Here is a 143,171-nt window from a genome sequence, read left to right as displayed (position 1 = left end):
AGCAAGGCAGCTCACAGAAGAGTTTATTTGGGGCTTACGGTACCAAAGGGCTAGGTACCAAAGGGCTAGCATCCGTGAGGGTGAAGCGGAGGCATCAGGTGGCAGGCATGGGTTTGGAGCAGAAGCTGAGTGCTTGCATCTAGCACAAAGAGTGCCCTGGAAATGGCGCATGGCCTTTGAAACCTCAAAGCGGGCCCCCAGTGACACACTCCCTCAAGCAATCTCACATCTCCTAAGTCTCCCTAAACAGGGCTACTAACTGGGGACCAAGCATCAAGCTATCTGAGGCTGTGGGGGTCATTGCCGTCCAAGCCGCCACCCCAAGTTGCCTTTGGGTCAGAGAGCTTTATCACAGCAATATGAAGAACCTAGAGAGCCCACGCATTAGCCTTTCTGTGCCATTCATGTTGATACGTCGGGTGTCAGGTCCCCCCAGGACTGTGGGAAGCGAAGGTGCCCACCCGTGCAGCCAACAGTGCAATCATATCCAAGACACACGGTAATGCTTCCTGCAGCCTCCCGTGCTGCCCTAGCTCAGACTGCCCCATCTGCAGAGAAGTTTCCTACCGATCCCAACCAAGGTAATGTTTTGCTTTTATGTCTCTATGACTCTCCTGAAATCTAGAACATTCTCCCAAATTTCAGGCCAGTTTTCTTGTAGTCTGGACAGCATTCTGGGATTGCCCAGCTGTTCTACCTGTTTCCTTTATTATTCTCCTGGATGTCCTTGAACCAGAAATAATCTGGGGCAGTAATTTCCAGAATTGACTAGAATAAGCATGATTCAATTTTTTTTTAAATTGAAGGGCTTTAAAAATGTTGAATTTATTATTATGCTTGCGCACGATGTGGGGGGCAGGGTGCATACCACAGCGCACCACTTGGAGGCCAGAGGATGACTTTGTGGTGTCATCTCTCTCCTTCCACCTTTATGTGGGTTCCCAGGGTTAAAATCAGGTCACCAGGCTTATGTGGCAAGCACCTTTACCCACTGAGCCATCTCACTGTCCCCTTGAAGGTTTGTGAGAAAACCTAAGATTTTAAAATGGCGGCTATCAGGTAAACATGGCTAACAGTTAAGAATTAAGTTACCTGTTTCCAGAAGTCAGAACTCATAGTGTCATTTCCCCCTCCCTAGACCTCCTACTCCCCCTCCCCCGTGCTGGCTTGGGTGCTCTTCCCTTTTCTAAATAAGAATTATCTTCTTATTCCACCACGGTGGAGCTGCCAGCACTGCCCATCAGCCTGTGGGAACAGAACAGTAATCAATGCAGGCCGACTTTACCTTTGGGCAGAGCGGAATATTCCAGAACATTCCTTCCCTTTCTAAAGGAGGTCTTCCTTCTTTGGTTAGTTCTTCTTCCTCATTCCTTTTCATCTCTAAGCCTTTAAACACCTAAAAGAGGAATGTTTCACACTAACTGAAAGCCCTGGGGATTAAGTGACAGCCAGAGGCTTTCCCACAGGGTTCTTTCCCATCACCAGTAAAGTGACTTTCTCCAGCGACAGACTGGATTTGGATTTGGTCAAACCCCGCAGTGTCCCCTCCACTCACCCTGCTTATGAACTGTACACAGAGTGGCCATTCACGGTTTAACCGTGGTCTAAATGCTCCCATGACCTTTCTGGAAGTTTGGAATTTGCCTTTCATTACGTAAACATATTCTTCACTAAGAGGTAATCCTGTTTAAGCCTAGCCGACATAATCTTATTAAGGGTGCACAGTTCGGAAGGCAAGACAGCAGGAGTGGAGCCGGGGTCCGCCTTCAGTGATAGAAGCAGCCTTCTGAGTACATGCAGGCGGCAGGGGCCTCTGCTCCCCGCCCAATGGGTCACTTCAGCAGCTACCTCATGCCACTCAGCCCACGGGCTGGAAGGAGAAAGAAGCAGAACAGACACGAGCAAATGGGGCGAAGTTTCCCTTCCAGCCCTGGGCAAACCTTCACTCCCTTCCCAGACCACACCCCCTCAAGGCTCTGGAGGTGCCATGAAGAAAGCTTCAGCGTTTTCTTGCCTAGTAGGAGCTTGTGGCCCTGGCTCTACCTCCTGCCCTCACGTCCTCCTGGGTCATTCCTGTGTCTTACGGGTGGGAAGACTGGTAAATACACAAAACGGTCCAAGTTCCTGTCAGTGTAGTCTCTACCTGGAACCTGTGACTTCCGTGATGTGGAAATAGGGTCTCTGTAGAAGCCACAGGTTGGGAAGTATTCACAATGCAAAGGAGACCCTATTTGGAAATCAAGTCACCATCACAGAGAGAAGGCCACATGAAGAAGGCGCACAGTGATGTATCCACAAACAAGAGAGTCTAGGAAGAGAAAGGTGTGTGTATCCGTGCCCAGGGATAGAGGGTAAGTGGCTGGGGTACGGAACACCTCACAGCAGAAGAGGACCGCTCGAGGAAGTTGCTTCACACAGGCACCGACATTTTAATGCCACCGTTGTGTGCCATTATGTCAGAAGGGACCCTGTGGAAACGCGACATCACAACCTTTTATGTCCAAGTAGCTGACTTACCTCCTAATGGTGCATCTGTTATCCCTGACTCATCATTGTCTGCAGTTGAGGAGAAGCATGGCCACAGAGAAGACAAACTCAGTCTCGTAACAAAATGCAACTCTAAAAAGGAAACATTTTCTCCTTCACAGGAACCTCTTGTTTATAAGCTAAACCTGAGACTCTCGGGCCCAGCGTCCTCTCACTAATTACCGAGACCCATTCCAAGAGACTGTCAAATTGCTACTTGAGGATCAACTTGCAAACAGGCTAACCCTCCCTATGATGTTACTTTTATTAAGTCAGGAAAGAAAGGAAAAAAGTTGAAATGTCTCTCTGTTACTCTTTACTGTAGGGAGTAATGCCTTTCAAAAGTCCAGCCCACCAAACTTCTCCTGTGCAGCAGAGGTCAGTCTTCTGCCTGTGGTGCAACCACGTAATGCAAGCACTAGCTTGTGGTGACCCGGAATATCCATTTCCTAATGACCTCCCGGTTCAGGCTGGATTAAATATTGAAAGCAAACTCCAGAAAGATCTAAAGGGAAACTCGCTGGCGCTATGGCACCAGCTGTGCCAGGCTGTTTAATAATTGATCCACCCACGGCAGCGTTTGAATGCACTGTTTACTCCTCAATATCAAACAGCCGGGAGAGGGGCCCGGTCCCCACCAGCTGTGCCTGTGTCTCGTGGGGTACTGCCTGGGGGTTCGGAAGAACCTTTATGTGGCTGCAAACATGCACCTGACAGCAAGGGAGATAGTAATTGAGGCCAGAGCCCTGCATCAAGACTCTCTGCAGAGTAAACACTGGGCCAAAGCAGATTCGCCCACCATGGGTCTAATATTTCAGATTAGTTTAGAGGGGTGCACCACCAAACCTCCTGGGTGCCTGCAAGCATAGGGGTGGATTATTGGGTATGGCTGGTTATACGGGACCTTGCACCAACTCTGGTTTTAGACACAGTAGGAGGGAACTCTAAGGAGTGTGGCCACAGTAATGGTGAGTCTTTTTTTTTTTTTTTTTTGCTTGACAAGAAGATCCCATTGAGGGACTCAGAGTTAGACAGATCCTGGATAGGCAGAAGGGCCCACAAATCCACAGTCAAGACGGCTCATTTTCGGCTTCTTCCTCATACTTCTGACTAATGACAAAAGCCCAAAGGTGTTTTCTCCTGCCAGTAGGACTCCCATACCCTGGGACCAGTCTAGGCCAGATCAGGACATGTTTACCCCCAAAGTCATGTGCCCACAATTCTCCCTTTGTTCAAAATGGCCAAGCTGAATTAAGTAAGAAGACCCCTCCAAGACCCCCAGTACTCAAGGAGAGACCCAACTTCAGTTTTGAGTCTCCTTCTCTTCAGAGGGTCTTTCTCTCCGTGTGCCTTGCTGTGTGTGTGTTTCCTTGTAATAAGAGACTCTCTTTGCCATATAATTGTCCTCTCTGCTCAAGATTCTCCCAGAGGCCACCTGGGATTCTTCCTTTTAACTCCTTAACTGGCAGAACCAGATCAAGACTCCATAGACAATATTCTACTATACTACTAGCTCCAAACCTTGGAAGGCTAGGTGCATTTCCAGGTTTCTTTCCATTGCAGCAGCAACCTTGCCATATAGCCCATATTCCCACCCATGAGGTCATCACCTGGGCAGCCCTGGGTCCTCCAAATCAGACCACAGATTAGTGGTTCATTTCATAACCACCTCTGAGCTCAGGGAAGAGCCCCGGGACACCTGTGCGGCTGTTTTTCTCTACTCTCACTCAATTCTTCAAGCCGGATCACATTTCCAATCGCACGGCTGAGCTGGTGAGATGATCTCACTGAGCCTTTGCCAACAGGAAAGCCCTGGGTGTTCATCCATGCTTTTGTTTTATTTCCTCAACAAGCACAAAGACGCAGTAGCTTCTCTAGTCCTGCCCATGGAGAAACCAGCTCCTTCCCCAGTTCAAGCATACCAGGGTGTCAGGGCAGCTTTGCCTAGGGCTGAAATCGGACTCCTAACCCAGCTCTGTTTGAGGTAAACATCTCAGGATCTTAGCACACTCAACAAAAGGCACCGTGGCCTGTGTGCCTGAGATTACTCTCGGATGACTTAGGTGAACGGAAGAAGTGTGGGAACAAGAGTAGGGGTGTGAGCTGTTGGCATTGGGCCAGAAGAGCAAGGAAAGTAACATCTTGTTATCCATCTGTTTATCCACACATCCACCCATCTACACATCCATCGATCCATACCTTCACCCATCTGTCCATTCGCACACATATCCATCAATACATACATCCATATATGCATTTACACATACATCCACTCACCCATCCATCTATCTGTCCACATATCCATCCTGACATATGTACACACATCCATCCATCTACACATATACACACCCATCCATTCATTCACACATCCATAAGTATGTGCACATATTTATCCATCCATTTACCCATACTCACACACACACACCTATCAATCCATAAACACATCCATCCATCCACCCATCCATCATCTATCCACACATCCACCAATATATGCACATATCCATCCTTACACACACACACACACACACACACACACACACACACACACTGTCCCTCTGGTTCTCACCTGTGAAATGAGACATGATGATACTCATCAATGCTATCAATGCTTTCTATCTTCAGCCCAGGACTTCCAACAGATCTCGCTTTATCCTGGTCCTGTTCTACCTTAAGACAACAACCTCTCCTCTGTACTGTTCCCTCCCCAGGCATGGACCCAGCCGCACACTCACCAGAGAAGCATCTGCACAGGGAATTCAGTGTGTGTTTTGCTCTGCCCCAGCCAGCACCAGTGTCTCCATGGAGAGCCCCTGCCTTGTCCTCATTGCCATGGCAGATCTGTCTCTGCTCATTTCCTGTGCCCATTCAACAAAAGCTCCACCAATGTCTGTGACCACCCACTATGCCTCAGTGTGCCCTTTGGTGGCTTTAGCCTCGACTCCCCACCATTTCCACCCTAGGTGGAGTTTAACTCTTCAGCAACTGATGCTTCCCAAGACCCTGCCTTGTGGCTGTGACAACTGCTCACTCGCCCCAGCTACAGAAATACGCTTGTCACCTCCTGTCTGTATCTGAGAAGCAAGGAAAGGGACCGTCATGTACAGAGGTGGATGAAAACCACAGCCTCTCAGAGGGCCGTGGGATCACCTGAGCGCTTGCATTGGCACAGTGAGTCCCCAAGACTCTGTCCTCTGGCCAAAGGGCTTTGTTCTGTGCCACAGAAGGTCCACTGAGTAGGAGGCTGAGGACTGTCCTCATGCAGAGCTTTGATTTCCAGCTTTGTGACCACCCTCTCTACACGGAACCTGTAGCTTTGTCCATTTCCTCTGCTGCCTATGGGCCATGGAGGTGGGCCTCCTTCCCGATTGTCTCCAGCAGAAGCTGCGGAAGCTTGTGTTGGACTGGATGAAGGGCACGCGTGATGCCTAGCCAGTCCACACTTCTACGCAAAATTTTCCCAGGCATAGCCAGAACTTGTACCTGTCCAGAAAATCAAAAGGCTTTGGAATTCAATAACCAGTTGAAGACAGAATTCAAAATAACAGGAACAAGTCTCGAAGTGCCTTGGGCGTGCCTGGGATTTCCTTGCTTGAGGAAAGAATGTGAGACCTTGGGAGAGAAGCTACATGCTAATTTCCCGATGTACAGCTTGGAGAAGCCTAGATGTATAGACAACATCCCCCCATAAACCTGTAAAACTGTTTGAGAGATGGAGGCAGTTGGCTGGGGTGCAAGGCCTGACTGTTGCTGAGCCTTGTGTTTCCTCTGTGGGCAAGTGCTGAATGCTGACGGCTGTGAGATGCTTGAGAACCTTCATGGCCCCTCTCAGACAGGGTCTTGTATATAAACCATTGTACAGCACTTTAGGTAATTCTGATGTTTAACTCTTACCAAGCAGACAAGGCTTGGAGAAAATTTAGAATGATTAGCAGTTTGCCATTGAAAACCTTATATGAATTTCAACTGTAGGCACCAGTCTTGGGGAGGTGTGGTCCTGCAGCCTCTTCAACCACAAAGCTTTCCCATTTGCTGAAATCTGGACCCTCACAAGGTGCATAGGGAAAGCACAGCTATGGAGAGAGAGAGAGAGAGAGAGAGAGAGAGAGAGAGAGAGAGAGAAGAAATCGAACTTGGAAATGGCTGCTTCTCCTGGTAGTCATGTCTTATTCATGAGCACATCTCCTCAGCCTCAGACCGCAAGGAAATCTGTCTGAGAAGAAATTCTAGAGAAAGTGGTGAACTTAAAATTTCTTCCTTTAACCAGCTTATGAATAATGCATCTTGTCCTATCCAAAGGGCTTATCAAGTTTGAGAAAATGGGGAAAGTAAATTTACCAAAATAAAAGGTAAAAGAGATGTTCTAAATCATTCAAGTTCTTGAGATCCACAAAGTATTCTAAGAACTGAGGCAGAGTGGCCAGGAAGGATTCCATCCTTAATCCCTACCGTGTGTGTCGGGGTGGGGGTGGGGGAGCTGTTTTACTGTCCTACATAAAGAATGCCATCTAGCATGTGTTATATGCTGGGTCCTTCCAGATATGAAGACTGACATTTAGCATATGGGGAGGGCAGATATTGTCACCTAAAATATGTCATTTGATGATGTGGCAGTTTGAATGAAATTGGCCCCCATAATCTCATAGGTAGTGGCACTATAAAGAAATATGGCTTTGTTGGAGTGAGTGTGGCCTTGTTGAAGGAAGAGTGGCACTGTGGGGGTGGGTGGGCTGTGAAGTTTCCTGTGCACAGGATACGGCCTATTGTCTCAGTCAACTTCCTGTTACCTGCAAGATGTAGGACTCTCAGCTACTTCTCCAGCACCATGTCTGCTGCATGTTGTCATGCCCCCCACTATGATGATAATGGACTGAACCTCTAAAACTATAAGGGAGCCACCCCAATTAAATGTTCCCTTTATAAGAGTTGTTGTGGTCATGGTGTTCCTTCACAGCAATAAAAACCCTGACTAAGACAGATGACATTATCTTTCTATGTATAAAGCATTCCCTGTCCCCTGCCCAAAGACAAAACCACAGTCCTGGGATGGAGAGATGGCTCAGGTAGCAAAGTCCTCGCTGTGCAAGGAGACGTGATTTAGATCACTCACACCTGTGTAAAAAGTTGAGCCGAGCAGAATGTACTTATATGGGATATTAGTTCCTCTTGGAACCACTGTGGCATAATTACTACCTCTTTAATGAAATAGCTTTAAAAGGGATAAGTAATATCAAATTTATATTTATTTATGAAGGAAAAATATCCATGGGACTCTGTAAATACAGTACAGAAAGTGCAGCTCTCCCAAGTCACCTCGACTCCACTTTGCAGTTCCATGGAAGGGTGACCCAGAGCTGTTCGCTAGAACAGTGTCTGGTTTACCAGCGCTGGCAGAGCAGGTGACAGGCCTCCTGCTTGTGTCCACTTCATAAGAAAGGCACAGATGATCGGAAGGAGTGATCTGCGTCTCAGGATCACGCTGTGTATAAACAGAAAACTCTCCACAGTACTTGATCAGCACCTTTGAGACTTAAAACACACATGAAGGCTGGAGCTGACATTATTTGCACGCATTACTTGTTGAACAGAGCTATCTGAACATCACTGAGCCTCCTTGGGCTTTCTTAGTTAGGGTACAGAGCAAGAACAATCTGATTTAGACCAGACACCACATGCTTCAATCAACCTCACACTACTTCTCTCCAGGAGATATAGGTATGAAAACCTGCAATTCAAGTTGTCTGTTTTCACTTGGACTAAAGGCACGTCCCATTGATTGAGTCCTTGAGCATGGTTATCTGGGGAATGGGGACAGGAAAGACCCCACAGCAGCTGGTGGAGTTCTGTCAATGACTAAAGCGAGAGCCCCAAGGTGTAGAGCAGGCGGCTTCACAGAAGGAGGAAGCAGAGGTCTGGGCAAGCGTGCTTGGGCTTCCTCCTCTGTAGGTAGCACTGCCCAGGCTCCCTGCAAGGTGCTGTCCTCCCAGGTTACTATAGGCCTCACATCTGAGGGCTGCAGGACCAAGAATATGGTTCCTCTCCGCCTAGCATCCTGGACAGATGTTCTGTCCCTCTGCCAATCCACACAGGATACCCCTGGGAGTCAGAAACTGAGCTAGCCAACAACTATTCATGTAACTCTGACATGTAACTTGTACAGAGAACCAAATGGTCTTCCACAACACAGAAGTCAAGCTCAGCTACTAATTGGCAGTCTGTTAGGAAGAAGGAACTCAGCCAAGAATTCCCATTAAGGCACAGAGCAAGTTGTGGCAATAGAAATGGTTTGATACTGTGGAGGAATAGACACACACTTTGAGGGATAAGACTCCACAAACATCCCAAAGGCACATGTCAGTACATGACAGAACTGCCATTTAAAGCCATGAGGAATGATCTAAATTGTTCTCTCTCTGGTCTCAGGACCTTGAGGCCACTCTGGAGCCAAACACATGCAAGATGGAGCCAAATTTTAAAACAGAACCTAAAAATGTCACAACAGAAACATTCCATCACTCTGAACTGAGGAAGATGTTTTCAGAATGGTTTAATCCAGAAACCACAAAGGAAGAGGAGAGAGACGTTTGACTACAGAATCTTAGTAAAATACAAAACTCACCTGCGGCACATAACAAGAGGCCAATTAACAAATACAAAGAAGTAAAGACGAAAGCAAAACCCAACCCAGGAGCAACACTGGCCGGACAAGATGCCCAGAAGACATAAAATGGCCAGCTGATCAATTTCACCCTGAGTTGTACCTGTCAAATCAACCTTCCTCCTTAGGAGCCAGAGGGGACACTGACACACACACTGCTAGTGGTTCGTCATCTTGGAAAGAAGTTAACAAGATGAATCAAAGTTTAAAGGGCACATTCAGGGTTGGAGAGACGGCTCAGCAGTTAAGAGCACTGACTGCTCTTCCTGATGACCCAGGTTCTGTTCCCAGAGCCCACATGACAGCTCACAATCATGTGTAACTCCAGTTCCATGGGATCCAGCATCCTTTCCTGGACTCTTGGGTCAGCAGGACACACGTGGTGCACAGACATACACGCAAGCAAAACACCCATCAATTTTATTTTTAAAAAAGTAAAATTTAAATAGCACACTCTCAAAAATTCTACTTAGGTGGTGGCGCACGCCTTTAATCCCAGCACTCGGGAGGCAGAGGCAGGCGAATCTCTGTGAGTTCGAGGCTAGCCTGGTCTACAAGAGCTAGTTCCAGGACAGGAACCAAAAACTACAGAGAAACCCTGTCTCGAAAAATAAAAAAAAATAAAAAAAAATTCTACTTATAATTTACCGCAAACCTGAAGGTTTACAGAAATGGAATTCAACAAAATGTCTATTTCAAGGACACTGGAGAAATAAATAGGACTTAGCTATATAACAATCTTCAGTATCTCCCCTTTAGAAATAAAAGATGTTGGTCTAGATATGAAAACTGTCTAGGATGTTTTCTTAAGGGAAGAAGTGGTTGTAGGATATTGTGTCAACCAAAGGCACGTGAACAGATCGGAGGTGAGACTGGGGACTTGGGAGAAGCAAGGAACGGAGGGAGGAGCCTTCGGCCTTTGTGTTCATTGGCATTCCTTTCAGTTCTAACAGCGTGGACACATCTTTCAGTAAGAAGCTAGCAAGGGAGTGCTTCTCCCTAGCTCTTCCATGAAAGCCTACCTGAAGCCCTAAGGCCAGCCTATCTTAGTTATTTTTTTATCGTCGTGAAGAGACACCATGACCAAGGCAACTCAAAAAAAGAAAGCGTTTAGCTGGGGACTTGCTTACAGTTTCAGAAGCTGAGTCTATGACCATCGTGGCAGGAAGCATTGTGACAGGCAGGCAGGGCGCTGGAACAGTAGCTGAGAGCTTACTTTTAATCCAAAAGTTGGAGGAAGAGAAGCGGGGCTGGCATGGGCTTTTGGAACCTCAGTGATACAGCTCCTCCAACAAGGTCATACCTCCTAATCCTTCCCACAACGGTTCCACCAGCTAGGGACCAAGCACTTAAACATATGAGCCCATAGAGGCCATCCGATCAAACCATCACATTCTATCCCCCGCCCCCTATAGCTTACAGTAGTATCAAGATGCAAAATACACTGAATCCAGCTCCCAAAGTTCCCCATTGCCTGTCAGTCTCCAGACTGTTTAAAGTCCAAAATCTCTTCTGAGACCCACGGCAATCTCTTTACTATTACCCCCTGTAAAATCAAATCAAATTACACACTTCCAGCATACCATAGTACAGAATACACATAACCATCTCAAAAGGGAAGGAAGGGATGGTGAGGAAATACCCAATCAATACCAGCGGCTTTAAAAATGCAACTGAAGGTGATACAAAATGTCATCTCCACAGATCCAGCTGTCACTCGAACCTTGCTCCACCCCTGCCAGGCTGGCCCTGCACAGGACAAGGCCACAGGCAGAGCAAACACAGCTGGATTGGATCATCACACTTGAATACTCTAAGAAGCTGCCCCCGTCTCTGTAACCAGGCATCTGGCAGAACCCTCTTCAGACACAGCGGCACCGCATACACTCCCTTTTGTTCTTACTCAGGGACCTTTGGGATAAACACTCAGTTTCTGCACACCCACATTTAAAATGGCGCGGATTCCTAAAGGACTCGGCTGCAGCACGTGTCTGTATTTAAACAGGAACAAATTCTTTTTGGTCCATTGTTCCTTTTATCTGACAGAACAAAATGGTTTTCTTACTTTCTATTTCTTGCTCTTTAATGATTTTTACAGTCTTGGGTAAATGTAGATTATTTTTACTGTGAAGATGGATCAAAAAGGATCCCAGGAAGTCTGAAGATTAGTTGCCTGTGCTGTGGGATAAAGGCCAGGCTCCCCCCAGAGACACTATTGCATGCTCCATCCACAGATGAACTGTGTCCAAGGCTGCAGATAGCACTATCCTTTATTGACCATATACTATGAATGAGTCTTTCAAACTTTCTAGGGAAAAATGGAACATTTTCATTGATTTCATTGATTCAAGGGCCAGCAAAATGGCTCAGTGAAGAAGGGTGATTGCTGCAAAGTAGAAAGATCTGAGTTCAATACTCAGAGTCCAAGTAAAGAAGGAAAGAACCAACTCTACCAAGATGTCTTCTGGACTTGACATGTGTGCTGTGGCACATGCATGTCCCTCATCCCCTAATACACACACAACAATAATAATGAAAATAAATTAAAATGTAAAACAATGAAGAAGATTGGGTTATGAAGAGTCGGGTTTATGATAACCATGACTGAGTGTAACTACACACTTTTCTGTCTTGAATTATTTGCTTAGTCTTCTGCTATAACACTGAGTATCCATCCTGGGGCCTCACTCATCCTAGGTTAATGCTTTGCCATTGAAAACATAACCCAGGCTGGACATAAACTTGTGACCCTCCTGCCTCATCCTCATTAGCACACTGATTATGTATTATTCAACTTAACACCATGGCTAACTTGAATGTGTGTGCACGTGTGTGTGTGTTCATACACCTGTTCATGTTTGTGCATGCATGTAGAGACCAGGGTCAACCCTGGGTGTAGTTTTTTGGTAGATGTTCACCTAGTTTTTGAGGTAAGGTCTCCGGCTAGGACCTAGATCTTGCCAGCTTGGCTAGGATGTCTGGCTAGGGATCCTTTTATTTCTGCTTCCCCAAAACTGAGATCCTGAGTACGTACCACCCTTCTTCTTCTCCTTCTTCTCCTTCTCCTTCTTCTTCCTTCTCCTCCTCTTTTCTTCCTCCTCTTCCTCTTCCTCCTCCTCTTCCCCTTCTCCTTCTTCTTCTAGATCCTAGGGAACAAACTTAACTCCTCTGCTTGCATGGCAAGGACATTACCTGCTAAACTATATCCTCCTTGCCCGTGGAGTTTTTAATTTTTAGGTAATTTGTAAAAAACAGAATATGCAAAGCAGAACATGAAATGTCTGATCTTTTTTTCAGCCCCTTTTCATTTTCAAAGGAGAAGCATGTGGAAGTTAGAGGTTTGTGACCATTCCCTGTGCATAAAACAAAATTCTGTTTGCAATTCCGTTACTAAGTCCTTTCCATTTGCCAGACACACTTTCTAACCAGCTTCCCTAATGAAGGGAGGGTTTACTTTGGCTCATAGTTGGAGGGCAGAGTCCATCATGGTGGAGAAGTCACAGCATCAGGAATGTGAACCAACAGGTCACATTTCACCTGCAATAAAAAGTCCCCATGGTCTTTCAGTCTCGAGACTGTTTAAAGTTCAAAATCTCTTCCGAGACTGAAGGCAATCTCGTCACTATTACCCCCTGTAAAATCAAAAATCAAATTGCATACTTCCAACATACAATGGCACAGAATATAGATTACCCCTCCAATAGAGAGAGAGAGATGATAGAAGCTGGTTGTGCTGGCTAGTTTTATGTCAACTTGACGCAAACTAGAGTCACTTGAGAGGAGGGAACTCAATGAAGAGAATGCCTCTATAATATCTGGCTGTAGGCAAGCCTGTACGGTGTTTTCTTAATTAGCAATCGGTGGGAGAGGGCCCAGCCGTTCGTGGGTGGTGCCATTCCTAAGCTGGTGGTCCTGAGTCCTATAAGAAAGCAGGCTGAGTAAACCATGGGGAGCAAGCCAGTAAGCAGCACCCCTCCCTGGCCCCTGCATCAGCCCCTGCCTCCAGGCTCCTGTCCTGCTTGAGTTCCTGCCCTCACTACTTTTGATGGTGCACTGTTACATAAAAGTGTGATCAAAATAAACCCTTTCCTCCCCAAGTTGCTTAGGTCATTGTGTTTCATCACAATAATCATCACTGTCAATAGGACACTGGTGCTCAGCGTATTATCCCCAATTTATTGAGTCCAGGACCCCAGCAACGGTGCTGCCTGCATCCAGGAAAGGCCTTTTCTCTCAATTAACCTCTCTGGAAACAATTTCCTGGACACATCCAGAGGTGTTTCCATGGCAATTCTACATCCGAGCAAGTTGATGTTGAAGGTGAACCATCACACTGTTCCAACAGAGGGTAAGGAAGAGAGGAAGTGCAGGCTTGTTCATCCTCCTCCTCTCCCAACAGCGTCTCCTCTCACAGACAAAGAACCATGGAAGTATTCAATATGGCTTCACGAGTCTTTGAAGCTATGGCATGAAAGAACTTGGTGATAAAAACCTAGCCTGAAGGAACCAAGTAAGCACTGTGGGCAGGACAGTCTGTGTGCTGCTTTCAAGGCTCCATCTTGAAACTATGGGTAGAAATATTCCTTATGTGGTGCCAACCCCAGGAAAAACAAGTAGATTTAACAAAAGCAGCATGAAATTAAACAAAAGTTCTACACGACTTACCATAAGAAAAGCCTGACTTGTTCCTGTGTAGTGGCGTGTTTGAGGTGAAGGTGCTCCTGCCCACATGCCCTGAGAACAGGGCTGTTCTTATGTGCTGATACACATTATATACGTGTGATTCTTGGGTTGCTACCGACACCTGCTTTATCCCAGTTTCTAAGGCTAAGGAGTCTGTGGCTTGCTGCTGACCCAGGAAGGTTTATTGAATGAGAGTCCCCTACCCGATCATCATCTTGTTCTGAGAGGGGAACGCCGCTCCCCCCCACAAGGAAAAGTATTTGTTCTGGGCTTATTTTTGCCGTGCTCACCCTTCCTCACCTGCACTCGAATTCGGCACTGGATTTGGGATCCAGCTGCAGAGATGCCTTGCTCCTCCTGGACCATAGGAAGAGCAAATCCCCACTAACGTGCAGACTCGGAGCTGTTGGTCCTCAGTAGTAGGATGCAGGAAGTGAGCTCCCAGCCTTCTCCAACAGTCTTCTGTGTCGCAGGATCCTCAGACAGGGTCCCTGAAGGCTATATCTGAGGAGAGGGAGGACACTTTCCACCTGCTCAGCTGCTGTGAGGAGTTTCAAGGTGGCTTTTACCAGCGCCTGCCACTGGCTGGGGGTTCTGCAAGGGCTTTTCATGTATGCATTCCAGACGTCACCACAGCACCCCAAAGCCTCATCACACAAAGAATGGAGCAGGGCTGCTGTACACAGAGCTTTCTCTCTGGGAAGGAGAAGGTGGAAAAGCAGGGGTGGGGGGTGGCGGGGGACGACACGAGTCAAATAATCCCAAACTAACACCAAAAGATTCCAATATATTTCTTTATTATAACGGAAAAACTCAAGAATCAGGGCTGGGCAGCCCAGCGGGTTTTTCTTCGAGTACCCAAAAGGTCACGCCTCAACCTGGCCCAGCCTCTTATAGGTCATTGGCTGAGGAAGTTTCCCTGAGGGGCTCAGAGGCCTCTCTGGGCCCTGCCAGACCACACAGGTGTCAACTTGTATTCATGCCACTCTCTTCCTCACAAGCTCTCTCCCAGGACAGAGCCTCAGCTTCTCCCTAGCACCCAGGTGTCCTTACCAGGGGCAAGTGGTACAGAGGGGCAAAGGCCCCGGGGTCTATCTGCCTGGGACCGAGAGGCTGCTCATATCTGGGCCTCAGGACCTAACTTCCTCATTTGCTTCAAACATGGTGATGAGAGCCCGGAGTACTGAGACAAGAGTGTCGCTGTGTCCCCGAACTCCCAGCATGAGAGAGTGCTCCAAAGAGCAGCTTCCACAGAGTGATGGCGCCTCCTTCCCATGCTGTAGCTGACAGCTTCAGGTCATGCTGAACTCCTGCCTTTGGCTTACCTAGGTTAGGCTTCAGGTCCTGCCTTCATCTGCGGTATTTTTAGCAGTAATTGCTTCTTGGAAAAGTGTGCCAGTGGGTGGGACCCACACACCACACAACCTCACTCTTGCTTCACGGACGCTGAGTGGTAGGAGTACCCAGCTCTGTTCGAGGTTAACCTCACGTTAAACAGTTCACGGTGCCGGTGAGCAGATTAATCTCACATGTTAAACAGTTCACGGTGCCGGTGAGCAGATTATATCACATGTTAAATAGTCCACAGTTCCGGTGAGCAGATTAATCTCACATGTTAAGTAGTTCACGGTGCCGGTGAGCAGATTATATCACCTGTTAAATAGTTCACGGTGCCGGTGAGCATCTTAGGACAGTACATGTGCAAATAGCCGGGTTTGGTTTGGTTTTCAGACTTCAAGTTGAAAGAATAAAGTGTAAAAACATAACCCTCCAGGCTTCTCCCTTCCCTATTGAGTGGTTTTTCCTCAGATGGCTTTGTAGGAAGTTGTTTAAAGTCGGGAACAGGAAGTAAAGTGGAAAATCAATACTTGCAGCTGTATGGGGGAGGAGGCAGAAGTGGGGGAGAAGAAACATGAAATGAACGAGATGTTGCACCTCAGGTGAGACAGGACTCCCTAGTGTGAGACAATGCATTTTTATATATTGAACAGAATGGTGTGGGCGCTGTCCAGCTCCTATTTTGTCTGAATGTGACTGCAACACCTGTGTCAGAAAAAGGGGGACCTCACTGAGTTGTCACCTCAGTGGGTGGCTCTGTTTCTGCTGGTGGAAGGTGGGCAGATCCAGTCACCTCCACTTCTGCTCTTGGGGTTTCCACCCTACTCTGGCTGAAAGCCCCCGTGGTCTCCATGTCATCTTCCCTGACTCCCTGACTCTCTATTCCCATAGGAAGTCGGTCACAAGGGCTGCTGTGTAGATCTCAATAGCACACACACACACACACACACACAAACATCACACACACACATACACACACAGAAACACCTACACACACACAGACACCAAACATACATACAAACCATACACACACACACACACAAACACCAAGCACACATACAAACCACACACACACACAAAACACCAAACCAAGCACACACACCACACACACACATACACACACAAACACGAAGCACACACATACACAAACATCAAGCACACACACATATATACACACAAACACCAACCACACACACATAAATACCACATACACAAATACCAAATCACACACACAAACACCAAATACACACAAATCACACACACACAAACACCAAATACCCACCACACACACATACACACACACACACACACACCACATCACACACACACCCTGGCAGGAGCCAGATCCCAACTGTGCTAGCCTGAGGGTCCACACTGCCATCCCTCACCTGCCATCTCTTGATATTTTTTTCATATCTTTGCCCCAACAATTGACTGTTCCCTTGTTTATGAAAACCACAAAGTCTGGCTATGACATCAACTTTCTGTCCATGACCTTGACTCAGTCCTGACCAAAGAAAAGTAAATGTAATTACAGAAGACTGTGTGCCAGTATTTTCCAAGAGTGAATTTCAGATGCTCTCACTGCCCCACCCCCGCAATGCTAGCTATTGGAGGGGATGGGCATGGTAGATTGATTTCATTATTCCATAGCAGATTAAAACTCATATCACCACTTTGTTACCAAGAACCACAGACAATTATAATGACCAACATATAATAAACACACAGAGAAGGAAGGCTTCCATAGAGATGCTGAGGAAGACGTTTTATCAAATCAAAGAACGTGGTGGATAGAAGACCTCTTTCCTCGTCTCTCACCTGTGGTGCTCTTGGAGGTGGGCATACAGATGGCTTCAGCAGCTGTCTCCCAGTCTTTGGAGGAGGGCAGGTCCTAACGGGGAACCTTGAGAAGGGTGGGGTAGGGTAAAAAGTTTGCTGATTCAAAATCATCCGTAATCCCAGTTCCAGGGAATCCAACACCTCTTCTGAGCTCTGCAGGCACCAAGCATGCACACAGCATGCAGACATACATTCAGGCAAAACTCTCATAAGTGGAAAGTAAAATAAACCTTTTTTTGAAATAAATATCTTCTCTTAGTTTCCTAGAGGAGGGGAAGATGGTGGTGAATTGAGAAAAAAATCGTTGTCATTGGTGCTTCAAGAAAATTGACTGAGGTCAGGATGGTGGGATATCGAGATAGGAGGATCTCAGTAAGCTTGAGGTTAGCCTGGTCTACATGTGAATGCAGGCCAGCCAACTCTATATAGTGAGACTCTATCGGAAGGAAGGAAGGAAGGAAGGAAGGAAGGAAGGAAGAAAGAAAGAAAGGAAAAACGGTTCAAGAAGATAGTTGTAGTTGCTCACATCCCAAGTCTTGGGAGGATGAGACAGGAGTTTGAAGCCACCCTAATCTACATAGTGAGTTCTAGGACAGTCATAGTTATACAGTGAGACCCTGCTAAAAGAATAAGAGAGAGGAGGGGAGGGTGAGGGAAAGGGAGAGGGAGATGGAAAGGGCGAGGGAGGGAGAAAGAAAGAGGTTGATGGATATGGTTGCTCACATCTATAAACTCAACACTTAGGTACCAACCTGAGCTATGCTATGAGTTCCAGGCCATCTTGGGCCACAAAGGGAAACTTTGTCTCAAAAAAAGGAAAGTTTTTGAAAAGAAAGATGACCAAGAAAAACTGTTTATTTTCTTCCTACATTCCCACAAAGACCAAAGTTGCTTTGCACGTGATCTTAGTTAATATTAGTTATTACTGCAGTGGGCTCCTTCGAAACAGTAAGTAATTTCATTATATGTACCCCATCTGAGGCGGAGGCCATAAGACATGCAGAACTGGTTCTGATCAATACTGTTATAATGAAGATTAAAATGTGGTGCTTGGATCCTGAACAATCATTAGAACAATTTGTCGTAACCCCCAGTTACTCAGTGTAAACCAGACAGTCACTTTAGCCTGTGAGATGTAAGTGTGATCAACTCATACATATTAATCTGTCAGGGTTAAATATTTACCGTTTTGATTTAAAACTTTGATCTCTACTTTTTGTACCGTAAAACTAAACACATAAGTGATTAATGTTTTCTCAGATTACTCCAGAAGAACACCTGAGTGCTAGTTAGGGCTAGTTCGGTTCATAGATTTTATGTTAGTGTTTTCTTAATTGTGCTGCCTTTTAAAATTCAGAGGAACTTGACCGCAAGTCAAGGTGAAAAAGTGAAGCAATTTGCCTCAAAAATCTATATGGCAACAAGGCAAGAGCGTTCCTGCGGCTCAAGCTGTAAGCAGGTAGGAACACTGACTAACCAGTGGCTAGAAGTTCACCTGGAGCCTGCATCAATGTGATCAACAGAGGTTACTTAGGACGGGGACCCCAATGACATAAGAACAAGGGACTCCTGAAGTGTCCCTTGGGCGTAAACCAAGGACTCTAATGAGGTCTGAGGTAGCAGATCCCTGTGCCTGGGTGACTGTGGGTCAGAGCAGTCTAAGGAGCAGGGCTCAGAGAGGACATTCAGATCAGGACAGTCTCAGGTAGGGAGAGGTGAGACAAGGCTGAGCTGACAGCAGGCGGGATATCTTGAGTCCCCACCCTGTGAGAGCAGAAGCTATGTGAGGTGAAGAAAGAAGACAGCTTGGACGAAACGACCGAACCCTAGAAAAAGAGAAACCCCTAACAGGAACAGAAAAATAGATAGAAAATCCACACAAACTGTAAGTGATTTTATCACTACGGAACCTTCTCTGTAAAGAAACCCAGGTCCACCTGGCATCACTGGTGAATTAAAAAGAATTAATATCAAACCTTCACATACTCAGCCCAACTAGGAGGTCAGTTTCGTTGATGCTCAAAGTGAAGAAAACCACTGATTAATAGCTTTAATTAGTGTGAACACAAAATCCTCTCAGGGCCACCTTGTTTATACAAATTATCCCATTTTACTAGAACAAAACACTAGCAAACCCAACGTAGGAACACACAAAAGAACCACACAACCCTGTGCTGTGCAATTTATCTCAAAAATGCAAGGATAGTATTTTCTTTGAAAATAACACTTCCTTTGAAAATAACAAGTAAACCTGGGCCTGGGAGAACCGGTTTATAATCCCAGGTACTCAGGAGGCCAAGACAGGATAACCGAAAGTTCAAAGCCTTCCTGAGCTGCTAATTGAGTTCAAGTTGGACTTGGTCAACTTAGTGATAACCTGAGTCAAAAGAAAGAAAAATGGAAGGAAGGAGAGAAGGGAGGAAAGGAAGAAGGGATGGAGGGAGGGATGGAGAGAGGGGGAGAGGGAGGGAGAGAGGGTGGGAGGGATGAAGGGAGAGAAGGAGGGATGGAAGAAGGGAGGGAGGGAGCGAGGAACGAAGGAAGGAAGGGAGAAGGGCTTGGCTTATAGCTCGATATTAGGATGCTTGCCTAGCATGCACAGGGCCCCAAGGTTCCAGTACAATGCACAGGCCCCAAGTACCTGCACAAACACATACCACACCATACAATAAAACAACACCAGCAAAATTCTTGGCAGTTTTATTCATCATTGTAGTAAAGGTTCTAGCTATGGAGGTGGGGGAGTCCCCAACTCAGAAGTAAAAGTGTCTTTGTGTTTGAAATTTCCTGAGTGACCCTCTGGTAGAGTGGTGCAGGGTAGGTCATGGGTACAATTATTTAAAATTTTATTTATGGGCAGCAGAGTTGGCTCAGGGGTTAGAACATTTGTTGGTCCTGCAGACAACTCGGATTCTGTCCCAGCATCTTCAACTGTCTATAACTCCAGTCTAAGGGGATCTGACTTCAGTGAGCATCAGGGACATACATGTGTACATCTGTATGCCCAAGCAAAATGCATACATGCATAAAAAAGATAGATAAATCTAAAATGGTTCAATTTATTTACTTTTATTTTATGTGTATAGGTGTTTTGTCTGCATGCATGTATGTGCGCCGTGTGTGTGTGTGGTCCCTACAGAGGCGGGGGGGGGGGGTGCACCATAGCCCCTGGGACTAAAGTCATAGAAGGCTGTTAGCTGCCATGTGAGTGCTGGGAATCAAATCTAGATTCTCTACAAATGCAATCGGTGCTCTTAATTGCTCGTCTCTCCAGGACTAGTGGTACAATTAATTTTTGTTTTTTCCAAACAGAGTTTCTCTGTGTAGCTTTGGAGCCCATCCTAACTCATTGTATAGTCCAGGCTGGCCTTGAACTCACAGAGATCATCCTACCTCTGCCTCCCGAGTGCTGGGATTAGGGACATATACCACCACTGCCCAGCAAAGATACATTTTTTTGAGACAAGATCTCACAGTGCAGCCCTGGCTGGCTTAAAACTCACTATTGAGATCAGGCTAGCCTGGAACTTACAGAGATCTGCCTGCCTTAGCATCCCAAGTACTTAGATTTTATATTTGAAAATTCAAAGTTTCACTCTGTAGCCCCAGATGGCCTGGAACTTGCTATGTAGATGAGGTTGGTCATAAACTCACAGAGGTCTACCTGCCTCTGCCTCCTGAATGCTGGGATGAAAGGCGTGTACCACCACACCCAGCTAATATTGAAAGATTTAAAATTTTTTAGAAGATAAACATTCTCAGGAATTTTAGCCATTTATATCAAAAGGAAAGCTAGACATGTGTTATATCACCTTGTCCTTGCCATCTCTGAGACATCAGTCCTCAGTGAGCCCCAATACTGTTCTTTCATTGGTAGAGCTACTCATTAACTTTACACACGTCAGAATTCACCGACTTGATTTAAACGGGGTCTGTCAACAAAGAGCTGCTGGGATAATTACTGATTTGTTTAGCACTGAAGAAAACGCTCAGTAGTCCATACTTAAACATGTTTGTATTTGTGGGGACTGGAGAGCTGACTGAGTGGTTGGGAGCATTTGCTGCTCTGGTGGAGGATCCAGGTTCAGTTCCTAGAAGCCAGAAGGCAACACCTGTAACTCCAACTCCAGATGATCTGAAGCCTTCTTCTGACCTCTGAGGTCACTGCAACACACACAGTGTGCAGATACATATGCAGGTGAAACACTCATACACATAAAAATAAATAAATCTTAAAAGAAAAAAAACCTCCCTAAGCTCCTACTTGTATTTTTATTCATAGAGATCTAAGTCACTCCTACTCCGCTATACAATTAAATATGAGAAATGGCCAATTTATTCCCCATCCTTTCTTTCCTAAGAGGCCCATAATTAGCCTAATTAATTCTCCCAGTCTGCGAATCCCTATCCTTAGGGTCAGCACCTGGCCCTCTAATCTATCTGTTACCTGCCCACGAGTGGGTTCAGCTTCACTCCCCTGCACAGTCTCCCTGTCTCCGGGGATGGCTGTGGGTCTGTCCAAAGTGAAACACTTACTGTTAATCCCCTGAATGGCTCAACAGGTCCAAGCCAGTGTCCACTTTACCCCAGCCTGGTCCTGGCATAGTACAAACAGGCAGGTGCAAGCCACCCAGCTCTGGAGCAGGTAGAAGAATGGATTAGACACTGCTATTTGCTTGTGTCTGGCTTTTTGTTATTTTAGATTCTACAGTATTTTTTAAAAAATTAAAAAACCTTTCCACTTCTTTCTACCATCTTTGTGAATTATGTCAGCTTTGCAATTGAAGTGTGTTTCCCTGGTTTATAACCAGTCTGTAATCTGCAGTCTGTCTGTAGGGTTCATCTTTTTCATCATTTCGTGTTTTAATTAAAGTGGAACTCTGGTTGGGCAGTGGTGGCACACGCCTTTAATCCCAGCACTTGGGAGGCAGAGATAGGCAGATCTCTGTGGATTCAAGGCCAGCCTGATCTACAGAGTGAGTTCCAGGATAGCCAGGACTGTTTCACAGAGAAATACTGCCTTGAAAACCAAAAACAAAAACAAAAATTAGAACTCTGGGTAGACCTGCCTGTGATTCTTGTGTATATGACGGTATGATTTTGGAATTTGTGTATTATTTTATTATAATGACCCGCTGACCCACATGTCTGAGGAGCCTTGTGGAGGCATTGACTAGAAGCTTAAAAGTACCCTCACCTGGTGTATAATTGCCAAGCTAATCTGAACTTAAGGAACCCTTTCGGAAAGTTTACTTCAATGTACTCACAAATTTTTAAGGAAAAAAAAAAACAAAAAACAAAACAAAACAAAAAACTATCATCATCATGGGAGCAAGCAACAAAAGAAGAAAGACACTTATTATTAATGCATGCCCGTGAGCCCACAGGCCACCTGTGCAGGGCAAGGTCTCCCAGGGAGTGAATAATGCATTAGCCATTGTCAGTGGCTGAGACAGGTTGTACAGCAAGATCAGGACCTGAGCTGCAGTTCCTGAAGCCTGCAGTGCTGTTCCTGTAGGTAACAACAGAGTGCCGGCTCCATTATTGGGTGGCTTAGGCTCAAGTGAGAGTGGGGGATCCCAAGACAACAGTGACTGATCAGGTGAAAAGTTGAGTTTCCTTCCATTCCATTGCAAAGGCCACAGGTCTCCATCCCCAGCCTGGGAGCCAGCTTTCCTGTGTTGTTCAGAAAGAGGCAAAGCAGCTGCCTGCCTGGCTCCCGGACCCCCACCAGCGTTGCACATCCTCCAAGGCAGAATCTCACTCAGCACAGGACCTCTAGCCCCCAGACACTTTTGAGGAGAGTCCTTACCTTGACTGACAAGCTCTCAGTATGGAAGAAAGGGGCAAAGGAGTCAGGCACGGTGTGTAATCCCAGCACCCAAAGGGTGAGGCGTAAGGGCTAATGTGTTCTAGCTTCACGCTGTTTCTGGATTAACACGCTGGCCAAAAGAGAAGGAAATGGTTTGTTTGGTTTATGCTTCCAGGTCACAATCTATCATTGAGGTAAATTGGGGCAGAATCCATGTAGGAACACTGCTTGCTGGCTTACTCAGCTACCTTCCATATTCTGCCCAGGGAACGGTGCCCCCCACCATGGGCTGGGCTCTCCTACATCAAATGACAGTCAAGACAGTCCCTCACAGACAGGCCCACAGACCAATCTGATTAAGTCTGCCCCAGCCCAGATGGTTCTAGGCTGTGTCGAGTTGACAGTCAGGGTAACTAGGACACCAGGAGGTGTACATCCAACATTTCGCCTTTAGGGACAGTGTCAGCATTTATTGCTGTGATAAAATATCAAATAAATATCGCATAAAGCAGGAAGGATTTATTTTGCGGTACAGTTTTGGAGGTGCCAGTCTGTGGTCCCTGGACTTACTGCTTTGAGGAATGTGTGGTAGAGGAGGCCAGGAAGAAAGGAGAGAAACAAAATTTCCCCTCCAATGGCAGGTCATTAGGCCCTACCTCCTCCTATTAAGACCCATTTCCCAATATCTCTATCAACGCCCAAGATTCCGTTCAGTTATGTATCTATAAATGGATTGATTCATTGATAAGGTCAGATTCCTCATGATCCAATCACTCCCCAAAGCACCATTTGGATGCTGTTGCACTGGAAACAAATCCTTTAGCCCATGAGCTGGTGATGGATGTTTGGGATCCACACCATAGAAAAGCTGCCAACAAGGATTTTACCCATGTTGTTAAATAGTAATAAGTTGATAAATCAAACTTGGTCTGTAAAACAGGGAACATGCAATCGCTTAATGCGCAGGACAGTAGTCTCAGCAACATCAATTAAATAAAATAAGTTACGAGAATTTATTCAGTTAGCAGTAGCGCTTGGAGGAGAGCAATGCTGTTGTCCAGCATCTGACTGGCTGAGTCCGGAGGAGCCTGTTGACTAATGTTCATCTATGTTGCCAGTTACAGAGACCACAGTGCACATACTTCACAGTTTAACACCAGCAGCTTCCCACATGCTAACCTTCTGTGAGGCATCTTCTCTCCCTTCCTCCTCAGACCACTGCAAAGCTGAGTGGTCTTTCCTCAAATCATAGCACAAAACATAGGCTGTGGCATAACTTGGACATCGTCTCATCGTAAAGGGTCTAAAATCTCAAAATGGAGGCGTTCTCTCTGCCTGACTACCATAGATCAGCCCTCTGGTGGATCCCAGTTAGTCAGAGCTTGACCTGTTCCCTGCTCTGATTAGTCACTGTGACCCTTCCAGATCACTTTCATTTTTACCAGTAAATTCCATTTAATTCTTTTCTGTCTCATCTCAAAATACCCAACTCTATCTGACCCTACCCAGCCCAACCCCACTCAACCCTACTTTGCCCCACCCAACCCCACAAACAAGAGTTTCTCTATGTAGCCTTAGCTGTCCTGGAACTCACTCTGTAGACCAGGTTGGCCTTAAACTCAGAGATCCACCTGCCTCTGCCTCCTGAGTGCAGCGGTTAAAGGTGTGCACCACTGCTGCCCTGCATTAGTTCTTCATGATGGGTGAAATGGTAATCCAGCGTAGGTCAGTTCAACAACGGGATCCGGGTTTCCCTTGGCGAGAATACGGAGTGCATAGATCACTGGGAGGTAGATCTGGGGGAAAAACCTCAAGTTGCTGTGGTGTGAGAACTTTCAAAAATCTCAGAGAGGAAGTGGGGTTATTCGGGAATCCCATACGGTGATGGTGCAGCAGCCAAACATGGGGCTTTTGTACCACCAAGGACACCACACAGAAAGGAAAGGGACACCCCCTGAGCATCCATACCCTCCTGGGCACTCTGGACAGGGATGCCATCTAGTTGTGGCCTCTCTACTGAAGGCCAACTGTGCTCACTAACCATCTTCCTTTGGGTGGGGAAACTGCATCACCCCAGTGCACAGACCTGGGTCTCTGTGTGCCAATCTCACCCCAACCCATCCTGCCTGTTGATGTTGAAAGTGAACCTGCAAAGTGGGATGCTGGGCCACCCTCTCTCTCCTGCACGACCTTGGCACTGAGATTGTTACTAACTTGCCAGTTTACCCAGAGTCTTCCCCAGACCCTGAAGGGTGAGAGGAGGCCAGATCGCTTTCTACCTCCTCAAGACCATGTTTTCCTGCCCTGATGCTCCATCTCTGCCTTGGCCCAGTTTCTTTTGGAGTCTCAATCTGAGAACTGGAAGGAAGAGGAGAGATGGGATCTGGGGCCCTAGCTGTCCCCTAAGCCTCACCTTATGCTTCTACTACAGTGGTCAGCATAAAGGAAGGGATATGAAGACATGCATCAGCACTCGGTGGGCATCAAGGACTCACGGTCAGTTGGGGAAGTGGAACCGGGTGGTGGCATTGCCAAGCTGCTTCTCAGCACTGAGTCCTGCCCACATGTGTGGGTCAACAGCAGGAACCCACCACTGGTGAGAGAACAGGGGGTGTTAGGCCTGGAAGACTAGGCAGACGAGGGCCACACCTGCCCTCAACAAGGACAGGAGAAGGGTAGTACTAATCAAGAATGACGAGCTTCCTTGGGTAGGTGCCTGCTTGGGCCAGGCCTTGAGCAAAGGCCTGGTGTGGGATTCATTCATCCATGCCCTTTCCAGAGTGATACAAGAAGTAAGCCCTGTCCCTGAGACATAATGGGGCTTGGGGTCCTGAGGGACTTGGAGGACATCTGGTCCTTCTGCCTGGCACCAGGGCCACATCTGTGATTCTCTTCTGTCTACCTTTCAGCAGGATGAGCCTGGAAGAAAGGCTGAGCAAGGAAAGACTGGGAAGATGACTCCTGTCCAGCTTTCTCACATCCCAGGGCTGCCTCGGTGACAGCGATTAGCTTAATGTCAGTGGGTCATGGGTGATGAGAAGGGGTGGTGCTTGGAACGGCCATAATTGAGAGACATGATGTAACTAGAGGCCTGGCTTTAGGAGGCACAGGGCTGTGGGTGAGCCCTGACTTGGCTGTCTTCCAGTGTAAAACTGGGGAATTAGGTTTCCTCATCTGGAAAACAGACCCCCACACACACCCAAAAACTGAGTTTGAGATTACAGGCTAGCACGTAAAAATACCCCTGGCAGTGACTTCCCTAGTCCCTTAAGCGATCCAGGTTGAATCCCACTCAACACAAGCAAGCAACTTAGATAATCCAGGGCCAGTGCAACCACACTAGGGTACCAGGTTCTCTTCCCTGTATTCACATGGCAGAATGCTCTCTTCTGATGGTTTGGCTTTAAGAAGTAGCAAAATCCGCAATGGCCAAGGGGTAGGACAGCCCAGAGCTCATCCACAGAGGAAAGAATAAGGAAAACGCAATGATGTCAGTCATCAGACACAGGGAATGAGACCCTGCCACGTGGAGGGAGATGGAGGGAGCCAGAGCGCAGAAAGACAAGGGCCATGGTTTTTTCTAGGTGGAAACCAAAAGACTTTGAAATGATCCACAAGAATGGTGGGTACTAGGTATTGGGGGCGCAGGGTGAGCTGGGGAAGAGTAAAATCGGATCTGGGCAGGCTTTAAGCCTGTGGAGAATGTCCACATCGAACATTTGTGTGTTCTATGTTTTACCAAAACAGAAAGGATTTTCTAGCCCATGAACTTTGCCTTCTGGACTTGAAGTCAGAATAATAGAAAATTAACTCGTAAAATTAGCTCTCATCCTAGGACACTAATTGATTTTAATGTAATAAAAATGATGTGACGTTGAATGTATCCTTCAAACATTTTGATTTCAGGGCCATCTGCACAGGCACACAACATCACAGCAGCCATCATATCTCTCTCTGGGACATTATTCTGCCTTCCCAACCGAAGCTGCCTCATTAAACACCAATTGCTCATCCTCCCCAGCTCCTGGCACCCACAAGTCCGCTTTGTTGCTCTGACTTTGGTTGCTCTAGGAACCTCATATAAATGAAATTCTATAGTTCTTATTTCACTTAGCATAATGTCTTTAACAAAGCAGGTGGTGTGTGTGTGTGTGTGTGTGTGTGTGTGTATAGCAAATTCACAAATACATGCACAAAAGCTGGAAGTTGATGTTAGGTCTCTTCCTTGCCATCCTACACCTTATTTCTTGAGCCAGGTCTCTTACTGAACCTAGAGATCAATGCTTTAACCAGACTCCCTGGCCAGCAAGCCCCCAGAATCTGCCTGTCTCTGCCTCCCAAGGGCTAGAATTACAGACACACATTTACTGGCTTTTTACTCGGGTACTGGAGATCTGACTCAGGACCCCATATGTTACCGACTGAGGCGTCTTCCTTCCTCTCCCTGTTCTTGTATTTTCAGGGTGAGTTCTCCTATGGCTTTGGACTTGATATGCAGCTGAAGACTGACCTGACACTCCTTATTTTCCTGCCTCTGTCTTCCAAGGGTGGGGATTACACAGGACACTGCAACATCAAGGTTCTGATTTCTCAAAACACATATTTTTGGCTTTGATATAGGTTCTCACTCTGTGTGTGAGACTAGCCTTAAGCTCCTGATCCTCTGCCTCAGCCTCCCGCGTTCTGTGATTCCAGGCACGCACCACCATACCCAGCTTCCGTGTTCTGAGCACACTTAGGTAATTTCCAGTTAAAGCTGATAAAATATTCTTACAAATTACAATAAATGGAATATATTTTAAGGAAAAACATTTTATCTTCCTATTTATAAGAGCAACGGGGCAAGAGAGACCATTTTCCTTATTTTCTGGAAAGCACCCATAAATAGACCATTCTTTAAAGCCATGTTATATAATATCCAAGAGGCTCGCTCAAGCAAAAACGCAAATTGCCTTGAATAATGATGAATCGCTAATGACTGTCCAACTCGTGTTTCAGATAGCCTACCATTTATTTAGTTTGCCAGAGAGGTCCTAACAGCTTATATTAAAATTACTGTTCAAATAAATGGGTACAACAAATTGCTTTCATTTACTTTGTTGGTAATTTTACACACCACAGAACTTGTTTTGTTTTCCTTTTAAGAAAACTGGGATGAAAATCATTGATCCTTCAGAGAACTAAAATAAGAGAGTGTGAGGGATAATAGAACTCCTAGCATATTTTCCTTTTACACAGTCTCCTTTTACATGAAAAATAAGAGAAAATATGATGTTGAGAAACAAACTAACCCCCAAAAGTCTCGCTTCGTGGGGGACAGGCAACCTCTTAGGAAAACAGAGCCTCAGGAGGCACCAGGACCCCACTGATGCTGGAATCCTCTCCCGACTAAAGAACTTGAAGAAAGAAAGACCCAGCATGCTGGGGAGGCAAAAACCTCAGAGACCCGTCCAGGAGAATTCCTGGATAGGAGCTGTGTCTACAGGGCTTAGCTGAGGAGCTGTATGGGTTAGCTGAGGAGCTGCGTCTACATGGGTTCGCTGATCAGAACCACAGCAATGTGGTGAGGTTGGAATGCCGCAGCTCCAGTCCAGAGGCAGTCCCTGCACTACCTCTAGTCCCCGGGATAGCCTCTCCTTGGCTGCCTCTGTGACAGAGGTAACATCCCATAACTAATAGAGGAAAACCCTGTGGAATCTATTGGCTTAGCAGGACACCAGCTTCCACCACCCACAAAGCTAAAGGACACTATCAGGTGGCGTCCGAGGCCCACAGAAAAGCTCTCCCGTCTTGCTGTACCCACCCATGTGTTTTAAACTTGCCTGGGTTGATGACTTCCTTTGTTTTGTGAAACTGTAAAACTTCATGCCCAGTGATGGTGCACACTTTTAATCCCAGCACTTGTGAGGCAGGGACAGGTGGAGCATGAATTTAGGGATAGCATGGATAGGCTGGGGAGATGGCTCAGCGGTTAGAGCACTGTCTGTTTTTTTTTTTTTTCCAACGGCCCTGAGTTCAATTCCCAGCAATCACGTGGTGGCTCACAACCATCTGCAATGAGATCTGGCGCCCTCTTGAGGAAGAGATCTGGTCAATCATCCTCATCAACTTAGACCATGAAATCCAATATAGACAGTTTAACAGAACCACCCTATACGGGCTGCCCATGCATGCCCCAGCATTGCCAGGGCATATTTCAATTCAATTCTGGATGTGCTAGCTGTTTTTTATGTCAATTTGACACAAACCAAAAGTACCTGGGAAGACAGAATCTCAATTGAGAAACTGGCCTGTAGGCAAATCTGTGGAGTATTATATTTGTTTGTTTTTTGGTGAGGTTTTTTTTTTTGATTGATGATTGCTGTGGGAGGGCCAAGCCCCAGCCCATCAGAATAGTCCATACTGTGTGGTACAAGAAACACAGGTTGAGCAAGGCATGAAGGGCAAGTCAGTAAGCAGTGTTCCCCCATGCCTTCTGCTTCAATTCCTGCCTGTAGTTCCTGCCCTGACTTCCCTTTGCAGTGAGTGTGACCTCAGAGTTCTGAGAGAAACGAACCCTTCCCTCCTCAAGCTGCTCTTGGTCAGATTGTTTAATCATAGCTTAGAAACTGTAACCAAGACACTGGGCTACATTGTCTCAGGCTAAATGAATAAGCTCTGGCTTTGCCCCACAAACACCTCCTAGACACATTGCAGGGATATGCTGCAGAACCTGGCTGCTAGCACCAACCCAAGGACATTCTGAGTCTGGGGCTTCCCTCCACAGCGTTGTTACACAGCCACAGAGCCCATCCTGGATGAACTGCTGTAGACTGTATGCCTTTCTTTTCTTTGGCAATGCTTCACGACCTCCCTCCGTACTTCCTGCTGACGCTCAGTGACTGAAATGGCAGCCTATGTGCAATTTAATCCTTTCACAATTTGTCAAGCACCTGTACAGACAAGGTCCCTAGCTGTGCCAAAGAGACGAAGATCGATGACGGTAGCCATCCCCAGCAAAGTCTCTCTCACCTGCTCAGGGCTCAGCATGCTGTAACTGCTAACTTTAAAAAGCACTGGTGCTAAATGCCTGGGACAGAGTAGTCTTGGACAAGCACTATAAAAAGAAAGAAAGAAAGAAAGAAAGAAAGAAAGAAAGAGAAAAGAAAAAAAGAACTTCCCCAAGTGATCATGCTCTATGAGGGTTAGAGGAGCTACTTGGAGCAAATAAGTACACGATACTCAATGATGCCATTAAAGTGCTAACGGAAGAAGTCATTACCCGGAACTAAGGAAAACTAAGAAGGTGGAGAGAAGGGGAGGGGAGGGGGAATTTACCACAGAAGGATGATCAAATAAGATCTTATTCTGCAGAAGAAGATTCCAGACAAAATGGTCAGGGAGCTGGAATGATGGAGGAAGGTCATTGGCTAATAAAGGCACTGCCCTGGCCCATTTTATTGGTTAGAGGATAGGTGGGAGGAGTAAACAGATCAAAATGCTGGGAGGAAGAGGAAGTGAGGTCAGAGACTCCATAGCTCTCCTCTCAGCAGCAGACGCCTGAGAGAGACGCCATGCCCCGCTCCCGGGATCAAGCTCGGACCCAGGATGGACTAGGCTAGAATCTCCCCGGTAAGCGCACCTTGGGGTGCTACACACAGATGATTAGGAATGGGCTAAATTAATATGTGAGAATTAGCCTAGAAGAGAATGGGCCAAGCAGTGATTAAAAGAATACAGTTTGTGTGTTGTTATTTCGGAGCATAAGCTAGCCATGTGGGCGGCCGGGTGTGGGGGACGCAGCCCTGCCGCCCCATACTACTACAGGTTGGCGCCCACGTGGACAACTGCTTCCACATAAAGCCTGAGTCAGTTTGGGAAGTAATTCTAGAACAAAATGAAAGCATTGTGCCTGGTTTTTTGGTAGCAGCAATTTCTCAGTTCTACTCTGCTTGCTAGAGGCAAGCAAGTGCCTCATCTAAGAGAGGCTTCCTGACTCAGCTTTAGCTGCAAAGCCTGCAGCTCATTAAGAGGTCCTGCCCGAAACACTTAAACGGTGTTGACGAAAAGCTGAACACATGCTTTTCGGTTTTCAGCCGTAGCAGGAAAAAAGCTGCGCCGTTTAAAAATGCCGGCTTTCTGGGCCATCCTGCCAGGGCAAACTCTGACTGTTTGAGGCAGGAGGGCCGGCTACCAAGAGAGGACTTGAGTGTTGTCTGTTTTAGCTCGCTGGCTGGCAGGGACCTTGAAACGCCATAGAAGCTATAAACATGGCTACAGCCTGTATATCTGCCATGAGGCTGGAAAGCTAAGGAATGGGCTGGATCTAGCTGGCAAAGCCACGCCTTTAGTCCTACTGAGATTACTTGGTAAATTAAAGATTCATGTGGTCAGAAAAAGAGAGATATACAGTAAAGAGAGATTCAAAGACAAAGAAAATTTCTAAATGGTTTGAAGTGTGTTAAAAATATATGCAGACTAAAAGTTGAAGTTCTTAAAGTAAAAAAAAAAAAGGAAGAGAGTTGTTGTGTGTGGTAGCATACACCTTTAATCCCGAATGCCTGGGAGGCAGAGACAGGCGGATCTCTGAGAGTTCAAAGACAGCCTGCTCTACAGAGTTACTTCAGGTCAAAGATACAGAGAACCTGTCTCAAAAAGCAAAAAGTTAAAAGTAAAAATAAACGAAATAGAGGTTAAAACAAAGCTGCACAAAGATGGAAAATACACAGATAATTTTGATACTGTATGCTATTATGCTCTCTTTAAATTATTTAAATGCTGAGGAAGGAGCAACAGCTGCTAAAAGATATTTATTTATAAATGCTGCTGAACTAATCCAACATAGATATTTTGAAAATGCCTTGAATTTGAAATTTGGATCTAAGGACATGATACTTTGGAAAGGAGTTTCTTATTTTGTTTTCACAGAGGATGAGACGCTGTTCATTTCTTCTATTCTGATTTGGTATGATGGACCACGCCCTCCTGAAGGGTTGGTGTGAACGCCTTCAAAAAATTGCTTCACTCAACTGCCAACTGAGATGAAACTAGCACACAGTTTATACCCATAAAAGACCTAATTAACGACGCCCCCATTCAGCAGGAAGCAGTTTGGAGAGAAAAAACTGCGCCCATGTTCCCAAATATGGTTTATAAACGTTCTTTTACATTTTAAGGGGGATATGATATAGGTATCAATAATTTGCATTAGTATAGATTTTGCTTTATTGATAGAGATTTAAGGTCAATTTTGTTATATGTATATGTATTTCTGATATTGATTAAGGTGTTGTGATTGTGTAGTTCATTTAAAAATGTAATAATATAGGTTGTTAATGGATAATCATCGATAATAGTAAAGCTTGTAGTCATGTTAGTCAGATTTTCTAGATATATAGAGATATATTTTAGATAGACATTCTTCATGTCTTTCAAAGATTACAGAATAGGACATTTAATGTTTTAATAACTTAGGAATTTTCATGACAATGAGACACTCTGCTCCTGGCAGCACCAATGTACTTCAAGAGGAAGATGGGCATCGAAGAGGCACCTTATGGAGTTTGATAGCCATTTGGGCAAGAAACTGCTCTTGCCTGGACTATTGCATAAACTGGACACAGAGAACCCGCAGAGAGAGGACTACTGAACTTGCCTAAGGTGAGATGATCTTTCGGGGTTCCTGATTCATGAAAGAGTCTGCGAGACATTCTGCAGGACACAACAGATAGTGACTGAATTGACTTTGAATTTTCCTGCTTTATGGAAATGTCTGCTGGATACCACGGGCCTAAAGGCTGAAGATGGATGCCCCAACGGTACAGAGGAACTTTGGGTGACTGTCCAGGCAGCGAGATGTCTCTGTCATTTCTAGAGTTTTAAAAGTTGCTTTTTTCTTGTTTGCTTAGGTAATATTGTATCTTTCTGGAATCTTTCATGGAGTTAAGAATAGATAGTTATAGTTTTCCTTAGTTATGATAAAGATTATTGTAACTTTTACTTGATAACTGTTTTGTTATATATAATTTTGCTATGTTAAAGTTAAAGCCTTTTTTTTTTTTTTAAACCGAAAAAGGGGAAATGATGGAGGAAGGTCATTGGCTAATAAAGGCACTGCCCTGGCCCATTTTATTGGTTAGAGGATAGGTGGGAGGAGTAAACAGATCAAAATGCTGGGAGGAAGAGGAAGTGAGGTCAGAGACTCCATAGCTCTCCTCTCAGCAGCAGACGCCTGAGAGAGACGCCATGCTCCTGGCTCCTGGGCAGACGCACGCTATGAAGCTCCGACCCAGGATGGACTAGGCTAGAATCTTCCCGGTAAGACCGGTTCTCACAGATTATTAGAGATGGGTTGATCAGGATAACAGAATTAGCCAGTAAGGGCTAGGGCTAAAGGGCCAAGCAGTGATTAAAAGAATACAGTGTCTGTGTAATTATTTTGGGGCATAAGCTAGCTGGGCAGGCGGCCGGGGTGTTGGGGACGCAGCCCCACTGCCCTTATTACTTCACTGGAAGGGATTGTGAGGGGCCCAGGAAGTAAGATGTCCTCCTGTTGGATGTCACCTGCTGTCTTGGGGCAGCACCTGTGGTGACCTGGAGGCTTTCATGGAAATATGGCTTATTGGTGCTCCTTGTGGAGGGAGGCAGAAGGCATGGAACCTCACTTTCTCCAGGAGAGTGTGACAGAGGAAATGCTCTGGAGACTCCAAACTCAGCCTTTAGTGGCTCTGTAGTCTTCATTGGCTCTTGAGAGAGCCAACCACCATGGGAAGAAGCGGAGGCTAGAAGCCATTTGAAAAGAGGAACAACCCACCCCCAAGCCCAGTTCTCCATCGAGAGACGCTGTGCACAGGACTCCAGCAGTGGGGACATCCTACCTTGGCAGAGCCTCCAGAAGAATGTGGCATCTTGGAGATTCCCAGCCAACACCAGGGAGGGCAGGACAACCTGCTAAGCCTGGGAGCCCCGACCCATGCTGGCCTTCTGCTGCTTAAATACCTCCTGCATGCAAAGCGGCTTGTTACACAGCCTTGACTAACAGGTTCACAGAAGGAGTTGAAGTTCCTGTTATTTTAACAGCGTCCTAACTGTTTGTTTGTATGGGTTAAATGTGTTGACATCTGTTGATAATGAAAAATCCAACTCACTTGGTTTAAACTTACTGCATTGGCTCTTAGGTCTGAAAGTTTCTGGTTAGGACAGGTTAATGGATCTGTGGTATCCCCTGCTCAACTTACTTTTTCTTGCTTCTATCCCCAGCAAGAGTACATTCCTCTCACTCATAGGTGGTTTTTAAACATAAAGCAAAGAAAACCAGCCTACAAATCACAATCCCAGAGAACTTAGACAACAACAAGGACACTAAGAGAACTTACATAGATCGAATCTACATGGGAAGTAGAAAAAGACAAGATCTCCTGCGTAAATTGGGAGCATGGGGACCTTTGGGGGGGGAGGGCTGAAGGGGGAGGGGAGAGGCAGGGAGAGTAGCAGAGAAAAATGTAGAGCTCAATAAAAATCAACGAAAAAATTTTAAAAAAGAGTACATTCCTCAGGCTACCATCAAATCCTCTGATGTCTGCAAGGAGGCTACAAAACATTAGGCACCACCCCCAGACAACAGCCTCCCTTCTCGAAAGGGGACCATGCTTTCTTAAGACTGAGGCAATCTTCACGAAACATCCTCCCAGCAAGTTCCTCTCCATGTTCATTAGCGTTCTCATTTTGAACAAGCCAGCCACTTGATAGGATGGTGTTAGCTGAAGGAGGAGTGGGGGAGAGAGCACCCTGAGCCCCACAAAGGGTGAAGGCTTGAAGGACAAGGATAAAGCCAACTCCTGTTGCATCACTCGGGACTTGCTTTCCTCAGTATGGAGAATAAGCTGGGCATGAGGGCTCATTCCTGCACTCCCAACACTTTAGAGGCTGAGGCAGGAAGAGTGCACAGAGTTCAAGGCCAGCCTTGGATAAAGATTCTGTCTCAAATATCCGAATGAGAAAAAGATAAAAAAAAAAAGGGGGGGGGGGAGGAGCACACGCCTCTGAGCAGAGCAGATATTCTCTAAAGATAGGAAGCCTTCATCCTGAGACAGGTCTGTGTCAGGCTAATCCATTCCAATTGTAACCTGCCACCAGAAACTACAGTTTGTACGAGCAGTACGGAGGTCATGGCAGAAATGAGATGGCATCACCAGGGACATATGACCATGCAGTCGTGCCCACAGGACCACCAGGTGCAGGGACCACCCACTAGTCCCCAGTCACAGGGCCTGCTGTTTTCAAGAGTCCACATCAAGCTAGGAGTACCAGTGACAGCTCCCTTCCAACACAGCAGGCTCATGGCAAATCCAGAAAGGCGGGAGAGAAACACTTCTCCGAGACTGGTTCAGTGTCTGCAGCTGGTGCTATGTGGTGAGACACGCGTGTGGAACCTAGGTGAAGGGCGAGGCAGAGGGCCATGGTGGGATGGGGTGGGGGAAATGGGAAACTGAGCTAGTGGCTTAGGGGGCCTTCCTGTTTAGTCACCTGTCACTTGTCTGTCCGTTGTCATCTGTGTCTAATCCAAACTAGTAGTACCAGATCTCCCCCCTACGCTGTCAGATGGGTCTTTATTATTATTATTATTATTATTATTATTATTATTATTATTTATTAAAGATTTCTGTCTCCTCCCCGTCACCGCCTCCCATTTCCCTCCCCCTCCCCCAATCAACTCCCCCTCTCTCATCAGCCCGAAGAGCATTCGGGGTTCCCTGTCCTGTGGGGAGTCCAAGGACCTCCCACCTCCTTCCAGGTCTAGTAAGGTGAACATCCCAACAGCCTAGGCTCCCACACAGCTAGTTCGTGCAGTATGATCAAAACCCAGTGCCATTGTTCTTGACTTCTCAGCAGTCCTCATTGTCTGCGCGTTTCTAATCTCCAGTTTTGGTGCTCCTAATTGGCCACGGAAGAGCCTCAGTCCCCATCGGGTTCTACGGTTATCTGAAGCAAAAGCAAAGGATTTGGAACCAGCAAACATCAGCTAGGTTAGGGGGACCTGGAGGTAAGGAAAATTGTGCAGGCTGTGTGTGTGCTGCTTCACACTTGGGACTGGGAGTTCTAGCGGTGGTGATTTAGCTGAAAGCTAGTAGCAAGAAGACGCCTGACAGGGTGCTGGACCACCAGGCAAAACCCAGAGGCCTGGGTCTGGATGGAGGACCTGAGACGGGGCCTCAACAACAAATAAAAAGTAATCCTAAGAGCTGGATCAGGACGTGTTCGGTTGGGGCTCCAAGGGAGCAAGTCCTAAAAGGGGTGGTGGTGGCTGCACCGTGCAGCCACCTGAGGATTCCATGCCTTCTGTCCACAGCAAGGCGGGAGGCGTGACCCACAGGCTCAGGGACCCAGGCCCCACCGCACCCGCCATAGGCCTTGGGCTCACAGCCAGGCGTCCTTTCTAGAACTGGAGTGAGCAAGGGAGGTGGGGAACCGGCACCCGACGAGCCACCCGGGGGCGGTGATAGCGCCCTCCCGCCCGGCAGGGAGGCGGAAGCAACAGGGCGCGGCGCGCGCTGGGGAGTCGCGGCGCGCGCGCGGGGCCGGGGCGGGGGCTGCGGCGCGCGCATGCTCACACAAGGCGCCCGTGACGCGCGGGGCGCAGCGGGGCAGAGCCGGCTCCAGAGGCGCGGCGGCCGCGGGAGGAGCAGGCGCGGAGCAGCAAGCGCAGGCCGCGGCGGCCCGACGGGAGCAGCGCCGGTGGCTGGCCGCCTCCTCCGAGCCGCCTGCGTGCGAGCCGTGTCCCTTGGCCGCCGCCGGCGGGGCATGAGCGCGGAGGGGCCGCGGCCGCCCCCCGCGCCGCCCAGGCCGTGACCGGGCGGGGGGCGGCTGCACTAGCGCCCGCAGCCGGGGGCTCGCGGAGCCCGGAGCGGCAACCATGGACTGCAGCCTACTGAGGACGCTCGTGCGCAGATACGTGAGTGGCACTCTGGGCCGGGGCCGGGGCCGGGGCTGGGATCGGGATCCGGATCGGGGGTCCAGGCCGGGAACGTCCCGCCGACCGGTCAGTGCTGTGCTCCACCTGCGCTCGGCCAGGCCCACCCGGGTAGGCAGTTGCAGCCCTGTGGATCCCGGGGTTAAGGGACATCCATCCCGGGGGTTCGCGCTCAGTTGTAGCGGGGCGGGCCCGCGCGGGGGACAGGGACCGACTGGAGGATGCCTGCAGGGCTCCGGGGAAGCGGGGGAGCCTCTGCCGGGGAGTCAGAAGTGAAGTTTGCCATCTCCGAGAAAGTAGCCGGCCAGGTCCGAGTGCGCAGTTCCCGGACCTTCTGGATGCCGCTGCGCGGGTAGTGACGGAGCGTGCCTCACCGGGGGAGATCAGGGAGGTGACAGCCAGCCACGGGTCTGGACGGAGCGAAGGGGTGTGTACAGAAAAGAGAGAATGTGCCCCGGGACGGAGCATCTTCCCCTGCTCTCGGCACAAGGACCTATTGTCCGGCAGCTGGCGCCGGGTGGTCACAGGTTTGAGGAGCGCGTGCCGGGCGCGGGCTGGGTACGTAGGATCGACCGGAGCCGTCTCTTTCTGGCTTCTCTGAACACTTGGCCTTAGATGTGGGTTTTTCCTGAGCGGGGAATGTACCCACTGTGTTTTCTCTAGTTAATTCCCTTCCAACTTTGACCTTCCAATAAGAAAAGAATGAGACTAAGAACTGAAGTTCTCCCGCGTGGGTAGTGAAAGGCGGAGGGGTGGTCGTCTTGTTCCCTGTACAGACTTCCCCGTGGCGTGTGCCAGCTTCCCGGTGACAGAGGACACGTGTTCGTCCCGAGTGGGTGCTGTCTTTTACTTCCGAACTGCCCCCACGCAGGCCTTCGGCTGTCTTAGGTTTTCTCAATGTGGGTAAAATGTCAGGTTAGCTTCTTTTTGTTGTGCTATCTCACCTTTGAAATGGCTTTTCCTCTCAAATCTAGGAGGTGGATATTCCCTAACGAGCTTTTCACTCCTAATTTTTTGATAATGCATCTGGAATGCAAGTTATGGGATGTTATTCATTTTTTATCTCATTTTTTTTAACCTCCTGCTTGCAGGTGTTTTCTTGACTCCTGTCATATGCCTGGTCACACAGCTAGTCATATCTATGACTTTAAACTCGAGTCTAAGCCATGAAATTAGTTTGACTTTTCCCAGAAACAGTTACGATTTTTCTTGTAATATGGTTATCTTCCAAGATGTGAGATTATATTTTCTTTAGTAAGAGTAGAAAAAAGGAGATTGGATATTCTTATCTCATGGAACTTGCAAGTTATTCTGCAGAAATGAGCCTCTCCTGTTCCTCCTTCCTCTCCTCACACCGTCCAAATTTCTGAGATGATAAAGGCACAGCTTCCTCTGAGGCCCGAGGTTGCTGAAGATGGAGTCATCAGTCCCCGGAAAACATTGTCGTGGGTATTTTGTCCTGGGTGAGTGCAGGCAGGTAAATGAGAGAAGTCTTGTCTAGGTGAAGCCAGTAAACACCGCAGTATACCGTGCTGTTTGTTTGAACAGCCACACAGTCGTGAAGGGGTGCACAGCTCCTCCACCAGGAGGTAGCCAATGTGGCAGGACCTAGTCTAAGTCATATTGTGTACCCTAAACATTTTTTAAAAAATATTTATTCATTTTTATGTATACAGTACAGGCCAGAAGAGGGTACCAAGTCTCATTACAGATGGCTGTAAGCCACCATGTGGTTGCTGGGAATTGAACTAAGGACCTTTGGAAGATCAGGCAAAGCTCTCAACCACTGAGCCATCTCTCCAGCCCTACCCTAAACATTTTAAAGAGCGCATGTGGCATTAGGTATGTGAGGTGGGGAGTGTGGACCTTTGAGAGGAAGCAGTAGAGCGAGTACCTGGGACAGGTGGCCTCTGCCGTCCTGCTTTGGGGCCTTTGTCAGAGGACAATAGCAGTTTGGTCTTGTAGTTCTTGTGCAAATTCAGTGTTGGAGTCCAGAAAAGAACTAAGAATGGGGCCTGGGTCCCAGGAGAGGCTCAGCAAGTTTACCCCTAAAGCTGACCTGGGAGGCCTTTAGCCCCGGGCTGCCAGTGAGAAGTTAGCAAGTGCTTGGATGTTGAGCAGGGTGGAGGCTTAGTGCTTTTCCAAACATTACTTTTTTTGAGAGAACGTGCCTCTGGTTGGCCTGGATCTCACTATGTAGACCAGGCTAGTCCTGAATTCACAGACATCTGCTTGCCTCTGACTCCCTAGTACCGGAAGTAAAGGCATTGGTCACCTGGCCTAAGCCCTTTAAACTTTAAAAAGAAGGGGGTGTTGGTTGGTTCCTCCAACCCCACCAGGGCTTTGCTGGGACAATAGGGGGGAAGAAATAGTGGTGGGTATGATTTTTGCAATGATAAACAAAATAATTTAAAGCAACGTGTGGAGTACCTGCTGCTGGGCAGCCAGGAACAGTTTCCTAGGCTGCTCCTCACAAAGGCCTCTGGTTCATGCAGAGGGGATTTGATTTCCCCTCATATTCCTGTAGGTCAAGAGCTTTATTATGTCATGTCTGGGTGATTGGTTTATTAGGTTTTAGGACTTGCCAGAGCTTTTGTGAGCCTCTCTGCCTTCCAGAATTTGCTTTGCATGTAACACCCTTTGTCCAAGACGGAAAACCTGGGAAAACCTGAGGGCTCTCCTTCCTTGGTGATGTCTGATGATTGAATACAGGATTTCCTGAGAGTTAGGCTAGTGCTCTACCCCCTAGTCATAGCCCCAGGTCTTTTTTACTGAGACTCCCAAGGTTGCTCAGACTGATCTGAAACGTTGTATCCAGGCTGCTCTCAAGCCTACCGCAGTCCTGCCTCAGCCTCAAGAGTAGCTGGGGTTGTAGGCCTGCACCACTACAGCTAGCCGATTTAAAATTTTCCTTTGATGTGAATGGCCTCCTTGCCTGCATGTATGTAAACACACCACGGTCATGCTTGATGCCTGCAGAGGTCAGAGGAGTTGGAGCTGACCATTAGGAGTGGGTGCTGTGAATTCAAACCTCTGGGAGAGCAGACGGTTCTCTTAGCTGCTGAGCCTCCTCTGAAGTCTCCCACTTTTTATGTATTAGAAAAAGACGGTGTTGGCTCCTGAGATCTTCAAACACTTACTCTATATTTCCCCAAAAGTTTAGAAATTTGTAAGCTTGCATCATCATCTACAGTTTCTTCCTCTTCCTCCTCCTCTTCTTTTTTGAGAGAGGGTTTTACTATGTAGCTCTGGCTGTCCTGGAATCAGTACATAGACCAGGCTGGCCTCAGACCAGAGATCTGCCTGTGTCTGCCTCCTGAGTGCTGGAATTAAAGGCATATGCCACTCTGCTCAGTTTCATCATTTTTATCACCAAGTGCTTTGTAGCATGGACATTAGGATACATGATGAGCTTGCTCTTTGTCTAAGAGACTTAACTCACTGGCTCACTGTTCCTAATTCAGCTCTGAGAATCCAGGCCTTCCTCTTCAGCCCCCAGAGCCCGTATTCCTGGACATAAAGTGAAACCACTTAACCACCAAGGCCCTTCTGGTATTTGAAATAAGTGGTTCCTTAGGCATAAACCCCAGGCTAATGGATGGTCTATCTCCAGCACGGAGGCAGCAAGCTATAGGACTAGTAAAGTTTGTAATTAACACACACTTAACAAGGCAGCAGCTAGGCAAACTTGTCCAGCACCTGCCGTCTTCAGGCTTTGGTGTGTTCTGATTGGCCATTTTTGAGCAATCACCCCAGCTGTATTTTTAACTTTTATGTTTCATTCCTTGCCTTGAATCTTCCCCATTGCTCTATGGAGCCCTACTGAACGTCTTCTCATCAGGACAAACAAGCCTCAGATGCCTTAATTTCATGCCAGCGGCTGGATTTAATAACCACGGGGAAAGAGGCTTCTTGTGTCATCACAGCCCGTTACATTTCTAGAAATAAGAGCACTGTCCTCAGTTTACAATCAGCTGAGATGGCGTGCCTATTAACAGGCACCATACCTTACTACCCAGGAACTCGGTCTGCAGATGGGTTCCAAACTGAACATACAGATTGTTACTGGGTGCCTGCACCCTGTACCCGACACAAACAGGGTGGATGGAAGATTCCAATGTTTCAGACTTACCAAATGTTCTTTTAACCAAGTTAAACACAGGTAAGAGTGCTATTTATTTGCAATACAAATCGATAGAAAGCCACTTTTTACAGTACTGGAAATACAAGATTGAATAGGTACTATTTTTGCTCGACTGGGATGCTGATGGCTGAGAAACTCAGGGTCGATGTAGAGCTTTGGAGGTTAGGCATCTGTCTCCTGGAGCCTCACTCGCATCTCTCTCTGCCTCCGCCTGTATCTGGGGCTGCTGGTGAGATTCTTCAGACTGTTTCCTCAGTAGTGCCCACCCCCCCGGTGCCTGCACTGTCTAGGACACAGCCCTTGCACACGGTTCATGCTCCATAAGTGGTGCCGGTGTGGAGCCGACAGCACGAGTCTGTGCTGCCCTGTTTCTCAGCGGACTGCTCCCCCTCTCCATGGGGGCAGCAGACAACCTGCCTAGATGTTTGAGAAGAAAACAGACGGCACATCTCCCTGTAGAGCCCACAGCCTTGCTGTTTCTGTCCTGGCCTGCCTCCCTGGTTTGGGACAGTAGATTCCATTTTGATAGAGCCCAGTTCTGACGCTTGCATTCCCCATCCTCTTCCTGTTTAGATGACATCACCGCCCTGTGGCACGCAGTCTTGTCTTCCTCTGTCTACCCTTTATCTTAATGGCTGACCAGCTGTAGCTGACCAGACCGTCTTCCCTCCCACATTGTCTTTGTCTTGCTCCTGGGGTGCTTTCCCCAGGGTCTTCATGACCTCACTGTGGCTCACATGCTCACACTTCAGTTGGATGGAGCTTCCCATCCTTGGGTAGCCACCTCACAATGGAGATGCAAACTGAGCATAATAAGCAAGTGTTAGTGGTCGGATGTGTTCTTTTTTTGGCATCAGAGATAACAGTTAAAAGGAAAAAATAGATTTTTGGCTCCTAGTTTCAGACCAGAACAGAAAGGTAGGATTCTATGGAGGATCAAAGGGGTTTGTTTACTTCTTGGTAGGTAGCCAGGCCCCTTCCAGTGACCCCCCCTCCTTTTATGAATTCATCACTATATCAATCCGTTGATTGGGTCAGAGCCCTCACAATCCAGTTACCTATCCATGATTGACTCTAGCAGCTGGGGACTAGCCCATGAGCCTTTTGCAAGGGAATGATTTGTATCTTCACTACCTTGTTGCTTGCCTGTGCACACTTAGGATTCTTGTGGACTTTTCTTCCCCTGCTGGGATCCTGGTCTCAGCACACCCCCTCTGTTACTCCCTTGTCTTGGGAGGGGAACCTTCCTGAGCATGCCAGAGATCTGTGCTTAGCCCTTTGCACAGCTGCTGCTCTGTGACCTCCAATGGGTGACTCTCACCATCCTCTTAGCCGTGGCTGGAGGAAGTGCTGCAGAACCGTTCTGAAGGGAGCACCATGGTGTGACCAGGCACTGGGCCCTTAGCAAGTCTTTCAACAAGGCTTGGTCAGCACTTGACAGACTTGAAGGGAGCACCAAGGTGTGACCAAGCACTAGACGCTTAGCAAGTCCTTAAGTCTTGGTTGGCACTTTGGCAAACTCTAGATTCTGTTTCCTTAGCTCTTAACAATGTCAGCTGGACCTGACTCTGACGACTTCTGGCCCTTCAAGCCAAGTTCCTCAGCTCTCAGCCTTCCTGCCTCTGATGATGTCCCTGTGCCTCTCATAGGTGTCTCCCCAGGGCCCCTGCTAGCCAAAACTATCAGAACTGAGCTCTTGAGGCTTCATTCCAGTTTCCTTCTGTCAGTTCATTGGACCTTGGGCCTGGGGGAGTAGCACCAGTGCCCTCCACAGAGCCCAGTTCAAGAGCAGAGCTCTGAAAGTCCCCAGAAGTTTAGGCTGTTGATGCACAAGAGTTCCCTCTGTGACCCCTTGGAATGTGTTTCCAAGTTCTGTGTCTTTTGCAGGAACCAGTCCTAGAACAGGTACGGATCAGGTAATTGGCCCTGGGCTGGTTGGGTCGGCTACTCAGTGGCTGGAACAGTAGTTGAATTTCCTGCTGATATTTAACTATAGCTGAGTGTCTGCTAACATTCACACTTCTTGACTTTTCCAGAATACTGGTGGGTCCTTTTCCTTATGGCCCTTGCAGCTGTGGGGAACAGCTGTTTAGGGACTGCCTGTGCTGGCTTGGGCTGTTCTGAGCTGCCTGACCTGTCTCTTGCATGTGACCTGTCTCTCACCCACTGATAAGGATTCAGGCCTTTCTGGTTTGGGCCCCCAGGTAATGAGGGTAAAGCAGTTTGTATGCTGCTTTTCAGGTTCCTGTTGTGCTTTGTCTGTGTGTGTGTGTGTGTGTGTGTGTGTGTGTGTGTATGTGTGTGTGGTGTGTGTGCACGTGTGCATGCACGAGCATGCTTGCTCTCTCTCAGGCTTCAGTGCTGTGACTCACTGCTGAAGAGGAGAGTGGTGTGGACGTCAGTGCACAGCACTTAACCTCAGTGACCTGGGCTCCTGGTGGCCCAGGCGTGTGACCACTCTGCCCATTAATCACTATCTCCACTGTCAGTCCCTTAGCTGTTCCTCAGCACTTTAACAGCAGAGCGAGGAGCTGTTGATGTCATGAGTAGCACATGAATGTTTCTTCCTCTGAGCCCACATGCTGGAATTGTTAGTGGCAGAGCCCCCACAGAAATACCCTGAGCCCTTCATCCTCCAGGACAGAGGTAATTCAGAAAGAATTGTATTTTCGAATTCCTGTTCTGAAAACTGCGGTAACCACCTTCTAACCTTCCTGATGCTTTGTTGTAAACGGTTCCTCTGCTTCTGTATTTTAAGTTTTGTGGGTGTCAGAACCGGGTACTTCTTGGGATTATGTTGAGAGGTTCATGCACATTGGACACTGAGGTGAACCATACTTTGTGGGTGACTTAAGCTACTGGGGAGTGAGCTATCTTCCTGGAACTGAGCCATGTTGCTTTTGGGGATGAGCTCTGCTTCCAGGATGCAAGCCAGGTTGGGGGAGGGAGGTACACTTCTGGAGTGACCCATGCTGCCAGAAGATGGTGTGGTGCCTGTCTTGTTTGGTATTAGTTGTGGCTCAGAGTATCCAAAGGAACATCAGCCCTTGGGGCCGGTGTCCATTGAGACCCAATCCAGGTGTTTCTTGTTGTTGAGACAGGATCTCACTAGTAGCCCTTGGTGGCCTGGAACTTACTGTGTAGACCAGGCTGGCCTCAAACTCACAAAGATCCGTCACCCTCTGCCTCCCTAGTGCTGGGGTTAAAGGCATGTGCCACCACATATAGCGCTATCCAATTAAAAAGTTTTTTTTTTTTTTTTTTTTTTAAGACAGAGTTGGCCCATGTAGCCCAGGCTGGCTTTGAAATTCTTCATCAGCCTCCTAAGAGTGCTGGAGCCACTGTGCCGGACCTGGTTTGTGTCCTGCATGCAGAAATTTTCAGGAAGAAAGGTGTTACTGGCAAGAAGCATTATGGCCTTTCAAGTCTTGACCTTGCTCACCTGGCGAGTGACTTCAAAATCCTAGCCCTCTAGCCCTCTCTGTGAGTCAGACCCTCTGTGGTTCTCAGGTGATCCAGGTGGCCATTGAAGTCACCTTATCTCCCTGGGGAGAGGGAGGGAAGGGGCGGAGGCTGGTGGGGTGGAGGTGTGAAGAAGAGGCAATGACAGAGGCAGCTGCTTCCCTGAGGGTCCAGGTCTGAGATCAGATAGCCCTGTGAAGGGCTTCTGGAGTTGCTCACCAAAGTCTGTGTGATCATAAGGAATTGTTTTTCAGCTTGAAAAGGGAGTGAAAGTAACTTTTATTTTCTAGTTGGAGGATAAAGAAGAGATTTTTTTTTTTTTTAAAGAGAAGATTTTTTCTGTGAAAACTGTACTTGATCAAAAAGCCAGTGGGTTAGGCATTCCACAACACTGTGAGAGCGTCCAGTCTGGGGGTGGTGGCACTGCCCTTGGCCTCCCAGCTCGCCAATCCCAGAGAAAGGGGAAAGGGCCCAGGTGAGAGAGTCGCGGTTAGATGGGTCTGGGTCCGCAGGTGTCTCTCCTAGTGGAGCAGATTCTTCTCTGCTGTCTTATGGGCATGCCCTCCCCTGAGGTTGGTCTCCAGACCCCAGGAGGAACACAGTTCTGGGTTTATGTCATGGGGTACAGATGCACGGGCCTTCTAGGAGGTCGTACACCTGCTTTGCCCAGCATAGTTAATAATCTTCCACAACATCCCTGCCATAGAAGTGCCTCAGTTTGGCAAGTAAATTAGGTGACCCTCTATTAGATGGACAGTGGACCCAGATTATTGTGCTCCCCTGTCCCCAACCTTGCCGAGAGGTGCATGTGATCTCAGGGCCATGCTGGCCATGCTGCAGATTCATGGTAGATCCTGTTACCTTTTTGGAGAGGACACAAGCCTACTGCAGTCTCTTGAGTAGGCAAGTGGGGTTCAGGGTGGCTTGACCCTCACTGTTCCGCTCCTGCCTCCTTGTATCCGTTCCCTTGACGGGACCTATCTCACTGGGAACCCTATGGTGCTGGTCACACATTGCACCTCCGAAATCACATGTGTGTAGCTTGGTGGTATATGCAAGTGTCCGAGGAACATTCTGGTTGGTATTTAGTTTATGCAACACCCCATAGAGACAGAAAGTCCTAAGACAGGCACACCCCCTCCTCTTGCTACTTGAGAGAAAAGTTCAAGGAAAACTCCAGACCAAGCCACCTAGAGCTGCAGCGGGGGTGAAGGAAGCAGCAGCTGGCTTGGGCTGAGGACAGAATGGAGCTGTTCCCTCATGGCTGAGGTGCAGGCTAGCCTTCCCATGGCTCAGCAGCCTTCCGTGTATCCTTTCCTCCACGTGTCCTGTACCCTGTTGTGTTTAGAGCCTGGCCAACTGCTGACGTGGCCTGACATCCATGCGCTGATCTGTGGCGATACTCTGTCCCAGCGATGGCAAGCCTCTGAAGCGGCCTCTCTCTGAAGTGCATCGGACATTATGTAAAGATGACATGTGAGCCCTGAAGAGCCCTCACTGCCCTGGCTGCTCCGTCCCTGTGCTGACTGCAATAGCATCGTCTCTGTGAAGTGTCTCCTCCTCACTCAGGGAGGAATCCATGTCGGGGACTCCTGCCCCGTCCCATTCCAAACAAGGCACAAAGCCCTTCGGCCTCAGATGTCTTCTGGCTGCCTGCATCTGTCCCCTCTCTGGCCAGCTAACTAAATTTGTCCTCTCTAGGTGAAGTCAGAGCAGGCAGGCTGGAGGTTTGCACGGAGACCTCAGAGGTGTTTATATAGTGGGTGACAATCTCTCTCTCGGGCTCCTGCTAGTGTCTCATCAGGTGACATCTGCAGCTGGGGTTTCTGAAATGGGGATTGATGGACATTAAGTCAGATGGCTACATCTCCCAGTGCCAAGGATGGGTGAGAAGGGAAAGGGCTGCCTCTTGCTGAGTCTGTCAGTGTCGATGGCTCTGTTGGTACCCTGACAGCTTACATGCAACACTGGAGTGGATGCCATCCATGAGCTGGGCCTTAACAGCCCACCTTAGCAGGAAGCATTCCTTGGGTCTGGAGGCTGCGCTATCAGCAGGGCTGGGCTCTGATGTCCCCACCTGATCGAAAAGAGAGGCTGGTCCTCCCAGATTAAGACATTAAGGCTTTTTATCTGCCTAATCTTCAAGTTTGGTTAAATATGACAAGGGCTTCAGCACCTGAACTTAGGGATAGAGTTCACCCTGAAGCAGTACATGGTTTAGGAGACTGTTTAGATAGTGTTCAGACCAGTGAATTTCAAAGTGGATACTTTGCTTTGTGCATTACCAAATAAATTACAGCCCTTTCTACAAAATCTGGGAAAACGGCATAGACTAGACTTAGTGATTTGTTTTTGTTTTTATTAATGAAATAGGTGAATCTCTTACTATTACATGCGATCTGATGACTTAATCTCCATCTTCCTAGGGGTCTGGCAGTGCAGAGGGAGTTAAGGCAGTAACGTAACACCTTGTTTTGGTCCAGATGCATAGCATCTGGCTTATTGACCAGACGGATGTTGCTAGTTACATCACAAAGTGGATTGGGCCTGCCTGCTAAGTAAGGATACAGCCATGTCCACTCGACCAGTAGTTGGACTTTCTACCTCTCTCGTCTTCAGGCTGGCATTTCTTTCCTGGAGAACATTGGTTGCGGGGAGGTGGGCAGGAAGTGAAGGAGTCTACTGAGGGCTGCACTATCTGCACAGCTATCTCTGGTAGCAGAATCACAACAGCACACCTTGGCCCTCAGCTCCTCGTCAACAGCTGTAAGTCCCCACGCTTGTCATTGTAGTGTGTTTAAAGAGCCAGAGTCTCACTGTCTGTCACTTGGAGACTGTTGTCAAAACCATCTTCAGTCACGGCTCTCCTTCCAGTCAGGTGTCACCTGGACTTTGTGCTTGTGACTTCTGGAGACTTTAACCTTTGACTGAAAATGAAACAAGAGGGTTTGCCTTTTCTTTTTCTTTCTTTCTTTTTTTCTTCAAATTGAGCTTTTTATTGATTCTTTGTGGATTTCACATGATGCATCCTGGTCCCACTCATCTCCCCGTCCCTTCTCATCCACCTTCTACTCTTGCAACCCCCATGCTCCTCCCCACCCCCCCCCCCCCCGCCAGGGTAAAACAAGATAAAATTAAGAGAAAAAAGTCTGACTATGGAAGCTGTCGTGGGACACAGTGAGTCACATCATCCTTTAGTCCAAACATTGTGACATGGAAGTGCTCATTGGATGTGTTCTTTGCATTGAGTCATTGGTCTGGTTTGATGTCTCTGGCTTTTGCTATATCATCAGTATAGGGCTCTGTTGTCCTGTACCATGGAGGTCCTGTAACTTTGGATCTGCAGGACCAACCCCTTCACATGCTCCATAGATGGGGTGGATGATGGGATGGACCAACTTATAGCTCTGATTCTTGGTCTGGGTGGTTGTTGAGTTGGTCAGCCCACTAGCTTTCTTCATCCTCAACACCAGGGTGAGCTCTTTGGTACGGCCCCAGCTAGCCCACCCCATGTAGTAAGCAACAGGGGCGATACTGAGTCTCCTGTTCTTATGTCCTCGGGTTGGCTCGCCCACACTGACACCACCAAGGCCAGCTCTACTGTGTTGTCTAGTGAGGTGTAGGGACCACTTTGCCTACTGTTTCAGCTGGTGAGAGGCAGGGGCAGCTCAGGAGAGTCTGTCTTAAGGAGGAATTCCACCCAGCTGAGGTACCTGGAACTTACACAAGGTATGGAGCAAGGCCAGGGCAAGAAACTGGTTTTCACAGATATTTAGCCCCACCGGAACAGGGGAGGGTCTGAGCAGGCTTGTTGTCTCTCACCCCAGATCTGTGACCTCCTCCTCCCAGGGTCCTTCCCGCTGCCTGGGAGGAGGACGTGCCTTAACAGTTAAATATTCTGTGCCCAGGGACAAGAGGATTTCCCCAGACTATTTTCAGCAGGGGATTAAGGACAGCAGACTTCTGCTGTGAGGATTTCATCCAGGTTTTTGTGTAGTTTTTCAAGGTCTCAGAGAGCACCTGCACTTGAAGGTGGAAATGAAATGATAGGAGGGTCATTGATGTGGACGTCTGTGATTTGAGGTCAAGTCTCACCTGCATTTGTCACTCCAGATAAAATGCTTTGCATTTAGAATCAACATTTGTCTCTAGAAAGTATCGACTCGGTTGTTTCGGTTCAGACAAATAGGAACCGTCAAAGTAGCGCGTTTTTCCAGTAATGAAGGACTCTGGTGTGAATTGGGAAGTTTCATGTGTATGAAGAAGGCTGCTGTGGTGGTCAGTGGTCAGAGACCTTTCAGTGGTCGTTCCTGATCACCATTTCTTGGATGTAGAATACAAATAAAGCATCATTGGGGAGTATCTGCCGGCACCTGTGAGCGTCCCACATAGAAACCTGCCTGCACAAATCAGCCTTGTTTGTTTTTTGTTGTTGTTGTTGGCTTTTTTTGTTTGTTTGTTTTGTTTTGTTTTTCAAGACACGGTTTCTCTGTATAACAGCTCTACCTGTCCTGGAACTAGCTCTGTAGACCAGGCTGGCCTTGAACTCTCAGAGATCCACCTGCTTCTGACTCCCTGAGTACTGGGATTAAAGGCGCACACCACCACCACCGCCCGGCCAGTCTTGATATTTGATGCTCCTCCCATGGTCATTGAGTGTGTGATGTGTGCACTACACATTCGGTAAAGCAAACTGGAGACTGGATACCACGCAGATAATAACTGAGTGAACACGGTGTTCTGGTGTTAGAGGATGGGAGGTGAGGTGACCAGAGTTGTGTCCTAAAGAGGTCTGGGCCCGTGGCCTTGCAGCCTGTGGACCATCAAGCAGAGGAAGCCTGAGACTCGGAGACTAAGTGCTGTAGCGTGGAGCTGGGTAGACACAAGAATGAGCCCTGACTTGTCTGCCTTGGAGTTTTCTGTCTTAAAATAGGTAATATGTGTTGTATATTGAGAAAGGTTTGTTTGTCTGTATTCTTAAAGCCCAGGCTGTCTTTAAATGCAGGGTTCAGTTCCCCATGTGCTGGAATTACCAGGGTACACTGCCATGCCCAGCTTTTTATACAAGCTTTAATTCTATCTTGAAATAATATGGCTAACGAAATAAAATTACACAATAGAAAAAAATCAGAATAATTTAAAAAATTGGATCATTGTTAACATTTTAGATGACACGGTGTATGTGTGTTCGGGGCACTGCATGACATTTTAGTGTGACCGACTTGCCTACACATACCTTTTCTTTATGTTGCGATGGAGCAGCATCTATACTAACTTTGCTGGTTATTTTGAAATATTTCCCTGACTGTTGTCAATTCCTGTGTTTCCTGTCCCTGGCCTCTGTGTCTTTCTCTGTACTGTCCTCAGACTCTCACCGGTTCAGACACTGTTCTGTTCTCTTTCTTTGAGATCAGTTTCAGATGTCACATAAAAGTGGGAACACACAGTGCTTGTGCTTTTGGCCTGGCCTAGTTCAGCTAGGGAGTGGCTTTTCTTCTAAGGTACATGCGTGTATGTGTGTAAACACCTAGACACTTGTGCCTGTGTCTAAGTGCAGGTGTGTGCAATACCACACATGTGGAGGTCGGAGGCTGACTTTTGGTAGTCCTCCCTCTGTGTTGGTCCTAGGGATCAAACTTGGATCGGCAGGCTTGGTAGCATGAGCCATCTTGTTCCCCCAAAGGGATGAGTTTTAATACATGTTGATTTATTGATTATGAGCAATTTTATTGTAGTAAAATGGTACCCATGATACTAAATTTACATTTAACTGCAGTTCCCATGGTATCAGACAGCACTGTTTTGCTACCATTAACACAGCCCATTCCCAGAACTTATTTCAAATGAAGCTGATTTGTGGGCAGTTTTAAATATGAAATTTATTCTACATTTGATATTGTATACCTTGATTTTTGAGGAAACACTTTTTTCTTTTTAATCTATAAAAACTAAAAAGATAGCTAGGCATAGTGGCAGAGGCAAGTGGATCTCTGTCAGTTCAATACCAGTATGATCTACATATCGAGTTCTATGGCAGCCAGAGTTACCCAGTGAGATCCTGTGTTGAAGAAACAAGACAAACCCAAACAAACAAAACCAAAAAAGAACTAACATGATGACTGAAACTTGAGCACCAATTAAAATTTCATGGAGAATGTAGCAGGGTAGCGTTTCCCTGTTAAGTGATTGGCAGTTCTGAGCCAGGCAGGGTAAGATTGCACCAGGCCTCATCCACAGCTTGACGTCTGCTTAGGCTGAAGGCAGTGAGTGAAGACTGCCAGAAAGGGAGGTCTGCTAACCTGGGCAGCTCAGGAGCAGGGGTGGCTGTGCCTGGGTGCTACAGTGTTAGGTCCCTGTGTTTTTTCTAGGTACACTGTCGCAGTCAGAGCCATGACATTCTGTCTCTTTTGGCTTGAAGACATTTTGATACAAAGAAACAGTAAGAAATGGATTGATTACATCTAAAATTGCATTTTTTAGTAAAATTGTTGGTTCTGTGAGAACAATGTCAGACTGCTTAGAGATTTTTGTTTTGTTTTGTTCCTGTCTTTGCAATTGAATTTTTTTCTCTATTTCATAACTTTGTTGCTTTTTAAAGGAAGGTATATTAAAGAGTTCTAAGTCTTCTTGTTCCCAATAAGGTTCTGTGTGTGTGTAAGAAAGAAACTTAATTGTAACATTAATTAATTGAAAAATTGGGCTAGCTGCCATGTTACTTCTGTGGGTTAAGGTTCTCCCTTGTTGTCCCGAAGTGAGTTGAGTCTGATGGGCACTTTCCATAGTAGCCAAGGAGACACTGTCGCCCAGCCCATCCAGCTGGGGGCTTTCTTACTGTGGGCTAGCTGGTCTGTGACTGGCTTTACTTAGTGAGTAGCCGCTGCCTGTGTGCTGAATGCCTCAAGGCCTGAGTCTGCGTAGAGAACTCAGCAGCACTTGTGTCTGATTTCATTTCATGTCAAGAGGTGGGGACGAAGAAGAGAAAGAATTTCGCCCGCGTCTCCCTGTAAAGTAGCAGAGGCTGGACTTTGCAGCTCCAGGGGACCAGGACCGAGTGTCTATTATGGATCCAGTTCAAGAAGGAAGGTAAAATAGGAAGCAGGACAGGGCAATGGGAGCACATGGACACCACCAGCCCTGTGGGGAGCAAGTCCTCTCAGGCCCAGGTCTGTGTGCCTTTCCCCTTCTGACTCCTTCCCAAGATGGGGCTGTCCTCAAGGATGCGCCTGGGGTTCTGTGTGCTGGCCTGCCCCACTGGAGTTCATCAGTGAAACTGGCTGGTCACAGGGTACTGACTGTGGCCACTGTGGTGCCCAGCCGTCCTGCCTGCCAGTCCCCACAGTTCCCTGGAACTAAGATCAGGGGTACATAGAGGCCTGGATGAGTCCACTCATATAGCTCACTGCAGCCCCTTGGCAAAATGAGGTGCAAGATAGAGTGGGCAGCTGGCACCAGCACTGTGATTGACCTCTGGAATACTTTCTGTGGTTTTATGTGGAGACATGCTGGAGACCATGTCCTCTGAGCAGCACCTACAGGCCCTGTAGACCCTTCTGGAAAGACACTTGCTGAGCAAGAGCACACGGTCCTGATAGACTAGATATGAATGAACATCAGAGCAGGTGTCTGCCCCTGCATGACTGGTGGAGCCCCTCTCTGTCGAGTGTAATTCCTGTGCACGTGTGCTTTTTAACTCCAGTCTGCTGCAGGCACCTACCCTTTCCTGCCCATCTTACCCCCACCCCAAACACATACCTCATAACACACAGTAGTCACCCCATATCTGCTTGGTGCAAAATTGGCTTTTTCCAACAGGGTGTAATGATCTTGGATGAGGCAGGCACAGCCACTCCCTAGAAAATAACCGCCTGGAATTTTCCTGTCTCCTTTCTACCCGTGGGAGCTTTGCATCGTGTGTGAGGACTTCGTATCATCTCATTGCTGTAATTTTAGCAATCAGGAAGGAACCAGAGGGAAGAGAAAGGGCTTAGGGGGTGCGGCTAAGCCTTTCATGGTCAGCATCATTGGGAGAAGTCCCAGCAGGAGGGGCAGGCAGGACCTCGAGTAGTAGCCTTTTCCAGCCTCCAGTTCAACTACCATGAGGTCACAGGAAGCCATGGCTCCTCCTGTACCTTCAGTTTGCAAACCATGGTTGTGTCCAGTGGGCCATGGCAGCCGTGGTGGGGAGAGGGCCAGTTCTGGATAGGTACTGCTAATGATTATTTGTGTGTGTGTGTATGTTTATGCATAGATAATATACACAGATATGTATACATACATGCATATACACACACATATATATAACGTAATTCTTTATTGAGTCTTTGGGGATTTCACATCATGCACCCCAATCCTCCTCACCTTCCAGTCCCTCCATATTCACTCTTCATCCCTGGACCCCCGAAAAGAACCCTCTCCAAATAATTAAAAACAAAACAAAATAAACAAAAAAACTACCTCGCTCCTCTCTCTCTTCAACACCTCTTCATTGGTTCTAGTAACATTGGGAGCCACAGTGTGTCACACAGTACACCCTTTTGTTCAATAAACCCCGCCCACAAATGTGCGTTGCAATGAATCATTGGTCTGGTTCAAGACCTCTGACCTCTGGGCACACCATCATCACTGGACCCTCACTGAAACTCTTCTCGGATAGCCTGCTGTTGCTCTGAGTCGTGGGGATCCTGTTACAATGATCCTAAACACATGAGCAGACAGGTCATGGCCAAATGTTGTCCTTCCGTGTTGTGACTCTCTTCAGGGCTCCAAGGCCTTGGTAACACGACCAGAGAAGTCTCCAGGGATGTTCAGGTGGAGTCATACATGTCACCTGGGGCCAGGGATAGTTACTGTGTACCTGACCCGTGGGTCTAAGGCTTTCATGGCAGAAGTCAGAGTGGTCATGGGGTCTTCTTCCCCCCAAAGCCACTTAAAGCTTTGTTGGAATTTAGACTTAGCATTCAGTACAATATTATAAGCATGGCTTGAAGTAATCAAGAAAATTGTTTCGTGTCATTGTTTTGTTAAGAATAAAAACTCAGGAAGAGGAAGACATGGATCCAAGGCCACCTTCCTGGCTTTGATGGGGGCATCTTTGTACTCAGCTTGCAAACGAAGTAGCAACCCTAGTTTCCTGGACAGGTCTTCAGGACAAGAGACTGCCATGCCACCGAGTGAAGCCAGCTCTGTCTGATAGGAAGAGGTTGACAGGGGTCCCTCCCTCTCTCCTCTGCATCTTTGTGGAACCAGGGGAGATGCCACTCACTCTTTGGAGCTAGAGTAGTGCTCTATGCCAGAGGATGCTTCGCTGCCATTGGAGGCGCAAGCCCCTATTGATGGTTCTAGAACCTTTGCAGAATAGGCACTACTGGCTTGGTCCAGTGTAGCTGAATGCCTCCTTGAAGCCTGATTAGTGCAGGAGTCTTCGTCCCACTCCAGGTGCAGTGACCACCAGCACTGGGGCCGTCCATACCCTGTCTGTGGCCATTTATACACTGCCTGGTGACAGACTGTGTCTCTAGCTGCCTGAAGCCCCCTAGGGCACCTCAAAGGTAAAGGTGTGCTCAGCACCGAGGACCACAGGTGTAGAGTGGCAGCCTAGATGTGAGACTGAGGAAGCACACCAGCCCTCCCATGCCCACTGGGAAAAGGGCACAGGTGAAGTCCCTACCTCTGGAGACCATGCAGGACACAGGGGCCTCCTCATTGCTGCTGATGGACTGTGGTGGCTGGAGTCCAAGGCCTATGGGGAGAGGTTTGCTCGCAGTTCTGCAGTGAGGAGGATGGACATGAGATAAAGGGACCAGGAGATACACAACAGCTCCCTTCCTCCTCACAGCTGTGGAAGTGAGGGCTCCCTCTACACTTAGATAGGCTGGGGGCTTTCTCTGTCGGCTGGGAGAGGTTGTGGGCTCTTGTCTGTCTGCAGTGAAGGGGCCGGGAGTCTTGTCAGAGAAAGGCTGGAGACACTCATCTTCCGGAAGGAGGCAGGCCCTGCTGGGGGGGACCCCCTAATAGTAAGTAACTTTAGAGCTCTTGCAGGCAGATTCCCGGATCCATCCAGCAAATGAACACAAGCTGTCATTAGCCTGGCCCCTAGCCACAGCTCTTACCCTCTGTCTGCCCTGTTTGTGTGTCCCTAGCAACCTGTGAGCGTCCTGGTGCAAGGACTGCAGGGAACAGAAAACTCACCCCCTAGCTTTGCAGACTGGGAGTAGCATGCATTTTCTTGGGTGATTTGAGAGGCTAGGAGGAGCAGAGAATCTGGGAAGCTTCAGAGCTCACAGTTCATGCTAATCAGATGCAGAAGAGCAAGCTCAGCCCAGAGCCTCTGGAACTCAGTTCTCCAGGAACTCAGAAACCTCAGGAACATGAGCTTTTTGCTGAATGTCCTGCTTTAGACCTCCTTTACAAGTGTCAGTCCCATACAGTCCCTCACTTCGGTGTGGCTGAGCCTGACTGTCCTGGTGAGAAGCTGCTGCTCCATTTTTTCAAGCTTGACTGCACTTTGTTTAGTAGCTCCCGAGCATCCTCTCAGGGCCAAGTGTTGTGCCAGGCACCGGGAATATTGACAACAAAACAGGAGAGTCAGTTCTTCCTGCTGGAATTTAAAGTCTAGTGAGGGAGTCACAGAGTTGCCTTAAATAACTGATGAGCAACAGGCCCCTGTCACCGCATGTGGCACACTGGGGCACCCAGAGGTGAGGGCCTCCAGTATCATGTTTGTCTTGTATGTTGGAGATGCTAGGAGGCTTCCCTTTTCTCTCTTCAGGAGGCCTTAGGGCCACTGGCCTGGGAGACAGTCCCATGACTTGAGCTTGCCCTTATTTGCCTCTGGTCTGCAACCAGGGCACACTGGCAGGTCAGATTCAGGGCTTAAGTAACCAGGGGGATGGGACCTGTGGTTAAAGGGTGTGCCTGCAGTCCTCACATTCCTTGTGGGAAGAAGTCCTTATTCTGCAGCCAGGGCTCTCCTGCTCAGTGAAGGTCATAAGAGTCCTTTCCTCTTTTCTGAAAGGATACTGTGGCCTGGTGCCCACTTCTGTCAGGGTGCAACCACAGGCCAGGTATGAGGAATGTGGTAGCCCCAAGCCAAAAAGCCTGTTTGCAGAGCAGTTGACTGACTCTTCAGAGAACAGGCATGACTGCTAGGGACAGTCCAGAGGGGTTGGGCTGCATATCACTCTGAGTCATGTTGTCACTGCCCACTGACCCCACTGGCCTCTGTGGTTCCATCTTTCTCTCCCTCATTGCATTGGTTGTTTGGGTGAATGATGGGATTTAGTAAATGCATAAACACACAGGCAAACGAGGAGAGGATGTGCAGTGCATTTCTGCCCCTTGTCTGTCTTCAGTCAGCTGCTCCTGTGTGGCCCTCGGTGGCAGCATCTTGCATACTCTGTCCTCTGCTTAGGTCGATCCAGGGTAGGGGTCCAGGGATCATCATGACTCAGACACTTGTTAGTACACCTGCTGAACAGCCCTTCTAATCTCTGTTCCCACACTGTTTCTGTGATTCTTCTCTGAGGCCTTGTCTCCCTCCTTGTGATCTCCCCAGGTTTCTTCCTGCTTGTGGAAGGTACCCAGGTCCAGCTCCTCCTTCTGCATTGCTCCAGAGTGGCTAGGGTGTCCACATGTGAGCAGTGTCAGAAGGGGCCATATTAGTGCTCTACTATTTTTAGTGACCCTGCTATCTTTAGCTGAAGTTCCCCAACAAGGCCAGCAATTGCCACGTCTCATAAGAAGTCTAAGAGAAGGCAGTTCTGGCCTTGGTCCTTCTAGAGGTAGCAGGGAAGACAAGGGCTCTGTTGGAGGTTCTTGTACATGGTTCCCTTGGCCAGTGATGACTAAATATGGTTGGAAGCAGATTTTGGGAACTGACCATTTTTAAATAACTTCTAGTAATGATTTTGTAACAAAATAAACATCAGTATATGCTTTCATAATAGCCACGGTTTACTGCTAGTTCAGAGACTGGAGGTCCTGAGGGCTGTGCAGCAGCCTGTTTCTCTGTGGGACACTTTAGTGGCAGTAATCATAAATCATAGGTCCTGCAGGTCCTTGGCCAGCTGCCCCTAGGGTGGAGGACATTATGCAGCAAGTGACAGGTGCAACTTGTAAGAGCCAGTCTGGGAACATCTCTGCTCCCCAGACTCTTGACTCAAAGAAAGTTCCTGTGTTTGCCTGGGTCTGTGTGACTCCCCGAAGCCTCTTGGAACAAAGGTAGATCAGAGATGAGGACAACAAATTCTTGCCCAGGAGCAGGTTACTAGCACCGACTATGTAGTGATTTGGGCACATCCAGTGTGATACTGATGGCAGATTCCGGAATGATAAGACCCCTCAGTTTCTGGCAGTGCTGTAAGGAGATTGGGCACTGCACCCTTTCCAGAGAAACAGGCTGGACAGCCACCAGAGCCTACACGAGTTGGGGTGATGGGATCATTGAGAGGCATGCATGGTGAATGACAGAGGGACATGGAGGGAAGGTAGTGTCTCATAGAGATGTGTTTACAGTGGACCGTTGCACAGGTGGGCTACAGTAGGTTGTAGAGCTGGCTGGCTGAGATGCAGAGGTATGTGGTAGTCAAGGGTTAAGCAAGTAGCTTGTTTAGGATCTTAGGTTGTCCATGGTGGTGTGGTCTTCTCATGCTTCTATCAGGGAATGGCTGTCTGCTCTGCTGGGTATAGAGCCAGGTGTAGTGTAGTCTGTAATAGACCTTTAAACACTTAGAGATCTTTCAGATTATGTGTCTGTGTAAATTTGTCAGGTGAAAGTTAATAAGTATCCTTCCCTTGTTGGCAACATTGGGCTCTTTACTGTGATTAGCCTCGGTGTCACATACACGACCTGGGGCCTTTGTGCTGTACCCAAAGGGTCAGCTGGTTTCTTTGGGAAGTCGAATGGTGTTAGGTTGATGAGACAGGGGCCCCTGTTGGGGGAGGCTGTGGAGGACTCTAGATCTGAGGCCTCTGTGGTCACATAAGGCAGCCTGATGGCCTTGGAGCAGCAGCAGCTTGTGTGTATGTGGTCCTGCATGTTGATTATGAGCAGCAGCAGCAGCAGAGTCTGTGTGCATCTGGTCCTGCATGTTGATCGTGAGCAGCAGCAGAGTCTGTGTGCATCTGGTCCTGCATGTTGATCGTGAGCAGCAGCAGCATTCTGTGTGCATCTATCTGGTCCTGCTTGTTGATCTTGAGCAGCAGCAGCAGCAGCAGCAGCAGCAGAGTCTGTGTGCATCTGGTCCTGCATGTTGATCGTGAGCAGCAGCAGCATTCTGTGTGCATCTATCTGGTCCTGCATGTTGATCTTGAGCAGCAGCAGCAGCAGCAGCAGCAGCAGCAGCAGCAGCAGCAGCAGCAGCAGCAGCAGTCAGTGTGTATCTGGTCCTGCATGTTGATCATGAGCAGCAGCAGCTTGTGTGCATCTGGTCCTGCATGTTGATCATGAGCAGCAGCAGCTTATGTGTATCTGGTACTGCATGTTGACCACCATCTGGGACAGCCTCTCTTGGAGGAGAGAGAGGAGAGAGACCATCACTTGTGCTCATGACTGTCCCATGATACCCACCGCATCTTCTTGGGTAATCCTAGGAGCAGGCGCTAATGCAAGTGTAGGTAAAGGTGGAGGGAGATGGGCCTGTCTGGGAGGCAGCAGAGGGGCTGGTGGTAACGGGGCTAGTATGGAAGGAAATGGGGACTTCTAGCGTTAGGAAGAAGAGATACAAGGCCTGGCCCTCCGCCCTGTGCGAGGCAGCAGCCATGGTGACCTTATGTCGGGATAGTTATAGCTGAGGTGTAAGGCCTGTGGTTAGGGTGGGTCTGAAGCCTCAGAGTTGTACCTGGTACGTGGTGGTAATTACCTCCAAACTGCCTTTCATGTAAGGAGTTGGTAATTTTTGGGGGTTGGGGTGAGCTGGATCTGAGAACCCATGCATTTAAAACATTTTGAATTAACAGATTCTGATTATTACAGCAAGGGATGAAAAATTCTACTCAAAAACACAAGAATAAACACAAGCTTAAAGCGGTGTGCTCCTGTGATGTCTGGAGGCCAGAGCCTACCGTCCTCCCTTGGCCTCTCTATCTCCAGCCCTCAGGAGCTGCAGTTCCAAGTACACCTGTGCATTTGACTTAGGTGGGAGGTGTTGAATTGCAGAGCTACGTTAGAGCCCTTCTGTTTTAAATTTGGAGCAGTAGACACACAGTGTTTACAGCCTGTCCATATCAAAACTTACTTATATCCTTTCCATGTTTTCTTCTGGAAATATGTTACATTGTAAAAGTCACACATGGTACACGGCTTAAGAACTGTTGTTGTCGAGCACAGTTAGGCTTGTAGTCAGCAATGTCCCCACCTGCTCATTTCTTGAGTACTTGGTTTCCGTCTGGTGGTCTCTGGGAAGGTGGAACATTAGGAGGCGGAACCCAATGGGTGGAAGTAGGCTGGCAGGAGTGGGCCTTTGGAGGTCTTAGCCTGCCCTTGGTTCTGGCCTTGGTCCCTCCGTCCAGAGCAGCCTCTGCTGAGTACGTTCACTGTCGGAGACTGGTCCTTACCTTCCATCCTTCCCCACTGTGATGGCTGATAACCCTACAGAAGCGGCGAGCCTAGGTCAATATTTCCTCCCTTGGTTGATTCTGTCAGATATTGGGGTTATGGTGTTGAAGTGACTGATGGAGAATATCTGTGTCAGAGAGATGGGGTTCTTCTTGTGACGAGACTCGACCCCATGGTGCCTGGACCTTCAGGACTGGCTTGTGGAAGGAGTTCCTAATAATTTGGAGCTGAAAGCTGGAAACACTACGATGCTGAACATGTAGCTTACTGGATGGTGGGAGTTTGAAAGATCAAAATGATGGCAGAAATGCAGATAGTGACAGTCAAGCTCATGAGGCTTCAGATGGGAAGGAGGATGCTTTTGGGTGACTTGGACCAGCAGGTCATTCTTCAGTGGCAGGTTCCTGGGGGTGGGAGGAAGACCAGGGGATGAAAAGATAAAGGACACAGGAAACTTTGAGATCATGGAATCTTGGACAAGTGGATGGCTCATGCCAAGCAAGTTTGTAGGAAGCACAGCACTTTACAGTTTGCGAGGGACAGGGGGAGGTGGGACAGGGGAGGGTGGGGAAGCGGATGTGAGGCTACTGAATCCATCTGACAATGGGATGACGTCACCAGGAAGCTAGTCACGCATGTTGCACAAAAAAAACACAGGTTATCTCAAGTGCACCACGGGCGAAACTCACAGCAGCCTTAGGACTGGGGGGAAAAGTCAAGATTTCAGGATTTAAAGCTGAAGCTCCCCCAAGGCCATTATTGGCCTTGCATGTTCCTGGTTTCAGGCGAGGAGCTACGTTCCTTCTCCATAATCAGGGCCTCAGAGAAAGACTTGGATCAGCCTGGCTCCGTGCAGACGGTCAGGGATTATCCTAGAGACCATTCGTGCTTCATTCTGGTGGAGCTTACCTCGGCTCTGCCCATGTCCTGAGGGTTTTTGGTGAGGTTGAGTTCAAAAGTAATGAACTAACCCATTTGATGACAGCACAGTCATCAGGCTGTGGCGTGTTATCACCAGCTCCATTTAGTCAGATTCACAGTGAAATTGTGAGAGGGAAGATCTGGAAGATGTGCAGTTTGACTAGCAAGAACACGTTGATGTTGTGGGACGAGTGAGCATGGACAACGCGGCTGTAGTTGCTCAGACCAGCGCCTTGAGCAAGACACCAGGCACTCAGTATGGAGACCCCACCCATCCAAGGCTCTGGTGGGCGAATGTGCAAGCACACCTGAAGTATTTCTCTTTTTAAAAGGAAACTGTTGGGGTCCTCTGCTGGAAAAGGACTGCCTGCGTGCTCTCCTGGTTCAGCCCCACAGACTCTCTACTGCGATCATGTAGAAGAGCACAGCATTGCCCACGAGGTGCTGGATGTTTAGGCATGGAGGACTCGGGGTTACCAGGTGACAGAAGCATATAGCAAGACTTTTAAGGCGAGCCTGGCTGCTAGACAGTGTGAATGGGGTTGTGTTCATACGAGACGATAAACATTTTTCATGACCTAAGTTGTTTTTGTCAAGTGTTGTGGTTGCTGCAACCTAGCAGTAAGAGGTTTAGAGCGTAGGTGTTCATATGTCTCCATGTCTCTGTACCTCCATGCACATCTGAGGCCACAGCCCAGTGGGCCCAGTCCTCACTTAGGGCTAGTTGTCATGGTAGCACTGGTTATAGATGCCATCAGAACACAGGTCCCTGTCTTCCAGAAACAGGGCTCACATGATAAGAATTTGTCTTGTTAAGTAAGTATGTGTGTGTATGTTTGTGTGTGTGCACATGTGCATGTGTGTGCATCCAAAATCTGCCTACTTTGCCCTTAATTAGAACATCTCTGAAAGCCAGGCAGTGGTGGTGCATGCCTTTAATTCCAGCACTCGGGAGGCAGAGGCAGACAGATCTCTGTGAGTTCAAGGCCAGCCTGATCTATAAGAGCTTGTTTCCAGGACAGGCTCCAAAGCTACAGAGAAACTTTGTCTTGAAAAAACCAAAAGTAAAAAGAAAAAAAAAAAAAAAGCTACCATGGGACTTCATGGAGCATCCTCCTGAGGCAGCAACCTGGATTGCTAAACGCTCTGAGCAGGCCTCAGCTCTAAATACAGCGTTAAGTAGTATGAGCCACAGTTGCTTCATGGCTTGGAGAACCCAGCTGATGACGGGAAAAGAATTCTAATTAGAAACAGGGCTCCCTCTTTCCAGGAATGGTTTGAAGTTGCTTATGTAATTAAATGCAACATAAAGGGGGGGAGGGGGGCAGAACAAAACCAAACCTGAAAGCAAACAAGCAGGTATTAACAAACCCCTGAGATGAACTTAGCTTCTTGTTTCTATGAGTTAAATTGAAAAACAGAAATTCTCTTTGTGTAATGAAAGACTTTCCATACGTTTGTTTGGGGAAATAAACTTTTTCACTCAAGGGGGAATTAATTGTGCAGGACGCTGGGAAATCCACACACTACACGCTGTGGTTTTGCTAATGCTTCAGAAGTGTTCAGAATACATTTCTTTCTCTTTAAATAGCAAGTTGATTTTTCTGAATTTCCTGAAAGTATGGCATCCCACACAGCTTGGCTGCAACATTCTTTTGTGTGGGCGAGGGCTGAAGTTTTCAGCATGGGAACCGACACAGGTGGAGAGGCCTGGAGAAGAGGTCAGGATCCCGGCATGTTATGGGTAGGTGGCCAGGTAGAGGTCACAAGTGGGATGCTGCCTGGCCCTCCGGGGAGGTCACCAGTGCTGACTCTTCACCCTTCCTCATCGTATGTGGTGGCCAGAGTACCATTCCACCAACTCCATCGTAGTTCAGTGGAAGGAGGAGATAGTCGGCATTTTTAATCTTCAAACATCAGCTGCTGGCTGTAGTGGAACCTCACTGGTTTTCACCTTGTATGTCGCAGACACCTGTGAACTGTGACATTGTTAAAGTGTCCCTGACACTGTGTAGACGTCAAAAGAGATGTCACGCAGAAGGATTGTTCTGAGAGCTGTAGACATTTTGGGAATTACGTCATTTTGGGACAGATTTCTGAATCTGTAGCAATGTTTTCAGACAGTGGAAACATAAGAGAGAAACTGAGCACTGAAAACTTGCCGTCAACCCCAGACCTTCCGGTTTAAACCCTGAGAACCTGGCATCAAATCTCAGGGTTTGTGGAGAAGGGAACCTGTCAGAGAGAGTCCCTTATAGCCAGTGCGGTACACTGCATGCACCAACATAGTTCCCAAAGTCATACACCTCTCTGATAGGAGGACAGGTTACATAGGTGACTCACAGATTGTTGTAACAATCTACCAAGCCTCCGTGTTCCAGGGTCACAGGGTGCCTGACCTCATCACCCGCCCAGGCAATAATAGGTCGGGTTATTCCAGTGAGTTACATTGGCCACGGAATCTGCTCAAATGTCATAGATGTTGTCGAGAAGTACCCTGAAGAGCTTGTTGGAGGTTTAGGGTGGTGGCCACTCACTTCTTGCTGCAGCCATGACAGAGAGCTTGTGGGTCTGGGGTAGGCAGGGTGTGAGCCCCTTTCTCCTTGGCCTCTTATCTCTGCATCCTCCCCTATTCTGGGCCTGGCCTGTTCCAGCCTGCTCTGCCCCTGCAGGTGTCCTGAGCCTCCTTTCAGGGCAGTTAGGAAGGCCAAGGGTAGACAGCTGTTCATAGACTCCTCCAGTGATCTGGACATGGGTGGGTGGTAGGAGCATCTTCCCCACACTGATGAACCCCCTGCCCACTGATGCCCCCCCGCTACCTGCATGTTCAACCCTTGTTTTCCTGAGCCTGAGCAGAGGGCGGTAATCAGCCTTCACCCCTTCCTCAGGTTCCCCTCTGTACACACATCCAGGGCATGGCGGCGTTGTTTGAAGGCCTGTTCTTCCCTCTGCTGCAGCACGGTGGGATGTGGATCTGCAGAGTGAGGTGGTCCCCCGAGCGCTTGTAGTTTCCTGTTTGCCTAGACATCTATAAAAGCAAATTCAGTCTAATTCCATGCATGAAATAAAAAAAATCTGCTCAGCCAGTGCCGTGCTGAGGTGTGTGGAGGAGAGCAGGGGTAGCAGACTGTGGCGTTTGGTTGTCCTTCTCCCTGTGGGGCTGGTCATGGGCTAAGCAGTTACCAAGTTAAATATCTGCAGACGGAGAGCGGAGAGCTACAGTGCAGAGTGGGGTGTTGTACCTGCCACCTAGCTTTCAGCTGAGAATGGGCACAGTGTGTCACTGTTAGAGATCTGGCCACAGTGGGGACAGGCTGATTGGGGTGATCTGAAGACCTAGGATGTGGATCTTTCTTTGTGCTGACTTGAGCCTCCCTCCAGGCTGACTTCACTGTTAGCTTCTTGCACTCCATAGCAGACATGGGGACTCCTGCTCCCCTTCTCACTGACACCAGCATCTTCGTTATTCTATGTGTGGCAGCAGGCTTGTGGTTTCCTACGGTGTCTAGCCTGGTTCCTGGCCCCTCAGGTCCAGTCCACTGTTGGTAGCCCTGCTGCTGCAGATGTGTCTCCTTTGTATTTTACATTCTCTCCCACTTTAACCATCCCTCTTCGCAGAAGCGAGTGTGTCCTTCATCCACAGGAAAGAGCTGAGCAAGACCTGGGCTTGGGGTACGCCTGTGCTCGCTACATGACCTCACCCTGTTGGGCACACTGTGTAGACCAAACCTTCAGATTTGGTGTTGGTAAAGCTTCACACTCACCCCCTGAGGGCCTTTGAGAGTCTGGTGGTGTCACGACCTTGACCTTGCTTCCTGCTGCTGGGTCTGCTGGGTCCTAGTGCAGACTTCCTGGGATTGCCAACATGTGGAGTGCTCGGTGAATGGCTGGTAGGACAGGCAGGCTGCGCAGACCCAAATGACCCCCGTAGGGATAGTAGCTGCATCAACCCCCCCTTAGGGATAGTAGCTGCATCAACCCGGTGATTGTGACTCTCTGAGCATATGACCTGGCACCTTCTGCTCTTACAGAGGTCCATGGCACTTCTGTGGATCCTGTCCAGCCTTACAAGTCTTGGCTCTGTGTTTAAAAGCAGCATTGACTGGACAGTCTGGATGGCCTCCCACCCCAGCCTTCTGTTGTGATGCTATGGCCTCTCTTTCTTTCTTTCTTTCTTTCTTTCTTTCTTTTTTTAAGAAAGCTTTTGTGTTATTTTTAACATTAACTCTGAAAGCCTTTCACTATTGAAGAACTATCCTTTAGATTAACAGTGAACTCAGAAAATGTACCTAGTATTGACTAAGGAGTTATTGAATATTTACAAGGAGCTGCAGTTGTTTTTCTATTATTATATTAAAAGCCCTGGAGGTAAAAATGGGCAAAGGAGATACCCAAAATCAGAAGGAAAAAGCATCCATCATGATACTAGAGACAGTGGAGGCGAGTGAGGAAGTCAGTGCCCAATAAGTGGGGGCTGTGCTGGAGCACCAAAGAGGAAGGTCACCTGCATCTTCAGGGACACGTGACTGACAGCCAGCAAGCTGGGGGCAGCACATCACTCACTTGTGACCTCAGTTCCTCAGGCTGCTTCCTTGCTGACCCTCTGTGGACAAGGCTCTCCCCTGGGAGGACGCTGAGGCCACAGTCGGCAAAGGCAGACCTGATTTGCCTGCCCCTAGGCTGTGTTTGTGTGGCTTTCCCATTTTACAACATTTAAAATCTCCTCTGAGCTGTGTTTGTAGAGCAGGTGGCTCTGTGCCACAGTTTCTGGTCTCCCAGGGTGGAGTAGCACTGCCTGCCATTCCGTTTTTTTCAGGCGTGAAGACACAAACAGTAGAAAGTTGCCCCTTGCAGAGGTGCCGACCTCAGAAGTGTTGCCCTGGGTCTCGCCACTCTCTTCTGTGAAGGCTAGCTCCTCACTAAACCATTCCTCATTCCTTTTTCTGACCCAGCTACTCCCCAGCAGAACTAATACCTGGCGGTGTGCGTCTCCATTCCCTCTGTGGACCTGTTTGTTCTGGCGCCTGTGTGTGGATCTGTTGCTGTTTGTACTGGTTTGTTTGCCCAGCACCGCCGGCAGGGTGGCCACATACCCCTTACAGCCCTGTGTCCCTGACGGTGCTCCCTTCTGGCGTTGCAGGTGACACATGGTGTCACACTGCTGTGTCATGGCATGTCCGTAATTATGAGTATGCTGTTCCTCTGGTGTTTTTGTGTCTATGAATACCTGTGAGAGCGCCTTAAACTCTGAGTTGTTCACGTGTTTTCTTGATTGTTGAGAAGTTTGTTTTTACACTAAAACTTTTACTGTTTGTGCCTTGATTCACACCTGAAAGATAGGAATGGCGGTGGCCCTCTATCCCGAGAGATGCTGTGAAGATTAAGCACCAGAAACTGTGTGTTACAGAGCTTCCTGCTCTATGACTGCAACTCATATAAACTCAGATGCAGACTTTAATTGGTGTAAAATGGGGAAGCCCCACAAATGCAGCCTAAAATTGGACTCTGGAATAATCTCAGTGCCGTGAATAGTTCTGCGGTTTTTTACTTGATTTTAACATTTGGTTGTGCTGTATGTGTATGCACGTGTGTGTGTGTGTGTGTGTGTGTGTGTGTGTGTGTGTACTCACATGCATAAGATAGTTATATAGCTAAATTATCCGCTGTGGTCTCTGGCATGGGTTTTTCAGAGAAGGTTCATTCTGTGTCTCACACTGACCTGGAACTCACGATGATCCTCCTGCCTCAGCTTTCCTAGTGCTGGAACTACAGGTTTATGCCACCATTCCTTGCTTGGGATGGTCTTTTAAGAGACCATCTGCCCTTTCTTGGTTGCAAGTCTCCGGGCCATTGCTCACAGGGAATGTGACTCTGGCAACTTCCCAGGAACATGTCCACGGCCTCCTTTGAATGTATAGCATGGGTGAGCACTTGACCTGAGATCCCCTCGTGTTCTGCCGGCAGTGTCAACCCTCAGTACAAGGTCTCTGCTGCGTGCAGGAGTCTCTGCATTGTCAGACCACTGTCCAGGCCTCGTGCTGTGTCACAGGGTCCCTGGGTAGTAGACCTGGGGTCGTGGTCTCTGACAGTCCTCCACTAGTGATGACAAGGCTCCATGCACTGAGGGTGTAATAGGGGAAATGTGAGCAAGTGTTACATAAAGTTCACATTTATCTTAGAGTAAGGACATAGGACCAGGCAGTTCATCGAGCCGTCAACAGAGCATGAGCAGGGCCTCCATCAGTGCTGCTTGCCTGTGCCGTCCAGCACCTGTACTCAGGACTCTCACCTCCAGGCTGCGCTTGCTGCCGCTGCAGCCACTCCCTTACTCCGTTATTCCTTACTACTCTGCACTGGTGTCTAGAGAGGGATGTGGGCCTGGGGCTGTTCCCAGCCTGATGTCAGAACACTGGGGAAGAGGAGAGGCTTCCAGAGGGTGGAAAGACTCCCCCAGATTCGTGGTGATTTTGCACTGGCTCTCTGAGGATCCTATAAGTCATATGGATGAAATGACAGGTGAAGACGTTTATCTGATGGTGCCCATTCCTCTCTTGTGAGTCCTGATAATGAGAATTGGCCTTCAAAGGAAACTTGAAAATTAAAAATTTATTAATGGCACATTTTCACAGCAGTACATTAACCAGTTTGGCGGCCTAATTCATTGCATGTTAATTGCATGTTTCAAAAAAACTACGTTTTATTTTATTTAAAATATATATTGTAGGCTGGAGAGATGACTCAGTGGTTAGCCACTTGCCACTGTTGCAGAGGAACTGGGATCAAGTCCAGCACCCACATAACAGGTGGGGAACAACCATCTCTGATTCTCATTTCAGGGGATCCAAAGCTGTCTTCTGAGACTTCCTTGGGCACTAGGCATGCATGTGGTACACACACATATAAAATAAATCATGAGGTCCACCACTTTGTTGCTGTAGACACTGAACATCTCCCTCACGGTTTCCATCCCAGACCCCCAGAATAGCAGGAGGGGCTTAGGGAGCCCTACTCTCTTGAATACCATCAATAAAGTTCATTGCACCCCTCAAAAAAATTTAAAAAAAATAAATCAATCTAAACAAGAATAAAATAAATAATTAAGGATTTGTTATATTTAATGACTTTGTGTGTTTGTGGGAGTGAGTGCACACCTGTGTGCGAGCAAGTGCATGTGTATCTGTGGGCGCACACTTGTGTGGGAGTGAGCGCGTGTATGTGTGTGGCCGCACATTCCACAGCATGTATGTGGATGTCAGAGTCTGTGGGTTTGGGGAAGTAAACTTGGGTTGTCAGGCTTGGTAGTAGGTGTTTTTGCCCCCTAAGCCATCTACGAGCACCAGCAACCACATTTTAAAACTTAGTTTTGTGCGGATTTATTCCCCAACGTGGGAGTACCAGCTGCTGTTTATTTGGGCAAAGGATGCAAAATTATGACTGACTGAAAGCATTTGAAATGAGCCCCTGTCCATCACAGAAGTGGGGGCAGGGAGTATTACAGGACAAAGCAGCTCTGTTCCCTGTGTCCTACACATTGGTGACAGACTCAGGAGGCTGTCACTTTGAGAGTAAACAAGGTATAGAACACCCAGTGTGCTTTGCTGGTGTGTGTTTTTAGGTGCCAAGCAACCCTTGTCTTCAGCTTTTCCCTGTGCCTGTCTTAGTTGGCTCTGTGGATATTTGTGAATACTAGAAGGTGTATTCAGATCAAAAATGGGTCTTGTTCTTATTTATTTAGATTTGATGTTTTACCAACTCAAGCTGCGTTTTCAAAACCTGCATAGGAGAATTGATCTGATTCAGGAAGTCTCAGGTTCCCTTTTGGAGCTGGACCACCACTCTCTGCCTGTTGGCTTGAGAGCATCCCACCACCGCCCGGACTAACCTTCTGAGGTCATCCTGATAAGGAGTGCTTTATTTTGGCTCAGAAGTCTTGGTCCATAGTTGTTTGGTCCCATTACTTTGGGCCCTTTCTTACAGACACGCCATTATGTTGAACACAGAGCCAGCCAGCTGCCAGATGTCCAATAGTCTTAGGTCCATTACTGAAAACTAAATTATATAAATGAATAATTAAGCAAGTTATGTTAGAAGCGAATGTAAGAAAGACTAGGAACTTATACTTCCTAACCCTGTCGCTGGACTCTGTTGCCACTTCTGCTTTGGTAGATGTTCTTCTCTGAGCCCTGTGGTTTGTGACACACTCGTCTGTGTCCACATTATCCTGTGCCTCCCAGAGCCTGGCGCGACGCTCTTTCGGCATTTCCTGGACAGTGTTTTCAGTGAGCCCACAGAACATGTCACATTCTGACTGGCACTGAACACATGTAGCCCATGTTGCTTGGCTTCCATTAGTTCTAGCATTTCCTTTTCACCTGAAGATACTTGAAATGAAGTGAGCATACTGCACACACTTCCTCCATCTGCCAGGCTGCCTCCTCTCACAGGCAACCAGAGAGCTGCCCCAGTGATGTCAGCGTCTGCGGGATGATGTGTGTAGGTGGCATGAAGCTGCGGTGGCATCTTACAGAAGGGCTGTGAGCACAGTGGACCTGGTGCCTTGGGGCCTTCTGGAGCCAGCCCTCTTCCCAGGGCACAGAGACTGCTTTCCACAGAGTGTCTGATTTTCACAAGCACACAGTGACTCAGATGCAGCAGTCAGAGAGGAAATTGACCCTGGAACTTTTAATTTTCTAGATGACCTTTTGGGCTAGAATGTAAAAATCCATTTGATAGAAAACACTGGGTGAACCTGAGGTTTCCCAGCTCAGTGAGTGAACACTACCAAGTGCTTCCCCTCTTTGTGAAAATGACAAGCTGTTTAGGGACTGGAGAGCTAGCACTATATCATGGTTTGTTTCCTCCCTAAGAGAACAAAAGATTTGCTCTGAAAGAGTGAGTTCAGGCGCTGCTCACACGTGAAGTTCCACAGCAGAGCTGAGAGGTGGCTCAGTGCTAGGTGACGGGCAGAACAGACAGCAGATGCCCAGAAAGGTGGGAAATCCACACTCCTGCCTCTCTCCTGGAGAGGTGAAGCCTGGACTGAGGCTGGCAGCCTTGGGGAGGTGCTGCGGCTGAGTGACTAGGGAGCTGTGACGTGACATGGACAGGGCTTCTTAACTCTCTCCTGGGGCTGAGCGCTCAGAGCTTTCACACAGTTTCAAAGGACGTGCTCGGTTTGATCGTGTGTGGTGGTCTGTGTGGACAACAGGAAACAGGAGTAGAGTTTCCACTCCTACTCCAGGTTACACCCTCCACTCAGCATGCACATGGGTTCACCTTCTGAAGTAAGTGGGTCACGTGATGGCGCTTTACCTTGATGGATTCTCCTACTCTGGGCTCTAAAATAGAGTGGTTCAGCAGTATATTTGTTCGGTTTTGGCTGGTTTCAATCAACATAATGTCATCAGGATTCATGCATGTTAACAGCAGATATGGGAGCTTCATTCTTTTATATGGCTGGATTGTTCCACTGTAGGACGTGCCACATTGTATCCACTCACCAGTCTGTAAAGATTGTACAGGATACATACATGTTATACAGATATGGGAGCTTCATTCCTTCACATGCTGGATTGCTGCACTGTAGGACATGCCACATTGTATCAGTCTATAAACATTGTACAGGATACATACATGTTATACAGATATGGGAGCTTCATTCCTTCACATGCTGGATTGCTGCACTGTAGGACATGCCACATTGTATCCACTCATCAGTAAACATTTTAAAGGCTTCTGCTTTCTGCATTTGTTCTGAATGAACAATTTAGCAGCGAGCATTTGTGTTTACTCCTTTGGGGACACCTGCTTTGATAAATGTTTTCCAAACTGATCATTTCCACACCTGACAAAGGGCAAGCCACCATCATTTCCTCATTATCCTTCAAACACTTTACATCTCTGTTTCCTTTCATGGTCACGTGCACAGCTGTGAGACACACCCTAGTGCGGAGGACGGTCTACTTTCTACACTCTACTCAGACCTGCAGAAACTCAATTCTGTTAATAGGAGGAGCCATGCCCCAAAGCACCCCCTTACACCATCTCTAAGGCCCCCAAGCCTCACAGCCCCTCCCCAGCTATCTTCTTGCTCAGGTGCAGTCATTTAAACTTGAATCCGTCTTGCTCTGAGGTAGAGGTTTTCAGCTGGGAGTGATTCTGCCTATCCCTCCCACCCCAGGACACTTTACAGTGTCTGGAGATTTCAGAGTTGACATCCATGGAAGACAGTCATACTCTGTTGGTGCTGTCTGTGAGTCTGTGCTCAGGAGCTGTGGTAAGCCTCTGCCCTCCCCCAGTAGACACCTACACATGTTCCTCACATGATTCGCCTTGCACAGGCCCGGCCAGGAGGATGAGACCTTCCTCTTCACCCTGTGTGGAAATTCGTTGAAAAGCTCTGTGAGTGTGCTTTCCTTTACCAAGGGGAAATTGGAGACAGACACTCTTATTCTGTTAAAGATGTTTCCAAGATCGTCTAGAAGGTTTGCATTAATTTCTCTAAGCTTTTACTTTTCTGTTGTTGTTTTGCTTTGTTTAATTAGACAGATTGTTTTTTTTCCAACCAGACAAAAGGAAGTTGGTTCATAAATGGGGTCTAATTGCACAATCCCTTGTTGGTTTAACAAACTCCCCTTGGAGAACGTCATGGCTTGCCTGTTTCATAATGGCTCATGAAAGCTGGTTTCGCCTTAAGAAAAGAAAGAAAAAAACAACAGAAAGCACAGCCCTGTCCAGTCAGTGCCCTGTGCTGTTCCTGCACTGTGGACTGGTGGGCCCTGCAGCCAGCCCTCTGCTCTGCAGCATACCTTACAGTCAGATGCAGGAATGTAGACCTGGTGGGCCGAGGGTCCGTGTGCCCCCTGAGCAGGGTTGTACAGGACACAGACACCACAGAAACACCACAGCCTCATTCACATAATCTATCCAGACACCAGACAAGGGACTGCTCTTGGTTTTCTCTTCCAAGGTAAAGCTCGTGGGAGGATTGTTCAGGGAGGGGTCTTTAGAGGAGGATTCTGATCTCTCCACAGAGCAGGTATAGGACCTGCTGCAGGGGCGTGGCCTGCGAGGTGCCCTGTTCCATACAGAGGTGCACCAGTAAGGGGAAACTTGAGCTGGGCTCAGCAGGAGGAAGATAGCAACAGAACATAAGTGCACCTCAGGGTTCCCCCTCTGAGCACACCTGTTGCAAGGGTCCATCTGAACTCAGACTCGGTTGCCAGTTCGTGGCAGCTCACGCAGGTGCTCAGTAACAGCGGTGCAGAGGCTGCACCGTTGTCTCCGGCTCGGAGGCTCCAGTCCCGTGCACTTATTTGTTCAGATATGGCTATGAGTCAGTGCTGCCAATAAATATTTATGGCTTTACCTGAGTTTGATAAAAATCCAGCTGATATTTGAACTATGGTGGCCTGTGAAAAATAAGGAGCAATTTCCCATATAAACTTCAGTTTGTTCCTCTCGAGGGTACTGGGTGTGGGACTTGAAACAGCTCTACCCACTGGATGTGACCACAGCTGGATTCTGTGGCCTGTTCTGGGTCTGATTTTATAGAACCATGTGACACAGCAGGCCTACAGCAGCTGAAGTCACTCTTGACAGCTTGGTCTTCAGCCTCCAGCTGCCCCTGCAAATATCTCAGGGTTGTAGGGTGACCCTCCACCCTGTTCTTTTTCCCTGGAAACATACCTGCCATGCCTTGGTGGCTAAGACCTGGAAGACACTGGAGAGTCTGGCAGGTCGGATCCCTGTTGCCCATAGTTTCATCTGTTCGAGGCCATGAACACGCTGCTCTTCTAGTCTCTTCCTAGAGTTGGGTGTCAGCATCTCGATCTGGTCATGTGACGTGTCTGTGACCTTTGAGTTCTGATGAAGGACAAGGTCAGAATCCAGACCCCACAGTTACCAGGTCACTTCAGCTCACTACAGGGCTCCTTCATTGACCAGCTCAGCAGTGGAGCAGACAGCCAACCAGACAACCACCGAATCTATATCCCCAGGGAGGAGAAGTTGATTATGTGCCTTTAGAGCCATCAAGGTTTTGGAAGTGTTTTCAGAAACATTGGTAATTCCAAGTCATCAAATGTGAAACTGTCATTTTGATGAGGCACCAGAAGCTAAAGTGCTGTCCTTAACATTGTCTGCCTGGCTTCCTGTAAATTAGCATCATTACCTGTAAAGGAACTTCTGCACCTCTGTGAGAAAAAGGAACCAAATAGAAGGTGAGGGCCAAGGAGATGGCTCCCCCAGGAAAATGCCTGCTGTACAAGAAAGAGGACCCCAATCCAAACCCCTCAGAACCAGGCCAGAAGTGTGCATCTGTGATCCTGGTGCCGTGGAGGCGGAGGCAAGGGGATCCCTGAGGCATGCTGGAGCAGAGCCAAACAGGCAGGCTTTCTGGGCTCAGAGAGATTCTCATATTCTCTCTCTCTCTCTCTCTCTCTCTCTCTCTCTCTCTCTCTCTCTCTGTGTGTGTGTGTGTGTGTGTGTGTGTGTGTGTGTGTGTGATGTGAGTGGTATAAGGAAGCCCACATTAGGGGTAAGGGAACACTCCTTCATTGTTGGTGTGAGTGCAAACTGGTACAGCCACTTTGGATATCAATATGGCAATTACTCAGGAAATTAGGAAACAACCTACCTCAAGACCCAACAATACCACTTTTGGGTATATACCCAAAGGATGCTCATTCATACTACAAGGACATGTGATCACCTATGTTCATAGCAGCATTATTTGTCATAGCCAGAACTTGATAACAACCTAGATGCCATTCAACTGAAGAATGGATAAGAAAAATGTGGTATGTTTACACATTGGAGTACTACACAGCATAAAAAAATAATGGCATCTTAGCCGGGCGGTGGTGGCGCACGCCTTTAATCCCAGCACTCGGGAGGCAGAGGCAGGGGGATCTCTGTGAGTTCGAGGCCAGCCTGGTCTACAAGAGCTAGTTCCAGGACAGGAACCAAAAGCTACGGAGAAACCCTGTCTCGAAAAATCAAAAAAAATAAATAAATAAAAAATAATGGCATCTTGAAATTTGCGGACAAATGGATAGATCTAGAAAACATCATATTAAATGAGGTAACCCAGACCCAGAAAGACAAATATAATATGGACTCACTCATAAGTGGCTTTTAGACATAAAGCAAAGAAAAAAGAGCCTATAGTTCACAATCCCAGAGAACCTAGACAACAAAGAGGACCCCAAGAGAGATCTAATCTACATGGGAAGTAGAAAAAGACAAGATCTCCTGAGTAAATTGGGAGCATAGGGATCATGGGAGAGGGTAGAAGGGGGGGTTGTGTGGAGAAAAGTGTATAGCACAATAAAAACAACTAAAAAATTTAAGAATAGTTGAAAAAAAAAAAGGAAGCTCACATCAATAAGAGCTAAGCCCACATTAATAATCAGACAAGCCAGTAAGTAAAAGAAACTTGCACAGGACAGCAATGAAACTTGCTGCCTGGGTCAGAGGGTAGAGGTAACAAGAGTCACGTGAACGTGGGGTTCAGTCCTTCTGGCCCGTCTTGGAGAGCATCTTCCCCTGCAGCTCTCCATGCCTAAGTTACAAACCTGGATTCTGTTACCTGGCGAAGCCTAGAAGCCTCTCTACACAGCACAGTTTGTAAATGGGGAATGGAAAAAAGAAAAAAAAAAACGGGAAAAGGTCTCAGAGTTGTGTAAATAAATCGTCCATTGATTCTATGGGCTATTGGACAGAGGTTGAAAGGAATGACCTGTGTGTTGATCGATACAGATAAGCCATTATCTCATTTCTGTTGGTACAAATGTGATACTGATAGCATCTACCACATGCACAGATAGCGTCAGGGGAGGCACTTATCCACATACACGGGTGGATAAGAGTGTAGCCTCATCCCAGCCCCACTGTAGCTAGACACAGATGCAATAGCATGCTGTGCATACTCAGACTACAGGGTTGGCTAGACTTTGTGGACCAGGGAGAATGGAAACAGGAACCATGGGACTGCAGCATCATCTGCTCTGCTGTAATTTGTTTTAATTTGATTATTCATTTATTATGTGTGTGCACATGTGGAGGTCAGAGGCAACTTGCAGGAGATCCTGGAGTTTGAACTTGGGTCATCAGGTTTGGGGTCAGGCACTTTACCTACTAAGCCCATCGCTGGCCCATCCTGGTAGTTCTTAATGAGCCTCGGAGGAATGGGAAGCAAGTGTGACTGGGGTGCATTGTATGGAATTTCAAATAATCAATAAAAATATATATTGGGGAAAAGAAAAAGAAAAAGGCAGTCCTGGCACAGCCTGTAATTCGAGTTTGCCAGCCTAGGTTGCATAATGAGACCCTTCTCCAGCATCCCCTGCCAATACCCAAAACACAACAAACGCCAGATGCTCTTAGCGCTTGTGGTCTGCAAGTGAAGGTTTGGGAGTTTGTCCCTTGTCGACTTTTTTCCCTTTGCTAAGGAAGTGTAATGATTACCTCAGACCCTGGGTTCATGGGAAGGCCCAGGCCTTTCCCCTTTGTCTTCTGACTCTGTGCCATCCTGGCAGATGTGGCAGTGTGCTTCTGTTTGTCCCTGTCTTGAAGCCTTCCTCTTCCTGTCCAGGCCTTTTCACTGTATGCTCCATCTCCTCTCCTAGAGGTCCTCTCTCTATCTGTCTTGGTATTTCTAAGTGCTGAAGTACAGGACCTCCCAAGGCCCAGGATCAGGCAGCATGCAGCCAGTGGATGTTCTGACAGGCCTGTGGCCCAGCCAGGTTTGGAAGCTTGGGGCAGATGTTCTCCACCAACACTGAAGTTGGGAAGTGCTCGCCTGAGTTGACTGGGTGCTGTGCTTCTAGTGGCCATCCACTGGGTCTTCCCCAAGGCCACTGTGGTGGTCCTCTGTGGTGGTCCTCTGTGGCCAGGGCTGACTCCAAGCCTGCTGGAATCAGACATCGTGTGGATGTCACACCAGAAACAACCAGAGTGGCCATTCTTGTCTTAATTCATGTGTCCTTACTGGCAGAATCCCCACACTGAAACAGTGACCTCCAACCCCAACTGTGTTCAAAGGAATAGCTAGATAGAGCCCTCACAAGCCAAAGGCTCATATTTCCTGCGCTCCAGTGGCAGAGTTTGTGGATGAGTCTTCCTGAAGGTCAGTGTGGCTCAGACCCTGAGACCCGCAGCCTCCCTCTTCCTGATCCTCTCCCTGAAATTGGTGAGACCCGAGACTTGTTTGAGGGGCTCTTACTGCTTTCTTCCTGCTCTGGTGTCTTCTATGGAGCAGTAAGCATCCCTGCCATGGCGGCCTCTCCTGAAGGCATGACTGGTCTGTGTGCTGCATAGAGCTCAGGGAGAGGCACGAAGTGCAGACTCCCCACCCCTGGGAGCTTCGTGGGGAAGCTACCTTCTGTGCGGCCAAATTTGAACCTGTTCTATCAATCCTTCCCTTCCCCACTCCTAGTTGTAGAGCTACTGAACTCGGGCTCATATATACTAGGCAATGTCCCACCCTAAGCTGCGTTCCCAGCTTGCTTTTTTCTTCTGTTTTGAGACAGAGTCTGATTAAGTTTCCCAGGTTAGCTTTGAACTCACATAGTTCAACTTTTCATCCTCCTGCTTCAGCTCCTGAGCAGTGCAGGTGGCGGGTGTATACTACCAGGCCCAGCTAGACTGTTAATTTCGAAAGGTATTGACAATAAAAACATACTAGATTTGGTTTCTAGCCATAAATAAAGGACATTGAGCCTATAATTCGTGTTCCTAGAGAAGCTAAATAAGGTGAATCCAAAGACAAACACATAGGCATCCTCAGGAATATTAACCTTCATCAGGCGATGAAAGGAGACAGAGACAGAGACCCACACGGGAGCACCGGACAGAAATCTCAAGGTCCAAATCAGGAGCAGAAGGAGACGGAGCACGAGCAAGGAACTCAGGACCACGAGGGGTGCACCCACACACTAAGACAATGGGGATGTTCTATTGGGATCTCACCAAGGCCAGCTGGCCTAGGTCTGAAAAAGCATGGGATAAATCCAGACTAGCTGAACATAGCGGACAATGAGGAATACTGAGAACTCAAGAACAATTGCGGTGGGTTTTTGATCCTACTGCACGTACTGGCTTTGTGGGAGCCTAGGCAGTTTGAATGCTCACCTTAGGAGACCTGGATAGAGGTGGGCAGTCCTTGGGCTTCCCACAGGTCAGGGAACCCTGATTGCTCTTCGAGCAGATGAGGGGGGGGGGACTTGATCGGGGGAGGGGGAGGGAAATGGGAAGCGGTTGTGGGGACGAGGCAGAAATTCTTAATAAATAAATAAATTAAAATAAAAAAAAAAAAAAAAAAAAAACATACTAGAAAAATCTTTAACTTGATTACTAAATACAGAAGCCACCCTCACCTGTAAGGATGACCTGAAAGACAGATGTCAAACAAAACTGAAAGTCATTTCAGATGGGATCAGCAGTTTAGTTTTGGGTACCGTTCTGTTACTGTCAAAATACTGGATGCTTCCCAAATCCCTGGGCCTCTCTAGCCCTACATACTCCATAGTCAAAGGCAGGCTTTAATTCAGAGACCTGAGCCTGGTGGATCAGCAAGCGCAGCTCTGTCTAGGTCTGTAGCAAGGCTGAAGGAGGTGGCAAGCAGAGAGGAGCTCCTGCCACCCCCACACCTCTGTTCCCAGGCTGTGAACTGTCAGTGTGAAAAGCTCCATTATTAGAAATGTCAGGGGAAGGATGAGTTTGATTTGTGGCTGTATTTGCTGCGTTAGTTAAAACCTGTCCCAGCCATGTTTTAATAATGTAAACCAGAGCCGGGTGATGGTGGTGCACGCCTTTAATCCCAGCACTCGGGAGGCAGAGGCAGGCGGATCTCTGTGGAGACCAGCCTGGTCTACAGAGCTAGTTCCAGGACAGGCTCCAAAGCCACAGAGAAACCCTGTCTCGAAAAATAAAAAAAATAATAATAATAATAATAATGTAAACCAGAGCTGGGCGGTGGTGGCACATGCCTTTAATCCCAGCGCTCGGGAGGTTAGAAGAAGGTGGATCTCTGTGAGTTCGAGGCCAGCCTGGTCTACAAGAGCTAGTTCCAGGACAGGCTCCAAGCTAGAGAAACCCTGTCTCGGAAAAAAAAAAACAAAAAATAGTGTAAACCAGTTGTATTCACACAGGAGTGCCTTGCACCCCCATAGACTGGAGCTTTAAATTACCCATGCGTGCCAGTTTCCATGGAGATACTTCACAGGGCTTGCTGCCTTCCAAACCTGTTCTGCTGAGTGGGGAGGCGTCCTCTTCCCTTGTGTCAGGAGGCCTATGAGGACTGAGGCACCAAGGAAGACTCAGCCATTTTCTCAATTCACTTGCCTCTCCCGATTCATTCTGGGGTTCTGGAAGGAGTGATGAGGACAGGAACTCCAGTCAGCACAGCACCTGCTCTTCACGCCACCTAGCAGGCCTGCTCACTGTCTTATGGTGGGTTTCTATTGGGAGCCAAGTGCCGATGATCCACCCCTGCTCAGGGCCAGCACAGCCCTGTTCTGGTGTGGGGAGCCCTGATGCTCAGGATGCCTTGGGCATCTTGGCAGTTGACATTTTAATGGCAGGACTGGGCTTTGGCATTGATATTTCATAGTGTTGGGGACAGCTTACATGCTGAGAATCATCCGTACTTAGAGTTGTCCTGAGCCCGTAGCCCAAGTCACACGTAAAGTACAAGTCAAATTGAGCTGGTTTTCACGTGCACTGTTCCAGGGACACAACTGTAGCATACCCAAAAGGCGCAGAAACAACCCTCCTAGGCTGTGACATTGAGCCATTGTCACCACCTCATCTGGTTTTCCATTAAGCAAGTCTTGGCCCAGACACCACCTCGCAGAGATACTAGGCAGAACCAAGGGGCAGAGAAGCATTGTGTGGGCGCATTTGCCTCCCATGGCCTCCTGCTTCGGGGACGAAGCCATTGAATAGAAGAGGTCCGTGCATGGTGTGCATGTTGTGCTTCTGCAGTTTCTGCTCCTCCCACTAGCCTGGAACCCGCCTGGCAAAGAGCTAGCCATAGAGTCACATAAGCTGGACCAACTCTACCCTGGTGGAGGGGTAGCTTGGGAAGGTGTGGGCACACGGCTGGTCTTGACAGCCCCTGCACCGTGGCCTGTGATTGTCCTAGCCCAGAACTGCAGGCTCCTGGGATGTTGCCCGTGCTGCACCCCTTTGTCGCCACCCTCCATGCACCTCATTTGGCCTCTTCCCTGTTTGATTGGCACTACTCTGAGTGTGCTTGTATCATAGAGCCTAGATTGAGAAATAGTCCAAAGAATCGAGAGGAAAACTGGCATTTCTTAAGTGAACTTCAAACACAAGTGGAGATGTTTAACCGTATTTTCATGGTGAAGATTTGTTTCATTATATTTTCATGGTGAATCATAGCTTTTGAGAGTGAAGACCTCTTATGCTGACTGAAACATGCATGCTCTTCAGAGCATGTGACCAGTTCAGTGGGTGCTGCCAGGTTCCAGCTAGAGGAGAGCACGGGGACCTGAGTGTAACCTTTCCCCTGTTGGTACTGAGCTTCGCAGCTCAGGAGCAGCAAGTACCATGTTCCTGAGTATGTATGAAATGCCTCTGCCTCACCTGAGGACCCTTCTATGACAGCAGTGTGTCCCCAGGATAGCATCTCAGGCATGGACATGAACTTCTGAAGTGTGAAGTTCTTAGGAAGGCACTGGTAGGCATAACCGCCTCTTCTATCGTGACGAGTGCCCTCTGCCTCCCTCGCTGGAGACACACTATTGCCATGAGGCCCTCTTGGCAGCTTGTGTGGGACCCTCTTGTACCCGCCCCTCCTCCCTCGGGACAGGATGCAAAGAGATGCATGGCAAGTATCCTGAGAATGCAGGGGATGCTGGGCTGTGATTCTGGGATGAGACAGATGGAGCAACAATGCATGCATGGTGAGTATCCCCTGAGAATGCAGAGGCCCAAGTCAGGGCAAGGGGGCTACCTTTTAGACACCTCCATGGGTGAATGGTTCAAAGGAGGGTTCCCTATGGAGGGTCATACATAACTGCCTGTCCTTTGGAGAGGGTCCAGGGAGTCCCCACTGTTAGCCTACCACAGTCATGGTATCTTTGTGGGACTTTTGGAGCTGTAGACACCCTCCCCGTTGAGTGGACCACCTCCAGCCTAATCTGCTATTTGGTGTCCTCACGCCACAGTGACTCATAGTGAATGTAGATGAACTTTAACATGCCCCAGATGCTACTACATCATGCTGCCCGTGCAAGTAACTGTCAGGGGTACTTTGTATTCTTATTTTCTTGGCAAAAATCTAAGTACAGTATTGTTCTTCCATGCAGACCACTGTCCACGTGCCATCCTGGGGTCTAGTGGGTGATGATGCCAAGTGCAGCCTGAGTACCACCTCACCCTGGTGAGGTCTGGCTTTCCTGGCAGTCAGACAGCACATCTATGTCAAGCTTGGGCAAAGATTTTAGGTGTGTGTCTGCTTAGCAGAGCTGTGACTTCTGCACTCAGAGAGCCCTGTTGTACCACCATTGATCTCCCACGTGCGAGACTTATGTGAGCATGGAGGGTCTAGACCTAATTTAGTAACATTCTGCTTAGAGGAACAAATGTGGGTACATCGGGACTGGGTGTCAGGGCACTGGGAACTGGGTCTGGGAAGGGGCGTCCTTCACACGAGCACATGGCCTGAGATGGCCCTGGGCTGTGCTGGGTCATCACCATAAGTGTGGAGGTTGAAGTTGGCCAGGGTCTTATCTGACCCTCCAGGTCTGCCTTCTGTGCTCGGATCCGCTTTGCCGTTTCTTTCCTCCCAGGATTTATCCAAGGATGGTTTGTTTGGCAAGTTTCCTCCCTGTCCTATCTTTTTATTCCATGCTAAGCAGGAACTTTCCCCAGAGCTGCCGCAGCACCAGTGATGGGAGCTGCTTGAACCTGGCAAGAGCGCCTATCTGCTTAGCCTGGCTTGCCGCCTGCAGTGTGGCCATCATGCCCGCATGGTGGGAACCCTCGAAGCTGAGGCTCAGCTCCAGTTCCAAAACAGTGTTGTCTCCAAGGTAGAATCTTAGCTTTGGAGTCTCAGGGTTTTGTTTGTGATTTTTGAGATTTCTCCAGCTGAACTGCTTTCTGAAGTAATTGTGTGTGGTGTTGTTACCCAATTTGTCAGTATTTTCACTAAACAGTGTCCCATAATTACTGACTCAGCCTGCACTTGTCTTCATTAGAAATATATTCAGTATTTTGTAAATATGCCCACAGTGCAGTTGGAAGGTATATAATTTCAGATTCTTAAAACTCACATGTGTACCCACAATGTTTTGTTTTTGAATTTGGGTACATTTGCTGAGCTTTCTGGCACATTCATCTTTGGAAGGAGGGAACCAGTTGTAGAAGATAAATATAGACTTGGCTCTCATGCCTGGCCACTCGTGACAGGTTTGGCGTGACTTTGGGAGATAAAGGGCTGGGTACCGGTGTGGACTCTCTGTCCTGCCCCGACCAGCCCCGACCAGCTTCGCTGCTCTCGGAGCTGCGTTGCCTGCCAGCCCACCGACAAGAGGCCCTTTCTGTAGGGGCTGCAGTTGACTTCAGACGTCTGTTGGCTTCATCCCCGCTTTCCTGTCAGGAAGTGATGGGAATTGCGTTGTAAGTTTAATAACTAAGGACACGAAGATCTGTGTCTAGCATGTTCATGGTTCGTGGGCAAGTCTGTAGGTGGGGACATTGATAACTTTTCCATCTTCCTTATACCTCCTCTTGGGTGCTTGGCCTTCCTCCCCTCATTAAGTACCATCACCACCCATGCCTGGCAGGCAGTGTATTGGCCCACGTTTCTGCCGCAGGCAAGGGTGCCACCAGCACTGATCTTCTGTACTCCAGCTCATCTCTGTTCTGAGCCTGGCACCATGCCAGGGCTAGAGGGCCAGGCAGGATTTGCCAGGACCTGAGCTCTCAGGCACAGGTAAGTGGCAGCAGAACCAGCGTCCCTGTCATCTACAGCCAGTCAGGCATCACGGCCTCCAAAAGATGCCTTCCCCTTTGGCCAGTGTCAGCTCAGTCTCCCCTGATGCCGGAGGGCAGACTCTGACCTCAGAGCTGACACCTGGGTTCACAGTCCTCCAGCACCCATTACCCTGCGCCACCCAGCACGAAGCTGAGCAAAAGAAGTTTTGTATCTGTGGGTTTGGGGAGAGTGGGTCCTGTGGACAGGCTGTTGGTAGCATACGCACCACAGGCACATGGCCCAGAGACATTATTCATCTGCGTGGTGGAAACAGCTCCCAGTTTCCCGACACTAGGCCTGAAGTTACTGTTCATTCTCCAGTCAGCAATGCTGGTAATCCTGGCATGGCTCTGTAGAAGCACTGATTAAGCCTTCAATGCTTTCTTATGAGTCACTGGAGGCCAATAGGGAAGCTGCGATGCTGCCCAGGGCGGTCCGCCCACCCCCTCACCAGACTCCCATCAAGGCTAGAGAGAAGCTGCAGCTAGTTTGTACATGTAGCAGGCAGGATCTCAGTCTGCCCACAGTGGGTGAGTCTGGAGGGGGTTGGCTGCCTTAGCCCCAGTGGCCTTTCCTCAGGCTGGACTGTCATCCCAGTCCCGGCATGCTGGTCATTCTGTGTAGCTCCCGCTGTCACTGCTCTTCCCCACCCACCTGTTCACCCTGCACCACCAGAAATCCCAGGAGCTCGGTGCCTCTTGCTGCTGCTGTGCATAGTGAGGGCGAGCCCAGGGCAAGCCAAAGTCATTTGTGGTTACAATTTCTCTTTCTATTTTAGTTCTGGATCCGGGAAGTTATGTTTTAGGCAGTGAGTGTTTAATGGTTTTCACATCGACTATTTCCAAATCAGGTGGATGGTCGATGTCCTTTTGCAGTCTAAGTGATCTTGTGTTTAGGAATCGTGTTCACGGCAGAGGAATACCCCATGAGCCTTGCAGGTAGCTAGAGAGGCAAGTTGAGTCTGATGAGCATGGCAGGATGGCTTCCGGATTTCTACCCTGGCCTTGAACAGGCTTGTTGGGGTTCCCCCTTCATTGAGCACCTTGGACCTTGGCCACAAGTCTAGACATGAAGAAGCTGGGAGGAGATGGCTGCCTGAAAGCTGCTGAAGGCTGCATTTCCCCTTCCTGTCCCTGAGGCAGCCCTAGGGCTGCAGAGCAAAGGACTCCCTCTCCCAGTATAGACGGGACTGGCCTGGACTATGGGAGGCAGAGGATGTACTGGGGAGGGGGACCCCATCACAGAAAGTGGCCATGGGGGAGCAGGAGCTGGCAGGGCACCTCTTTGACCTGAGTGCATGCTGGACAGGGGATTTTCCATTTACAATCATAAACAGACACCACAGCAGAGATGTGTCACTGGATATCATCCTCAGGAGGAACTGCCTTCGTTAATCGATCAGGAATTGAACTCAGTGACATGTTTGTCCTGTCCCCACAGTGTAATTTGGTTAGTGGGTTTCGCTTGTTTCAGCTGAAATTCGAAGCTTCCATTAGGTGGCTAACGCTGGCCAGGATTGACTTCCTGTGTATTATTTAAAGCTTGTCCCTGTCCCTTGTGCTGACTTCTCTAGCTGAACTGGAGCTGATGACTGGTGGGCTGCTGGGAGATGTGGACTTTGTGACTGGGTCATTCTCTGGTTGAATTTTGAGTTCCCATGCAGATTGTCCCTCCTAGGGCAGCAAGATTGTCATCCATGTGCTTGCAGAGGCACCTGTGAGGATTCCTTCTGGGCCACCCACCCTCCACCTGGCTTCACTCCCCCATTCTGCTTCAGGCATCTCCTTTGGGGACCCACTGAACTCAGTGAAATGCTTCATTAAAAACTAGACTTGGGGCGGGGGCTGGGAGCTCTGGTACCACCGTTGTAGAGGACCCAAGTTCGGTTCCCAGCACCCACTCTGGGCCTTCACAGCCACTTATAAACCCAGCTCCAGAAGATCTTACCGTCTCCTCTGAGGGCACCCACACTGACATGTGCAAACTCCCACAGAAACACATGATGAAGAAGTAATTTTGACTGCTGTTTGGGAGGTCCTGAGTTCAATTCCCAGTAACCACATGATGACACACACCCATCTATAATGAGATCTTGTGCCCAGAACACTATATATATAATAAATAAATTTAAAAAAATAAAAATAAAATAAAAACACAGCTAACCAGTAACTCTCCTTAAATCTTAAGAATGTTGCCTTTTCTTCTTAAACCTGAGAGAAGACAGCATTTAGGAAGTCAGCTTCCTTCCTTTCCCTGCAGTAATAGAAGGGGAAGGTGTATCCTCAGCCTGAGGGGAAGAGCAGAAGCCATTAGAGTTTGGCCACGCCTATTTTGAATCATCACCTGACTTAGAACCTGGTGATCCTGTGATAAGCCTGTCTAGAAAGCACAGTGCAGTGATTTTGTGTATTTGTCAAGTTGTGCCGCTGTAACCACAGTCTCACGTACCATACTCTCATCCCCACAGCAAACTCCCCATTTACACCCTCCTCTCCCCACGCCCACCCTACCCGGGCAGCCATTCCTGCTGCTTCTTGTAAGTGGAACCACATGGTCCCCACCTGCTGGTGCCTCTTCCGAGTGCCTGTGGCCCTCCATGGCCGGCCTCGCCTGCCTGAGTTCCGAGTCCAGCACATGACATGAACATCCTAGTTCTCTCTTTCTTGAAGCTCCTAGTCACAGAAACACTTTGTGTAGTTGCTGTCCTGCAGCCTGCATGGATGGGGTCCTGGTCTGTCATTGTGTGTTAGCTGCTTATCTCCCTCAAGGTATGGTCCACTTAGACAATGATGGCCACAGGTCCAGTCCGCCTGTGTGACACTTGTAGGTGCAACCATACCCTGCAAGAAGTGAGCTCTGTTCTCCTCTCTGCCTTGTGTGGATCATAAGTGAGGGCCGATCTGTCATGCCCGATGACCTTTACCCTAAGGTCTGGTCACTCACCCTCCTTGCCAAGTAGCTCTTCTGTCCTGGGTCAGGTCCAGTGATCACCAGAACTCTGGTTGTTTCCCCTGGGGCAGGGAGTTGCGGGGTGAGTGTGGGTAGTTGGCAGATTCAGAGTAAGCTGAAACCACTTTCCATTTAAAATTGGATACATTGGCCTTGAAATATGGGGGCGTGCAATGGGAAAACTGGGCTAGTAGCAGTCGTGCTTGCCATGTATCTCCCTGTTCATCATTCCGGAGGGTCCAGAATCTTCACTATCTCTGGATAGGGTAGAACCAGCCAAGAATTGCAAAGGGTCCGAGACTTCCAGGAGATGCTTTATCCAGTGAACAGGGCGTGGGTAGTTCCAGTGCTGTCTTCAATGGAACCTCCATAAGTGAGTTTCACTTGACTGAGGACCTGATTCCTTCTTTACTTCTCCTGCTGCTGATGACTGGTTCTCTCATCAGCCTGAAAACTAGAAGGCAGATTCTTCATACTGAAGCCCACGTGTCTCCTGGCTCAGAAGTGGTGAACCGTCTTCCCTGAGAGATGCTTTGAGATGCTATTTATCTCAAAAGATGGAGATGACATAATCCACAGACTGTGTTCACAAGTACACACAGACACGCTTGTCCTTGGCTGAGGGAAGATGTGAATCTGATGTGTGCACAGCAGAGTTCTATGTGGTGCTAAGGCCATCACTGTCCCTGGAGAACTGTCCATTGTGGTCCACATGTCTGCCTACAGATCCCTGACTGGAGGGGGTGGAGGGCAGCCCCCAGCCTGAACCTTCCCTCCCAGAGGAAACTTCCAGGATAACTCTGGAAAAGGGTGGCAGAAGGCTTGTGCCCCAGAGCATCGCATCCTGCAGATGAGGGGTCATGGGACCCTCTCGAGCCCTGCTTGAGTGATACCCCTCAGGTGCTGAGACTACTCAAGTTCTGAGTGCCCTCGGGCTTGAGGCCAGGAGAAGAGAGTGGTCAGTGGTGCTCATGTTCTCCCACAGCAGGCCGAAGATGGGTGGGAAGCTGGCTTTCTAAATCCCTTTTCTATAGGGATCCAGCTTTGGGATGTTCTCCCCATGCAGTTTAGAGCTCTGCGTGCTTCTTTCTTCAAGCAGGGGAGTCTGCTCAGCCTGACGGAAACCCGCTGTCTCCAGTCTCCCCCGACCTGCTAGAAGAACTTCCCAGGGTCTGTGTGGGGACTCAGAGTCACCAGAGATGAGCTGCCCTGCGAAGGGCAGTCAGCAGACAGCTCAACACCTGCCCAGACCGTAGGACCCTCTAGGAAAACCTGCAGAGTACAGCAGTCACCCTCCAGCAGCTCTGCCTTGGTCTTTAGTGTGACTGTGACAGAGATGTGTACCAGTCCATAGTCAGCTGGGGGAGGGGGGCACACCAGGGGTGGAGAACACTGCAGCTCAAGCGGGAAGAGGATACCAGGGTGTGTAGCCAGTCCATAGTCAGCTGGAGAGAGATAACCCAGGGCTTTGAGAGGGATGCAGTGTGGGCTGGGTCTAGCTAAAATCACAGAGTTCCATCATACAGGGACACAGAGACACGATGAAGTGCCCTAATCGCGACTGGTAGGGGAACGACAAATGATATCTCTACAATTTCTTTCCAGTTTTTTGATTAGTGGCAGGATGATGAGTCTTCTTGCTAGAGTGGCTTTGTCTTTAGTGTATTCTGGAACATTTCTTGTCCTGCTCTTGTGAGCTCTACCAATTGGACACTCATGCTTCCAACATGAGTGACGTTATTGAGGTTAGACCGTTTACCATCTGGGCACAGTGTGTTTGGGAGTAAAGCATCCAGGGACTCTGTGCCCCTTAGGTGTGTTAGGTCACCGTAGTCTCCTGTTTGCTTGTCCATTACCCACAGTGAAGTAATGGACAAATAGTGCAACTGACTATTTGAAAAAAATCTGTATTTTAATTTTATTTTCTTAAAAATCCATCTGACACCAATATGGCAAAAATATTAAATTTGAGTTATTTCTGTGCTTCAGAGTTCTGTGTTTGAGTTGTTTTATAATATTTGTCTCCTATAGTCTGAGTGGAAGTGAGGGCTAAGGACAGTAGGCAAGTCTCCGGGCAGGACATCAGCCCATTGCCTCTTTGCTGCACTTGGCAAAGGCCGTTGGGGTTGACTCAGTGACACACACCTGCTTGGTTCTCACGTTTAAGAAGATGCACCCCTCAGGCTAGCTGCAGGCTGTTCTGCTCACGAAGCCTGCATCTTCCCAGGCTATAACTCTGGTGCTCCTTTGCTGAGCCCCTGAAGTGCCTACTGGCCTTTCTGGGTGCAGGCACTGCCCCCACAGCCTGCTTCTTTCTCTCCAAGATCTTTGGAGTAGGAGGTCTTAGAACTACCTAGTCCTGATTCTGCAGTGATAGGCTGGAGGGTCTTCTGCTGACTTGTCACCTCTGCTCCCGTGATGCTCAGGACAGAGCCTGGATCCTTGCCTTATCATGAAGTGCTGTCTAACTGTTCTCAGGGTTATTGATCTGTTCTTTTTAGTACTTTATTAATTAGTCATGTGAACAAGGTCCTGTGGCTGGTCTAGACTCTGTTGCTGCTACTAAGTGCCTGTTTGTTCTGGTTGGGCCGAACCCTAACAGCCTTCTTCCACTCTGAAGGTCTTCTTGCTAATCTGAAACCCTTGCTGTGGTCCGCGCCTCCTGTGGTCCGCCTGAGTTGGCGTCCGTCAGAGACAAGTGCTTGCAGATTTTATTTTAAAAACCAAGGCAGTCAAATGATTCATAGGAGCTCTGCTCTGGCTCCTGGCTTTGGTCAGGAAGAGCAGGAATTAATATTTAACTGTCTGTGTTAGCACATTGAGAACAGATCCTGACCTTCAGTGTCTCGTCCAAACCCTCACTGCCCTGTGGTTAACCCTTCCCAGGTTAGTTCCCAGCTCAGCTCAGAGGCATCCCCAGCCACTAAGCCTAGTGCATCTGTCACAGCTGCACTGATGGGCATGAGGATGAGACCTTTCCAGGATCCAAGATGTGAGAAGAGCATCAAGGAGGGGCCTGAAGGAGCCAGGGTACCCCAGGAGCTGCTCTGTGTGGTCACAGCGATTTTCTCCAGGGCTCCTGTTTTATAGACTTGGAGGTGTTTTCACCCCAAACATCTCTCCTCCTGAAGGGTAGAGAGGAAAGTGTTGTTCCCCTCTAAGTGGATGCCCCTGAGGCTGTGGTGTGACTTCAGCCTTCAGAGTCTCAGTGGGGACTCATGGCTATTCCTGAAGCTTAGTGTGATGGTTTCTGGGGATGTTACCAGGCACTGAAAAGTGTTGTGCCTTCTTCTCTTACCCCTGTGTTACAACACTCTCCTCAGTGTAGAGACCTGGCCCCTAGGAGTGAGGAGCCCCAGGACAGCTGTCTTCTCCATGAGCAGGGAGGGGTGGAGCCCTCCCGGCCTTCCTGGCAGAGGTCTTACGTGTGGCTCTTGATGAGTCTTTGGTCCCCATCCCCTATACTCGTCAGCGTTTCCACAAAACGAGAGGCTAGAGAGGAGGCACATGAAGTCATCTCTAACTGGGCGGGGCTGCTGGGCTTTTACTCTAAGGTAGTACCTTCTGGGCAGCCATTAGAGGGTTTGGTTTAGTTGGAAGCTCCCTTTGAGGAGCCAGATCCTGAGATCCTGATGAGGGAATGCTCACTCGGCTCATTGTGGGCTGAGACCAGTCACTGCTCTGGGAGTGGCCATGTTGTATCTGACCCCAGGACTGGGAAGTTGGCTCCTGTAGCAGAGGCTCCCAGGGATGTAGCCACAGTTGGAACTGTTTATTCTGCACAAATAAAGCTGGGCCCTTTTGAGAAAAAAGCGCAGGTGGGAGCATGCACAGAGACAAAATGAAACACAATAGCAGAATGTACGCATTTATGCATCTTGCAGCCGTAGTATGGGACAAATGGGAAGGGCTTCATGGCCTCAGCAAGCAGGTAGTTGATCAGAGGGACTGGTGTTTAAAAAGACTGGAGAGAGAGCCAGGAAGGATGTGGCTGGAACAGAACACAGGAGCCAGGCTGCTAGGCAGTACCTTCACTGGCTGTGAACTGAGAGTTTCCCCAGCAGCAGAGGCCGCCCAGGAAGGTGATGCAGTGTTCTGTGCCTGGCAGCTGACCACTTATTTGTAAAGCACAATCCCCCAGCCTCATGCAGCTCCTGTCGATGCCCAGTATGAGAGTGCTTTGGGCCTCTCCCTGAGCAGAGAGCCACTCACTGTGCCAGTGTCTGCCTGGGGATTTGGATAGAACTAAAATCCCTCACCTGTAGGGCTAAGCCAGCCATGTCCAGGCTATGGTAGGGAACCCGGGAGCCGCATTGGCCTCCGGGACATCAGGATGGTCTCTGTTTTCAGTGTGGCAGCATGGTGGGGAGGGTCTGCACTCCAGGCTCCCTGCCCATGCTGACGTGCTCTTTGCTCCACAGTGTGCAGGAGAAGAGAACTGGGTGGACAGTCGGACCATCTACGTGGGACACAAGGAGCCCCCTCCAGGGGCAGAGGCCTACATTCCACAGAGATACCCCGACAACAGAATCGTCTCCTCCAAGGTAGCCTCACTTTCTGCTCTGAGTTTCTGCCCGAGGGAGGGTGCACAAGGGACAGCATCTCTGAGCAGCACTGGTTGGTGCTCCTGTGCAGCTGCCCTAGGCTGTCACTGCTCTCCCGCAGTCACAGTGCTCCTGACTACTGTCCCCGTGCCAGGCAGCACTGCTCCACTCCTACAGGACTGTCAGGGTGCTTTGCTGGGCCTCACCCTCTCCACTCCTCTTTAGTCTCCCCCAGTAGAGCTTCAGACTCGAAGTGTAAGGCATGAGTCCCATCTCAGTGCTGCCCCTTCCCCATACACCACCTGGCTGTGGACTGCCAGCTCAGTGCCACAGAATGGGAGGAAGAGTGCAGCTGGGTCTCCTCACTCAGTGATTTCAGACAAGAGGATGAGAAGCAGACATCCCCCAAAACATGCATTTGTGTAACATGTCTGTACACTGTGTGTGCATTGCACGTGTTGCATGTGCGTACCGTGTTTGGGTGTGTGAGTGTGTGTGGCCAAGGTGCAGATATGTAAGTGACACCCAAATGTTCTGAGATGCAGGTAGAGTCCCAAGAAGGGAGCCGGTGTAATGGGCACCTGGTTGTTGTGGCATGCACTGCTCTCTGAAGGAGCCGCTGTCACCACAGCTGCTCCCGTGAATGTGCTGTGAGGTCAGCTGAGCTCTCTGAACTCAGAGCCCTGCATCTGTTGAGAAGGTTTTATGACCCTAAAGGTTACCTTCTCTAGGATTTTTTTAAATATGGTTATTTATTTTGTAACAGCACCATTAAAGAATTTGCAATAGCTTTTGTCCAGAAGCACAACACAGGCAAGTAAAATACACTCCTTAGTAAGACCCACCACACGAGTGTCCCCTGAGTGACACGGGCTTGATAACAAGGAGACAGCTGACAGAAGCACACCTCCCTTCCCATCTGGGAAGGGGAGTCCTCCACTAACAGACCCAGTACCCCCCCTACCATGGTGTGTGCATGCAGTGCGTGTGTCCACGTGTGTGTGTGCGCCATCTGCGTGTAGACATGTCTGCCCAGGCATGCTTGTGAAGAGCTGAGCATCCTGACAGAGCTCTCTGAGAGCAGAGTTTGGAGAGCGAGGGAGCCCCATCCTCACTCCTTTGCTTTCGGCCATCTGTGGCCTGTTGCCCACGTTGACTCTGAGAGGCTTTATCTTCTGTTCTTGTCCCTGGAGAACAAGAACCACCACAGCCTTCTTGTTTTCTGGAAAGGAAATCCACAGAGAGGTTGTGTGGGAATTGCAGTTCCCAGGGGTGTTCAGGAGCAATTTCTCCTAGAGAGGCTCCTTCATACCAGGAATCTTTTGAGCAGGAACCAACAGAATTAAGTCAACACTCTTGGCAGAGAGTGGCCAGAGGGAGGACAGGCCAGGAATTGGCAGAACCACTTGAGCCCGTAGAGCCTCCTAGCAGGCTCTCGGCATGAGGAGTGAGCACCTGTGGCGCACACCAGTGCCTCATCTCAGTGACAAGTAGCCAGCGATGTCTCCAGAAAGTACACACAGCCTGGCCCTTGGACAGGAGGCAGGGCTCTGGGCCTCCCCTGACACTGGGCTTATGCAACCCTAAGTGCAAGTCTATGAGGCATTGCCGGGAATTTATAATTGTTGCTTAAATAGCAGCTCAGGTGCATGGGAAGTGCTAAGTTGTTCAACAGCATACAAAGGCTCTGTAGATTATGTCTACAGTAGTGTGTCCCTGCGTACAAGGCTGTTTGTTTCCACCTTAGAAATGTCAGAGTGCCTCAGAGCCTAGCGGCTTGGTTAACAGAGAGCAGTGACTGTGTTTGTTGCAGGAAGGTCTCAATGTGCCTACCGTTGCCTTAAGCCCCAGCCTGTGTACAGGCAGGGGTGTTGTTACTAGTGTAGCGGTTAACCAGAGTTTCCATTTCTGCTGTGGGGACTCACTCTCATGGAAAAAGAGAGATGGAAATGACTGCCTTCCTGGCTCCTCCTGGCCTCTGGCCACACATGAGGTCCCCTGCCCTGTGTCTGGGGAGACTGGTCTCAAGGACAGTGCTGCTCATTGCCTTGTGCAGAATGGTCCTGGGCATGAAATTCGCAGGGATCCTTGCTTTGCCTTCAGGAGGTTGCCAAAGTAAATACTGGCTCCACCAGCACTGCCTGCTGCCCCAGCCCATACCCCGTATGCTAAGGATTATTGTGAAACTGATTACCTCTGCCACTTTGGACATACTGTTTTATTGATGAATGTTTATACAAATGACTTCCATATTTACCATGTCGCTTAAACACTGAGCAACCTTCTGAGGCTACAACTTATTATGAAGAAACTAAGGCTTAGGGGCAGGAACATGTCAGTGACCACAGGGAACATAAGTGACCTTCAACCATTATGTTCTCAGAGCATGGACTTCCTTCTGCAGGGCCATTATCCCCCATGGCTTGTGATATACTCACCCGTCGTGATAGACCCTCATCTCCCAACACCAGCAGTCCTGCATAGGTAGCATTGAGACTTTCTATGATTGATAGCCCTTTCCTGATCACAACAGACAGTGGTGCATTGACTCCACGCGAGCTGATTACGGGCCAGCATCTGGTTCTGTGCTTCTGTGGGGTAGTCAGGTATAAACCTGTGGGCTGGTTCCATCTCCAGTGGATAATGGCTGACACTCTGGGACCTTCTTGTTTCCTGGCTGCTGGCAGAGCAGAAGAGTGCCTCGTTCCTCCCGGTGTGTCCCATGGCAATGAGTGACAACGTGTAGAATAGGTAGGACTTCTGTGAGCCTTCTTCCAGGCCAGGGACAGAAAGCCAGAGATTAGCACACCCAGGGGAGCAGGAGGCTGTATGCACATGAAACATGTCAGCAGGGGTACCGCTGCTCAATGACAGAATACAGAGAGGCCAGTGGGTACCCTCAGCTCAGTGTGAACACAGGCCAGTGGGCACCCTCAGCTCAGTGTGAACATGGAGAGGCCAGTGGGTACCCTCAGCTCATTGTGAACATGGAGAGGCCAGTGGGCACCCTCAGCTCAGTGTGAACACAGGCCAGTGGGCACCCTCAGCTCAGTGTGAACACAGGCCAGTGGGTACCCTCAGCTCAGTGTGAACATGGAGAGGCCAGTGGGCACCCTCAGCTCAGTGTGAACACAGGCCAGTGGGCACCCTCAGCTCAGTGTGAACACAGGCCAGTGGGCACCCTCAGCTCAGTGTGAACACAGGCCAGTGGGCACCCTCAGCTCAGTGTGAACACAGAGAGGTCAGTGGGCACCCTCAGCTCAGTGTGAACACAGAGAGGTCAGTGGGCATGTTCTGCTCATTGTGAACACAAAGAGGCCCATGAGCACCTTCTTGTCAATGTGAGAACACAGACTAGCAGGATGATCTGCTCAGGATGAGGACAGATAATTCAGTGGACCCTGGCCTAAAGTCTCCATGAGTGTGAGGAAGCAGGGCTTATTAACTATCTCTTGGAGTTCAACATGCCTCAAGACATCCTCACAGGAGAAAAAGATGCTGTGACCTCCTCCTTTTTCCCAGCCCTCTTATAGCCCCTTTACAGCAGCCGCTTGGTTCCTCTCCCTCATCAATGATAGCAGACTTTTCCAGGTTGGGCTACTTTCCACTGCTGATCTGAGAGTGGAAATAGAACTCGATACGTGAGTGTGGATGACAGTGAGGCATTGTGTGCTGGCCACTATCTCCACAAATACGTAGACAAGCACAGAGCAGTGAGATAAAAGATGTGGCTGACTTGCCACTATCACATTGCTGGTACCAGCTCTCACAATAAAGTGCTCCAGTTATGGGCTGCACGTGTGCACATACCTGCATGTGCACGTGAAAACCATAGGTCAAAGTTGGGTGTCCGCCTCAATGACACTCCACTTTTTTTTTTTTTTGATACAGTCTCTTCCTTGAACACGTAGCTTACTAACTGATTAGACTGGCTGGTTCCAGGGTCTCCCTGTCTCCACCTCCTCACTGGGCATTTCTGTGCCTTACTATTTGTTGGGTATTGGGAATCCAAGCTCTGGTCCTCATGGTGCACGGCAGGCAGTTTGTCGACTGACTGGGTCGCCTCTCCAGCCCCTTGTTTCTCTGTTACAGAGGTGTCACACATTTATGGACATTTAAATTATCTCGTTGATTTCCTGGTATATGTAGTCAGCAGTAATAACTGACTAACATTTTGTGAACCATGGGATTGCGTGGTGGTTCTCAGCCATGGCTTGGTCTTCATAGTGGTGGTCTGCCGAGCAGTCCTTGTTCTCTGGCACACAGTAGAATCTCAGGGCACTAGAACAGTAACACTCAGGGACCACGGGTCCAGACATGCACACAGCCCTCTGCATGGGAATGCACTGTGTACACCAGGGTCACCTGCTGTGTCCCACTCACCTCCTCCAGGGACAGCCCACAGAGCCAGTTCAGCCACACCATGGCGCAGTCGTGAACCACGAAACCTCCAGCCATTGACCTTAAAGCCACCTGTGCTTCGTGGCTGCTACAGCTCAGGATTCTATGGCCTGCATCATAAATCCCAAGTTCTCCTCTATTATGTAGACACACCAGAGGCGCATGGTCTCTTCCAGATTTTGATCCTTTTCTTTATTTCCAAATAAATCTTTCTTCATTGACTGATAGGAGAGTATCATCAGTGTGTTTGGAAAGATTCTACCAGAACTTCCAAATAGAAAATATTTATTTATTTACTCATTGTAATACTGGGAGTTGAACCCAACACCTTGTACATGCTAGTCAAGTGTTCTGCTACTGAACCGTGTTCCCGGCTCCACCCACAGTTCTTAAAAAAAATTTATAAAAATAGAAACATATTAAAGCTCTTCCCCATACACAACAAATGGTTGGTCACCCCATACTGAACTGTGTGCCGGCTGCTGCACCTGTCTCTTCCCTTTATCCTCTGAGATCATTTTGAAAAAAAAATCCTGATGCCAAATGATTGTCACCTATGAATATTTCAATAGTGGAAACATTGGGTTTCCATCTATATGACTTTGTTGCTAAGTAACAGAAATTTAGGGGATTTTTTTTTAAAACAGGGTCTCTCTATATAAGCCTGGTTGTCGTGAAACTTACTATGTAGGCCAAGCTGATCTTGAACTCAAAGAGATCCACCTGCTTCTGCCTCCTAAGTGCTGGATTATGTGTGTGTGTGTCTGTATAGAGAAATGTATATGTGTGGGTACAGGTACCTGTGGAGGCCAAAAGGTGGCATCAGATCCCTGGAGTTGGAGTCAGAGGCAGTTGTGAGCTGCTGGTTGTGGGTGCTGGGACTCTCTTGATTAACTAATGCGTAAGTGATGAATCTTGGCTCGGAAATAAAGTTGACTTCATAGGATGGGGCCTAAAAATCATTTCGTTTGCCTTTAATCCCAGGCAGGACTCGGGAGGCAGAGGCAGGTGGAGCTCCACAAGGTAGAAGCCAGCTGGTCTACAGAGTGAGTTCCAGACAGCCAAGGCTACACAGAGAAACATTGTCAGAAAAACAAAATAATAATAACAAAAATATAAATTCCATTTGGTGGGGGAATTGTATAAAAAAAGCAATATATTTTAAAAAATCCTATGTTCATCTCAGAAATGTGACAGAAGAAGGACACACAGAGACACCGCCAGTACAGAGGGCTTTGTCTTTACCGCTTCCTGAGAAAGCAGTGCTCATGGGCAGGAGAGGGCGTTGTTAAGACATGATCTGCAGAGTCTCCTCCAGTGACTCTGAGGGTCTCCTCATACTCCTAAATTCATGCGGAAAGGCAAGTGACCATGGATAGTGACACACAGAAAGGGCGTGGTGAGGGCAGCACTATTCTCAGCGCAGACAGAGTGGTCAGTTTGGAGAATACGGAGTGTGGGAACCACCCTCTTTCCTCACCCTGCAAACACAGCCCTTGCATGTGGCTGCAGACAGGTGCGGCCCCCGGCAGCGTGGACACCCTACCCTGCCATCAGGGAAGCAGTCTCCAGGCAGCTCAGACTCTGCCTTCTGCCACATCTCCCTGTTGTACTGGACAACAGAGGAGAGATGAGAAGGCTCAGGAAGTGGCTACTCTGGCAAGGGTTGTGCCAAGTCTCCACTGGGCACTGAGTGTTGAAATGCTCTATACACACACAGTAACCACTGCCAAGTGCTTTGCTTTCTGCCTTGACCTGATTGGCCGGGGCATTTGGACGTGATTACTTCAGAGGGCACCTACCCTCTGTCTCAGCAGCTTGACAGTGTATAGCATTGACAGAATGTCAATAATCTAAATTATGCTGAGTTTGCATCTAAAACTGAACATTTTCTACTCTGCACCCTCCCTGCTCTTAAGTGGTGGAACACGGCGTAAGTGGCCTACTTTTGCTTTTGTTACACAGTACACATTTTGGAACTTCATACCCAAGAACCTCTTTGAACAGTTCAGAAGAATAGCCAACTTTTATTTTCTCATCATCTTCCTGGTGCAGGTAAGGAAGGTCCTGGCTCACTGTCTCAGTAAATGTCATTTGTTTCTCAAGTAAGTGACCTACAGTCACTTAAAATTAGCAAGGATGTGACACCCCTCATCTGCCATTCATTCTTGGGTTCTCTGATTCCAGCCCCAGAGGAGACAGCGCAAGGTCTCCAGCCACACCTGGCATCTCCATTTGCTCATTCTTAGTACTCAGAAAATGCAAAGCAGATGTACATCCAGAGAGACAGAGAGGCAGGGCCCAGCAAGGGTGTGGGCAGGGAGCAGCTGGTGGATTACACTCTGTGAACAGCCATGTTACATTTCTCTAAACTATTCTAAGTATGGCTATAAACGACTGTAAAGTCTCCCCAGCATGGGCTCCGTCAGAACTAACTCAAGTGTGGCACCTGCGGAGTGGACTAAATGAACCAGTGTATCCAGAGTCACACGTGTGCCCTCGCCACGGGCTGAGACGGCTTCCTTAACCACACCCCTTAGTCAAGAGTCTCCCTCAGCATGATAGTCACTAGGACAGGGCAGGGCAAGGAGGGCGCCAGCAAAGAGCTTTAGGTAGGTGGAAGCTGGCGTGGGAGAAGGCGTGTTTTCAAGGTGACTCCCTGGCTCTTGTCCTCACAGTTGATCATCGACACACCCACAAGTCCAGTGACAAGCGGGCTCCCTCTCTTCTTTGTCATCACTGTTACGGCCATCAAGCAGGTAAGACTTGCCTGTGCTTTCTTGTGCTCGAGGTCCTGTGCAGCATAGTGTGTTTCGTCTTTTCAGTTAGGTTGGGGTTGGGTTTCTGAGGGCTGACTGCAGATGTGCCGTGCCATTTTTTAAAATCAAAAGTCTGTGCCATCAGTTTGACTTAGCGCAAGGACGTCAGCCAGACTCCATCATCCACGTGCGGTACAGCTGCCTGCTATCTCCTTACCGTGAAGTCCTTTTGCCTCCCCCCTTTTCACGCTGTGCTTTGGAGCAGATTACCAAGCACAGCCTAACAGTCATGCTTCGTCTCCTCCGTCACCACGTATGTAAATGTTTCAGGTTCTTACTCAAGGAAGATTTGTCTGATGCCCATTTACTTTTAGCCAGTGGTTTACTCATATCAATATGGATTTATAAGTATTTATTTTAAACTTTGCGCTATAATCCAGTAATGCTTCAATGTTTAAATTGTTCTTGCTTTAGCCATTACTGGTTCATTCAGTTAGATTCTGTATTCCTTTAACACGCCTTTCCATTGGGTAATGTATTTATTTGTTTTGTGTGTGTTGGGAATTCCTTTCTCACTTGCTGAGCTAACATTAGCTATAAGACAGCACAGCAAAGATTGAGACATAATTTCAGTGCCTTAAATAGGGTAAAATGCTATTTACCCTAGCATTTCCTCAAAAGTTTTATAATTATTAATTTAGGTAATGTTGCATGCTAATTTTGAATATGATAAGTATATAAGCTGGACTGTCTATGTGTTTATTCTGCATGTAGGTATTCAATAACAGTTAGTGAAAGACCCTTTTCTGCATTTTAAGTGTTGTATCTATACTGAATTTGTTCAACTGATACGTCTCCATCATGAGACTTTCTTATACACTGGCTTCATTACTGTAGGTTTGTAGTAAAGTTTTGAAGTTGAATGTATAGATGGAACAACTGTTATTTTTGGCCTCAACCCTTTCATTTTTGCATAAATTGTAAAATCAAATTGTCACGTTTTAAAAATGTTTGTTCAATTTTTTTTAATTAAAAAAAATCTCAAAAGCAGGAAGTCAGGTGTCTATGCTGCCAACAAGGGTTTGCCTTCACTCAGAGTGATTTGTTTCAACTAACTCATAGGGAGCGTAAGTCTGTGGAAAGTTGGTTCTGCTTCAGGCTGAAATGAGTTAGAATCAGTTGGTCACTACTTTTCTGCTGTTAATGGGAGAGGAAAGTAGGTCTGTACATTGTGAGCCAACCAGAGCAGTCTGGTGTACTGTCCAGCTTCCCAGGCCCTGCTCGGCCTCACCCCAGAATGTGCGTCTGCCAGCCCCAGAAGGGAGTGCTTTCTCAGTGACTGTATCTGCGAAAGCCTCGGGACACACTTTTCTAACTGGTCTTTTTCAGTTAGCATAATATTCTCAAGGTTTACCCACATGGTGTCATGTCAGAGTTCCAACCTGTGTCATCAGTGAGAATACTCTGGGGTGTGTGTGCTTAGGACCACCCCCCCATTACCTTATCCCACAGTCTGTCTGTGGGCATTTGGTGCTCTTAACATTGCTGAAGCACACTGCTCAGAGCATTTGTGTGGACACTGATTTTCTCTTTGTTCCTGGCTCTTTATATATTTGCTTATTTTGATTTTCCCATTTCCTGCCCCTTTGTGCTTATTTTTAATTAACAAATAATTGTGTATATTATGTCTGTGGATAGACATAGATTGATGGATTTAGATCCTTAATTCTGGGGGTATTCTACAGGTAGAATTACTCTAAGCCTCCGAAGAACTGGCCAGATGTCTCCTGGCAAAACATCTGCCTGTGGTCTGCAGGCTCTGCCACTGGTGCTTGATGCATTTGGCCCATCGTAGCTCTCTTAGTGTGTGCCTGGCAGTGCCTTCCACATGGGTCACCGATAGCCAGCAAATGCATTCGGCCCATTGTAGCTTTCTCCTCTCTCCGTGTATGCCCGTCAGTGTCTTACACACGGGTCCCCGATGCCAACCAACAAGGTTAGGGATCTTTCCATGGACTGACAGTCATTTGTAAATAGCGAGAGGAGTGTCCGTTGCCTGCGTTGTGTGCTCTAGACCTTCTGTCAGAGCCTGTGAATTTGCATTTCACTATTTAGCATTCACCTTTTCATTTGAGTCATCTGGATAATTTGTACAATGTCAGCTTCGAAGTAAATTCTTTCCCTGAAAGAACAGCACAGCTACCCAGCAGTACGTGCTGCAGGTGTCTGACCTCAAGACTCAGCCTGGAGTCTTCTGACAGGTGTGGACATCTCCACATTGCTCAGTCTATTTTTTTTTTAAACAAGTGAGGACCACGTGCCCAGGTGTGGCACCACCCAAGTGAGCTGGACCCTTCTACATCAATTGTTGGTCAAGAAAATGCCCAACAATTGCCTATAGGCCAATCTTAGGGAAGAATTTTTTCAATAACTCTAGCATATATTAAGTTGAAAAGAAGAGAGAGAGAGAGAGAGACAGAGAGAGAGAGACAGAGAAACAAAACCAGGGCAGAGATCTTATCTAAAACAATAATTTAAAAAAAAAGAAGTACAGTTACTTGCTGTTGTTTTATGTCTTATTGGTCACTTGGTAGCCATCTGGAAATGCAGGTTTGAGAACAGTTTGCCTCTGTATCAGACCTATTAGGTCATGCTTGAAAGTCCGCAGAGCAGGTGGGGTGAGCGTGGTTAGCAGACACCATCAGTCCCTGGGGACTGCTGAGCACTGTGGGGACTTTGTCATTGCAGAATCATGTAGGCTGGCTCATCTTTTGACTGAGATGTTTCCTGTGGAGGAACTTTTCCCGAGGATAGGTCCTGGGTTTCTATGGAAGTCTACATACAAAGATTTTATCTGTTTTAACTGCAGAAACATAGTTGGTGTGAGAATGACCAGCCATAAGGACCAGAGATGTGAGGAAACCCCAGGCTAGACCATACTTTGCCATAATTACTTCAAACACATCTTCTCTCCCTGTCTGGCTTTAGGGTTATGAAGACTGGCTTCGCCACAAGGCAGACAATGCCATGAACCAGTGTCCCGTGCACTTCATTCAGCATGGCAAGCTGGTCCGGAAGCAGAGTCGGAAGCTGAGAGTAAGTGGCGCGTCCGCATCTGCCTGGTTCACTAGTGTTTCTCAGAATCACTTTTAAAGTAACTTTTCAAAGTAGGTGTAGCCACACTGCCCTGTCTCATTCCGCTGAATGTTTGAGTGGTTTAAATCGTTGGAGCAGCTTGCTTTCTGCCTGTGCTGGCCACTTGAAAGCCCTTGTGTATATGCAGACAGAGGATGGCTTTTCACCCTTGTCTCTGGGTCACAGTCCAGCTCTGGTTTCAGCCGTCATCTGAGTGTAAATCTGGACTCACTCTCTTCCTGTCTCTCTTCCTCCTGGTACTTCTCCCATGCCTAAGTCTTCCCCCACTCCACCCCCTCCCTCTTAGGCAGCTCTGCTATCTGTCCTGACCATATCCCGGATAGCAGTCTGCCCCAGCCAGGGAGTTCAGCCCACCCTGGTATAGGATGAACTTTTCCCCAGCCTGACACCAGCCAGCTGTTGAGCTTGAGGTCAGAAGGTGTCTCAGGATGTGGTCACAGTACCCAACCACCTACGGTAGAACAGCACTCCACCCGCAAGGATCAAAGACACGTGTGTGTTTGCTAGCCCCATTCCACTTCCTGATCTATTGATATGTGGCTGTGTACACGTTTATTTTAAACATGTTTGATGCATAAATACCCTTTCATGTACTACTGCTTCCAGGAGAGCCTTCCCTTCTGTTGGATTTTTCTCTGCTTTCATTGTGACAGTTTTTCCTGGTGTTCCCTACCGCTGCTCTGGTCTTCAGTGGCCCACGGGACCCAGAAAGCTCGACAGAAAGCCTCGGCATGGGTCTTTCCTAGAATCATGTTGTCATCCCATAAGGCACCATGATGGTGTCTTAGCACCCTCTGGATACAGTAGGAGAGTGAGTTCCAGTCCAGAGTGAGCTGTCACACAAACGTGACCACTCTCTCTGTATTCCGCAGGTTGGGGACATTGTCATGGTGAAGGAAGATGAGACCTTTCCCTGTGACCTGATCTTTCTCTCCAGCAACCGGGCAGATGGGACCTGCCATGTCACCACCGCCAGCTTAGATGGAGAGTCGAGCCATAAAGTAACGTTTCCGGGTTTGGGTGCAACTCGGGGTCTTAGCAGACTGGGCTTTGGCAACAGATGTGACATCCTGGGTGCAGACTAAGCATATCTATGGTTATGGAGTTCTCTGTGGGGGTGGGGTGGGGGACCCCCAAATTCTCAACACATCGCGAGTGCTTGAATGACTTAAATGGTGATGTATGTCACCTGTCCACTTGCCCTCAGTCATACCACACCAGCACTTATCACTAGAAACATAGCAGAAATGCAGGGGTGCCTTCCCCTGAGAGCCGCTGGCACACCTCTTCTTCCTTCCCCTCCCCTCTCCTCCCCTCCTTTATTCTCCCAGGATAAAGGAAGAATGTTTACCTGTCCGTAGTCCCCACAGGTGCTAGCTAGACCATGTGGCCCTGAACAGCAACACAGTGCTCGCTGGTATCTTCTTAGGCCTCCTGCTCAGACCCACTACGCTGGGTTCTGAAGGGTGGCCTGACACCAGTGGCCTAGCAACCTCCTGGGGATGTTGGCGCAAACTTAGTTCAGATTTGAGGGACCTTCTGGTCCAAATAGCTGAACAGCTGCATAGGAACAATGATAGGAGGACAATTGGTAGCAGAACTTGGAAAATGAAACCAATGGCTGCTTTTGGTACCTCCTAGGAACAATAGTACTTGGCCTAAAAGAGGAGGGGCATGTCAGCGATTGATAGCTCTTACCAGGGCAGGCACATCAAGTATCAGGTTTAAAGGAGTCCCAGGCTTGCCCTTGGTCCTGCTGCTTTAAGATGAGGATTCTGGGTAAGCATGAGGAGTCAGAGCTCGTGTTCCTCACCAAGTCAAGCCGTAGCAGAGGCTCATCTGTAGTCCTCACCTAGACTCACAGTAGAGCTTAGGATGCACCTGAAGACCAGTTTCTGGGGTGGGCGCCAGAAGCCAGGTGGAATGAGGTTTGGGGGTAGCTCATGGTTCCTCTCCACCCGCAGACTCACTACGCAGTGCAGGACACCAAGGGCTTCCACACAGAGGAAGATGTGGACGGATTGCACGCCACCATCGAGTGTGAACAGCCACAGCCCGACCTCTACAAGTAAGCGGAGCTCACTGACCCGCAGGAGTGGGTGCGCATCTGAAGATGTTGGAGTAGCTGCACAGAAGGAAGCCTGCACTCTTGTCCTCTAGGCCCTGGGTGGGGCGGCAGTCCTGGTCGGCTGCAGAGCAGGACCAGCTAGCTGTGGTGCAGACTGGGGCCCCCACTGCTCCTGTGAGTAACGAAGTGAGCTTTTCTGTTGCCAGGTTTGTGGGGCGCATCAATGTTTACAACGACCTGAACGACCCTGTGGTGAGGTGAGTTTCTGGGAGTCCAGGCCTTTATCCTCTTTGCTGTTATGTTAGTTAGGTGTTCATTCTTTGGTGAGTTCTTCCACGTCGCCTGTTCAGAAGGCAGGGCCCTGTCTCATCAGCAAATCCCCTCTCCCATGGTGACTCAGGTTCTGTCTGCAGGGTTCTGTCTGCGCCTGTTGATGCAGTGAAGCCCATGGATGGTTGTTTTTTTATTTAAATTTTTTATTTAAAAGGTTTTTTTTTTTTTCCATTTTACATACCAGTCACAGTTCCCCACACAGTAAGCCATCACTGGAGTCTCCGTAGCTGGCCTGTCTCTCGTGGGACTCCGTGAGGAGCTGCTTTAAGGGACAGCCTGTGTGCTTCTTAGCATGTGTTTTTGTGGTTATTTTTTGTTTGTGTTACTTATTTTTGAGACCTTCTCTTGCTACTAGCTAGAAAGGCCTTGAGCACTGGATCCTCCTGCCTCAGCCCCCTGAATAGCTGGATCACAGTCTGGTGCCACCATTCAGGCTCTTGTCCTGGCTTTGTGGGCACCATCTGTCAGCAGGTTAGTAGGGCATTTACTCAGAGGAGGGTGGGAACATAACTTTAGTTTTCAAAGAGGAGTTTTTTACTGCTTTGGAAACTAGACAGTGTGGAGAGATGATTTTGTTTAGGATGAAAGAGCAGATAAGGTTCTCCTGACCATCAGCGAAACTGAGGGGGCTATGGACCCTGAGCTCCACACTGAGCTGAAGCTGTGGCCCAAGCTGGGGACCGTGGTCCTCATGCACTTTGTGTTTTAATACTAGCTTTAGCTCAGCCTTTCGACATCAGGCCTGTTTGTTTGTTATTTGGATTTTTAAGGTATTTATAAATATTGGAAATAATATAAACAGGAAGAAAATGTTCGCTTTTGTTGATCCCCCATTCAAATTCCCAGTCCATTCAATTATATTTCTTCTTCAGTCTGTCCACACTAGAAGCAAAGTATTTTGTCAAGTACATTATATTTAGAGCTGTCCGAGACCATTTAAGGTGAGGCCATTGTTTTAATTAACGTTTATAACATGAACTGTAAGCAAGTTACTAACAGAAGCCGACAGCCCTCAGCAGCCGGGGAGCTGTTGTCAATGACTGTCAGACTAAAGGACCTGCCTGCTGCCTGCCAACCACCTCAGGGAGGCGCCCGAGTAGCTTACAGCCCCTCCCTCCCTGGCGTCCTCAGGCACATCCTGAACCACGTTGGCCAAACACACTGGCCCCTCCAAGGGTGTGATATTCTGTGTGTTCATTTCTGCCCTAAAGAACAGATAAGTAAATAAGTAAATTAAAGGCAAACGGGCTCTTCTCTGACACACTGGAATGCTCTTCTCTCTGTTTCCCTGGGGTCACTAGGATGTGCTGCTCTCTGATAAACGGGATCACTAGGATGCGCTGCTCTCTGATAAACGGGATCACTAGGATGCGCTGCTCTCTGATAAACGGGATCACTAGGATGCGCTGCTCTCTGATAAACGGGATCACTAGGATGCAGCAGTAGGAGGCACACATTTAGTTCAGCTGCTTTGAATTCCCCTTGCTGCTTAGAAGAAAGGCTCACACTACTATCTGTGGGTAATTTAAGTGTCTGAACTTCCACCACAGAGGCCCCAGAGGCCCAGCCTCCGTTCACACTTGAAAATGTGCTTACACTAAGGAGGAGTCTCCTAGTCCTAAGGATGGGAGAGAACCAACTGAAGGAAAAGTGAAACTCAAGGTTTATCCTTTTCAGAACATCTGGTGGTCCCGCAGCCCAGCCGCCCTCACACTAGAGGTGTGTTGGGAGAGGCCCTGCCCTCAGATCTCTTTTGTAGTCGGTCTGGGTACCATTTTCACATCTAGGTGCTGCTGGTGGTGCAGCTAGGGACACTATCTGAAGACTCTGTCTGTGGCTTCTTGTGGAAATGTCACTGAAGAATTCTGGCTCCTGGTTATTTGAGAGTGGGGTGTCCTGCTTCCTTGAGGCCTTTCAAATGCCACTGTGAAGCTCCTGCCTCTGTGAGTGACAAGCCAGGAAAACGGGACTAGAAACAATCCAACAGGCAGTGTCTCCCCCTCAGAGGAGTCCTATGCAGGTAGACTTTGGTAATCTCAGTGTGAGCAAATCCACACTACACTGCTTCCTCTTAGGATGATTGAATTGATTTTCAGTCTTGCATCCCACCACTTCTGGTCTCCTTATCTTCCAGGCCATTAGGATCAGAAAACCTGCTTCTCAGAGGCGCCACACTCAAAAACACGGAGAAGATCTTTGGTAAATATTTTAATTTGCCAACCACTGGTAATCATTTCCAAAATCTAGAACACACTTAGCAAACTAAACTCTACATCATCCTGAGAGACCACTAGATGCCTTAACATACAACAGACTTGGTGCGGGGTGACCTGCTAAGAGATGAGTGTTGTGGTATAATCTGAACCCACGAGCCATGACAGCGAAGATTGTGACTTGCTTGTTAAGGACCTCCTCAGTTCATGACTCAGGAACTTCACGTTCCTGTATCCAGGAAGATATTCACCAAGCATTGTAATGCAGGAGAGTTCTCTAAATCTGCTTGTCACTGTTATACCTCCCATTGACAATGCACTGTTTCCTGTTTTAATTGACTGAAATAACTTTTGAAATATACACTATGCCCTGCTGCCTGATCACCCAGTATATTAGTATTTGGACTGAAGAATATAATGTGAAGATTGGATCTTACACAGGACTTCTGAGTGTGAGGAATCCAGCTTCCTTGAGAAGCTCACTTCCTGGTTAAGTTGGAGATGTGACCTGTTTGTGTGAGCATCCTTTTCTCCAGAGCATGGGCTTCTCACAGACTCTTCTGCTTCCAGGTGTGGCTATCTACACAGGCATGGAGACCAAGATGGCTCTGAACTATCAGTCCAAGTCCCAAAAGAGATCTGCTGTGGAAAAGTAAGGCCACTCCCCTCCTGCCACCTTCTAACCATCACTGGTCCCCGTAGATGCAGCAGTGCCCTTGCAGGACCCACAGCATTCTCAGGGAACCTACAGCATTCTCCAGGGACCCAGAGCATCCTTGGGGGACTCACAGTATCCTGGGGGGCCCACGGTGTCCTAGGGGCCCCCTCCTGCAGGGACTGGAGCTGCTAACCACAGAGCCCATTACTCAGGAGATTTTCTTGCTTTCTTCCCAATGAGATAAATGGCCTCACCCCTTTCTCTGCTAACACATTACCTGTAAGTCTTTCCCTCAAGTTCTAATTTTAGATCAATCACAGATGTCTCATATCCCCAGCCATTGATTCAGGCAAACTTCAAAATGGGGGTCATACTCAGCCCCTTCCATCCCAGGGACTTGATAGGAACCAAGTGTGTCCTGATGTGGTTTACTGAGGTCACTGTGAGCAGAGTGAATATTTTCCATTAGACAGTAAATCCCTGACAACTGCCATAACGAGATTAGGCTTAGGAGAAAGTAGAGTCTGAGGTTTTGTCATCTCTGCCCCTTGCTTGGTGTGGACGGTCTCCATGTCACAGAGTGAAGCAGCGGGAGCTAGTTCATTACCAGGAGTAGGACACTGGCAGGGACGCTAGGGATGCCATCCCTGGGCCTGTCTGTGGCCGCGTTAAGTGTGAGAATGGAGATGGGCTTTTCATCAGCTAGGATGCTCTGCTTGCAGACATCTGGGTGTGATGCATGGGCTTCAGAAGAAGACCGTGAAAATCACCTTGATTGAGTACAGCTGTGTTCCAGCCTCAGGCACTTCTCTGGTACTCACTTCTTGCTCACCCTAGAGTGAGAATCACCAAGCTCTAAGCTGACTCTGGATGTCTTTCCCATGGTTCAGGAACCTCAGGAGAGGTTCATCAGCCATGTGGCAGCATGTATCTTTCCCTCTCCTCCCGTGGCTCTGGTCCTGCATTGGCAGAGGTAGCTGTGAATGAGCTGGAGTTTCATCTTCCTGGGTCAGGCTGGACAGTGCCCTCCAGGGCATTGCTGAGTGTCTGTGCTTTCCCTTCATGGTGAGGAAGGACCAGAGTGACATCTGAAGGCTGGGCTGTTTCCCTGTAGGTCAATGAATACATTCCTGATCGTGTACCTCTGCATCCTGGTGAGCAAGGCCCTGATCAACACGGTGCTGAAGTATGTGTGGCAGAGTGAGCCCTTCCGAGATGAGCCATGGTACAACCAGAAGACCGAGTCCGAGCGCCAGAGGAATCTGGTATGGAAGCACTTCCCTTGTGTGAGGGAGGTGGCCCTTAGGCCATTGTCACAAAAAAGATGGCACCAGGAAACTACAAAGGCAAATTTGCTTCAGGCAGAATGGAGCCTTGCCCCAGTTTAGGACAGAGGCCATCACTGGCACCTGGTGTAGGCAGGTGGGAGCTGCCTGTCATCCTTGGGTACTAGAATGGATAAGCCTGGAAAGAAATGTGTAAAGGACCAAAATCATTTTGGTATTTTCAAAACTCAGCACATCATTGAGATAAATGCTGCTTTTTGTGGTAACTTGGGGACAAAAGGCTCTGGCCTCAGAGCAGAGCCATATGCACTGACGTTACATCAGGGCTGGTACAGATGTAGCCCTGTGTGCGAGCACAGACCCTGCATGATGCTGTGTTCCGTCTGACAGATCACCTCTCCCTAATAGCCTCAAAGAGGAATAACTATACAGAGAAGTCCCCGGAGCTGAGTGTGGCGGGCGTGCCTGTCATCCCAGAGAAAGGCAGAGACTGGGGATCATGAGTTTGAAGAGAAAGTCACTATATAGCAAGGTCCTATCTCGTCCTAAGTTTGAGGATTTTTAGTTACAGAGGGATATCATGAGTACTCAAAAGTGGCATTCCTTTTGGGCCCTACTCGGCATGGCCTCTCCACATCCCTGACGGTGTGGTTAGTGTGAGCTTCTGTGCCTGTCCCTCCCCATCTCTCCACCAGCACAGACCTCAGCAAGACATGACAGACAGCGGTTCCCAGTGGGTCTTTGTCTGCGGGTGAAAGTGCTTATGTTTACTTATCTGACTGGGGTAGGAGCTGACAGTCTGAGGTTTCCTGTCCCTTCCATGTGACCTGCCATTTCCTTATGCAGTCAATGCTCTCAGTTTCTCAGGGCCTTCACCGACTTCCTGGCCTTCATGGTCCTCTTCAATTACATCATCCCAGTGTCCATGTATGTCACAGTGGAGATGCAGAAGTTCCTTGGCTCCTACTTCATCACCTGGGATGAAGACATGTTTGATGAGGAGATGGGGGAAGGGCCTCTGGTTAACACGTCTGATCTAAACGAAGAGTTGGGACAGGTAGGTATCTTCTAGAGACTCTGCCTGCTTTCTTAGCCCTACTAAGGCTAATTGACTATGCCCTAGTTGGTCTGGGCTCTCCTTGATTACTGGCAGTTCATGCAGGTCTTGCACTCGGCCTGCAGATATGCTGCAACGGTGAAAATCAGAAGTAAGGGCAGCATTGGAAATACACTGATAGTGGTTTTGTTTTTCCTGAGTGTATCTTTTTAAACTTGATTTACGTAATAACACTCAATAAGGTTCTTTTAACTTTATAATGTGAAAAAGTGATGATTGCCCTAGCTGAGAGGAGTAAGCACAGTCCCAGGGCTTGCTCACTTATCCTGCGCTTCATAGCTAAAAGAATGCAGAGCATGGTGGGAGGCCACTCTCACAGCACTTCCCTGAGGCTTTGCTCCCTTCACCTCACATCAAGCAGGAGGAGCAAACAGAAGGACCATAGTCCTTTAGCTCAGAACCAGGGAGTCCTGCATGGTCTGTGCTATGATTTCCAGAGCAGTGCAGAACGAGACAACGGATGTGAGCCTACAGTCACAACATCTGGGACAGCCATGCAGGGCCTCCCCTCGTGAGGACAATGCTCATGCACACCACAGCTGTTGCCTGTGCTCTCTGTGAGGCCATCAGGGTCCCTCAGAGTAAGAGAGGGCTGGCACACACTCAGTCTGCTGACTGCAGACCTCCGTGTTGCTGCATAGGAAAGAATACCCCAGAAAGACTGGTTCCTTCCTTCTCATCCAGCCTCATGGGGAGTCTCTGACCTTTTCCCATCCTTACGTCACCGGAAGGGCCTTTTGGCATGTGGCAGTTCATTAAATAAATCATCCATTTGAATTGGACCTGCCCTGCAGTTGCCTAGTAATACCATGTAAACAGTCTAGACTGACAGGCACATGTCCCCACCTGCCTTGGGGAAAGCCTCTGTTACTGCAGAGGACACTGCCTGTCAGAGTTCCAGCTTTCTGATATGTTCCTCCAGGGTATTTCATGCCCCACCTCCTGCGTAACACATTGGTCTGTTCTTTAGAAATTAGTTTAGGGCAATGTCCAGGGATGCCCTGGGACAGGATGTCTCTCCCAACCTGGAGTCCATCACAGAATCACAGAATTCAACTGTCCTGTCCTGAGCAAGGCAGGCTGCAGCCTGTGTTCAGTGTGCTGGGCCACCGGGGTTGGCACCAGTCAGTGCCTCCCCAAAGCAGTGGTTTCACCTGGTGCCCAGTGCCTCCCTGTACATCTTGCAGTGCAAGATGGCAGTTCTGTCTGTGAAACAGACACTGCCTACCAGCCAGTGTCTGTGTCTGAAGCAGAAATGACTGCCTTCCAGGTAGACCTCATTCAGGGGCTTTGCACATTTTCCTGTGTGACCCTCCCATCCCTGTCATATGGAGGAGGAGCTGAGGCTGGAAAGGCTTTCCCAGCATCCTAGGAGTTAGGTGTGGAGTCTCTGTGGTCTCTGCCTGTGTCGTATGCTACAGGTGGATGAGTGAACAGTCTGTGCCTAGCAGGGCAGCTCATGCCTTTGATCACCAGTGTCCTCAGTGGGCACAGATGCAAACTAGCAACAGCACCAGAATGACCACTTGACACGATCCAGTGGGGCTTACCCCTGGCCTGCCAGGGAAAAAGAAAGTTAAGTCGCTCCTGTTTGCAGAGCTGTAGAAAACCCTGAAGACCAACAAGAAACTATTAGAACTCTGCCAGTGTCGCCAGCATTTATCCCTAGTGCTTGTACTTGCTTGTTTGGAACCTGTTCTCTTTTGGATGGACACCTTGCTCAGCCTAGGTATAGTAGGGAGGGCCTTGAACCTTCCCCAAAGCCATGTGCCTTGCCCTCTCTGAGGAGTGGATGGGGAGTGTGGAGGGAGGGAGAACTTGGATTGGTATGTATAATGAAAAAAGATAGTTTGTTTTCTTTAAAAAAATAATTAAAAAAGAACTAATAAATTCAGTAAAGTTGAAGGGTATGAGCTCAAACACATCACACTGGAGTCTAACATTACTGTCAGACCCCGGGATTAAAGACTCTCGCAGACCTGTCTAAAATAGCAATGGCCATGCTTCCTTTGTGTCTCCCACCAACAGAAATAATGGGACTTGTGTCTGGGTTTTGACTGGATAGATGGCGCAGCAGTTAGAACACTTCCTGCTTTCTCAGGAGTCCCAAGTTTGGGTACCAGTCCCCTTGTAGGGCAGCACACAGCCACTTAAAATTCCAGCTCCCAGGGATCCAACACACTCTTCTGGCTCCGACAGGCATCTAAACTCGTGTGTGTATGCCCATACACAAACACTCATACGTACATATAATTGTTTTGTTTTGTTTGTTGTTTTTGTTTTTCAAGAGAGTATTTCTCTGTATAACAGCTGACTGTCCTAAAAGTAGCTCTGTAAACCAGGCTGACCTCAAATTCACAGATACCTGCCCTTTTCCTTGTGTGTATTCTGTCTTCTAAACCTTTTCCCATCCTGGGAGCCTCAACCTCTCAGCCCGGTAGAGAAAGTTCTTCCTTCTTTCATCTGTGCCGCCCTGCTTAAGGAGAGTCAGGGCTCCCCTCATCCTGCGCTGCACAGACACTTGAAGCCCTGGCTCCCTGGAGGCCAAGTTCTGTGAGGCCACATTGTGTTCCGTCTTGTATTTGTCACCAGTATGAGGAGGGGAGAGCCTCTTTCCCCGAAATGGCACCTGTGTGGGTGAAGGGTGGTGCTGTGGGTACCCACACGTGGTAGTGGATCTATATGGACAGACTCTCAGAAGTTCCTGTCCCACTAGGATTGTAATAGGCTTGGGCTAAGAACTGTCACCTGCCTACATGTCTTACCTTGAGTGTGTGGTACCCTCAGGTGGAGTACATTTTCACAGACAAGACGGGCACCCTTACGGAGAACAACATGGCCTTCAAGGAGTGCTGCATCGAGGGCCACGTCTACGTACCTCATGTCATCTGCAATGGGCAGGTCCTTCCTGACTCTTCCGGCATCGATATGATTGATTCTTCCCCAGGAGTCAGTGGAAGGGTAGGTTGCAGGCCCTGGGGCTGCAGGGTGTGTCTGTGCCACATGATCAGGGATGTGAGTAGGTGGGGCACTCTCACTCACACAAGCTGCCCCGTTCATTTGGGCAGTATGGCAAAGTCAGTAATCATTGTAGGACTTCAGTGAGGTCATGGTTGGACTCTACCATGGTGTGTCCCCTTCCAAGAGACACGAGGTCTTGACAGTGGTTCCTCTGATAGAATTGACCTGGGAGGAAGAAACAAAAAGCACAAGTAGGACAGGCAGTATTCTGAGAACAGTGTGAATATGCACAGTTTGCATGTGTGCAACTTGCATGTGCATACAGATATGTGCACACCTGTATTTACATGCACATAGATACATGTGTATATATGATGCACTTGTGCTCACACACATGCATACACACACCAGAGTGCCATGGCCTCGGGTCTTAGTGTCTCCGGTCAAGGTTCAAACCAGCGCCAGTTGTATGGTAACTAAAGGGTAAATCATGACTGCAGAACACTGGCCTGTTAACGACAGATGAGCAGTTCACAGTCAGAACTCCTTCAATGTGAGCTCCAATTGATACCATTTTTCAATAAAGGGGAAGGAGTAGATGCCCCGTGGCCATCCTGAGATCTGCCATAGCTCCACACCCTCCCAAACCAACCCCAAATCCCACCCACCACATTGGTTGTCAGGGAAGCCTATCATTGGCCACTGTGCTTCCCAGCTACTGAGGACCTCAGGAATCTGACTACAGGGTGTAGCCATCACTGAGGAAGCTGGACTCTGAACTGGGTCAGCCCACGGTGCCCTCATGACTCTTTTCAGCTCAACATGGGGCTCCTAGCATCTGCTTCCAGGGCTGTGTTAGGACTGAGCTTCAGGCTGCGGGCACACAGCTGGAGATTAAGTCATGTGAAGTACAGCACTCTTTGCCAGTAGCAGACTGCCACTGCCACACAGGCGCTGTGGCCAGGAACTGGAGAGTAGGGTTTCCAGGAATGAGTGTGCCAACTGCATGGGTGACATTTTCCCCACAGGACATGGCCATTCCTGAGTGTGTTTATAACCATGCATTCCTGCTTCCTAGGAGTGTCATTATGAGCAAAACCCCTTCTTTCAGTCTTCACTGCCTGTTAATACTTATATGAGTTGCCATGGCAACTCTGGAGCATGAAGGAGTCCCACGTGCTTCTCTTTTGTAACCACTGAGACAAGCTAATGACAATCCCACCTCCCACCCCCGGGAGGTCTTAGCCTCTGCTTTGTGGGACTGTCCAATCTGCTGTCTCTTTCATATTTTCCCCACCGCAGGCAGAGGTGTTACAGTTTCCCTGACTGTCTCCACAGGAGCGGGAGGAGCTGTTTTTCAGGGCTCTCTGCCTGTGCCACACCGTCCAGGTGAAGGATGACGATCCTGGGGACGATGTCGATGGTCCCCAGAAATCTCCAGACTCTAAGTCCTGTGTGTATATATCGTCCTCGCCTGATGAGGTTGCCCTGGTTGAAGGTGTGCAGAGGTGAGTCGGACGGCTGGTCTCAGAGTGTTGGTAATGGATCTGCAACCCAACTTATGAGTCATTCTAGAAAATTCTGTATTGTGACCTCAGGGCCCTTGCATTTTTTGTGGAGGTAGCTTTCCTGTCAGCAACATAAGCCCTTGTTGCTGTGTTTTCTGTGTGTATTGCTGTCAAAAAAAGAAACCCTCCCCAGGCCTTCTTTTTGATCCCGAGATGCCAAGCACCAAGGCCGACTCTCTGCAGCTCTCCCTGTCACCTGACCTGGAGAGCTAACAGCTAGATGCAGTCTCTGCCTGTCACTGTTCTTTCTTTGTTTGGGTCTTTCCACCTGGGACTTTTACACTGACGAGGGGGTCTTCCTGGAGTTCTTCCTGCTGTGTGAGATGTGGCATGAGACACAGACATCCAGAAAAACACTCCAGACGTGTGACACAATTTCAGGTCAGGGATATCACTAACCTTCTCAGCTCACAGTTCTTATGGAACAGTAAACTCCCAGTGCTGCCACCAACAATGTGTGCAGCCTTCAGAGACCGAGAACACAGAGAGAACATTTTCATACCTCACCTCTCAGAGTAGTGAGCGGGCTTGTGACTAAGCAAATCTGCTTTTCCTATAAAGTTTAGGTAGTGGTAAAGATGTGTGAATGATAGTGCCCTTAGTAGGTGTGCAGGCCACCCCAGTACACACACACACACACGCGCGCGCGCGCATGCCACCACCTCAAGGCCCCTGAGGCTAGTTTTAGAAGCATTTTATAGCAATAGTTCTCAACCAGTGGATCACAACCCCTTTGGGGGTCACATATCAGATGTTTACATTATGATTCATAGCAGTAGCAAAATTACAGTTTTGAAGTAACAATGAGATAATTTTATGGTTGGGGTCACCACAACATGAAGAACTGTATTAGGAAAGTTGAGGACCATTGATTTATAGAGGGAAGCCATGACTGCTGCAGGTAGGAAAGTCAGGTCAGGCTGCCCCGCCGTCCATGAGCTCTTCTTCTCCCAGGGGTCTTTCTCTCAGCTGAGGACAGCGCCCAGTGGAGCAGGTGGCCATCATCACCCATATGCCCAGCCCCTGACTGCTATGGTAGTTGGTGCCGGATGGGCTAGTGTGTTCTGTCCCATCTTTTATTAAAGCTACTCAAGGTCAGACCTTTACTGTCCTGGCAGGTGCCTCATGGCTAGAGGTATTCATTTTTACAGTAGAGGGAGTGTGGGCCAGCATCACTGCAAATAGTCACTATGGGCCTATATCCTGTCAGATAACTAGGTTGACCAAGGGCTACATAATTTATATTTTTTTAAATTATTTTTTTTTAAAAAAATCCCAGAATGTATTTCTCACAGTTTGGGGCTGGGAGGTCCAGGGTCAAAGCACGAGCATCTCAGAGGGTTTCTTCTGTGCCCAGAATGGTGGCAGCTTGGAGAGAGGACGAGAGGGCAGAATTATTCTGTGTGTGAGGAACCCTCTCCTGTGGTGGCCATACTCATCATTTCGTGAAAGGCAAAGTCTTCCCGGCCAACCATCCTTGACATTTGCACTAGGGCTGTTTCTACCTGGGGACTTTGGTGGCTGTTCACACTGTGGCAGATAGCCTCTGAGGTTTCTATTTCTACTGAAGTCACTCACCAGTTAGTGAAATGTGGTTAGAAGCAGAAAGTGCAGCCCAGACACCTGATCCTGGCTTTCCATAAGCCACCAGCATCCCCAGAGTGCACCTTCTCAGTGTAGGGCGCAAACTCTTGGGTCATTTTCTGAGGTGGTAAATAAATCTGAGTCCCGTGTCCTGGCTCTGTAATGCACCCAGCAACCTGTCCTGATGAAAGTGCTTCCTTAAGAAGGATGGCCCAGTATACAGTGAAGACTCCCTGGAAGAGGCCTGTCTGGATTTCAGATTCAGCCCTGGGTTTGCCTTCTCTTCCTGCTGCAGGCTTGGTTTCACATATCTGAGACTGAAGGACAATTACATGGAAATACTGAACAGGGAGAATGACATCGAGAGGTGAGGAGCTGTCTGCATGAATTTGTGTCACTGGGAAAGAACTAAGTCTTAATCTTTGAACTAAGCTGCCCGGGACCATGTGAGAGGCAAGTCCGCACACTGCAGTGCTTCAGAGGCCCTGTCTGAGCTGAACTCAGTGGCAGCTCTGTCTCCTGGAGAGATGGTCAGACTTGCCATGAGAGTTGCAGGTTCTAGCGAGAGTCTAAGTGAGACACAGATATTACGACCCTCTGGGCGGAGTCATAGCCTGGACTGACCCATCAGCACTCTTAAGCACTGATCCCAACACAGGGCTGGAGCTGGGCATCCTCTGAGGCCCAGAACATCCACAAGGGCATCCACACAGTGTGGAAAGGGCACAGGGAGTGGTGAGAACGCCCCCTTCCTGCTGGTACGATCATTTGGAAATCATTCAAACTCAGCACCTTCTTGGCAGCAGAGAATAAATGCCCCACGTTTCTGTTTCAGATTTGAATTGCTGGAAGTCCTCAGTTTTGACTCTGTGCGGAGAAGAATGAGTGTGATCGTAAAGTCTGCCACAGGTGAGATTTCTCCTGATGCTACATGGTGGTGGCTTTATTCTGGCGGGTAATTCTCTAGGAATAAAAACCATTCCACATTTGTACACGTACATGCAGGTGCATGTGTATGTGTGTGTACATTCAATGGAGTGTTTCTGTGTTACCATGGATAACATGGGCTGTTATTCCGCAGGCATTGCCCCCCTTGTTTTTTTATCTTAGACAGTGTTTCTCACTGACTAGGACAGACTGACTGGCCAGCGAGCCCTAGAAATCCTCCTGTCCCTGCCTCTCCAGCACTGATATTGCAGATGTACACTGCCTCTTTAAGCATGGCTTCTGGGAATTGAACCCAGGTCATCATGCTTGCAAGGCAGATTCCTTACCATCTGAGCAGGGTAACTGAATAGGACCTGAGACAGAGTTTCAGAGTAGGCAGCCGAGGGTCGAGGGTCAGGCTGAGACAGTGTTTCAGAGTAGGCAGCCTAAGGCTGGGCTGAGACAGTGTTTCAGAGTAGGCAGCCAAGGGCCGGGCTGAGACAGTGTTTCACAGAGTAGGCAGCCGAGGGCCGGGCTGAGACTTTCTGCAGAGCAGCTGGACTGAGCAGGTGTCATCAGAGCTGCTTTCTCTGCTTGGTGGCTGCTTCTTTGCTGTCTGTTAGTGTCTGTTACCTGGAAGGAGAAATTTCTTTCCTATTGAGAAAAGGAACATGCAAGCCAACACGAAGGTGCTCAGAGCTCCGAGGACAAGGCTAGGGATGTGGAAGATAGAGTTTCTCATGAAGCTTCGTGAGACAAAGGATGGCCTATCCATGGAAGACTCACTTTGGGAAGAGTCATGCACTCGCCTCTGGCATTTCATGGAGTTTGAACACTCCTTTTGGGCCAGGAGCACACTCTTTGCTCTGTTATGCCCACCCTGCCTACCCAACCCGACTCAGGAAGTATTTGCTCCTCACGGGGAGCCCTCATTGTTCATGGCTCCTGACTGTCTTGAGTCCGATGGGCTGTAGGAATAAAATGGGGCCCTGGCGTATTTCATGGATTGCACCTCCTTCAGATCTTAGTGTGTTAACTGGTCTTTAAGATGTACTTTGAAATGGTCTCCGCACTGGTGTCATTTGTTTTCATTAATAACAAGCTGAAAAGTAAATGTGTCTTCCCGTGTAGTAATTAAATCCAGCATTGTTTTCTCCCTCGTCTTCCAGGAGAAATTTACTTGTTTTGCAAAGGAGCAGATTCTTCAATATTTCCCCGGGTCATAGAAGGCAAAGTGGACCAGGTCCGGTCCAGAGTCGAGCGCAATGCAGTGGTAAGACGCTGCCCTGTTCCAGCCCCCCTTGCTCTGCACTCTTCACTCAGCCCTGTGGCTTTCTATGCTGGAGGTCATCCTCCCGTTTAGCCGTTCTCCTGCAGAGGCAGCTCACATCCTCTCAGCTGTTCCTCCCAGGACTGAGGAGCCAGAGAGACCCCATGCCTGGGATTAGATGACTTTCTGCTGCATTCTGCAGAGGCTGTACTAGATAGACATTCAGATACAGCTCGGTCACATCCCCTCAGAGAAGGTCCCCGTGTGGTGCTGCCGAAGGCATGTGCTGGCTTCACTGAACTTATTAGGACAAACTTCTTGAAGCCCTGGTGTTCACTTTCATTAAGTGGGTACATTGGGGATTCTGACGCCTTCTGCCCACAGTCACCTCCAGGAGCATCACTAGAGACACACTTTGTGTTAATGAGAACACTGACATAGTGCATACTGCATTGTTCTGGATGGTTCTCCACACCGGAGAATCATTTTCCTAAAGGGAAGTAGTTAATTGTGTTGAAAGTACATCTTCTTAAAATACTCTATTGAGCTATAGTCGATATATTAGTGTGTTCATCTTAAAGAGAAAAGTGGGTAGCTTTTGATTCACACTTGTAAAAGCCTTGCCACACAGTGTCCTCCAGACCTTTGTATTCCCCTCCGTCAGCTCCCATCAGCCCCCAATGTTTGCTGTCACTGTAGATGAGCCCTGACCCTCTGGCGTGGTCTTATCAGTAGCATCACAGCGTCCTTTTCCCACTGAGCAGCCCATCTGTGCTGATGCCCGACTTACTCATTTGTTCACCTGTTGATGGACATTTGAGACTGAAGCCCAGCGAGAACTGCTCTCTGAATACCCCGAAATTCCCTGAGTTCCTGCGGAGATCGCCATCGGGAGTTCCATAGGATCACAAGACTCCAAATGGCTTTGAGTAGCATTGTCATCTAAACAAGATGAAATCTTCAACTCCACGGAAACACACATTTCTGTTATTTGCTCTTCTGTGATTTTCAGTGTTGTGTAGTTTTCAGTCTATGAGTCTTTTCCTCCGTGAGTAAGCACATTCATGAATGTTTTCTTTCTGGTATAATTGTGGTTAGAATGCATTCTTAATCTCCTTCCCAGAGTGAGTATTGGGAACGTGTGAGGTGCTGCCAGCACGCCTGTGCTGATTACAGCATTCATGCAATAGCTCTGGGATTTCTTGAGAGGAGGTATACGTTCTTTATGGTTTTCCAACTGCAGGAGCTGGCCATCTGCATGTGCAGTCTTGAGAAAAGCATTCTTTTGGATTTGGGTGCCCCTCTTCCTTACCAAATTGCTCTGGTAGAATTTGTGGTGCTGAATTGTGTTCAGCAGATGTGAAAAGGCGAGAGAGTCCCGCCCTCTCCTCGCCTTGGACCCGTTCTCGGGGAACCACGTGAAGTCGTCTCTGTGTTGTTTTCAGTTACTTCCTCTGCACCAGTTCAGTCATCACGTGGGGCTTCACCCTGGCCACACCATGTGTTCCATTAGTCCATTTCCTAGGCTGGATCAGTCTGGCATCTGGGGACGAGTTGCGTTCAGCCGTGGCTCACATTCCTTTCATGTTGGAGTAGTGCTGTTGGATCCAGTTTGCTGGTGTGCATTTGAGGTTCACTTCATGTGTGTTCATAAGGGGCGGTGCTCTACAGTGCTCTCTGGGTGTAATTGTGCTTTCTATAGCTTGGTAGTGTTTCACACAGGACTTTTGTCCTGCTTAACCAGAGGCTTTCAGAAAGGCGCTCCACCTCACGGCGCGCCACAGTAGAAAGTCCCTTTCTGCCTTCACAAGCAGAGGCTCGTTCATTACTGAAAGCCCAGTTCACCACTCCCAGCACCCTCCATCCTGGACATTCTGTCTTTAGAGACCTCCTCGTCTGACTACTCTTCAGACTTATGGATGGAGCACCCTCCATCCTGGACATTCTGTCTTTAGAGACCTCCTCGTCTGATGACTCTTCAGACTTGTGGCTGGAGCACAGTGTTTGCCTGTGCCCTTCCTTCCCTCGTGAGGGTTAGAACTGTTGACAGCAGGGTCTGTCCTTCACACACGTTAGGAGGGCTAAAGAGCTGTAAGAAGTTGACAACACATGCAGGAAGTGTTCTTAAAAGTCTCAAATCCAGGATTTGCGGTGCATGTTGAGGAGGCCCGTGAGTGTCACACTGTTGTACATGGTAAGGTGGAAGAGCAGGAGACGCCCAAGGGAGCCACACCAGGAGCCCAGGACAGTTTGGTGTGACTTGGCAGGTCACCTTCTTCACGCATGTCAGAACCCCTCATCCTTCAGGCTTGTTTTAGTTTCCCGTGTACCCAGCGTGTGGATGAATAAACTTGCAGTCTTCCTTGGTATTCACTACTGTCGGATTCTGACAGGCTCCCAGCTTTGGATAAACCATTACCACAACATTACAAGTTATCTCCCCAAAACACAAATAAACTCTGTTTGTTTACATGAAGGGAAAAAGTCTATGTTCTGTTGTAGTGGCCTGGTAGAGGTATCGTAGGTTACAGTTCTAGATGTACATGATTGTCCATATTTAATGTAATTCAGTAATTCCTTGAGGGTGGCTGGGTTATGACTCACTCTCTTCAGATGGGTATGAAGAAGGCCTGAGAATACATTCAGCAGGCAATGATGGATTTACGTTAAACACTGACTTGTGTTCCACAGGAGGGTCTGCGGACCCTGTGTGTTGCCTACAAGCGGCTTGAGCCAGAAGAATATAAGGATGTTTGCAGACTGCTGCAGACCGCCAAGGTGGCGCTTCAAGATCGGGAGAAGAAGTTAGCAGAAGCCTACGAGCAGATTGAGAAGGACCTGATTCTGCTTGGTGCTACAGCTGTAGAGGACCGGTAACGCTGCCATGTGTGTCTGTTCAACAACAGATGGGAGAGGCCGTGAGAGTGGGGTGGGCAGATGGTACACACGTCCACAGTTACAGGTGGAGAGGCCATGGGAGTGGGGTGGGCAGATGGTACACACGTCCACAGTTACAGGTGGAGAGGCCGTGAGAGTGGGGTGGGCGGATGGTACACGTCCACAGTTACAGGTGGAGAGGCTGTGGGAGTGGGGTAGGCAGATGGCACACACGTCCAGTTACAGGTGGAGAGGCTGTGGGAGTGGGGTGGGCGGATGGTACACTTCCACAGTTACAGGTGGAGAGGCCGTGGGAGTGGGGTGGGCGGATGGCACACACGTCCAGTGCCAGTGTGTTCTCGCTGAGGACAGCTTCACTGTTTCCCTTCATGTAGAGCGACAACCCAGAAAACCAGAGCTGGGCGATACGTTCCTGGCCACACATAAGGTCCCTGAAAAGGCACTTTCTTCCAGATAGTGAAAGTGACATCTTGACATCATGTTACACATGGAAGATCCAGTTTCTCTTCTTGCCTTAGAAAGGAATTAGTAGTAATTTTCCTACTATTTGTAGGAACCTGCTGCTGGCTCTTCTGAGCACAGCTTGACTTTTTAGATTTTAATATCTTCGACATGTTTGTCTTTGTTGAAGAAAGTTAACAGATTGAAGTGGACTAACCCAGTAGTCACAGCTGATAAAATGTGAGAACGCTTCTGAATTCTCAGTTACAGGGTGAGAGCCAGGAGCTCTTGCCGTGGCCTGAGGGCAGTGATGCAGAAAGGGCTTTAGGCTGCTCCAGGGAGGGGGCTTCTCAGTGGATGTGCAAGAAGCCCTTGTGGGCAGCTGACATGGCTGGAGTTAGGCCACAGAGCATGGAGGATTGACACCCAGGAGCACTAGGGATCAGTGGCAGTAAAACAATGTTCTCTTCTAGTCAGGGTTTCGCTGTGTAGGCCAGGTGACATAGAACACGTGTCCACCTGGGATTACAGATATGATGTCCCGTTGAAGTGATGATTGATCACAAGTTTCTTCTTTAAAACCCAGAGTCAGCATCCTTACCAGTCTAGACCTTGGGCTCCTTATCATTGCTCAGAAAAGTTACAAGATCGGAGGTAGCTGTCCTCATTTGTGCATCTGTAGTGATGGCGTCTCCACACTTCAGGCCAGGCGCTTCCTCCCTGGGACTCGATGGCTTTGCAGGGTTATGTAGAGGTGAAAGGTCATACCAGATTTCACACCATGCTGGCACATGCTGAGCCAGCAATGAATGTTAGCGAGCTGTGGGGCCACTGGTATTATTACCAGCCTCTGAACTGGATTCCAATAGAGCCTGGATTCCAGTTTGATAAGGAACAATATGAGAACAAATGGTACCAAAAGGAAATGCCATATTTCCCAGTTCCATTTTCCATTTCGTTTCTGGTTTTAATGATTCTCCTAAGTGGAATGATACTGAATTGTGGACGGATGTTAGGCTCAGGGAGAGGATGTGGCTCAGGACAGCCCCTTAAGTAGCTCATCCGTGTTTGTTTGATAGAACCTCGTGCACATCACTATAAGGTGTGCGCTCTGGGAGCAGCTTCAGGTCCTGCGCATGTGCTGTTTCATAGAGCTGAATATTTTGATGGCTTCATGTTTCTTGAAGTTCTTTTTTTGGCGGCCTTGGCTCCTGAGCCCACTGTCTGGGTTCTACTTTCCCAGGCTCCAAGAGAAAGCCGCAGACACAATCGAGGCCCTGCAGAAGGCAGGTATCAAGGTCTGGGTGCTCACTGGAGACAAGATGGAGACGGCCTCAGCCACCTGCTATGCCTGCAAGCTGTTCCGCAGGAGCACACAGCTGCTGGAGCTGACCACCAAAAGGCTAGAGGAGCAGAGCCTGCACGATGTCCTCTTCGAGCTGAGCAAGACAGTCCTGCGCTGCAGCGGAAGCCTGACCAGAGACTCCTTCTCGGGGTAGGCTGCTCCTCCCACCGCCTCTGCAAACCAGACCCACCTCGTGGGATCCTGCACCTCTGTGTGCCCACAGTCTGTGGGTCACCTAGAGGCTTTGAGTGGCATGGAAGCCTTTCCATGGCTGGATGTGCCTGGGCAGGCAATTTCAGGCCGATAGGTGGAGAATGCAGAAAGATGTTTTCAGTGGTAAACTTTTCATCTGCTGTTGTGCCTCGTGGGTCCCTCGTGGGTGCCTCGGGGTGCTGCCAGAGAAGGTGGTTAGTAATAATGGAGGCAGCAGTGTCTTCCCAAGAGTGTCTACCGGTTTGTTCACACGTTTCACAAGGGCCTCCCTTACCAGGGCTGGGCGAGTCATCTGCAGGTTGTCTCATCTGATTCTGATGAGTCATTATTTTATGTCTTTATTTGTGTGGGTGTCCACGTGCATGTGCCACAGCGAACATTTGGAGATTCGAGGATAAGTTCTCAACTTAAGACAGTTGGGCTTAGAGCACATGCCCTTATTGAACCGTCAAGAGTCATATGTATTTGGCAGGACAAGCCAGCCCTCCAGGTGTGTGCAGATTTTAGGTTGTTTCTAAATGAGCACAAAGTTATTTCCCTATTGCTCTGCAGAACTTCGGGGTTATGGATGTTGTCATTCTGAGGCCTTGCAAAGGAGCCTGGAGAGATAGCTCAGTTGTTAAGAGCATGTGCCGCTCTTCCAGAGGGCCTAAGGTTAATTCCCAGCATCAATGCCAGGCGGCTTCCCACTGCCTGCAACTGCAGCTCCTGGGAGGTCAGACTCCGCTGGTCTCAGCAGACATGTGCCCACACCTACATACAGATTATACATACTTTAAAATGATAAAAATAAATAAATCTTTATAGCCCAGCAAAGGGAGACTTTGACCATGTTCTCACAGTGAAGTCACCAGGGCAAGAAGCCTACGAGGTATTAGCCGTACAGGTAGAAGGAGGCTGGCATGGAGAGCAGACGTGAAGACCTGCCCTTCCAAGCCCACCTTGTGGTGTCTCAGTGTGAGACTTATACACACTCTTAGGAAGCTGTGACTATGATTTCACAGTGGTGTCACAGAGGTAGCTCCAGTTCCGCAAAGGTCGGAGTGATGGAGAGAGAACTAGGAACCTCCTGACTCCAGGCACCATGCGGATGCCCCAGGTATGGTAGAGCGGTGACTGAGTGATCTCCCCTTCTGTGTGCTCCAACAGACTTTCAACAGATATGCATGACTATGGTTTAATCATCGACGGAGCTGCGCTGTCCTTGATAATGAAGCCCCGGGAGGATGGGAGTTCCTCAGGCAACTACAGAGAGCTCTTCCTGGAGATCTGCAGGAACTGCAGTGCCGTGCTCTGCTGCCGGATGGCCCCCTTGCAGAAGGCGCAGGTCATGAACTGGCCTGCATGGGGAGAAAGCCTTTCCTTAAGTCTCACTGTCTCTGATAGCCAAACACTTAGTGGGAGCATAGAAATGTCAGACCTAAGTCTTAGATTCTCCTTGAGGGTCAGGCATGGATGGCCCCTCCTAGAGAGGTGCTATAGTGCCTTGGGATTCCCATTGCTATTTTTGGGTTCTCAATTGATGTATACAAATGCATGTATACTTACTTACATTTCTTGTCTTGAAATAAGAAAGCAATCTGTAGTTTCCCTACTTCTCTGTCTCATCCTAATGCATTGTACTTAAGCACGGTACATGGGGGAAGTGCATTGTACTGAAGCATGGTGCATGGGGGGAGGTCTATGAAGAACTAGACTTGGAAATTAAGAAATAGAAGTCATGCAGGGTGCTTATTACGTTGACATATTTGATTTTTATGCATGACGGGTTTGAAAATTAAAATAGCATTAGAAACAGCTTCTTTTTAAAAATTGTGTGATACCAAGTGGTGTAGAATTACAGCCCCTTCCTGCAGACTGCATTAGTCCCAGGCTTTTCCAATACCTGGATATTACTCTAATTTTGTCTTCCTGCCTTTGTGAAGTCACGTCATTGATCATATCTTAGTTTCTATGAGACAGTTTGACCCTCTGTGGAGGAAATAGTCTGAGAGCTCTAGAAAGGAGCAGTGAGTAGTTTCCCTCTGACCTACACCAGCTGTGTGTCTCAGTTGGTTCTGCCCAGCTAATAACCCTAACGAAATCCAAACAGAAGATAAACTCCATGTTTCTTTCTTTTCCAGATTGTTAAGTTAATCAAATTTTCAAAGGAGCACCCTATCACCTTAGCAATTGGTGACGGTGCGAATGATGTCAGCATGATCCTGGAGGCCCACGTGGGCATAGGTAAGTCATTGCTGCTCTAGTTGGGATCTGTGCTTTTGGTAGACACAGGCTGTGCCCTGTCATGCAGAGAGACCTTGGGTGTCCACCTGTGACTTGTTATTTTGCAAGCAGATACCAGGCAGTGGTCACCTGGGCTTAGCTGGCTCTGGTCACCAGTATATGCACCCTTCATTCTAGGCGTCATCGGGAAGGAGGGTCGCCAAGCTGCAAGGAACAGCGACTACGCAATACCCAAGTTTAAGCACTTGAAGAAGATGCTTCTTGTCCACGGGCACTTGTATTACATCAGGATATCTGAGCTCGTGCAGTACTTCTTCTACAAGGTAGGGAGTCCTCTCAGTTTCAGCGCATGAGACCTTCGTTGGTGACTTTATGCTTCCGGTCATTTATCTGAGCGAATAAGTGACCATCAGAAAGTAGGTTGCTCCTGTAACAGGATTCCTGACACTTCTTGAGCCTCCTCAGACTTTAACATAGAGCCAGAAGGACAAGTTGTGTGACGTTTGAGGGCTCATGTCTTGTTCCTTTGAACAGTTCTCCCCATGCAGGCAGGTCCTTGCTGCTGACCTCTCTGTCACCACCGCCTTCTTTCCCTCTTGTGTGTCTCCTTCTGCTGCCTGTGATCACCAGGGCCACACTATAGATGTGTACGTTTCATTTGCCACACAGGGAAGAGAAGCATTTCCAAAACCCACTCAGCTGTCTTTTAAGATACTGGGCCTGCTTGTCATGATCCCCCACGTGAAACAGTGTATCACTGGTGGCTTATGAGCCCTAGGCAAGCCCGGGAGTCTCTGCAGAATGCCCTTAAACTAATAATGCTCACTACTTGCCTTTCAGAATGTCTGCTTCATTTTCCCTCAGTTTTTGTACCAATTCTTCTGCGGATTTTCACAGCAGGTCAGTGTGAGATCATAAGTCGGAAGTTCATCCAAACCGTGTCTTCCTTTCCAGTGGGTGGCCTTAGTGAGGGGATCCTCTTCAGGATGCAGACAGACCCCTGTGGAGATCCGTCGGGGCCCAGATGCACCCATCCTGTCGCTCCCAGGGCCTGTGAACAGACAAAGGGGAAAGGGTAGGCCATGGAGTTGAGGAGTTTCCAGCCCCAGACCGGATGTCAGGAGGCCAACATGTTCCTAAACACAGGCCTCTTAATGACTTAGCTGATGGGCTCTGGGTTGGACTGTATGTGACAACCCACACCTGAACCTTCATGGGCGTGGGGGTCATCTTGGAGTCTGAGACATTGAAGTATACAGGATGAGACACTGCACAATGTGTTCAGATGGACAGTGGCCAATGGCTAATATCTGGAGCCACCAGGGCTGGGATAATTGAAGCTAAAAAATGTAAAAGTGAACAATTGTGAATTTTTGGGTCCAAGCTCTGCCTGGACCTGATGATTTTAAGCCTGATGATTTTAAACCTGATGAATTTACTTCATGAAATTTGAAATCTGTCCCTGTTGTCTGTCTCTATAGAATAGTGGCTTCTATGCATTGTAGGTGCACTTTCTATATTTTAAGCTTCTTTACTCAGGGCCTTTAGGAACATGGCTCAATTGGTAAAGTTCTTGCTGTACAAACATGAGGACCTGAGTTCAAATCCCCAGCACCTATATCAAGCTGGGTATAGCAGCGTAAGCCAGTGGTAAGGAGATAGAGGCAGGAGGACATGTGCTAACCGCTCTAGCTGAGTCAGCTCCAGGTCGCCTGATGCTGACCCCTGGCTTCTACACACGCATGCATTTGCACATACCTGCACACAGTACCACACTAAATCATGACATCAGTCTGTCAAAGCCATCTCGCAGCCCCACTCAGATCCCTTCTCCTTCTCGCAGACTTTGTACGATACTGCGTATCTGACTCTCTACAACATCAGCTTCACCTCCCTCCCGATTCTCCTGTACAGCCTCATGGAACAGCACGTGGGCATTGAAGTGCTCAAGAGAGACCCATCCCTATACAGGTATGTGCCTCTGCCCTGTACAGGTGTGAGCCCAGGGGACGGAAAACAGTGCAGAAGCTGCCAGCCGGCTCCTGCTGCCATTTTTTTCAAAGCTAGGGTGCACTTGCTTCCTGTGGATGGTGTCTAAAGAAATGGGTTCTGCACTAGGCTTGAATGCACGTGAACCTTTCTGCATCCCACTGCTTGGTAGAGGCAGGAAAGCTAGGAATGGAACCTGCATCTGTCCACCCCTGTGAAGTCATTTCTTAGTATTAATGAAATAACTTTTATACTATCCCAGAACTGCCCAGATTTTCTGACAGTTACAGTGTTTCATAACAGGGAGATTCCCATGCTCTTGAATTTCTCCAGGTAATAATGAATTGGATACTGCAATGCAGCAGCCAGTCAGTGGCTACATTGTCACCTTCACCTACCTCATTCAGGTTTCCCAGGACCTTTGTCTTACTCATGTTTGTACACAAATGTGTGCTTACTTCTGTGAGGTTTCTTCAACTGTGTAGTTTCAGAAACCACATTAACATCAGACAACCTTCCCCTGTCCAGTTCACAGGATCTCATGTCACAGGCTTTGGGGACCTTTATTACATTGTTTAGTCATTTATGAGACCTTGAAACTTGAGGAATTGTGCGTGTGTGTGTGTGTACGTGTGTTTGCGTGCGCACATGCATACATGCACACTGTTTCAGACATGTACACAGAGGGAATGCTATGGACAAACCCCAGTGCAGTGAACAGGCCTAGAAACTCATGTAGGTTGGTAGCAGGTCCACGTTCAGTCTGCTGATCAGTGTGTCAGATAGTGCACGCTGTTGTGTGTTATTTCCATCCAGAAGACAAGAGCACCCCAGGTTTCCTTTAACAGCATTACAGCTCAATACGGGAAAAATGTTCAGAAGCTAGTGGGGACTGAAGAGCATGTGCGTTCTGTCCTGTTCATCGTCATGGCTGAGGCTGCTTAGTACCAGGTGGACAGAGATGCTGCTGCAGAGTGGTCACGGTTTTCCCACTCTTTCCCTCAAACAGAGACATCGCCAAGAACGCATTGCTCCGCTGGCGGGTGTTCATTTACTGGACATTTCTCGGCGTATTTGACGCTTTGGTATTTTTCTTTGGTGCTTATTTCATGTTTGAAAACACAACCGTGACCAGCAATGGACAGGTCAGTACTGAACGTCTTGTGGTTTCACTGATTAGTAATAAGCCCCACCCTGTGCTGTCGTTGTGTAGAGCAGCCTTGTGAGAACAGCTCAGCCTGTGGTTAGGTGAGCAGGAGAGAGGTGTGGCTCTGTGGAGCCATCTAGAGGAAGGACCAAGTCACATTCGCCAGCTATACGGGAAGGTCGTCCTGAGGTTTTCGTGACAGGTTCACAACATGCATCCCACCGTGAGCTAATCTCGGTGGTTCCATGGTTTTATCCAGCCACCGTACTTTGGTATGGGAATTAAGTTGTGTGAGTGTCGCTCCACGGTGTGTGAGCATGGCCCCTTACAGTGAGTAGCTCGTAGTTCTTAATGGACAGCACTGTTGTTTGCCTACTTTCTGGGGTCTGTTTTATTTGTATCTTGCTTTTTTCTTTTTGCCACTTGCTTCCCTTCCCACCTCAGATAATGACCACCAACACAAGCATGGTAAGACACCGTGGGTTTGTTCTCTCTGTGTTTTTGGAGTGCATTACAAATAAAATATTTCTTGAAAATATTTTCAAATGTGACTTTTTCTGTGTGCTTTGTTGGTAGAAAAGCTGTTAGCCATCCCTGCTCTCTACTGGCCTCAGAGCCCCCTGACCCTGCAGGGTGTCTTCTCCCTGAGTCTCTGTCAAGGCTTCAATGAAAGGGGGTTGTTAAACTGACCCCATAGGTCTGCATGTCACCGTAAATAAAGGACAGGAGGCCTGCTGGGGACCTTGCTTTGGTGGCATACCTGTGCTACCTGGGGAGAACAAGAGGCATCCAGTAAACCTTAGACCTAGATGCAAGTGCCGAGCCCAGCCTTAAGCCCGGTTAAGATCACAGGTTTTGATGTGGCTGTTCGAACAAACACTGCAACTGACATCAGAGAAAACCCCTTCCAACCATCACCTCAGGGAGCTTGCAGACAGAAATGCTTTTCATTCCTCATGTAACCAACTCCCCTCTTCTCCCCCTGTTGTCTTCCCCGTGTTGATCCCTCAGAGTGTGAGGTTGAAGTGCCCATGTCTGGCCAGTGTGGGCCGTTTGTTTACCTGTGTATATGTTTCTGTTGCCTGCTAACTAAAGGTTCTCCCACGTTAGATCACAAATCAGTTTTTACTGTATTTGACCCTGAAGACTTGCTAAAATTCATTTCACCGTTTTAAGGATTTAAGATTTTCTGTAGCTAAATGTTGTCTTTTATTTTAATCAAACAGTGCCTGCAGCCACCAGCCCATGGTGACAGTGGGTGTCTGAGTCTTAGTTGACTCAGACACCATTTCCTTGTAAGTCAGCCTTTCAGAAGCTTCCCGCCATCTCTTGGCGGCTCTTAAATGCTCAGGTCCCAGCACGCGGCTTTCTTTTTCACTCTCAAACCACATCTTGCCACTCACGCACCATTCATCTGCTGGTCGCTGGCGTGGGAGGTTGAGGAAGCTGGTGTGAGCTCAGGTGATGAGAAGCAAGCCAGAGCCCAGACCCTGACCTGTGCCAGCACGTGGCATCCTCCTCAGCCCACTCTGTCTCTGAGTCTCAGAGGAATGATAGACGTTCTCCAGAGCACTGGGGAAGGACTCGGGTGGCTCTCGGTTTTAGGAATGAAGCAGGATGCTCACTTCCCAGGCCCCCAGAGACCGTGCCGTGTCTCCTGCAGGCCATGCTTGCTGACATGTCATGGAAGCTCAGGAGTCCTGTGTTCCCTTGCCTGCATTCCTCAGACAGTCCTTTTGATCTCATTAGGTTTTGTGGGGGCTGAAAAGATGCAATGTCCTCACAGTAATGGACAGTTCTCACGTGTCCATTAGCCATTGTTAAAGTGTTCATTAGAACCAGAAATGAGACTAGACAGCAAGTGTTACAGGGATTCACCTAAGCCTCCTACTGGCTCTGCCACTGAGAAGGGCATTGGTGGCCACCTTCACTGCACACAGACTTATAGGCAGAGATTCAGCATGTATGATGCATGTCTTGACACAGAATTCCCAAAGGAGGCTGGCAGGGTGGACCCAAGCCAGTGTTAGTCAGGACAGCCGACACTAATTGTTAGGACGTGTATTCAGAGTCAGGCATGGTGGGGGCGTGTCAGACTGAGAAGATAAGAGACCAGTCAGACACCCCATGACACACGTTCAAGGTAGACACTGACACCTCTCTGTGAGGTGGGAATGGCAGAACTGGAATAATCAAGGACACTGCACAGGTTGGGGAGGTCAAGGAAGTGATTTGGTTTCCTGTCAAGCCCACCACCCTCGCCCTCCACCCTGGTGTTTGGGAACGTGAGAACATTAGATTTGCAGATCTCAAGTGCAGGAGTGCAGTCCGGTTTAGTGATCATGGTGCTCCATATGGATCCAGGATGCCTCTCCCAGGTTCTTCTGTTTAGAAGTTTATTCTGTTAGTGGCTGTTAAAGACCTTTCTAGAAAGATCTTCAGCGCTCCAGGGGACATTTATAAGTCACACATAGTATAAGAACTACAGAATTATGAGTAATTTCTTAAAATTTGTTTGTGGATCATTTTTTTTTAACTGACATCAAAAGCCATAAGTATTTCATTCTTCTGATGCTGGGGAGGCAATAATGACCAGACTCTCGCTGACCCCCGGGATGTTCTTAGCCTGGTATTCAAGCTGGAATGTGACAGTAGTTAGGACACACCAGAGGATAGCTGAGACAGTCGTGAGCTGTGGCAAGTGAGCCCAGCATCCAGCTGACAGAATGGCTGTGGAGTTGACCCAGAGGGGTGCAGAGGTGGCATGACCATGACCTTAAAAAACAAGAGCCTTGTCTCTTACGGAATACTGCTGCATATAAAAATTAAATTGGCTTGGGTTTAAAGGCTTTAGTGACCGGAACTCTCTTTATGAGAGTGCTCATCCTCAGGACAGAGGAAGAATCAAGGAGACAGGACTGAAGAGACACCAGGTAGATAGGAAGTACTGGCTGAGGGTGTTCCTTCAGGGCCAAGACTGTCAACCAGGCCACAGATGGAGGCATATTGTTGAGGTCCGTGTCAGTCAGACACACAGTAAAGGTGCTAATCACTCAGACCATCCGGAACTATCAGTGGAGGTATGATTATTAAGGTGTGAGCCAGTCAGACCATCTGTGTTGGTTTATTTTGGAGCTGTCAATCAATTTGACATAAACAGAGGTGTGCTTTTCAGGTTCTGAGGAAGTCAGAAGCAGGAACCTTAGGAGCATATGTAAAGGTGACATCCGGCCGAGGGGCTGGTGTCCCCACCCCGTAGATCCTTAGAGGATCTAGTCCAGAAGGTACTAAGTAACTTGGTAGGTGGCCAGAAGTCTCCCACTGGAAACAAACGAGGGAATGAAGGTTATACAGAAACGGCTCTGTGGCCATCTGTCCATCCCAGTGAGCGGGCACTCACTGACCAGGAGCCATGGGCACAGTGTTGATTGTGTGTCCTGTAGGACTTGGCCTGGTGTCCCACCACGGCCCCCCAGGTCTGCCATAATCCACCAAATCCGGGGAAATCTGGCAGTGGGGAGCATACGTTCCTCCTGGAGCAGGTGTGGGAAGAGCAAGCTGTGAGTCTCCTTTGGCTTGGTGTGTGGTGCTGCTGGGGTCTGCATGTCCCATACCCATGTCATGCTGTCATCCTGTGCCAGCTGATGGCACAGAAGAGCTGAGATGGAGGCAGTGGGGCTCCCTTCTGCCAAACATAGCCTCTGCAGGGGCACAGCCTCTCCTGCTCTCACTGCAGGTTGCCATTTGGGCAACACCTATAGCTTTCCATCGAACAAACCACAACTGCTCACTCTCCACCATCTTTGTGGGCGGCTGCCAGCCTACTGCCCCTGAGTTGAAAAAACATTCCTGCCCTAGAGTTAAAGCCCGTGGCAGAGTGCTGTGACACTCTTGTGTCAGTCACACGATGCATTGGCAATGAAAGCCAACCCCATGGTTCTTGTCCTGCATATCTTACAGCACCTCTGGTTCCTCCCTGCCAGTTACAGCAGTGCCCACTCTGGTGTCACCAAGTGGCCCCCCCGGCTAGAAGCCCCCCACATGCAGGTCTGACGGTTTTTATTGGTACTCTTTCCAAGCCCAGGAAGGAAGGTGTTTCTCTAGTAGGATGAAGAGCAGGGCACAGGTCTCTAAGCCCATGAAGGAAGGTGTTTCTCTAGTAGGATGAAGAGCAGGGCACAGGTCTCTAAGCCCATGAAGGAAGGTGTTTCTCTAGTAGGATGAAGAGCAGGGCACAGGTCTCTAAGCCCAAGGAGGAAGGCGTTTCTCTAGTAGGTTGAAGAACAGGGCACGGGTCTTTTAAGCCCAAGGAGGAAGGCGTTTCTCTAGTAGGTTGAAGAACAGGGCACGGGTCTTTTAAGCCCATGAAGGAAGGTGTTTCTCTAGTAGGTTGAAGAACAGGGCACAGGTCTCTAAGCCCAAGGAGGAAGGCGTTTCTCTAGTAGGTTGAAGAACAGGGCACAGGTCTCTAATCCCATGAAGGAAGGTGTTTCTCTAGTAGGTTGAAGAACAGGGCACGGGTCTTTTAAGCCCAAGGAGGAAGGCGTTTCTCTAGTAGGTTGAAGAACAGGGCACGGGTCTTTTAAGCCCATGAAGGAAGGTGTTTCTCTAGTAGGTTGAAGAACAGGGCACAGGTCTCTAAGCCCAAGGAGGAAGGCGTTTCTCTAGTAGGTTGAAGAACAGGGCACAGGTCTCTAAGCCCAAGGAGGAAGGCATTTCTCTAGAACTCTCCACTGACTCCCAGAACTCCTCCAGGCCATAAATTTTCACAAAACTCTAGCTTAGAGTATGATTGCTTCTTTTATTGAAAACACAGCATAGACAAAAGTGCTGGCTTCCCAGCCTTTTGATTCTTTGTGAAATTAACTTGAGGGACCTTCTGGGAACATTGTCTGAGAGGCCCAGTTCATAGACCCCCCCCCCCCCCCCAGTGTCCACCTCGTGTGTTGTGCAAGGAACCGTTCTCGCGGATGGCTTCTGCAGACCAGCTTTCCCGAGAGAAAGGGCTCGCAGCCACTGCCCTCACACGCGTCTGTCTGTAGTTGAGAAATGTGACACATGTCTGTCCCTCCCACCGTCCTGCTTGCCTTCCAGCTAGAAGGAGGGCAGCCCACACCTGCTGGTCTTCCCTCCTCGCTGATGAGTTGTTAGCAGCCATGGCTGTGACCAGGGGTCTGACTGTTGGAGGAGCAGCCTTTGTCCAGTGTGTGCCACCTGCCCACCTCCTTCTTGTCCTGAGGTCTTCTCTTCACGGAGAAGCCTTCCCTGATGCTGTCACTTCTGTGTTCTGGTGTCTCCTCTGGCTGTCTCCTGCAGTGTTCTAGCAGCTGTGCCCCTCAGCTGTGGGCATCTCCGTCACCAGCAGCAGGTTCCCTGAGTTTGCCCTTGAGACACAAGACCAGACCTAGGCAATAAAGTGGACAACCCTTCTATCTAGAAAGCCCCATGTGTATTGACTGCAGCCATGAGGTCTCTTCCTGCTGAATCTGAGACCTTAAGACTCCACACAGTGATGTGCTAGTGCCCAGCAGGGCCAGTGTCGGGGCCAGCAGGACACTAACTCAAGTCATTCCTGAGCCAGGCTTGGCCACTGTGCTGGCCTAGGGCCATCTGAGCTCTTGCCTTTTCTAGCTCAGGAAACTGTAGTGCCCATCTCTTGAGACTAAGAGGTGCAGAGGCCATGGGCCATGCTCTCTAGCGTCCGTGTTCGGGATGAGGGAGGAGAGGTGAATGGCACCAGGCACTCACTTGGACTCTTGTCTCCACAGATGTTTGGGAACTGGACCTTCGGGACACTGGTGTTCACTGTTATGGTGATCACTGTCACACTGAAGGTGAGTCAGTGGTGTGGTCACACTCGGGCCATACTATGCTAGACTGCTTGCAGCTCTCCCTGAGCTCATGGAATCCTAGGTCCATACTGACGCTAGGTGTCCAGGCCATCTTCTTCAGCTCATATCCAGGACCCAGCAAATGCACACTGCCTCATATATGAACTTCCAGAATTGCCCGAAAGGAAATGAAGAGCTGAGTGTTTACAAAAGGATAGAAATTTTTTTATGTATATGGATGTTTTGTCTGCATGTGTGTCGGTGTGCCACATGGGTTAACAGACGGTTGTGAACTGCCATGTGGGTGCTGGGAATCGAACTCAGGTCCTCTGGAAAATCAAGTCAGATTCTATGAAGAACTTAATTATGAAAGTCTCTGAACCCATCACATTGGGTCTTTAAAAGTATGCAAACAAACTCCTCAAACCATCTTCTCAGGCAGCAGAATGTCATCATGGAAGATGCTTCTCTCTCTCTCTCTCTCTCTCTCTCTCTCTCTCTCTCTCTCTCACACACACACACACACACACACACACACACATATACACAAAACCAGAGGCCCCAGGTGACTTGGGACAACCTGGCCATCCCAGCAGTTTCCTCCTGTGGAAGCATGGGTTTGGGTTGCTGTGGTTTTTCTTGTAAGCTTTTGTAGGCATTCTGCTATCGCGTTTCAGTTTTGCCTCGTTTTTTCGTGATTTTCTGGCCCTCCTTTCTCCATGCCCGGGCAATGGCGCTGTTGACACCTCCTTCTCCTGCAGCTTGCACTGGACACGCATTACTGGACTTGGATAAACCACTTTGTCATCTGGGGGTCACTGCTCTTCTACATCGTCTTCTCCCTGCTCTGGGGAGGGATTATCTGGTAAGAATCCTAAACCCCACCCCCCACCTCTGTCAAAAAGGGCCCAAGAGGTTCTGCACAGCCTAAGGCCTCCTACACTTAAGCGAAAGTTCCTGTTGGGACCTCTGTGTCCCCAGTGTCACAGTGTGTTCTGGGTGCTCTAGCAGGCAAGTGGTTCATAGTGACCTGGGTAAACGGTTGATCCCGAAGTCTGGAAGACACAGAACATGGCAACAGCATACATAGTCTGCTCAGCACCCAGTGAAGGTCGCATGCTGTGTCATGATGCAGTGGTGGCAATGGGGCACCAGTTCCTTGCAGCCTCATCTCAAAATGCCATTCATAGAGACTTGTGTTCCTTGGGGACACAAACACATGTGGCCCATTTTGCTGTGAAACCCTGACTGAAGGACATAGTATCCCCTTGAGCTGATTTTTCACCATGGCCTAAAGCCCTGGAGAGGGCAAGCTCTGTGACCTGAGTGCCTAGGCTAGAGAGTAGTGGGAGGGGCAGCCACACAGAGTACGGCTTGTCTACATCAGTCCTCGCCTGGGTACGCTGACCTTGCCCCAACCCTGGCCAGAGCAAGGTTTCTTCATTCTGCATCATAGCCCTGAGGAGGAACAACTTTAGAAAGACTATCCTAGCCCTCTGCCTGACACTCAGCCAGGGGACCTTTGTGAGGGCTCCCAGAGCCCTGCAGAGGCAGGAACAGCTTTGGGTGTTCTCTAGCCCCCTTGCCCTAAAGCAGAGAGCCAGAACTGAAGTCCTAGGAGGCCCTAAGTCTGTGGGGAGGGGGGGCTACGGTGGGGGCCTGGGACCTAGGGCCTGTACATCTCAGGACTGCTGCACCCTCTTTTCTGAGATGTTGGTATAAGCAATGGGGACCTTCCTAGCAGCCCCGGCACCCCATCCCTGAGCATCTTCACCCCTCTCCATTCCATTCTGATCGTCACCTTGTGTCTAATGCAGTCTGTGTAGCCTTGAAGGTGGGGCCTTACTCTTTCCCTGGGCTGTACGTGGTGCCAGGAGATGGAAGGTGATTCCCAGGTCTTGGGAGGAAGCAGGGAGCATGGAGCCAAATAAGCCATCGTCAGCATACCAGGAGCTACCCCTGTTCCTCTGTCTCCTTGGGAGGGAGACAGGTGTTCAAAGCATTTGGTGGCCTCTGGGCCTGCTGGTCAACGGTCCAGCTGCCCGTGGGGATGCCGCTGCTGGTGTGAAGGACGCCCAGATGCTGACCTGCAGCATCCCCGTTTCCTGTGGGAAGCCAGTCTGCAGTTCCTTCCTCCCGATGCACAGGACTGAGAGCACCGAGAGTGGCGAGTTTGGGACCGGCATCCTTCCTGGCCAGGCAGCGTCTCACCAGCGTCCTCTCTCTCCTCCCAGGCCATTCCTCAGTTATCAGCGGATGTACTACGTGTTCCTACACATGCTGTCCAGCGGGCCTGCCTGGCTGGGCATCACACTGCTTGTCACTGTCAGCCTCCTCCCTGATGTCCTCAAGAAGGTCCTGTGCAGGCAGCTGTGGCCCACGGCAACGGAGAGGACTCAGGTATGGAGGCTGCCTAGCCTGGCCAGCCACTTTCCTCTCCCTATCTTGTGATTGGAAAGTTACTAAGAGATGGTGAAAAAGGTCTGGGCATCATAAAACTGAGCAGCCCACACCTTTCTAGTTAACTCTGCAATGGCATATGTGTTAAGTGTTATATGAGATAAAATTCTAGGTGAAAAATGTTTAATTTTTTAGGCCTGAACAACCAACTGAAAAGTAAAAGAAATGAGAACAAAAATTAATAGAAAAAAAATTATTTTCTGTAAGTCCACAAAAAATGTAATTAATTGTTACTTCAATCATTGAATTATACAGTGGGCTGTTGCCCCATGATATGGCACCTACTTAGCATGTTACAGAGCCTAATTGTTCATTCCCTAACTCTGTAGGGAAAAAAACAGATTGTTATGTCAGTTTTAAGGATGTTGGATTTGATTTTGGCTCAGTCAGCTTTACAAGAGGAAGGAATTATGGGGACACTGCTTCCCCCTCCCAAACTGGCCAGCAGGCTAATGCCCGGCAGGACCCTGCCACCAGGGTGTCTGGGGGTTCACCAAGACACAGTTTCAATTTCAACCGTGAAAGTTTTAATCTCTGGATGAGGCAAGGCTGTGGGGTCTGCATGTTCAGCAACCTCTCCTTAACTGTTTGCAGCCTGACAACACAGGGCTGTGTGCGCAGAGGGACAGAGCTGCACAGTTCCTGCAGGAGAGAGCCAGTCCTTCAGTACCTGGCTGTACCTGCCACCCACGTGTGGAACCTGAGTCTAGCGTAGAGCCAGATGGCCTTGTTTGGGGTGGGAAGCAGTTACCCCTACCAGGGGACTGGTGAGCTCCACCCGCCAACCCCACCTTCTTGGTCATCCTTCTCGGGACTCGGTGCCGCTGGTTCTTCCCTGCTTTATGCCTCCTGCCACAGTTATATAATCTGCTGTTAGAGCTCTTACCCATGCCTCTGTTCTTGGGCGTGGACCTGTTCACCCCGTGCTGCTAGGAGCAGTCCCAAGGTAGTGCCTCGCAACATAGTGATGCCAGGCAGTGCTAACTCTAGGGCTGGGGACCCCTCAGCTCACAGAGTGAGAGACAACAGGAAGGGTTACCCACCTGCCACTGAGACCCACCATCACCACCTTCTTCCTGACCCTCCACCCCAACTCCCCCCCCCCCCACACACACACACACAGAGCAGCTGGTCCTGGAGCTGTCAGTGCTCAGCTGCTCTGGTTTCCGTGGGAATGGCATTCATTGTTCCTAGCCTGCAGTCCAGCCTGTAGGAACTGGAAGGGTGTCCAGTGACTGTCTTCCACACAAGCCTGAAGTCTTTGCTCTTCACAAGTACAGCTCCGAGGCTGACATGTGTTCTCCTGACATCAAGCAGTGTTGCAGTAGACACGACACAGTGGTTGCATGGTCATAAAGATTCTCTGTACCCAGGGATACATGGACACTGTGTTCACAGTACCAGGACACTGGATGAGTGTGTTTTTTAGGATGCCTTACGCACAGAGGTGCTCTGTTCATGACAACGCCCCCTGTATAAGGACAGAATGAACACGCATGCACTCCTCATGACCACTCCCTGTGCATGGGGATGTGGGAGCACACATCCAAGGCAGTGTCTTGACACTTGGGACACGGGGACACATAGTCATGGCAGCATGTGTGCATAGAGTTCTGAGCCCAAAGAGAGGCACAGCTCAGGACATCTCCTGGGTTTCCTGGCTACAGCATAGCTGTGGTCTCAAAAGCACATTCTGCCTGAGGCCCACATGTTGATGGACTGTCAGGTGTTTGACTTGATGCATTTGAGCAAAGAGTTCGGCTCTGCAGGGTAGCAAGGGCAGCTCCCTACAGGACTCCTGAGATTTGACTTCTACTGTGGAACTCTGCTTTGCAAGAATCTTCTGGAATGGCCTTAGAATGAGGAGCTTTCCCATCCCCTCCATCAGTGGTGAAGTCCATTGCTGTGTTGAGATTTGAAGCCTATAAGAAGTGTCTTACTATAAACTGTCCCCAGTTGCAGCACAGGAGGCATAGAGCTAGGAGGAGGCAGGTGTGGACCAGGGTAGGGAGGAGTGGGCCAATGGGGTCCTGGCCTGGCAGCGCCCAGACGCTAAGGCAGTGGTGTTACTGTGAGCTAGGATGTTTGCCTGTAACCAACTTACCTCTTGTCTCTCTCTCCTGCCTTCCTGGCCCTCCACTGCTTTGCCTAAATAACCACTACTTGTTCAAACATTCTGCGTGCGTGGGCTCCGGACTGCGGCCTGCAGGCCAGGAACAAGTGCCTTTCTGTTGAGCAACCCACCGTCTTTATGCTTTCCCAGACCGCCAGTGGTCTGAGTTTCTGACCAACAGGTGACCATCTCTACCTTCTTGCATGCTGGGGTGATGGCCACAGGACCAGGTGGGAAGAGCTTAGCGTTGAGGCCACCCAGTGTGCTCCCTGATACTGTCACTCATCACAGTTACTTCGTCAGGTGACCCGGCGACAGTGCCCCACCCGCGAGGGGTGCACTAGTCATGGGCTTTGTCTTCCTTCAGCAGAGGCTCACAGCACCTAGGGCGTCCACAGCCTTCACCATTGCTTGACGCTGGTGGCTCAGCCCCTAAAGCACCTGACAGTCAGGCAGGCCACACACACAGTCCAGCTTGAGCAAGGTGACCTTAGCATGGCCCTATTCTCCCAACATACCCACCTCTAGGGTCCCACTCTTTAGTGTGGAAACTGAGGCTGGCCAGGAAGAGTACATTGTGAGGTGAAGTCACAATCCCCCTGGCCTCTACTTACCAGATTCCTGTTCTACTTTTCAAAACAAAAACCCTTTGATGTGCTGCTTTTAATGACCACCGTGGCAGCACAGATCTTCTCCCCAGGGCCCTTTCCCTAGGTGGCTGCTGTAGCCAGTACCTGCTCCTCACAGCCAAGAAGTCAGAAGCAGACAGCATCATCACATAGTGCTGTGACATTGTGGCTGAATTTCCCTGTACCCAGATACGACAGCTGCATGTGCTTCATTGGTGAGGCTTGGAGGATTACCTGCATGGGGTTCCTGCTTCACCGGGGCTTATGCCTAAGAGACGCCCAAAGCAGAAAAAAAGCATTTAACATCTATATACCTTAAACACCATATTTAACAAGATGAGACATTTTGAAACAATGGCAACCAAAAATGTTTTTAACTTCATGTCATAAGATCCTTTAGACTAAATTACATCATTCCAGCTGCTGTTTACACTCTTGAAAACATTTTGGAGGGAACTTTTAGGAAGACTAAAATGTCAGAAGGACTTTGTAAAACATTACATATGCCAACTCAGGCCGCAAATCCTGTTCCTTGTTGACGAAGCTTCCTAAGCATTGAGTTTCTTAGACCTGTGCAAAAGTAGACTCCAGCCGCTGGAGAGGTGGCACTGTGGTCCTGTCTGCCCCCAGGCATCATAGCAGACCACGCAGGCCCTGCCACCGTACTTCAGGCACAGCAGCACGGTCGTTCCACAGCTCTCAGTGGGGCCTGATTTGACTTCAGACATCTGGGGTTCACTTTTATCCTGTTCCTGGTACAAGGCAAGCGTGACGGACACTGGGCATGTTATATATCAAGCTTGTATATATAACATTGTGCGTGTCTTCGCACCAGTCTCTTCGTCCACACACTTGCAGCCTGCCTTCCCGCCCATCCCTGTGCCTATGTGGGCAACAGCGCCATCCTCTGGCTCCTTCTCCTACTGGACACTTGCCAGTTCCACCTGCTCCTCCGCCATCCGGCCTTCACCTCCTTCAACTATGAAAGCTCCCTCATTCCTCGGCCCTGCGAAGCTGGTGAATGAGGACTGGGACGTGCTTAAAAGCTGCACCACGCCAGGCCAGGAGCCAGCAGCCTTCAGGACATGGCCTGTGAATGTCCTGTCTGCCAGGCAGGTTGTGCGGAAACCACTGTTCACATACCAGTGGCTGCAGAGGAGGCGGCACACAGGTGCCCATGGCTGGATGGAGAGCTTTGCAATTCTGGACGCAACCTCTGCTGGGAGCAGGAACTTGTTAGGACCTTGCAACTGGTGGCCCTCTCCCATGGTGCTGCAACTTGCCCTTTGATCTTGCCATTCTTCCTTGGGTGCAGACTTCTTCGAATGAACCTGTTCAGAGCCATCTGTTCCCCTAGAGGAAGCTTTGTACACCTTTGTGGACAGGCAGCCCCTGGAGCCAGCTCTGGCCACCTTGATGGCGTCATGACTGATATGTGATATGACCCTGCAAACAGAGCTCATGGTCTGCCATGGTTGAGAGCATGGGGATGGCCTAAGTCAGTGTAAATGTGGCCTTGAATCTGCAGTAGCCAGGGCACAGGTCCTGGCCTCCTGTGCTGGCCTCCTTGCAGGCAGCAGCTCAGTGTCTTTCCTCGCCCTTGCAGAAGAGCACCCGATTCAAAGCATCGGCCGATGCCACTTCGAGCAGCGACAGGCCCCTGCTGAAGGAGTTCTTACCGCAGCCAAGACGTGTCTAGCCCAACGCTGGGTAACGGTATGGCTGCCTGCTGGGCACTGGGCCGGTGTGCTGTGGTTCTCAGACTGTCTGCTCCTCCTCCAAAGTTTTGCTGTGTTGTCCCCTCCACCCTCCTTTTTTTAAAAAATAAGAGTGACTTATTCTGAAAACAAACTATCATTTTTGCACACACACACACACAGACACACACAGGTAAGTGGCACGCTTGACAGTGAGCTAAGCACATAGGGAAAAAGTTATACACATGTGTGTATGCACATGCAAATGACACGTGACCAATATGCCATGCCCACTGTTGCCTGACAAGCAAGCTCCTGTCCTTGTGATAGACACAGCTTCACTTAAAGGCTCCTTGGGATAATCCTGTCTTGAATTGGAAGTAAGGTTTCACACGGCTGCACTGGGCAAATCCCAGTCAGTGTCCAGCTGAGACTGTTAGCTGAGCACACAGCTGTAGTCATAGTGCTCACCTGAAGGTAGTGTGATCCGGGGATTGTCGCCCTGGAGAGAGATCTGCACTGTGCAGCCTCTCGCCCCGCCCTCCTGGCTGCCCGCTGCTCTCTGTGCATGCTGTGGCTTTCCATAGAGGCAGCACCGGCCAAGGGCATGATAGCTTGTTGTTGTCAGCATGACACTGACCCCAGTGCCTGTCAGGCTAGGACATACTAACCTGCACAGGTGAGTCCTGTCTTCCTGGGGTGATGGCTAGCACCTTAGTTCAGGAATCCCTGGGGACTTTGATAACCACACATGCCTGTGGTCACAGGGAAGAGGCTCAATGAGTTTAGCACTTTATCCCGCTGCCCTCCTAGGTTGTCCCTGGCATGTGGGATGGCCCTTCTTTTGGTACTCAGACAGAGGGTGTTTGTTCCCAGACCTGAATGCGAATTGCCTCCAGGTACAATTCGTATGAGATGGCCCCTCATCTGCCCCTTGGGGTGACCTAGTGGTCTGAGGTAGGCTGGTGAGGCTGAAGCCACGTGGGCAGCTAGGGCTTCCTCAGAGGTTCTGGGACTGATGATGGGTTTTCTGTTCTTTTGGCAGAACATACAACTTCGGGACAGCGTTTCAGAATTCACCCCTCTGACCTCTTTGCAGAGCTGGGGTGCTCGGGGCACCAGACCTGTGGCTGCCCAGTGCAGCTCCCCCTCTGGGAGAGTAGTGTGCTCGAGGTGGGAGAGCGAAGAGTACACTGTGCTCCCTCCCCACCCAGGCCTTTCCCACAACACGAGGTATGGGTGCTGTGGGTCCAGCCTGGAAATGCCCACTTGATGGACAGACGGCCTTCTATCCCAGCCTCTGAGAGCTGTGTCCTTGGATGCCTGTGTGTGCCTGCACCTACCCCACCCCTCATTCTCAAGAAGGTGGAGGTGGGATCACAGGTGCCCACTTAGGCACAGCACACTGCAGTCTGGGCTGAGACAGGCATCATTGTTCTAGGCCTGGTGACCGTACAGACAGTTGGGCTGTGGAGAAGGACATGATGCTTGGCTTCACCTTAAGCGTTGCAGCTATGAAGCTGGCCTTGCCAGGCCCGAGTATCCACCTTCTGCTGTTGTCATCCTTTGCTGCACTGGAGGAGAAGACCCTGTCCTTTTCTGCAGCCTTGTACATCCCGCACACGGGCTTGGCTCGTGCTGCATCCTGATGTTCTGACCGTGTGTTTCCTGTGTAAACCACCCACACTTCCCATGTGGAAGTGGCCATATCAGACACTAAGTGGTCTGCGTCTCCCGGACCCGTGGCCTTGCTGTGCTCACAGTCCCTGTCCCCTCACGAGCCATTTCCCTGGATCATGTCTGAGTCTGTTTGATGAGGAGATGCTGACCCTGCACATTGGAGCTTTGGAAGGTGTCAGAGTCTCCTTCCGGCCGCCGGCTGCCTGTGGAAGATGACATTTATGTATATGGAAGTCACACTGTTAAAATCAGGGCTCTCAGGAGTGTCATGATATCCACCACATCCCAGAACGATGTTAGTTTACCTTATTGGAAAACATTTGTTTCGGGGTGCTGGGAAAGGTGGAAGTTTGGGGCACCCAGGCAGGTATTTATCTCACCCAGAGGTGAGTCCCATACCCAAAGCTGTCTGGGCCAGTGTGGACTCACCCATTCTAGTCTGCTCAGCCTGCCTCCCACTGGTGCCACACAGATCCCATCCAGGGCTTTCCCTGGCGTGGACAGGCCGTAGGAAGGCCACTGTACTGTGAATCCCTGCTGCTTCCTGCGCTGGAGTTTCTGTTTCTAGTGGAGCGTCCGACAGAGCTGTAACAGGCCTAACAGAGGGAAGATGTTGCAGAAAGTGCCAGCCCGAACTTGGGAGAAAGCCATCCCCATCCCCGTGGAATCGTGTGGTGGACCTGGGGCCATAGTGAGGGTCACGGTCACTGGAGAGCCTGCAACCTGGGAAGCACAAATTTTGTTACACAATTATACAAGGTTTCCCTCCAAACAGTGTGCTTGAGCTGGGGGACCAGCCGACAGTTGGAGCAGTTATTGGACCTGGCAGCTGGAGGGCCGGGTGAACATAAACACCACACCAAAGATGGGGGGATGGCCTCGAGCTGTGAACAGACAGAAGAACGCACAGCTCCACTCAGGGCTGTCCCTGGCTTCATACACCCTCATGCCCGTTCACCCTCCTGCGTTGCCATGTGTCAGCCCAGGATTGGAGCCCCAGTCCACACTAGCCCTTAAGTAGTGGTGTGTGCATTTTTACAGCCCTTTTTAAGAACCCGAAACAGGTACCAGTATAATACCTGTGGGGAGGGGCAGGTTCTCTGTATGTTTAGTTAACAAATTATTTGTAATGTATTTTTTTAGGGATCTTAAAATTGCCTTTGCACTGAAGTATTTTCATAGCTGTTTCTATGTCTCTTCTTCATTTGTTGGTGTATCTTCTGATTTTTAAGTATGTTTTTAAAGCTTTCACTTTTTAAGTTTAGGAGGTTTTGGCCACTTTAAATGCTGGTGAGCGTTCCGGCTGAATGTCTCCGTGTCTCCGTGTCTGATGGGTGAGCCTCCTGGTTCCCCTCCGTGCCTCTCTGTTCCATGGTGTTCCTGGAGAATGACCTGTTGAAGGCATGCCGAGGGTGTAACCATTGTCTCTTCTTGGTTTGTCACCATCCTTTGCATTTTCTGTTTTTTTATTTCCATCCTCAGCCTTAAACACAGAATATTCTTCCTGCAGGCTCTACATTCTGCAACCCAGTCTAGGTGTGAGGACACTCTCTCACACCCTACCCCCCATAGCCTAAGTTTACATAGGAACACCCCAGGCTTTGTGCACACTCCAATGTTTTTTAAAATTGTGCTTAGGAAATTACCACGTGAAGGTGCCTAAGAGTTTGAAACAGATGAGGGCACAGGTGAAATGCAGAAACGAGACCGAATGTGAGTGCAGAAGATGTTCCTCCCCACCTCACAGTGGTTGCTTCTTACTTTCCTTAAAGCCAGTAACTTTAACTCAAGTGAAGCATCTTCTTAATTGTGTTGCACATGTAACGTATGTTGGCCAGAATTCATGGTTCTGTTACCTACAAGCAGTTCATCTCATGTATGTACCAGGAGCCCTGGCTTCATATGTGTTCTCTTACTTTCCCACATACTTCCTGGCCATTTACAAGCTAGTATAAACATGTATACATATGTGCACACACACACAAACACACATGTGCATTTTCCTTCCAGCCTCCATTCTGGTAGCTCTGTGCAGAGATTTTGCCCTCTGCAACCATCAGGCTCCTTACATTTACACACACACACCATCAGGCTCCTTTCAGTCAGGCTCCTTACATTCACACACACACACACACCTAGGAAGGATGCTTGGGCTGTGGGTGACAGCAGTGCTGGACTGACCTGAGGACCTCCCTCTGCTCCCTCAGCCCAGTCAGCAGGATCCAGGCTAACCAGCGCCAAGCCGCATGCCACCCTGAGTGCGGGTGTCTACCCCTCCATTATGCTAGCTAGGAAAACATGACCCTCAATCCCAGCGATCCATTCCTGAGTACAAGCAGACCAAAGGCCCGCCCAGGGAACTCCTAGATGGGAGGAGGCTCTGAAGGCTGAGGTAGCAGAGTGGGGGGATGACACCGCCAGGACTGGAACCATGGGGTGACTTTGAGTGTCTCTCCTGAGAGCATTTCCTCTGGTGGTCTGGAGAAAGCTCCAGCCTGGGCCTCTGAACTCAAGCTCAAGGTATGTCTGCACTGACTGGTACTGGACTCAGCCAACCACATTTATTTCATCTTAATGTAATTCATCGGCAATGCCACAGAACAGCAGGCCCTTGTGTTCTACATTTCTTTTTGGAAATTTCCCACATACGACTGTAAAAACAGGAAAAACAGTCCCTTGGCGAATGCAATCCTTTGTGTGAAGAGCTAGAAGACGGGTGAATAGACAGAGTGGTTCTGATGCTGTTGTCTGAACAAAGCTTTAACGAAGAGGTGTGTGTTGGAAGTGTTACGAAAGTGTGCTTCTAATTTTGCAGAAAAATGTCTATCAATTTATATAGCTTTATTTTTTACCTTATCAAGAGATACAGAATTTTAATATGAATATATTGTCTTAATTCATGTTTGTCTGCATTACCACTTAAAATGTCCATCTACAATGTAATGTATGAATAAGAGAGAATCAAAGAGTATTTAACATGAATGGTTATCTGTAGCTGTCATCATCATAAGTACCGGGATTTATTTTAAATTATCAAATATAGTAAATACATTAAACATGTCATTCTCCAACACTAATGTTTAACTGGTAGCCCAATAACCTGCTTTGAAAAATTAAATTGTGAATTAAACCAGATCAGATGTCTCTTGAGGTTTATTTTGTGTGCTGCTGTGGACTCTTCCAGTGATTTCTGTGGGCAGTCCTGATACACTGGGTCTTCCCGTAGGAGACTTCGTTCCAGTGACTGAAAAGATGCACGTCTCTGTTTTCTTACAAATCTATGTAGTATGCAGTTGCTCACACACTTTCTACTAACAGAAACCATGGTTCAAAGCACACATGTCTGTTGGGCAGGAGGCCACACTGTATGGGTATTGTGAGAAACAGAATCTCTTAGCTTTACTGAAGAGGGGGCAGGGTACTGGCATGATCGATACTACACCTCCATCCTTGAGCATATGGGGGCTGTAAAGCTACACTATGACGACCGTGGTCCAAGGCCTGAGGGAACATGTTGAATATACCTAGAACAAGAAACTTAGCATCAGAACCCCCAGTGTCATAAGTCTTCCTCACCAGCCCTCCTGTGTACCCCAAAGCTAGTCTTGTACCCCACCTCTAGAACACTTCCCCTTTCCTTTTTCTTCTGTAAAAATTGGGGCTCGGCCACCCCAGTCCCACTCTCAGTTGAGCAAGCAGACTCTGGTACCATGTGAGGAACCTACAGAGCGCTCCTGAGTCTGCTCCTCTAAGCTCCTCACTGCCTGGCACCCCCTGCAGCTGGGTGTCCTGGATGCTGATACTTCAGACAATAAA

The 143,171-nt window shown here is 48.8% G+C and overlaps 1 protein-coding gene across 6 annotated transcripts; it reads left to right on the top strand.

Moving 5' to 3' along the window:
• Positions 1 to 36,469: 36,469 nt before the first annotated feature.
• Atp11a (ATPase phospholipid transporting 11A) lies at positions 36,470 to 142,484 on the top strand. 6 transcript variants are annotated; one of them, XM_041673609.1, is made up of 31 exons: positions 36,470 to 36,786; positions 88,263 to 88,385; positions 94,752 to 94,841; positions 95,465 to 95,545; positions 98,534 to 98,641; positions 99,574 to 99,702; positions 100,666 to 100,769; positions 100,976 to 101,026; positions 103,237 to 103,301; positions 103,886 to 103,967; positions 105,088 to 105,238; positions 106,119 to 106,316; positions 109,164 to 109,337; positions 110,676 to 110,845; positions 112,785 to 112,856; positions 113,325 to 113,398; positions 114,586 to 114,689; positions 117,378 to 117,559; positions 119,269 to 119,520; positions 120,733 to 120,910; positions 121,707 to 121,809; positions 121,987 to 122,132; positions 122,650 to 122,709; positions 123,653 to 123,780; positions 124,808 to 124,943; positions 125,390 to 125,413; positions 130,714 to 130,779; positions 131,538 to 131,641; positions 133,011 to 133,176; positions 137,585 to 137,694; positions 138,721 to 138,853. In XM_041673609.1, the coding sequence occupies exons 1-30, from the start codon at positions 36,748 to 36,750 to the stop codon at positions 137,675 to 137,677; spliced, it is 3,453 nt and encodes a 1,150-aa protein (XP_041529543.1). In that variant the 5' UTR covers positions 36,470 to 36,747; the 3' UTR covers positions 137,678 to 137,694; positions 138,721 to 138,853. The 6 variants fall into 6 exon arrangements, with proteins under 6 accessions (XP_041529543.1, XP_041529544.1, XP_041529541.1 ...); XM_041673610.1 differs by lacking the exon at positions 137,585 to 137,694 and adding an exon at positions 135,446 to 135,530 and having other exon boundaries at positions 138,721 to 138,851; XM_041673607.1 differs by lacking the exon at positions 137,585 to 137,694 and having other exon boundaries at positions 138,721 to 142,484.
• The last annotated feature ends 687 nt before the right edge of the window (positions 142,485 to 143,171 follow it).

The sequence above is a fragment of the Microtus oregoni genome, unplaced genomic scaffold (genome assembly GCF_018167655.1).
Source record: "Microtus oregoni isolate MIOR12 unplaced genomic scaffold, Mior012 000024F_ref0000369, whole genome shotgun sequence".
NCBI classification, from domain to species: domain Eukaryota; kingdom Metazoa; phylum Chordata; class Mammalia; order Rodentia; family Cricetidae; genus Microtus; species Microtus oregoni.
This window is presented reverse-complemented; position numbering and strand designations above follow the sequence as displayed.

What these genes read in the sequence shown, in the direction of transcription:
- Atp11a (XM_041673607.1), top strand. Translation starts at nt 36,748, where the DNA reads ATGGACTGCAGCCTACTGAGGACGCTCGTGCGCAGATAC. An exon ending in GGACGCTCGTGCGCAGATAC is followed by an intron (nt 36,787 to 88,262) that starts GTGAGTGGCACT and finishes TTTGCTCCACAG; the next exon opens with TGTGCAGGAGAAGAGAACTG. An exon ending in GATCGTAAAGTCTGCCACAG is followed by an intron (nt 113,399 to 114,585) that starts GTGAGATTTCTC and finishes CTCGTCTTCCAG; the next exon opens with GAGAAATTTACTTGTTTTGC.